The 126858-nt window shown below is 31.6% G+C and overlaps 11 protein-coding genes, 2 non-coding genes and 1 pseudogene across 21 annotated transcripts; 6 read left to right on the forward strand and 8 right to left on the reverse strand.

The window, feature by feature from the left end:
- The first annotated feature begins 23848 nt into the window (after nt 1-23848).
- LOC112702437 (coronatine-insensitive protein 1) lies at nt 23849-28623 on the forward strand. Its single transcript, XM_025753450.3, has 3 exons — nt 23849-25008; nt 26364-26838; nt 27538-28623. Exons 1-3 carry the CDS (start codon nt 24482-24484, stop codon nt 28354-28356), a joined length of 1821 nt encoding a protein of 606 aa, XP_025609235.1. The 5' UTR covers nt 23849-24481; the 3' UTR covers nt 28357-28623.
- A 15549-nt stretch (nt 28624-44172) lies between these two features.
- On the reverse strand, nt 44173-46181 carry LOC112702438 (transcription factor DIVARICATA). Of its 2 annotated transcripts, XM_025753452.3 has the most exons (3): nt 45634-46012; nt 44981-45506; nt 44173-44739 (listed from the first exon to the last, which is right to left on the reverse strand). In XM_025753452.3, the coding sequence occupies exons 2-3, from the start codon at nt 45382-45384 to the stop codon at nt 44301-44303; spliced, it is 843 nt and encodes a 280-aa protein (XP_025609237.1). In that variant the 5' UTR covers nt 45385-45506; nt 45634-46012; the 3' UTR covers nt 44173-44300. The 2 variants fall into 2 exon arrangements, with proteins under 2 accessions (XP_025609237.1, XP_072055211.1); XM_072199110.1 differs by having other exon boundaries at nt 44981-46181.
- Nucleotides 46182-52170: 5989 nt separating this feature from the next.
- On the reverse strand, nt 52171-54088 carry LOC112702439 (uncharacterized protein At2g39795, mitochondrial). Its single transcript, XM_025753454.3, has 3 exons — nt 53678-54088; nt 52711-53054; nt 52171-52602 (listed from the first exon to the last, which is right to left on the reverse strand). The coding sequence occupies exons 1-3, from the start codon at nt 53942-53944 to the stop codon at nt 52443-52445; spliced, it is 771 nt and encodes a 256-aa protein (XP_025609239.1). The 5' UTR covers nt 53945-54088; the 3' UTR covers nt 52171-52442.
- A 16651-nt stretch (nt 54089-70739) lies between these two features.
- LOC112701128 (uncharacterized) lies at nt 70740-72362 on the reverse strand. The gene has a single exon (XM_025751924.1). The coding sequence runs from the start codon at nt 72360-72362 to the stop codon at nt 70740-70742; it is 1623 nt and encodes a 540-aa protein (XP_025607709.1).
- Nucleotides 72363-73704: 1342 nt separating this feature from the next.
- LOC112702440 (phosphomevalonate kinase, peroxisomal-like) lies at nt 73705-78552 on the forward strand (annotated as a pseudogene).
- A 2604-nt stretch (nt 78553-81156) lies between these two features.
- Nucleotides 81157-81229, forward strand: TRNAR-CCU (transfer RNA arginine (anticodon CCU)). The gene has a single exon. It is a non-coding gene; the product is annotated as a tRNA-Arg (tRNA).
- A 172-nt stretch (nt 81230-81401) lies between these two features.
- On the reverse strand, nt 81402-85557 carry LOC112702441 (laccase-4). The gene is made up of 6 exons (XM_025753455.3): nt 85361-85557; nt 84396-84547; nt 84026-84270; nt 83786-83914; nt 82538-83455; nt 81402-81820 (listed from the first exon to the last, which is right to left on the reverse strand). The coding sequence occupies exons 1-6, from the start codon at nt 85472-85474 to the stop codon at nt 81690-81692; spliced, it is 1689 nt and encodes a 562-aa protein (XP_025609240.1). The 5' UTR covers nt 85475-85557; the 3' UTR covers nt 81402-81689.
- Nucleotides 85558-90086: 4529 nt separating this feature from the next.
- On the reverse strand, nt 90087-90461 carry LOC112703966 (uncharacterized). The gene has a single exon (XM_025755572.2). The coding sequence runs from the start codon at nt 90459-90461 to the stop codon at nt 90087-90089; it is 375 nt and encodes a 124-aa protein (XP_025611357.2).
- Nucleotides 90462-92503: 2042 nt separating this feature from the next.
- TRNAA-AGC (transfer RNA alanine (anticodon AGC)) lies at nt 92504-92576 on the reverse strand. Its single transcript has one exon. It is a non-coding gene; the product is annotated as a tRNA-Ala (tRNA).
- Nucleotides 92577-93666: 1090 nt separating this feature from the next.
- Nucleotides 93667-102584, forward strand: LOC112702442 (uncharacterized). 4 transcript variants are annotated; one of them, XM_025753456.3, is made up of 11 exons: nt 93667-93976; nt 97551-97598; nt 98491-98909; nt 99265-99480; nt 99571-99753; nt 99838-100059; nt 100322-100438; nt 100526-100669; nt 100814-100915; nt 101121-101189; nt 102012-102584. In XM_025753456.3, exons 3-11 carry the CDS (start codon nt 98583-98585, stop codon nt 102225-102227), a joined length of 1596 nt encoding a protein of 531 aa, XP_025609241.1. In that variant the 5' UTR covers nt 93667-93976; nt 97551-97598; nt 98491-98582; the 3' UTR covers nt 102228-102584. The 4 variants fall into 4 exon arrangements, with proteins under 4 accessions (XP_025609241.1, XP_025609244.1, XP_025609242.1 ...); XM_025753457.3 differs by lacking the exon at nt 93667-93976 and adding an exon at nt 96114-96664; XM_025753458.3 differs by lacking the exon at nt 93667-93976 and adding an exon at nt 96125-96680.
- A 2120-nt stretch (nt 102585-104704) lies between these two features.
- On the forward strand, nt 104705-107128 carry LOC112702444 (uncharacterized protein At2g39920). Of its 4 annotated transcripts, none has more exons than XM_025753463.3 (6): nt 104708-104873; nt 105016-105155; nt 105421-105571; nt 105693-106137; nt 106312-106515; nt 106799-107128. In XM_025753463.3, exons 3-6 carry the CDS (start codon nt 105508-105510, stop codon nt 106998-107000), a joined length of 915 nt encoding a protein of 304 aa, XP_025609248.1. In that variant the 5' UTR covers nt 104708-104873; nt 105016-105155; nt 105421-105507; the 3' UTR covers nt 107001-107128. The 4 variants fall into 4 exon arrangements, with proteins under 4 accessions (XP_025609250.1, XP_025609248.1, XP_025609249.1 ...); XM_025753464.3 differs by having other exon boundaries at nt 105429-105571; XM_025753465.3 differs by lacking the exon at nt 105016-105155 and having other exon boundaries at nt 104705-104873; nt 105429-105571.
- Nucleotides 107129-107689: 561 nt separating this feature from the next.
- LOC112702443 (glucan endo-1,3-beta-glucosidase 7) lies at nt 107690-109455 on the reverse strand. The gene has a single exon (XM_025753462.3). It carries the CDS (start codon nt 109130-109132, stop codon nt 107975-107977), a length of 1158 nt encoding a protein of 385 aa, XP_025609247.1. The 5' UTR covers nt 109133-109455; the 3' UTR covers nt 107690-107974.
- On the forward strand, nt 109192-111880 carry LOC112702447 (LIM domain-containing protein WLIM2b). The gene is given in 6 exon segments (XM_029288129.2): nt 109192-109205; nt 110636-110740; nt 110742-110809; nt 110895-110928; nt 111031-111138; nt 111733-111880. Coding segments are annotated over 6 exon segments (477 nt in total).
- A 305-nt stretch (nt 111881-112185) lies between these two features.
- On the reverse strand, nt 112186-115101 carry LOC112702445 (probable sugar phosphate/phosphate translocator At3g11320). 2 transcript variants are annotated; one of them, XR_011863660.1, is made up of 4 exons: nt 114376-115062; nt 113475-113578; nt 112890-113382; nt 112186-112721 (listed from the first exon to the last, which is right to left on the reverse strand). XR_011863660.1 is itself a non-coding variant. In XM_025753468.3 (4 exons), the coding sequence occupies exons 1-4, from the start codon at nt 114814-114816 to the stop codon at nt 112563-112565; spliced, it is 933 nt and encodes a 310-aa protein (XP_025609253.1). In that variant the 5' UTR covers nt 114817-115101; the 3' UTR covers nt 112186-112562. The 2 variants fall into 2 exon arrangements, 1 of the variants encoding a protein (XP_025609253.1); XM_025753468.3 differs by having other exon boundaries at nt 113154-113382; nt 114376-115101.
- Between the last annotated feature and the right edge of the window lie 11757 nt (nt 115102-126858).

The raw sequence follows: 126858 nt of genomic DNA on the forward strand, positions 1-126858 counted from the left end.
TGACAAGCTTCCTAATCAAGAATGCTTTGTTTTGTACATTCTTTCTCTCATATAACTCCTTCAATTTCTTCCACATCTTCTCGATATTCGTTTCAGTGTCAACATATGGATACACGCTAAGATCAAGACATTGCCTCATCAATGCAACTGCCTTCCGATTAAGCTTCTTCCATTTAGCATCGAATTTAGTACCTTTGGATTTATCTCCCTCCGTAGGATCATACAAGTCCTTGCTACACAACATATCTTCCATGAGGGTCTTCCAAATTGAATAATTTTGGAAATTCAATTCGACCATATTCGGCCCATGAGTATTTTTCTCTATTTAATCAATACAGAAATAAACAACCAAAGCTCTAGATACCACTTTGTTGGAAAAACTCAATAAAGGTTCAAAACAAGAACCTGTCTAACAGCGGAGGTACCAGAAATAAATTTTCCACAACCTGTGTGATTGAATAGGCAATACCAAAGATACTCCAAACAGCAAATATAATGGTAGAATTTAGATAATCAGACACCAGAATTTTAACATGAGAAAATTCCCAAAAGAGAGACAAAAAATCCACAGGACCTAATTTAGTAAAATTTTCCACTATCAGAATAAAGGGTACACAAACAGTCTTCCTAGTGACACTAGGGCATCTCAACAATTAACAAAATACATCATCAAAATTGATGGAATCAACATAAATCCTCCACTAAGTGGGTATCTCAAATCAGATAAAAGAGAAGACAACACAACTAGCAAGTTATATCCTAATGTTCATCTTTATACTAAGAATAACATACTAAAATTTCATAAGAAATGGAGCAAATTTACCGGTTCAATCGAATCAAAATAGCTTTGCTCTTTTCCCTAATTTCCCTTCTCTTCGACACTGCACTGTTCCTTTTTTTTTCTTTTGTTTTTAAAGGAGAGAGCCAAGCCTCTCGTTCTCTCTCCCTCCGTGGCTTATATGCCACTTTCTTTGTTTATTTTTTTAAAACTTGTGGGCCCCATTTGGTTGGAGATCCACCAACATATATATATATATATATATATATATAATAATTATTATTGTTGGAGTATTTATAGTATAGTTTAGATCAATTTTAAAAGAAAAATTAATTCAATTGAAGTATATAATTTGTTGTAGTTTAAATTAGATAATTTGATTTTATTTTTAAATTTGACCCTATCCAATTCAAATTATTGTCATTTGGATTGGTTCGATTTATTCAGATTTTAAAAGATAAAATTTAAAAATTTATTATTAAAAAATAGAAGTAGCTCTAAGTTGATAAAATAAATTAATCTCATTTTATATTCACAAAATTTTACTGAATAATAATAATATATAAAAAAATAAAAATATATAACAAATTACATATATTATATATAAAATTTAATTAAAGTTAATAATAAAATAATAATATTATTTTATATTTTATAATTTCAATTAGTTTGGTTCATTTTAAGAAATAAATCTAAAATTTGATTTAATTCATGTGATGATTTGTCAAAAAAATCTGATCTAATCTAAATTAGTGTGATTTTTATTAGTTTTCGACTTAATTTAAATTAAATGAGTGATTTTATTTAAATTGGTTTGAACTTATACACTCTTCATTATAAAAAATAATAAAAATATAAATATTAATATATATAAGATTTTAAGCTTAGATTTAGTCAAACGTATACATATTTTATCATCATTCATTTCATATGTTAATGTTGTAAACTAAATCTTATTAATTATTAATTTAAACAAAAATAGTAACCAAAATACATTTGAAAAAAATAAGTATAGGGAACGAGACTTATACCCAATTTTCATATCCTGACTCGAGCTCTAAGGCGGGATCTCGGAAGGCGAAAGGACCGACCTCGAGGAGAGGCTCTCCAAGTACTAACTGACCTCTTTTCTAAGAGGTCGGACACCAACCAAAGATCCCCAGCTCTAAGCATCGACGTGGCGAGGCCACTGCTTCTAGAAAGCAGTGACCAAAAGGATAAGATCTCAACAAACTCCCAAGAAATAAGATAAGATAAGATTATCACCTTTAGGGAGGTCATCAAATTCTACTATAAATACACAGGCACCTCCCAGGTATAACTCACGTCCTAACTTGCATAAAACCTGTCTAAAACCCTTGTTAATTTAAGTATCGGAGTCTCTTGCAGGTACCACCCCCTCCTCCTCACGAGAAACTCGGAATTGACGGCACCTCGGAATCAACGAGTCGGATACAGCCACTCGAAGGGATCTGGACCTCACATTCAAACCCAATTCAACGTTTCAGGTAACTCTCGGAACACCCAGTACGTTGGGTACTTGCGTTAGGATAGACATTTGAATAGAATTGGTGTGAGTAGAATAAAGTAAGTCGAGTGGAGTCAAAATCTGCCTCTATCTGTTGCATTGTCATTCTCAGCTATACTTTTTTTTGTGACTAAATAAAAAAAAGAGAGAAAAAAAAAAGACAAAATCATATCAATTGTCTAGGTTTATATTTAAATGTATTAGATGTTGAATCTCACTCCATAGTTGAATCCAATTCGAGTGAATGTTCGCACTAAAAGCAGCTCCTTTAACCATGCAATCAATAACACTATTTACATTTCTCTGAATTAAAAGAATAGAGACTCTCCAATTTTAATTTATAACCTTATGTATATATTTTACCAAATCGAATATCATTACCAAAAATTCTTAATTATATAATATTCATAAAAACTGATTAAATTAAATTAATTTTTATAATTTTACTAAATTTATAATTGAATTTTTATACTTTAAAATTTTTTAATTGGTTCTTTGCTTTTATGTAATATTTATTAATAACTTTGAATATTGGTTCTTTAAAAAATAATTTTGAGTATTAATTGATCAAATATATTCATTTTAAAAAATTTTAAATTAAATTATAATCTAATTGAATTTATTTAAATTTAAAAAATAAAAATAACCGTTTGCCAATTATTAGGAGAGATTGATGTGATAGTGGAGAAAGAATTGAAACGGGTATCTCTCACTTGGATAGTAGGAGATAAACGATTTCAATTCTCTTCCCACTATCCCATCAATATTTTTTAGTACTAATTGATAAAAAATATTCATTTTAATCTCTTCTACCAATCTTGTTATGTACTAATTGTATGCTAAAAATTTAGATTATTGATAATATTAATATATTTTATTATTTTCAAATTTTTTAAAAAAAAATACATGTATCTCGTTTATACTGTAAACAAAATATATACGTTTAGTGTCTATCCGTCTTAAACGAAATACATGCAAAATTATCTTATTTACAGTGTAAACGAGATAAGAGATATATTTATTTCAATAAATATTTTTAAATTATTTATTTTGATAATTATTATAATTAATTTATTTATTAAAATAAAAAATCCTTATATATACATGGTCCAAATTATTTTTCTTACTCTGATATAAGTCTAATCAATCATCTTACGAGACACTGTAGTGTGTAGATACCTCCAAATGTCGTATATAACAGTAGTGACTGCTTGAAGGAAAATAGCACACCCACGATGATGGGGTACTTTTTATTTTTAATATGCCAATTAAATACGTATAATACGGCGAAATGAGGATTTGAGCGTGTAAAATACATAGGTATGGGTTTTATAATTATTTTTACAGAAATCGGTATTTACGATTTAAATGAAATCGTTAATCACGATATGAGAAAAGAAAAGAAAAAACATTGTTAGATCATTGATCAACAATTAAAAATTATTAAAAAATTTGATACTACTAATTTTATTAAAAAAATAAAAAATAAAAAATAACAAAAAAAATCATGAATTACGATTTTTGAATTTTGCATTAAATGTACCAACAATCAATCTTATACATTAGTGCCAATTTTCTATAGAGATAGTTATGCCTTGCAACTTGTAATTTTTTATTAATATATGATGTCAATCTTTATTTATCTTCTCTTTCCTAAATATTTATATTTTTAGTTTTATTTTTTATTATTTGAAAATAGATTATTATTATTATTATTATTATTATTATTATTATTATTATTATTATTATTATTATTATTATTATTATTTCCGTGCATAGAAAAACATTATCTGGGTGATCATCTTATTACTTATATATATATATTTTGATAAGATTTTTTAGTACCTCTAGTTTTAATCGTTACTTTCGTTTTTATTTTTAAAAATTTACAAAAAAAAATTTCAAAACGTGAGTCACGTTTTCTTTTATAAATTTTTTATTTCAATTTAAATCGTTATTAACGAATTTTTTTTAATTTAAAATTTTAATCAATTCAAATCTTACTTATAATTTCTTTATAAAAAATTTTAAATTTTACAAAATTAAAATCGTTAATAACGATTTTTCTTTTCTATCATATTCATGAAATTCATTGACAAATTCTAATATTTTAATAAATCTCACATTCGATTTTAATATTCAAAAAAAATAGCTATGATGAATTCATACTTAATTATCGTTATGAAAATATTTGAAACTAAAAAGAGTAATTACTCAAATCAGTCCCTAAAGTTTTTAAAATCAGACACTTTAGTCCCCCAATTTTTAAAATACACAAAAAATTCTCCTAAATTTAACTCCGACAGATAAATCAGTTCCTGACAATCTTTTTCCGTCAATGACAAACAAAAAATACTGACGTAGAGCCCTGAACTAGCACACGTGACAGTCAGTGGTCCACGTGTGCAAAAAAATAGACCAGTCCTTGGACTTAAAATGCGTCATTTTAGGATTTGGTCCATTACATCCTCTCTGTTTTTCCCTTTCAAAAACCAAAAGACACAATACCCACCCTTTCTTTTTCAATTTACCAAGAGAACATATAACCCCTCCTCAATGTTAAACTCTAGATCATTTCTCACATCATCGCCATCATCCGATTTCATCCGTTTAATCTTCAACCTCCATCACTCACATTCAACCGTGTCACCCCCAACGTCACCATTCCGTTCGTCGCCGTTACCGTTAGCGCGTAGTCAAACGCAACAAACAAGTGGATGTGACCACTAAATACTTGCATTGAAGAAGGTTAGAAACTCATTATTTATTCTTAGCTACGATTATAGTAATAGTAATGAGTATTTTATTATTTGGCCTAGGATTTAGAAATTTGTGATGGAATATTATAATAGTTTATTCATCCTCTCTGTTATGGTTATTATTATGACATAAAACGAAAAAAAATGAACCAGGAAGTAGGAATTTTTATTGAACTTTGTAGTGATGCTTGTTTTTAATAAATTATTTTGCATTATGTTTAGTGATGGAGGATTTTGTGGTTCCTATTTTCTACCATAGTAGTCATTTTAAGAGGGATAACAATGGAGCACTACTGTATATAAATGGTAAAGTAGAGAGGTTTTTAAGGATGGACATTGATCTCATCTGTTTCTTTGATCTGCTGACTCTATTCAAAGGTTTAGGATATCTAGATTACAAAGAGATATATTGGTATGATCAAGTTGCTGGTAATATGGTGTTTGGATTGCATCCTATTAAAGGAGACTTAGAGATTAATCAAATGCGTGAAGGGTTAATGAAGAACAGAAAAACTGATGAAATGTGCATTTTCTTTGATCACCGAATCATGAAAATCCCAGTTAAGGAGGCTAGGGATGCACCTGGTGATGAAGCTGGTGATGAGTCTAGCAATGAGTCTAGTGACGATGGTATAAAAGCATAGAGGATGAGCCTTATAGACCACCTTCCCTAGGTTTTGATGATGAAAACATTGAAGAAGAGTGGCTGGTTCTGAAGAAGAAGACCAAAAGTGGAGAAAAAAAACAAAGAGTAAAAGTAATAATTCCAGGAGGGAACAATACTATGAAGAAGAAGATATCTCAAAAGAAGGTTAATAGGGGCTCAAAAAATACAAAGGCTTCAAAAATTAATAACAAACTTCATGTTGGACCAATTACTGATGGTCCTCATGTTAGTCAGTCTGATGATGTTGGGCCTAAATTTAGTGGCCCAAGCGCAGCTAGGCACAACCATACTGGTTCAAGTGGTGGTGGCCCAAGAAGTGGCTGTGGTCCAAGAAGTAGTGGTGGTCCAAGAATGGCTGGAAAAAAAACTAATGTGCATAGAACTGCTGAGATAAATTATATTGGAGCAAGTGATTATGAACAACAAGAGGCTGAAGAAGAAGTTGAGCTTGACCTATATTTAAGTATAAGTCAGAAACTTTAGTGATACCAGAAAACTCTGAAGATGAAAGAGAGAAGTATGAGTTTCCACAATACAATGAAGCATCAGGTTTTGGAGAGGTTTACTTTGAGTTAGGCATGAAATTTGCAATAATTGAGTCCTTCAAGAATGCTTTGAAGGACCATGTGATATTTGAGGAGAGGAATATTAGGTATATCAAGAATGATCAAAAGAGAATCAAATGTGATTGTGAATACAGGGTTGAGAGGATTAAGAAGCCAAGGAAATCCAAGAAAGACAAGGATGCATCTAAAGAGAATGAAGAGTCTAACAAGGACAATGATGAAGATGCAATTGATGGTGACTCTGGAAATGCTGAAGAGCCTGCAACTATAGAGGAAGGACATATAGATGGTGGAAGTGAAAAAACTGCTAAAGAGACAAATGACTCAACCATTGTAGTATCTGGGACAACACAGGTTATTAATCCAAATCTTTATTCATGGCTTATCTATTGTGCTTGGGATAATCAACACAAGTCATACCAGATCAAGACTTATGTCCCTAATCATACATGCAGCAAAAAGTTTGGGAGTAATATGGCTGACCAGAAGTGGGTTGTCAAGAAGTTGGAAAAGAGGTTATTGACTCTACCACACATAACATTGAATGAAGCCTATGAACACATCAAAATTGACTATAATGTGATGATCAACAGGAAGATGATTTATAGAACACTTAGAGAAGTCAAAGAGCGTGTCATTGGGAATGAGAAAGCATAATACAGCAAGCTGAGACATTATCTTCTTGAAATTTTGAGGAGTAATCCTGGTAGCACTGCACTATTGGGTGTGACACCAGTACCTAAATCTCCTCCGATATTCAACAATCTATACATATGTCTAGACGCTTGTAAGGGAGGCTTTAAAGTCGGTTGTAGGAAGTTGATTGGGCTTGATGGGTGTTTCCCGAAGAGTTATTTTGGTGGGCAACTCTTGTCAGCCGTAGGACAAAATATGAATAATTACTTTTATGTGATTGCATATGCGTTGGTTGACAGTGAGACAAAAGATAACTGAAATTGATTTTTTACCTTACTGCAAGAGGACCTTGGAGATCATTACATTCATGGCTGAAACTTCATATCCGATTAGCAAAAGATCCATTTACTTAATTTTGTTTTAATCCCCATTTAAATTAATAAACAACATTTTAATCACATATATTGAAATGTGTATTTGTTAAAATAAAAAAAATTGATATAGTGAGTTGGAGGGTAAATGATATAGAAAAATATTTGTGCTATTTAATAACTACTATGTTGAGTTGCTATTATATAGAATCTTGTTTTATGAAGTTTGATAGTAATCTGCTGAAGGTAATAAAGTGGGAGGGTAGACCTTCCTTTTTTTATTTTATATTTTTAGTGCAAGTATAAATAGATTTGTGATCAAATTTAAATTTTAATTAAGTTGTATTGAAAAGATTGATTATAGGATCTTCAAGTGGCAATGGAAGTATGACCAATATCTGTATTTATGTCCTTCGTAGTTTAAATTCAATTTTGTCTTTGGGCCTAACTTGGCTATATATTTGGTTCATGTTATAACCTTTGAAGATCTCATCTTATTTTCTTTTTTGATCTCATTCAAATTGGTCTTGAGATAGCTGACTCATTCTATAAAATATTAAATTATCTTGTTAATTATTGGCAGGGAGATTGAGAAGCTAAAGTTTACTGATATGAGTTGTTAAAATAAAAATTTGATATAGTGAATAAACCTTTAGCCTCTTATATTAAAATGTGTACTTGTTAAAATAAAAAATTGATATAGTGAATACAACTTCAGCCTCCGGTATTGAAATGTGCATGGCCCACGATTCAAGTGACTTATCAATAAATATGTTTTATTATATTGTGTTCAATAAACATGTTGTACACTATTGTTACTGTTTTGTGTAGGGTCTGTTACTAGTCTTGAAGGAGGTGATGCAATATGCACATCACCAAAACCATGTCAGACACATTTAAAAGAATTTCAGTAACAAATTCAAGGACAAGCGAATCAAGAATATGGTTTGAAAATGTGTAAAGTGTACAACTATTGCAGAGTTCAAGGGAAGCATAGAGAGATTGCGGAGAGTGAATAAAGAGGCATGGGTGTACCTTGTGAAATTCGATCTTTTATGTTGGACAAAATTCCATTTTAGCCATGGACCAAAGGCTGACAATCTAACCAACAATCTTTATGAGGTTTAGAATGCAAAGATAGTCAACTACCGAGGTAAACTGATTCTCACAATGTATGAGGAACTTCGGTGTTATATTATGAGATGAATGACGAAGTATAAACAGATGTTAGACACATTTAGAGGTACTGACTTGGATCCTACGCAGCAAAAAATACTAGATGATATCATCAAGGAGGTGTATTGGCATCCAATGTGGGTTGGTGATGACGAGAGTAGAGTATTTGAGGTCCAGCGAGGTATAAAGAAACTGTCTATGGACTTGGCTCAGAACAAGTGTACATGTAACGCATGGCAATTGATTAGTAAAAATCTCCAATAATATACCATATTACAATTGTGATAATTCCATCTATTTATAACAAATTCTCAAATAATATTAAATTGCAGGTATTCGATGCATTCATGCTTTAGCTGCTATTGCTAGGAAGGGTGACAGACCTGAAGGCTATGTACACCCATTACTAAAAATTGGGACAGCAAGGGTCACATACCAACCTTGCATCAAACCAGTGAATTCAGAAGAGTATTGGGACAAGATTGAAACTATTAACCCAATTCCACCTAAATTGAAAAGACCTGTTGAAAGACCAGTGAAGAGAAGAAGGAATGAGCCATCTAAAAATAAGACAATCGGTTTAAAGATGAAAAAGACATTTCGGAGTACATGTTCTAAATATGGAGAGACTGAACATAACTAAAAGACATGCAAAGGTCCTCCCACTCCAAATAGGAGATCAACCAATACAAGAAGAAGTACAAATGCTCAGTCAATAGCCGGAACCACTAACTAATCAGCAGAGGAGATGCATGTCTCACAATCAACACCCAAGTGCAAGTGAACCACCATAAATAATGTACTAATTATTGATCGCGAGAACTAAATTGGATTTTTAATGCTTTCATAGGGACTTAGTCGGATATTTTAAAAAATATTGGAGACTTATATGTCTTTTTTAAAATTCCATAATGACTGACTTGAAATTATATTTGGCTAATTTTTTCATTATTTTAGAACGTGGTTGATCATTCTAATCCAACTCAGCCTATAGCTAATGCACTAGGTTTTGTGTCTAGTATGGTGAGTAAACTTGGAGTTAAAGATCTGCAATTGTGTTATTGCACTGTTAGGTTTGCTAACATAGCTTTGTTTACTCTTTGCATATGATATCTCTTTTATCACAGGGTGCAGCAAATTTCGGAGCAACAATGTCCCAAAGTACAAGGGCTAAGCAGTCTATCATTAGACCACATTATCTTGCACCAGTCTAGTCTAGCACTCCACCTCCTATTTCACCACCTAGACCAAGTCAAGGCGTCTCGGCAGAAACAATTGTAGCGGCAAGTAAAAGCACTACATCAAGGATGTTCCAGTTTATTCCCAATCTCGAGTTCAAGCATCCGAAACAGAAGTGACTGAAAACAAATGATTATGCTTTTTAATTTAGGGATTGATAAGAGATTCGTGTGGATGAAATTTTTTTTTTGGATTATGTTTCGCCTCATGTAAGGCCAATTTCTGACTTTAGTTTAAGTTGCTACTGTCATAGTTATGTTGTTTTTATTATGTTGAATCTGCGACTTGCACCTTATGTTTTGAAGTTGCTATTTGACATTAAAGCAATATATTTGTTTTTATAAGTAATGGTGGTGGTGTTTTTTTTCATTATTCATTTGGTGTTGTGTATCAGTGAACTTATAAATAATGTCAAAAATCTTGTCAACCCAGATCCAACATTTTCAAAAAACCTTAGATCACCAGATAACTAACATTTTCAAGAAACCTAAGATTCAACAATACACTTAAATACAACAGCACAACTTGTAGCACAAAATACACAAATAAAGTAAATTTCCTTAAACCAACTCTTCTTGCATTCTTTTTTTGGCTATGTATTTTGACACATCTCTAGTGTATACATCTTATTTTACAACTTTGTCAATCTATCTTGGAACCACCAACAATACCCACTAAATCCTGCAGTTTGCTAGGTTCTTCCACAACAGACTTCTTGAAGCTGAGATAAAAAATAGTGTCAATTCAAACGAAGAACTTGTAATATGGTTGGTTTTTCTGCAATGAACCCAATTTCTGATTCTGCTCAGAACCATTCTACAAATCCAAAAAGCTTGTTATGCAATAATTTTGGTTTCTTACTTTGTACATGAGACACCAAAAAAACAACCTTCCAGGATTTTCTATAGTAGTCGACTTGCATATTCTCCCGTGATACCCAACAGAAGAAATTCGGGTGTTTTCTCTTTGCGAAATCGATTTTGCTTAATCCTCTCTCGTCCTGGCTTAGTCTCCCTCGCCGGCAACTAGACGCAGCAGGAATTTCGCCGCTACAGTCGCTGAAGCATGGCTATTATAGAATGCAAACAATAGGGCTCTAGATGCATGTAAAGGGGGATTCCATCCCCAAATGGTGACTGTTGAATGTGGGTGACGGATATTGAAGATGAAACGGATAATGTGAGCAATGATCTGGGATTTAACGTTGAAGAGAGGTTACATGTTCTCTCTGTAAATTGAAGAAGAAATGGTGGGTATTGTGTCTTTTGGTTTTCAAAAGGGAGAATGAGAGAGGATGTAATGGGCCAAACCCTAAAACGACGCAGTTTAAGTCCAAGGACAGATCTGTCTTTTTGTACACGTGGACCACTGACTGCCACATGTATTAGTCCAGGGCTCTACGTCAGTGTTTTTCATTTATCATTGATGGAGAAAAATTGTTAGAGTCTGATTTGTCTATCGAAATTAAACTTAGAAATTTTTTTTGTGTTATTTCAAAAATTGAAAGACTAAAGTGTTCGATTTTAAAAATCTTAGAAACTGATTTAAATAATTACTCAATAAAAAAATATCAATAAAAAATTATCAAAATTTGTTATTTTTAATTTTATATAATATATTTTATAATAAATAAATATTAATTAGGATAAATTTAAACTGATTATTTTTTTTTTCTCTCTTGCATTGTCGTTATCATTAACTAGAAATTGAAACGGTTCCTCTCTCCATGTCCATGGACCATATACATCTAACATCTTCGTTTCCTAAGTCACCCTTGACGTAAGCCTTAATCATATAGTTCACGTACGGTGAAAATAGGAATTGCGTCCGTAAAAAATATTTATTGTTAAGAAGGACTTGAAAAAAAACTGAGGTATTTAGAAAGTATAATATAAATGTACAATTTAATTGTGATTTAATTAATCTCTTGGTTTCTATATTTTTTCTAAATTTATAATTAAATTTTTATATATTTTTTTAATAAAATTTTTATACTGTTTTTAATTTAATAATTAAGTTTTTATATTATAAAAAATACTAGAATTAATAAAATATTTTTCTGTAAATTAAAATTATCTACAATTAAAAATTTAATTAAATTTTAATCACATATTTTTTAAAAAATATTCTGTTAATTTAATATTTTTTATACAAAAAAGATCTAATTAAAAAATATAAAAATTCAATTAAAAAATATAAAAATATAATTACAAATTTAATAAAATTATAAAAAGTAACAAAATAATTAAAATTTTAATTTAATACAAATACTCGTAATTGATTTTATGATTTGAAATAATAAATATAAAGTTATATAAAGAAAAATTCAATTGTTACTCTAAATTAAAGCCTCTTTCAAATAATTAAAATTAGGACAGATTACTAAATAAAAGATTTAAGTTTTAAATTTATTGAAATACAACTTTTACAAATTATATACGAAAATACAACTTTTTAATAAATTATATAAACTGTAAGAGGGTCCATAATTTTAAAATAAATATAAATTGTTGATGGGATTTCGCAATTTCTGTATATAATGGAAACATACATAAACTACCGCGAAACCCCATCAGCAATTTATGTTTATTTTAAAATCGTAAGACCACTCTCGCGATTTATATAATTTATTGAAAAGTTGCATTTTCGTATATAATTTGTAAAAATTGTATTTTGATAAATTTAAAACTTAAATATTTTATTTCGATAACTTGTCCTTCAAATTATGTACTAATAATAATTTTTTAATTTTATATATATATATTATGGAATATGGAGTATATGGATATGCATGCATCTATTATAAATCAATTATCTAACCTTAATTGTTAACCAAAAAAACAAAAATTAATTTAATCTACATCATCTAAAATTAATTACACTTAACTTTTACTTTATATAGAAACGGATCGTCTCATGTTATTATTGTTTTCACATAGAATTATCAGTAATGTTTTAGTATATTATTATAAACAAAGATCATACATTTCCATAATCTCCGTTCATTTTAGATACGCTCAAATTTATTATATATTACTAATTTTATAATTAAAATATATTATATACTTATATATCATTTTCTCATTACAATTAAAATTATTTTTTTAATTAAAAATTTTTTTTCTCTTCTCTCTCTCTTTTTCTATCTCTCTTATTTTTTTACTCACTTTATCTCTTGTATATATTATTATCAATGACTAATTATAAAATTAAGGGTTAAGTACTTTTTTCATTCCTAAAATTTATGGTCAAAATCAAAATCGTTCCCGACATTTTTTTTTATTAAAATCACCCTCAACGTTACAAAACGTTATAAAATCATCATTTTCATCCTAAAAAGACAAATTTATCTTTACAAAAAATAAATTAAAAAATTAAAAAATACAAAAAAAATTATAAAACTAAAAATTATAAAATTAAAATTAAAAAATTAAAAAATTAAACTCTATTCTCCATTCCAGATCCCACCATCATCTTCAGCCTTAATCCTCCCTCATCAACAATCAACATCCTCTCATCTCTCTCATCTATCCCTAAAAAGACACTCATGCAACTGCGCTGTCAACCTCTCAACTGGTGCCGACAAGCTTTCATCCGCAGCAAATTGTCACTTGTCAACTCGTCGGCGACGACGACCACAGCCACCATGAAAAGAGCCCCAAACGTCGTCGACCAAGTGCCGCACGTTCTCCAGACCTCATTGCTGGCGACGACAACCACGACTCCACAAACGGAGTTTCGAGCGCCGTCGTTACCCCGTGCAACCAAAGCTCTCGATCCCGACCCCTTGGCATCTCCTCGTCACAAAAGACGACGTCAACAACCAGCAAAGGTAGCCCGTCTCTTCGTCGCATCCAATCACACCCTCCATCAGCCCTAAGCGCCCAGTTTGTATTCTGTTTGTTATTTCCCTTTTTTTACGAAAGGAACGGACATGAATATATTAATTATTGTTAGTGTTGTTGTTGTTAGTAGAAGAGATACAATAGTGGATAGGAAAGAAAATTATTGTTATTCTTTTTTGTCTTTTTTTTATTGTTGCTGTTAGTAGTGTTGGTAGATTGTGAGAAAGAGTCTGGGTTACGTCCGGTGGTGAGAGAGTGACAGTAGGATGAAAGTAAAAATGTGGGTGATTGGGTGCATATGGTGGTAGGTTGGTGAGGTTCAGTGGGTCACTAGTGAGTGGATGAGGTTGGTGGTGGATAGGGGTGGCAAACGGATTTAAACCCGCTGGGCCTGTCCGCGTAACCCGCCAAAAAAGACGGGCTGGACTAGAAAATTAAGACCGTCACACATCAAAATTCCGCCTAACCCGCACCGCTTAAACCGCGAGCTTTGGCGGGACGGGATGGGCTTTTTCGCCGGATTTAGGATTTTTTTAAGATGTTCTAATTTAGTGTTTTGGATTATATTTTACGTTTGATTGATTATGTTCTAAACTTGTAGATGTTTAATTATATATTTTGGATAATATTTATTTTACTTTGGATAGTGTTGATTTTATTATTTTGTTTCAAAAAATTTGGTTTATGATTATGTTTATTACATATTTGTAATTATAAAATTTTTAGTAATTGTGAATTTAGAAATTATAATTTTTTTATGTTTTTAGAAATTATAAACTTATTAAAATAGTTGTGAAATTATATATATTATTTAATATTTTTATAATTTATATTATTTAATACTTAATAGAAAAAAAATAGATTTGACGGTTTGACCCGTCAGCTCGCTGTCAGGTGGGGCAGACTAAAATTTTAGGACCGCCTTGTTAGGTAGGACGGGACGGACCATTTTGCCAACATGCAGGTTTTTGGCGGAGTGGGGTAGGCTTTTTCGCTTACCACCCCTAATGGTGGATGATGATGCAGATGAAGGAATGAAGATAAAGTGGCTAAAGGAGAAGGACAATGATATTGAAAATTGGGAACTGTTTTCTTTTTTTTTTTTTCAAAAAAAAAGATAGTAATTATTATTTTTTAATAAAATTTACTTTTTTTTATTTTTTTATTTTATAATATTTTATTTTATAATTTATAATTTATAATTTATATTTTGTAAGGTTAAATTTATCTTTTATGGTGAAAATGATGATTTTTTAATATTTTGTATGTTGGGGATGATTTTAATAAGAAAAAAAAAGTAGGAAACGATTTTAATTTTAACTCTAAATCTTAGGAATGAAAAAAAGTACTTAACCCTAAATTTAATATTTAAAATATACAATATGACATTCTCTAGCTAATTACATTTAAATTAAATTAAAATTAAAATTAAAATATTAAAATTAAATATAGTTATATTATATATTATATTTATATATTACTAACTAATTTAATAACTAAAATATGTCACAAGACACTTTCTTATTAAAATATAGAGAAAATATTTTCCTCCAAAATTAATAAACTTTCTTTTCACATTTTTTTATTTATCTCTCTTGATCTTTTCTTATATTTCTCTCTATCCTTCCCACCCTATATATAATTTATAATTTATATTTTTTATTTTTTATTATAATTAAAATAAAATTTTTTTAGCTTTTAAAATTAACAAACTCCCTCTCTCATTTTTTATCTTTCTCTCTTTTCTCTTATTCTCTATTTTTCTCTATTTTTCTGTTCTACAAAAAATAAAATTAATAATATAATATAATTTAAATAAAAATATTATTATATGTATATTTTTTTATTTAGTTTTAAATTTTTACTGTTTATTTTTTTAATCTATATTTTACTTTTTTTTCTTCAAATATTTATTATATATAATTTAAAAAAAATACTAATGTTGTGATTAAAAGTTAAAATCAAAATTCAATTATTTAAAAAAATAAATTTGAGTTAATTTTATAATTATCAATATAAATTTTTTATACTAATATCTAATTATATTTTTAAATAGCAAGAATAAAAATTAATTATTTTTATTTGTGCAACAGACTTAACACGTAATTAAATATAAAAGTATATATGTTAAATTTTTTTAAATTTTAGATAACGAATGTTAAACTAATTATTAGTAAAAGTTAAACTCTTTTTTATGAAAATAATAACTAAAAATTTATTATTTAATTTTTTATCTATAGAGATCCTGATTTTTTAGTTGATGAGAATTAAAATTTCATCCTTTACAATTTTTTTCTAAAATTAATTTAATATTATAAATTTTTTGTGTCATAATTTATAATGTCAAAATTGTTATAATTTTAAAAAATTTATATTTTCGTAATATTATTACAGAAAAAAATATTAGTTAAAAGATATAATTATATAAATCCATCGTCTTTTCCGTTAAAGGAAATATTTTAAGAGCGAGGGGCAATTCATTTGTTTAATTGTTTTAATAAAAATATAGAAATTTCTTAGTATCGATCTCGATGAATTGATATTCTTGGACCACGTCACTTAATGGAATTGATAAATCATTTTCCATCTTCCTTTTCATGCATGTCTCTTGTTTATTACTTCAAATTCAGCAACTTCTCTTACCGATCCTATAGTTGATCACAGCTCCTAGCTAGGCCATTATTGTTCAATTTTGCAATCAATTAATTAGTTAATAGCCAATTTTTTTTATCATGATATTTACTTTAATACTTTTTGAATTTTTTAATAAAATGACTTTTTTTTAACAAAAATTACCCTTGGATTATATTTATAAAAATTCATATCAATTTATAATTATTTCAACAATTTTTTTATTCCTTTAAATCTACATATTGTTGAATTATATTTATAAAATTTCATATCAATCTAAAATTTCTTAACAATTTTTATAGTCGATCTCCTTATAATCTCATCGTAGGTTAGGAAAGAAAAGTTTTCTGGCGGCTTTATCCAATCCAATGCATGGCCTAAGAAGAAATTGATAGGAGTATATATAGGACCAAGAAAAAAAGTTTGTGGGCATATGTTTGCTAATAAGTCTAATCCTCTATATACAAAATAAAGAAATAAATAAATAAATAAACCCTATATTTTTCCAAATTGTTACATGTCTATTGTGATTTCAGTGACAAAGTCTTTCTATAAACTCTTGAAGTTTGTTCTATGTAGCCTCCACAATTGGCAATTGCTTTTTTTATTTATTTTATTTATGAGTCTCTCCTTCAAGTTTCAAACCCATGATGGAAGTGGAAAGAGACAGATGCTTGCCAGCAATTACTAATGCGATGGGGGGATAGATCATTGCTTAGGATTTTTTTTCCACTTAGACAAAATCCTTTTTATTAAAGAAAAAACTAATTCGTTTCATATCAACAATATAAAACCCTATCCTAAACAATCTTATCAATCGAGATAGTTTTTTTTAAGCAAGAGATCTCAATATAATAAAATATAAAAAAAATAGAGACAAACTCAACACTACAAAGTACAAACTCAATCGTTAAGGTTTTCTCTAATAGAAAATATTTATGGCCATTAAATCTGTTAAATTAGCATGATAGGCTATTTTTCTTAATTCTTTGACTTTTATTATTTTCAATCTATTCTTTAATCTCTTTTTTTTTTTATCTCTTTTTTAATCTTTTTTGTCTATTTTTTAGTATATTTTCTACCTTTTTTCTATTTCTTTTACAATGGTTGATTTGTACCATAATAATAATATCGATATTAGTAAAAAATAGTACGCAGAGAATACAATTTGAGATTCATGAAAAAGATATAGTCTAAGGTATTTATATCTGTGTAAATAGTTTGATTGGGAGAATATTTACAGACAAACTATTCTCACTGAAAACTATTCGGCACTCAAGGCAATTTGAAAGATATGTAGGGCTTTGGTACAATGAAAAAAGGAGGTAACATATTTCAATTTTTTCTTGATCATAATATGGATGTTAAGCGGATTGAGAGAGGGTCTCCTTAATTGATTAAGGATTATATCATCCACGTTCAAAGATGGAGAGAAGAACATAATACAAAAAAGAATCCTATACTGAACTTTTCAATATGGATACAGTTTTGGGGCTACTGGAGATTCAAGACTTTGGCGGTGGGTAGGAGGATAGGAGAGAATATTGGAAGAGTTATAGATGTTTTTTTTTTTTTTGAAAAAGAAGCTCAACACATAAAGTGGAGCTTAGAGAACACAAAGCAGTAAGATAAATCAGACAAAAAAAAAAAACAAAACCAACAAACGAACAGTAATATATATTCCTTTGTCATTTTCGATATTGCCATTAACAATAAAAGGAGTCCACACCTAACCACTCTTTGTAACTCAAAAAGGACATGTTGATAATCTCCTCAACTCCTTTTCTTTTATTCTAGAAGATCCTCCTATTCTTTTCTAGCCATAAGTTCCAGGTAATCGCACAAAAGCACACCATCTATTTCTTGCATTCCGCCTTTCTTTGTGATATCTCTGTCCAACTTAGGAAATGCTCATTCAATGTACCCAGATAAGACCATTGTCTACCAACACACGATAGCCATGCACATCAAACCTATCAAGAAAAATTACAGCCAAGAAACAAGTGGTGACCAAACTCAACACTTTTGTTATATAAAACACACAAGGTATCTTGTTGGTTAATAGCCCCAAATCGACTCAATCTCTCCTTTGTATTGACCCTGCCAGTCAAAATAAACCAAACAAACAACTCCACTCGTGGTGGAACTAGTCCTTTCCAAATAGTTTTAGTAAAGCTATAGCTTATGATATCTTCCGGGACCATTTTTGCCTGTATTACCTGCACAAATGAGTTAATTGAAAAAATACCTTGTTTATCATATTTCCACAAAACTCTATCCTCTCTGTCATATACAAGTCTGACCAGCCTTAATGCATCGTGTAGCTGGTTCACTAGATCCAACTCCCATTGGAACAGTTGTCGTCTCCATTGGAAGTTACATATCCACTCTAACCCATCCCAAAACCCACAATTCCCCCTATCACTGATCCTTTTTGGTTTGAAATAGAAAAGAGTATTGGAAAGTGATCTTTCAACGAACCTCCAAGAAGCCAGACATCCTCCCAAAAAACGAGTACTCTCCCATCCCCCACCTCCATAGACAACCAAGTAATCATCTTCTGTCTCACGTCTTGATTCGTGAACTGTAACTGACAAATATCCCTCCACGGATCCCCCGAGTAGGTAATTCCTGGTTGGACAAAGGCACATTTGGATCTAGGTTATTGCAGGAACAAACCACCTTCTACAACGGACACTCCTCCTTTGAAAAGTGCCACCACCATTTAAACAGAAGAGCTGTGTTGCGCACCAAAGCATCTCCAACTCCCAATCGGCCTAACCTTTTAGGATCCTGCACTACTTCCTACTTTACTATAGCCGTATCATTCCTCCCATCTTCCTTACTCTAAAGAAATCTTCTCTGCAAAGAAATCAACTTCTTTGCAACAGCCTTAGGCATCTTATATAAGTTCAAATAATAAATTGGAAGGCTATTCAACAAAGATTTGATAAGCACCAGCTTACCGGCTTTATTGAGGGCCTTGACTTTCCAAAGGTTAAGCTTTTCCTCCACTTTGTCTATTATTGGCTTCCAAGTCTTAACCAACCTCGGGTTAGCTCCTAGAGAGATACCCAAATATTTTACTGGAATAGTGGCTCCTTGCAGCCCAACACCCTACGCATACACTGTACCCACTGCTCGTTACAGTTAATAAGAATCAAGCTAGATTTATCAAACTTAATACTTAAGCCTGACATCAACTCAAAGCAACAAAGCAGCCTCCTGTAATTTTTAATAGTCTATTCCTCAGGTGGACAGAATAAAATCGTATCATCTGCAAACTAAAGATGCAATAACTCTATATGATCTCCCTCAACCAACAACGGAGATATACGATCGTTTCTAACAACCTCTCCAATCATTCTATGTGTCACATCAACAACAAGTAGGGTGTTTTTTTATGTTAGGAAAAATGAGTCAGTTAAGGCTAAAGTAGAGATCAATGGTGATGAAAAATCCGTGATTGTTTTAAAATTATAGGGCTTGATGATAAGATGTCGGAGATAGCTGCTCGATACGAAATGGTAGGTGTTGTATATATTTATTGTGCTTCCCTTGGTCATGAATCAAAATATTGCAATCAATTGTTGGATGACTCACTCAAAGACAATCTTCAGCAAAACTTGGTGGGAGATTGGATCAAAGCCGACTAGGTGGGTGCTAGGGTGATGATGAAGGACATGTGCTCTAAGGCTAATTCTAAATGGTACCTGATCCAAATCGGTACACTAATCCTAAATGGTACCTGAGAGAGAGAAAGGTAAAAACTAAATCGGTACTTGAAAGATTTAGGCATTAACAAAATGATACTTGGTCTTTTTATTGACAATATAATTCTCGAAAGATTTTAAAATTTGACAAAAGTGACCATCCATCAACTGAGTTACATGGAGTTACGGTTTAAGAGTGACGTATCAGTTAACAATTATCATAATTACAAATGTTATCCACTTTCAATTTTATAATCTTAAAAATACCCCAATTTAATTTTCTAAATCATAATCTCTTTTCTCTCTTATTCTACCTTACTACCACCACCTCTTGCACCACCCAACACTCTCATTAATTCCATTCGCAAATAACATTCGCATCTCTCTTTATCTCTTTCTTCTTCACAATCTTCTTCTTTCTCACCTCACTCTGAACTCTTTTCTCTAGTGCTGACAACATTTACAATCGTGTAAGAGAATAAAGAATAAAATCAAAAGATCCAAGCGAGAAGGTGCGGATTTGGAGACTAAAGTTTAAACCCCTATTCTTTTGACTGCAAGATTCCTCCTCCTCCTCCTCCTCCTCCCATGGATATGAAGCTACAAGATTCAACTTCCAGTTCTATCGCCCACAAGTTCCTTCTTCCTCTTCTCTAATGAACTCTCTTTTTTTCCTTTTATTTTTTTCTCTCTTCTATTTTCTCATCTATTCCACCACTCTGTGTTTTTTTCTTTCTTAGTCGCCCCTCTCTTTTTCTCTCTATTTCTCCTTTTCTATCTTTATATCTGTTTTTTTTATTTAAAAAAAATGCATACTGTTGTTGTTAAACTTTGTAAATGTTGTTGTTGTTGATGACTTATTATTGTAATTGAACCGTGTAAATACTGGATTATAAAAAAGAGTTTAGAATAACGTGAGATGAGGAAGAAGAAGATTGTGAAGAAAAAAGAAATAAAGAAAAAGATAAATGTAATTTGGGGATAGAATTAATAGTAGTGGGGACTGGTGCAGGAAACGGTGGTAGTAAGATATAAGAAGAGAAAAAAGATATTGAAATTTTAAAAAAATTAGAAATTGAAATATTTTTAAAATTATATAAATTAAAAATGAATAATTTTTATAATTATGATAATTATTAACTGACATATCGTTCCTAAATCATAACTCCAGTTAATTCAATTGATGACTGATTACTTTTTTCAAATTTTAAAATCTTTCAGAAATTATTTTGCCAATAACAAAAATTAGGTACTATTTATTAACGCAACCTCTCTATATATATATTTAAAATAAGATAAATATATTAATGGTTGTTGGGCCTAATTACTATTTGGCACATGTGACAATCAAAATATTTGTTTCTCTTTCTGTTTTTCTGCCCAAAGATAACCTCTTTTAGTAATTTTCTCAAGAGAATGAACCAGGTACCCTTCTCAACATATGGTGGATAAATCTAATCATCTTGCCACCACTGAGTGTAATCATTTTGTTCAATTTCAGTTTGTTTCAGTTCGGTATCTTTTATCAGAAGAGCCTTGAAATCCTCAATTATTCCTCTTTAAAATATCCTCTTCCCTTCCAACGATCCTTTTCATGGTAGCTATATATGGTATCTTCCAGTTTATGAAAATGATTTCTAAAACTAATTCTTATTTGAATGGATAGTTTTAAATGTATATGCAAGTGGATTCGAAAAAATTTATTGAAATACGTTTGTATTTTTAAAGATATAAATAAATTATGTATTTGTATTTTTAGTTTTAATTTTTAAAAATTAAAAGTGTTTATGAAATATTTTTAAAATTTAGTTTCTTAAAATTAAAATATTTTTAGAAGTATTATTTTAAAAGTTGTTTATTTTAATCCAATTTTGTAATTTTACCCAGCACTTCTAACAGTGTATCAAACCAAAATATTTAAAAAAAAAAACAGGAAAAATGGTGTAATAAACAAGTTGCTGAACGTATTTGGGTGGGTTTTTTTTTTAATTCTTTTTAACATAATTTTATTTTTAAAAATTAAAAAAATAAAAAAGTTTTATATTTAGATATTTCATATAAAAGTATTTTTTTATTTATCAACTATATTTGGATACAACAATATAAAAATATTTATTTATTTATTTATTATTTAAAAATATCTGTCTTTAATTTTAAAATATTGTTTTTTGAAAAATATAAGAATTGTAGCCTTTTTAAAAATATATATTTTAAAATTTTTTAGTATTTTTATTTACATTAAAATTTATAAATGATTATTTTTATTAATTTTTTTTAACATTTAATAGCATCTAAAGATACGCCCTATTGTGGTTAATATTAACTTGCGATTTGAGAATTAGGAGATTTGAGAATGAATTAGATTCCAAAAGGATGGACTTATTAGATGGAGAGACATATAAATATTATCCTAAGTATGGAGTCCAATTGTAAAAATTAGGAATATTATATACAGGGATGAAGAAGTTTTTATTTTATATATATACGACGAGGGAATATGACCGCAAATAGCAAGGCTTGAATTTGGAAAGCCCGCAATTATTGATTAGAATGGAATTGGGGTTTTGTAGTGGTTACTGGTTAATTTTCCTTCCATGATAAATGTTTAGGTGTTTAATGATTCAAAAGCATTAAAAAAAGATTGTACTATGATGATATTTGAAAGAAAACAATGTTTAAACATTAAATTATCTTAAAGAAAAAAGTAATATATATATGTGGAACAATCTAATCCTTGAAAATTAGAAAGGAAAATTTAGTTCTGGTGTAATATTTAAAAGAGTTTTATATTAATATATAATTATTTGTTGTGTTTACATATAAATAAGAATTTTTTCCCTTTGGAAAAATAGATATTCATGTATTATTGTCTTTTATGATTATATTATAGCACATACGTAAAACTATTAAAATTATTATGTAGATATATATCAAACTATAGTGGTAAACACATTGTCTTTAGGTTGTACACGGATCGGATCGGATTGGATATAACCTATAATTCTATCCGATCTGCATTGTACTCATCGAATCGGATCGAATATAACATTCGCAGATTTTTAGGTTGGATCCGATCCGATCCAATTCGCATATTTGTGTATTGGATCGGATATCGGGTATATCCGTATAATTACAAAAAAACTATTTTAAGGTTCTATTTAGCTGTTTTTACAAAAAAGGTCTAAAAAATCTATTTTTCACTTGTTTAAATTTATTTACTCCTAAAATATTATCAGTAAAAGTTTTCTTGAAGAAAACAAAAAAAAATAATACAAGATCTAAGTTTAATTATTTTAAGTTGAAGTAGAACATAAAAAATTAAAAACAAGATATAATAAACTATACTATTTATATGAGACATGCGAATATGCGAATCACTGCCAAATCTGCAATCCGATTCTACCATAGTGCGGATCGGATAATATCCGTAAAATTCGAATTGGATGCGAATAATTACCGCGAATATGCGGATATTATCCGATCGATGTGCATCCCTAATTGTCTTGATATAATGTTACTTTTAGTATATATATTAAAAAATGTATTTAAATATTTGCAATTGTCAAACTATATTAGTGTTATAAAATATTTCTTCGTCTAAATTTGTCAATTATTTTATAATACTAAAAAAGTTTCAAAAAAACTCTGAAATAGTACTAATTAGACAGAAAAAAACATATTAAATAAAATAATTCAAAAAAAGAGATAATAAATTTAATAATACACAATTAAAAATATTTCTTTATATTAATAATAAATAAGAATTAAACCAAAATAACATCATCTTAATAATAATAATAATAATAGAAGAAGAATGTAGCTTAGCACACATGATGATTCACCATAGCCGATAAAACTAAATAATTACAAGTCTTCTAGATGATTACATAGATAGGGTGTTACTTTTACAGAGGGAGTTAAGTGTTGTTGCTAGAAGTTAGAAGCTGGGAGTTGGGATATTTGTCGTTATTGTGTTTACGCAGTACTCCAAATTTTCCTTGGGCTTTTATCTCTCACCTCACTCCGTTAAATCCTTCGATATCCCAAATTTGTTACCTAATAAATGTACTGTACCACTCACTTCACTAATCCCTTCCTTCTTTTCCTTCTCAACCTCCGATCTAATCCCCTCTCCATTGTCAGACAACACTTCCCAACTCTCAATCTCCACCGTCCCTTCTCCAATCTCTTCTTCTTCTCCGATTCCCCGCCTCGTCCCCTTTCCTCTTCTTCAACCCTAAAAACTCACCCTTTCATTATCTCTCCTCCTCCTTCCACGTCCTAAACCCATTTTTGCGGCGCTCCATTCCCACGCTTCCACGCTTCACCACGTGTCAACTTCACCTTCTCAAGAGGTTTAAGTTTCAACTGTTTCAACCTCCCCCGTAGCTCAATAACACAACCAAAGCATTAAATTAAAAAAAAAAAAAAGAACAGAATAGAAAAATCGTGTGAATCCCCTGAGCTGTTTGTTTTTGTTTTTTTTTTTTTAATTTCTTTCCACCCGACACCGATCTGCATCCAATAAGTCGAGATCTTCCAACACGTTAGAAAATTGGCCGTCCACGCTTGATGGCGTCGATGGAGGAAGACGGCGGCGGCGGCGGCGGAGGGAGCAACAAGAAGAGGATGGAGGCGATGATAAGTACGAGGCTGTCGGACGTGGTGTTGGACATAGTGATGCCGTACATCCACGACCCGAAGGACCGCGACGCCGTGTCGCAGGTGTGCCGGCGGTGGTACGAGCTGGACTCACTGACTCGGAAGCACGTGACCATCGCGCTCTGCTACACCACGTCACCGGACAGGCTCCGCCGCCGCTTCCCCCACTTGGAGTCCCTGAAGCTCAAAGGAAAGCCACGCGCCGCCATGTTCAACCTCATACCTGAGGATTGGGGCGGTTTCGTTACTCCTTGGGTTAAAGAGATCTCTCACTACTTCGATTGCCTTAAGAGCCTTCACTTTCGACGAATGATCGTTAGGGATATGGATCTTGAGCTTCTTGCTCGTTCCAGAGGCCATGTTCTTCAAGCTCTTAAGCTTGATAAGTGTTCTGGCTTCTCCACTGATGGACTCTACTATATTGGCAGATTTTGCAGGTAATAACTAACTAACTATCTAATTAATCCTTTTCTTTAATTTAATTTTGTTCTTTGATGATTTGAGCTTCATTTAATGTTTACTGTTAATGAATGCAGTTTTTTAATCTCTCTAACTTTCTATTAAGGAGTGTCTGGATTAAGGAACTAAACAAGGAAAAAGTAGTACTAATTTTATTTTATATTATAATAATTGCATGAATGTAATAGTTTAAAAGGAAATAACTTTTTGTTTAACTCTTCTTCTTATTGGAAACTGTTATGTTATGTTGCACTTGGAATTAGTATTGTTTCTTTTTATTGTCCTATTCTTTGTAATAGTGCCCCACTTCACTACATTACATTTTCCATTTCTGATGAATATGGTTTAGATAATGATTATGTACGGGCTCATCTTGTGGTAGACATACATTGCCTTTGAAATTCGGTTCTAGTCTTGATGATATATGTTTCTGCAAATTACTTTAGTGAACCTTGATAATTTGCCAAGAGATTAAATTGTTGGAGGTCCAATCCCGTTAATCTATACATAAGTTTAGTGAATCATCATTCATGATTTTTTTTTTTGGGGGGGGGGGGTAAAGAAGATGGAATTTCCTCATAAATTTAGTGATTCATCATTTGAATTCTTAGATATGACATTGCGTGATACCTTACGTTTCATTTCAATAAATAAAAAACTAACTTCTTGATCCCTTTGTCTTTTTCTATCATCTCTAAGTGTTGGAGGCCGTCTTGTATGATTTTGATTTTGAATTAGTCTTCTCGGTTGTATATAGTATAAATATTTTTTCTTACAACACTGGTTTGTGTAAGATCTTATGACGTGATACGTATCTATGTAAATGTCCAAGTCAGCGAGAGAATTTAGTAAATGATTGAGTTAATATAAATCAACTTCCATATCAGTATTATAAAATGTGTAATTTTTTTGTAACTGATTAATTTTCTGACTTACTGTAATCACTTTTGTCCCTCATTTTTTCCCCACACTCACTTTACAGGCTTTTTTTTTTTACTTTCTTTTCTTTTTTATTTTCTTATTAAACGTGTTTCTGCCCTTAATTACTGGTTAAATTTTTGTGCTGATATAAAGCTTTAGTTTACTTTGTTTTATCCATGAAAAATGTTGAAAGGCTAGTCTTTGTATCTCCATCTATGTGTCAAAATGGTATGGAAGTTGATCATTGAATGTGAAATGTATATATAATGTTCAAAATTTCCAAGTCATGTAGAGGTTTTATAAGTCTGTCATTTCCATTCTAAGAATCTTAGATATGATATTTTTCCAATTTGATGATCTACAAACTTTTTGATTAATGCAGTTCTGATTGTGAATTAATAATTTATGGCAGGAATTTGAGAATCTTGTTTTTGGAGGAAAGCGCAGTCGTTGAGAACGATGGTGAATGGCTCCATCAGCTTGCTCTAAACAACACAGTTCTTGAGTCCCTCAATTATTACTTGACGGATATTAACAACCATGTTAGGATTCAGGACCTTGAGCTCATAGCCAGAAACTGCCCCAACTTAGCCTCTGTGAAGATTACTGATTCTGAAATCATGGATCTTGTCAACTTCTTCAGATATGCATCGTCACTCGAAGAATTCTCAGGGGGCACCTACAATGAGCCACCGGAGAGGTACAATGCCGTGGTGTTGCCAGCAAGGTTAAGCCGATTGGGTTTGACATACATTGGAAGTGATGAATTGCCAATTGTGTTCCCTTACGCCACACTACTCAAGAAATTGGACCTTCTATATGCATTGCTGGACACAGAGGATCACTGTAATTTAATTCAAAGGTGCCCCAACTTGGAAGTCTTAGAGGTTAGTTTCCAGAACCTTTTTGTTTCAAGTTTTGTTAGCACTTCAAATCCTTGCAATGACTGTTTTCATCTTTGTTCTTATAATTTCTTTTAGTCTAAGCTTCTAAGTTCTAAATTTAGCTGTCTTGTTTTAGTCTATTAGGAAGCATAGTCATTTACAAATTACAAGTATTTTTATATATTGCTCAATGAGCATGGTTTGATCTTGTGGACTCTGTCTAATCTTTATTCTTGCAACGACAATAACCAAATTCCTGTACCCTGTTTGCAATATTAATTACAAAATTTATCACTGTATTTTGACCATGTTTTCTCCTTTCAGGACTATGATAAGATTTGATTTTCACTAGTTTTCTTCATAAAATCTTGAAAATACGAAACAGGATAAACATAAGATGGTATTTTTGCAACTAAAAAGAAACAAAAAAGAAAGTTAATCCTTCTTTGTTGTGAACTTTATTCTTACTCAAGAAAAGATGTTCAAAAAATAAGTTTCAGAATGATATAACATAATTAGTCGTCTTTGGATAAGTGACTAGATCTTACAATTACATTTAATTCGACCACCATCATATATCTGGTGGAAAACTGGTATTAATATATTGTTGTCTGCATGGCATTATTATTTGTTATAGTTTAGTAACAGGTTTATAATTGAAATCTTCATTTTATGAGCCTACAATTTTTCTTCTATGGGCAGTCAAGGAACGTAATTGGGGACAGAGGATTAGAAGTACTTGCCAGCAGTTGCAAGAAGCTAAAAAGGCTAAGAATCGAAAGAGGTGACGATGATCAAGGAATGGCTGAAGAAGCAGGCGTAGTTTCCCAGAGAGGACTAACTGCTCTGTCACAAGGCTGCCCCGAACTTGAATACATGGCCGTTTATGTATCCGACATCACAAACGCGTGTTTGGAACACATAGGCATCCACCTCAGAAACCTCTGCGATTTTCGCCTCGTCTTGCTCGACCGAGAGGAGAAGATCACTGATTTGCCCCTTGACAATGGGGTGAGGGCACTGCTAAGAGGTTGCAACAGACTGAGAAGATTCGCATTGTACCTTAGACCAGGTGGCCTCACTGACGTGGGGCTCGGTTACATAGGGCAATATAGCCCGAATGTTAGATGGATGTTACTCGGCTACGTTGGTGAAACCGATAGAGGACTCTTGGAGTTCTCAAAGGGTTGTCCAAGCCTTCAGAAGCTTGAGATGAGAGGGTGTTCATTTTTCAGTGAGTATGCATTGGCTGTTGCAGCGACACGGTTGACTTCTCTGAGGTACCTTTGGGTGCAAGGCTATGGAGCGTCTCGTTCGGGGCGTGATCTTCTGGCAATGGCTAGACCATTTTGGAACATCGAGTTGATCCCTTCGAGGCGTGTGGCCATGAATGACAATGCTGAGGTCGAGCATCCAGCTCACATTCTTGCATACTACTCCCTTGCCGGACCGAGAAAAGATTTTCCAGATACTGTTATACCTTTGGATCCAGCAGCATATGTTAAAGATGAAGACAATTAGATATCTGTATATAACAACTTTTCTTTTTTGGAATCCTTTTGAAAGTCTCTGTTTCTAAGTTGGTTGTCTTGTTCTTTTTAGTTTAGATGGTTTTCCCCCTTCAAATTTTCTATGCAATTTGTAGCCGTAGCGTAATTATGTAATAAGCTTTGTGTTTTTTCTGTTGTAATTCAGAAAAAAAAAAATGGTTCTATTTCCAAACTCTTGTTCTCTTTCCAATGATGTGCATGCACAATTTTGTGAATATAAAAAGCGAGGATTGGTTTCTCTTTGTTGTTTCTACATACCTTGACATGCAAGCAAATTCATTATCAATTTTATTGGGATCCCCGTTGATTTACAAAACCATATATTGATCTCTGCCAAAATTTGAGTAATGTTTAGGTGTGAGATTCTTCTATTTACAAAATGTGATATAAAATGTTTTTCAAAAATACTAGTTACACACAAAATCAATTATGCAAATTTTGTATTTTAATATGCATTTATTGTGGTCTAAAACTATTCAGAGTGGGATTTGAAGGATAGAATGGAAAACCACCAATCAACTGTCGTCTTGGAATGATACAGTTAGTTTGAATTTAGGAAATACAAGGATCAGGATTAGAAAATATTTTTAAGAGCTCTTGTTCCCATCATTTATAATCTTCCGTTGTTAGATTGGTAGGAGAATTTTCAGTTGCTGGTGTTACGCCATAATAATATTCTATACAAATGATTGATTTGATAATTGACTTTTTTTTTATACAGGTAATATGATTGAATATAATTTTAATAGGTATAACTTATAATATACACGATACGGGATACGCAGATACACGATTTTAAAATTTCATAAGACACGAAGATACAGTATATATATAAAATATAAAGTATTTTGTAGATAACTTACAATGAATTTTTGATATTTTATTGGTATTAAAATATAAAATAATTTTTTAACTATTTTTAATGTGTTCTTTTAATTATATATTTTTTGTTTTAATAAATAATAATATATATTATTTTTAAACTTATTTCAAGAATACATGTTAAAAATAAGACTGGATACGCAGACACGTAATCGTATTTAGGTGTGTTCAAGTGTGTCCAAAAAAAATTTTTTATTTTTCATTAAGACACTGTTGGACACGATTTTTCATTAAGACACTGTTAGACACGACAGACACCTGTGTCATCCATACGTCATAGATATAGCATTAATATCTTCTAAAAAAGGTTTTAACAAGATTGGTTTTGGTAAGATAAATAGAAAATGAAATTATTTAAAAAAATAATATAATTTGACATGAAGTACAGGAAAAGAAAATTCAAGAAGTCTTCCAAACGAACTGTTAGAGATAATTAAGGGACCGAAGATTGTTTTATTAGTTGATTAAGCACGATTAAACTAAATAATATATTTGTTTTCATTTTTCATATAACAAGTTGTTAAGGAAAGATTGGCTAATGGCTGTGGAAGCATGAGACTGGTTTTGTTTGTCTTAATTGTATAGGGTACCATCAGCTAGTAGCTAGAGGTGACATCATCATCATGGGAGACTAAATAGCCAAATATTTTTAGTGCCCCAGTTTGAAATTAACATAAGGTCTCACAAATCGACATTATATAACCCACTTGTCACGCTCATCTCCTGAAATTATATCTTTTTTTATTATTTTGGTGGTAACACCCTTGTAATTGCGGTGCTGTCAATGTTGTCGCCACTCCACCATGAAATGTCACCGATCACTATTCAATACTTGCGTTGATAATGATGTTCTTGTCAAATATATATAGTATATACCCTTTATTATTCATTTCTTGAGATGTATATGTATGTATTTTATATGTTTATTAATTATGAAACGTCCTTATACAAAATTACAAATTGAGTAGAATTTGGTGTTAACTTATAGAATGAAAATCACTATTCCATTGTAGAATGAGCCAAAGAATAAAATTGGTGTTGCAATAGCATAATAGGCTTTAGCATTTAGACTAGGATTTAGATAGAGCCACACCATTTTTGAATTTCATTTCGGCTATGTTATCAATAGTATTTCTGTCAAATTTTGTCAATTTTTATTTATAATTGTATTTAATAAAAGTGTCTTTGTGGATATGTCTAATAAAAATGTCTTTTTTTATAAATGTGTTTAATAGAAGTGTCTTTATAAATATATTTTTTAATTATGTCTCTTTATATATGTATTTAAAATATATTATTATTGACAATAAGTTGACAGATAATATATTAGTACTCTATATTTTTTTTTTGAATTTTGATCTTCTGTTTTTATAAAGGATTTTTTTAAAGATATTTGTCACGAAATGATAAGAAAAATAGTTTTATAAATAGAATAAAATTAGCTACATTTATTATCATTGGAAGTTTCAAAATGTTATCTTCTTAGATAAGGAAATTTTATTGTTTGTGTTTTTAACAAGTGTTAATAGTCTTTTCTACATTCAATTATAATTATGATAATAACTAACAATTTGACAGGACTCAGGAGATAATCGTCGTAATGAAAGACAATGGATAAAAGGGTACGTGATGATTAGAGAACTAAGGATAGAAGACGAATTTTTTTTTTTTACCAAGTATAAACCATCAAAGATTTAACATAATAGTAAATTTGAATTCTATTAAATATTAAGGGATAATTTTAAATTTGTAAACATCTAAATTAATTTTAAAGAAATTTTAAATAAAATATTTTTTCAGACAAGTGGGTTAGAGTAGACAACCCTTAACCATAAAGTTTATAATATCATAATATATTTTTTTATTTTCGTATTGCAGGATAAGTATTAATTCATCACAGATTGAAACTCCATTTAAGAGTTTGTTACTAGTCAATAAATTACTGTATACACAAAGTTAGATTCAAATTTTTGATACTTATTTAAGCAGAATAATAAACTAACCACTAAACCAACCTAACTTAATTGAAGTTTGGTATTATTATCCATGTCCATGATTTTATGTTTTTGTCAATGGTCATGATCCATATGCATGGTTAAGTGCTGCCAAAAGAATAGAAGGCGACCTACCGAAAACGTAGCTATTGGGCTTGACGTTTAGAAAAGGAGGGCTTTGATACATTAAGCCTATCGAGCTATCACCCTAGAACAAAAAAAAAAAAGCCTTTCAGCAATTTTGAAATTTTCTAAGGACTAAAACGAACACTTCTTTCTATAATTCTATTAATTAGAATTTTAAATTCAGAACAATTCAAATAAAATTAATTTCGAATCAACTTTTTAAAATTGGTTTAATCTCATCTAAATTACATAATAATAATATTATTTTTTAATTATTATTATTATTATCTAATAAACAATTATTTTGTAATGTGATATTAATTTACTACATCATATTATTTGATACTTAACATAATACATTATTATTTAACTAACGAATCAATTAATTTGATTTGTGTTTATATTCTTTTGAAATTAATATGACCAATAAAATTTTTTGAAAATAAATTTAAAAAATATATTATTTTTTATGAATGAATTTGAGTACTAACTAACAAAATAATGAAATATGGTATAAAAATATTAGAAGAATAATTAATTTTATTGTCTTGAAAAATGAAATAAATAAATGATTAAAAAGTATTTGTCAGAAAAAATTCATTACAAACTTAATATTATATATACATTTAGTTTGTATTTTTAATATTATGTATATACATATGAAATAGTAGATCTTAATTATTTAAAATTTTATATTTATTTTTTATATATAATTTTGATGTAAGATATAAATAAAAAATTTATAATTTATTGATAGATAGACAATATATAAAATTATATTTTAAATAGTTTTTAAAATATATAAGTTATAATTTATTGATATAGAATTATAGAGTAACTTCTTATTATTTGAGCCAGTTCGTGAGTTCAAGCTAGCTCGTGAGCTTTCAGTGAGCCGAACTTGAACTTAAGAAATAAGCTCGGTTGTTAATGAATTGAGCCGCGAGCCAAGCTCAATTTTTGTGAGCCTAGCTTGAGCTTGGTCTAACTCGACTCACTTTCAACTAGAGGTGACAAGTAGGGAAGCCCGTCCCGCCCCGCCCCGCCAAAAACCTGCTCTTTGGCGGATTGGCACGCTCCGCCCCACCTAATGAAGCGGTCCTAAAATCTCACTGCGCTCTGCCTAACAGCGGGCTGGTGGGCCAAGCCCGCCAAATCTCTTTTTATATATATATTTTTTTATTATTAAGTATTAAATAATATAAATTACCAAAAAAAATTAAATAATATATAATTTTGCAACTATTTTAATAAATCTATAATTTCTAAACTAACAAACATTAAAGTCTTTATAATTATAAATATGTAATAAACATAATCATAAACTAAGCTTTTTGAAACAAAATAATAAAACCAACATTGTCCAAAGTAAAATACATATTATCCAAAATATATAATTAAACATCTACAAGTTTAGAACATAATAAATCAAACATAAAACATAATCCAAAACAATAAATTAGAACATCTTCAAAAAAATCTTAAACCCGAGGAAGCCCGTCCCACCCCGCCAAAATCGTGGTCTAAGCGATGCGGGTTAGACAGACTTTTGATGTATGGCGGTCTCAATTTTCTGGTCTGACCTGCTTTTTTTAGCAGATTACGTGGACCGACTCGACGGATTTAAGTCCATTTGCCACCTCTACTTCCAACCCCTAATAATGGAGTCAAATCAAGACATCTGAGATCATCTCTGCGTCGTGTTTAATAAATATATAGGTGATTAACGCTCAATTTGAGTAAATAGTTTAATTAAATTTTTTTAAAAAATAATTTAAATTATAAATATTTATATTTTGTATTTAATTTTTTAATTTTTTTATAAACACTTAAATAAAATTTTAAAAATTATAATTTAATTTTAAAAATTATATCAAATATTAATGTTATAATTTTTTATAAATTAAAAATTAAAAAATTTACTTATGAATCTATCTAACTTATCCTGAGTGTGATTAATCCATACTTAAATCCTTAATGAGAAGTTCGGTGGCAATGTTGGGCCTAAAATTTATTATTTTGTGCGACTTGAATTCGCAGAAGGGTGCTTGGGATAATAAAGCTCTGGGGAATAAGTTCTCCCAAAAGTTAAAATATTCCAATAATAATTTAGAATATCTAATGTTCCATTTGTTCTAATAAAAATAATTTTTTGAGCAAAAAATTACTAAAAAGCCCAAATCTAATGGAAAAATTTAAACAATAAATCATTTAATTCTATCTCTAAAGCTCAATAAATAAATATTGCATTTTCTTAATTCAATGTTTTCATATATATTAATATTTTATTATTTATTATGTCACAAAATTGTAAAATAAAAAATATAATCTTTTATATATTTTTATATTATAAATTATATTAATTTAAAATTTTAATTAATATTGAATTAAGATATTTTAATTACAAAAGTTTATTCTCATATATTACAATTTATTTATTATTTATTTTATCATTCTTTTGAAAATTTATTTATAATTAATTTTGCATCGTAATAATAATAATTGATTTCTAAACCATGTATTATTTATTTAAAATATTTTTGTTACTAAATAATTAATATTTTTGTTACTAAATAATTATTATTCCATTCATATTTATAATATAATTTAACTATTATTCAATAAAGCATTTATTGAAATTAATTATTCCACATATATGCTTTATAAGTATAAGGTATCTAATTCAGTCATTTTTTATATTCTTATAATTTAACATTGTTTCTACCTTTTTCATTCTTCTTTTAAAATTATTGAAAACTATCACCATCTTTGAACCAAACTAAAAAATACAAAATTCTGATTCAAACTAAAATTCAATACGTATAATAACAAAATTAAATCCATAGCAATGTAATCTTTCGAGTGATTCAAAAGCATCAATTTCTATTTTTAACAAGGTAATTCACATTAATAAAAAATAAAAAACATAATATAAATTATTCCAGTCACATCTCTATACAAATTGAATGAGCTAGATTAAATTTAGAATTCTATATAAATCAAAACAGTCTGGTTTGATTTATACATTTTTGCATGCTATCCTAGTAAATCTAAGCACTCTGTTTCGATTTAGCCATGCATGTGAGCCTAAAGTAATTTGAAACAACCTGTTTCGATTTACACTTGGTATTGTCCTTATATAATTCGAATGGGACTGATTAGATTTACTGTGAGGCCAACCTATATAAGTATGATATGAATGTCAATTCTGTATGAGAGTAAAATACAATGGCTAATGAGGATAGCTTTCTATTATTAGTGCACTATAGAGGGTTGATTAAAAAAAATACATTTTGGAATTAATTTTACTGATAAGGATCCCTTTAATATTTTTTGAAACCTTCAACGAGTTTCATTGAGTTCCTGAATTCTATAATCCAAAAACTGGGGTTGTAAGGCGTGAAATGGGTTGAAAAATTATTCTATAAAATTTCGATTTCAGTTTTGCAAGATGACGTGAAGTACGCTTCATTCGTCATAGGGAGCGACAAAGATTTGGAAGTTCTATTCCATTGTCGTCGGCAGTTTACCTAGGTCAGGAGCCCTGAGCTGTTGGCCAAGCTTGTAGATGTGGTCTCCAGCTCAGGCGGTTCGAACCGGAATCCCCAAGCTCCAGCAACGGCAGCCTGTTCTAGTTCGAGGTCTAGTAGTGCCTCCTCATTCGTGACTGTGATTGTGCCTGAGGCGATGTTGGTTGTCTCTCCGTCCTTTGCAGCTGATCTAAACTGCAGTGAAAGAGAAAAGGGAATGTTGTGTTTGGTTAGGACAGTTTTGGTGATTCTTTGGGAAGGATGACCAAATCTCATATGCCATAGGTCAAAGGGGCTAAGGGTGTTAGTTGGGTTTTTGTGTTTTGGTTATGGGAACTGGCTGTGGTGGAAGGGTGCAGCAGGTTGGGGGCAGGATCATTAGTGTTAGTTGGGATTTTTGTATTTTGGATATAGGGACTGGCTGTGGTGGAAGGGTGCAACAGGTTGGGGGAAGATCATTAGTAACATCATCAAGGCTATCAGTAGCATTATTGGAAGTGAAATTTGTGAGGAATGCACAAGTAGCAGTAATAGGTTTAGGTGTAGTTCTTTCAGTTACAGCTACAACAGCAGATTTATTAGGAATATCACAAAGAGAACAGACAAAACTATCACAATTGGAGTGAGCAGAGCTATGGTAATCAGCAACAGTCATATCAGCAGCAAATTTATTTGAATTAAAGAAAGAAAAAGGTACAAGTTATATAGGTGCATCAAGATGTACTATCAGATTGTTCAGGTATACTAGAATTTACTACTTTATCACACAAGCTGCTTGTATCAACATCAGCATTCCTAATTGTATTATTACACAAGTTACTTGTATTGGCAACTTGGTGTGTGGTGTTATGGTTACTCCTCTCTATACTATTACTACAGTTTGATATTCTTCTATCAGTTCCTTCCTCTATTTCACTTTTTCTTTTCTCATTGTTGTTGTTTATTGCTCTTTTACTTTCATTCTGTGCTCTCTTATCCATAGTGATAATGTTTGCATTTATTTTCTTTTCTTGTTTAGCATCAAAAGTTTGTGCTTTATTTGGCTTCCAGATGTGACTTGGTATCTGGATGTCAGTGAACCTATACAGTCCATTTTCAAGTTTGTCTTGGAGTAGAATCCTCTTGGACTCCTGACATTTAACAGAACACACATAAGGCCAAAACTCAAAGAACACACTATTGTCCAGTGCAAATTTTGAGACACTTATTAAATTTTTTGAAATGGTAGGTACATGAAGCAAGTTCTGGAGTTTGAAAAATCGGTTTGACATATATGCATGCATGATAGATCTCCCAATATTAGCAATACTCATACCTTTTTCATTACCTCCAAACACTTGTTCAGATTCCTGGTATTCTGAGCTGCTGAGTAGGTTCATTTGATCAAATGTGAGATGATGAGATGCTCCAGAGTCAGGGTACCAGCCATTATCAAAACTGTTTGAGGCGAGCAGTGCTTGAGGAGGAGGATTCTGAGTGCTAATAGTTGATTGTTGATTTTGTTGATATAGGGGTTGTGGGTGAGCATGAGAAGTTTGCTGGTGGAATGCACTGTTTGGTGGTGGAGGGCCACCATTAGGGTTGTGAAGTTGGGAATTTTGATAGTGCTGATTGAATTGGTGAAAGCATTGCCAGACTGTGTGGCCAATTATTCCATAGAGTTGACACTGGGGTTTACTTCCTGACCACCAAGATCTGTCTCCTCTGGAGTTTCGTCCTCTGCCTCGTCTTCCCGATTGTCCTCTTGTATAGTAGCCTTCATAGGACTCTTTTGTTGCTGTGAATTCATTACTTGCTTTGCTTGATCCAGAATCTTTTTTAGCTAGATTTGCATGCACCATGGTGAGATTTGGTTTTCTAAATCTTTCATTTACCTCTTCTTGTGCAAGAAGCTGGGATTCCAGCTCACTGACAGTCATCGAGTCAATTCTTGAATTTACCATGGTAAGAAACGCACTAAATTCTTCATCTAATCCTCCTAGCACAAAATCAAAATGTTCCTCTTTTGTAAGTGGAGTACCGAGTGCAGATAGAGAATTGGCTATCTTGTTAATTTTGGCTATGTATTTGATTACTGTTGTACCTTGTTTCTTGATCATCTTTAGTTGTACCTTTAACATTCGTACCTTTGATTTCTGCCTGGCTGTGAAATATTCTTCCAGTTACGCCCAGATTTCGTGCACATAGTCATATTCAACAACTTTGTTCACGAAGACTTCGTTCATGGCAGAGAGCATCCACGCGACCAAACACTCATCACGTTGCTCCTAGGCTTCAAACTCTTGTGAGATTTTTCCTTCAATTCGATCTTGTTCTGAATTGAATTTGCTTGGAATTGAATTTGTAGTGATGTGATTCTGTAATTTGTTTGCTTTGACACATGCAAGAGCCTGACGCTTTCACGCTTTGAAATTGTCTTCATCTAGTTTGATTTTGGCTGGGAAGTTTGCGATTGATGCCATTGAAGCTTGTTGTGCTGCTTGAGTTGATGTAGCGGAAGGAGTGTGGTGATCCATGGATCAGAACTTTAGCTCTGATACCATGAAAGGTACCAGAAGCCTTAAAGTTGATTTAACGAGAAGGGAGAGAGATTAGAGCAGAGAAAAGTGAAATTGGGAATCCATTGAAGAAGTGAAAGGGAAAGTGAGTTCTCTGTTTGTTACAGTGAATTTTATACATGGTTAGTAAGGGGTGAGATGAGTGATTACAAGTTGGTTAGGTATTGAGCTAAAGTCTAACTGAATGGTGCTGAGCTGTCATAACTAACTTAGCTGTAAGGACTGAGTGTAGAGAGTTGTAGAAGGTTTCTCATTGTTTTCACTAATATGGGGGTGGTGGAGCGTCTAGTTCAGGGACTCACGTGCATGGCTAAATCGAAACAGAGTGCTTAGATTTACTAGGATAACATGCATGCATGCATAAATTGAAACAAGTTGATTAGATTTACTATGACAGCATACAAAAATGTATAAATCGAACTCGACTGTTTTGATTTATATAGAGAGCTAAATCTAGTCTGCCTCATTTGATTTGTATAGAGATGTAATTGGGGTGATTCAAGTTACGTTTTTTATTTTGGGTACTTTGCTTAAAATTAGACGAATGTTAGTTTATTAACGTGAATTACCCAATTAACAAAAACTTCAATTTCAACTAAAATAAAAAAATACACATATTCCATTTTTTCAATAAAAGATAAAACAAAAATTCAAACTCAGATACTACAAGACGACAAGTGATGAGATGCAAGTAAGACAATAAGGTGAGGGAAGGAGGAGACAATAAAGATGTAGAGAGGGAAGTAGAAGTAGAACCATAGATCTGTAGTTATTCACTTGTTCACCATTTGCAAAAATCTTAAAGAGGAACAAGAACAAAGGTACATAAGAGAGGGAAACGCTCTCTGTGGAGAAGACGAATTGCCAAGAAGAGGTTGGGGGTGGCACCGTCGAAACTCCAAACCAAGGCAACAGAGGACAGTAGAATGATAAAATTGTAAAAAAAATTAGTATCTTAAGTTATAAATTTGTGTCTCAACATTTTAAAGAAACACAAAATACATACTTTTAATGAGTGCTTATATATGACTGTGTCTTTCATAATTTTTTACCTTAATAAACAAACACTATACACATATTTCGGTATCTATGTTTTAATGAATATGTATATCAAAAACAGATGCTACTCCAACATTAATTACGTGTCACAACAAATTACGTGTCATAACAAATAAATCGGAATGCTGAGGGTAATGATTCGACATTGAAACTAATTAGAGTTATAGTTAGTATATAATTGGGCAGTATTTCACACAACCACGTTTTTTCCAAATTTTTCTTATATTTTGTGACATAATTTTTTTGGACAAATCTTTGTGTTTTATGACTTAATACATAATAGATATTCAAACTAGAAAAAAAAAAAGAATGACCGTTAATCTTGATTCGTTGGTTTTTTGAAGATTTGGGTGTTTTTTAGTCGTCCTCAACTAATACTTTTTGTGACAACCGCAGTGCTTTTTAGATTACGCATAATGATGGGTTTCATAAATGCACAAAATACATTGAGATTGATTGTCACTTTATCCGACAATGTCTCTTTGTTGATCCTGTTCGCCTCATCGCTGTTGGAACTTTGGATAAAACTGCTGATACCTTTTCAAAGGCTCATCGTCTTATTCGTTTTCGAACTCTAGTATCCAAACTTAAGATGGTATCTTTAACTCTCACTTGAGTTTGAGGGAGGATGTTAATTAGAGTATAATTAGAATTTATTTAGGTCAATTAGTATCATTTATATTTATATAACATATCTGTATATTAATTATAGGATTGTATGCTTTTATTACTTTAATTCTTCTAACACCTATATATACTTTTGTATATTGTACCTTTCAACACATTCAATAATACACTGTACATATTACTCTCTTATTTCTAACATATACCATAACGAAAATAGATCCTCTCTAATTTTTTTAATACTTGAGGAAATGAAGTGTGATCTCTCAGACTTTCACTTTTAATTTTATAAGTAGAACCAAAAATAAATATAAGAGAGAATAATAAAGGATTAAATTTAATATTAGACACCATCCATTTTTTTTTTCATTGAAAAAGATTTACTCTCATACCATAACTAATTTGGTGACTAATTTTTTTTATATCCATGAAATTAGTGTGCACTATATTTAATTTGATTAGGATTATATATTTGCATGCAGTATCCTAATCCATAATTAGAAAAGGCAAAACAACTTTATATTTTAAGAAGTTTTTATATTATGAATGTTTTATAGTGTGTTAAAGAAAAAGATATGATTACTTTAAAACAATTTTGGTTGATATGATTATGTTTACTTAATTTAATACATTAATCTTAGGTTTCATCAACATCTGCAACTATATGCTTATTAAATTATGGATGGATCGAAGTCTCAAATAGTGCCTTGAGACCTAGCTACTTTGCTAAAAGGATGAGCTTCAAAGGCCAAAGCACACCAAATTTTTTTATTTTTTATTTTTAAAGAAGGTGCTTCCAAAGAGTCTTTGGTCTTGTCTCTTGCTGCCATATGAAAGATGGTACCAGCGGATAAGCCATTTATCTCAATTAATTCCTGTTATATATATAAAAAAAAAATAAAGCGTTATTTTGATCTCAAAATTTGGGATAATTTTAATTTAGTTTTTAACGTTTTAAATATTTTATTTCAGTCTAAAAGATTTTTAAATATTTTATTTTAATTAAAAAAACATTAAGTAAATTTAATGTTATTTCACAATTAAATTTGTCACAAACAATTCGTATATTAAAGAGCTAATAACATTCGGTTTTAATATGTAAATAAAATCAATCCATTAACAATTACTAATATAAAATTTTTTTCTTTAATTTTGAAACATTGATGATTGATTGTAAGGTTTTGGAGTTTTGTACAAAAAGAAAATTGAAAAAAAAAAGTATTACAATAAGGTTTTAGTTGTGTTTTTCTAACATATGAAAAAGATATAACTTATTAACTAACTAGTAATGTTATTAATATCTACGTCACTCATTCGGTTAATTATCAGTGTCAAATTTAACGATAAGATAACATTGAATCTGATTAAAACTTGTTGGGATAGAAATAAAATGTTTGAAATATCAAGATTCAAATTAAGATTTATCACAAACATTAAAAACTAAAATAATACTTTACCCTATAAAAATAAAATTATTGAAAAAAATAGATTTTTTGTTTTTGACTTTTTAGATTTTTGTGCAAAATTTTAAAAATAAAAAATGAAAACATAAATCAAACAGACCATATAGTGCAAGTACATCTTTCTTAAAACTCAACCTATTCTCTTGGTTAACTTATCGAATATCCTAGACTAAATGTTTAAAAAACCTAATTAACTGCTCTCTGTTAACCATTTGATTAGAAATGTTAAAGTTGATTTCGTAATAATACTATCAACAAGTTGTTTTCATCAGTGTTTGAAATGTAATTTTTGAATACAGACAGAAATCTTCCTAATGAGTCAAGGATCACTTTAGACTAGTTTGGAACATTAAAAATAATAATAGTAGTGTATATTGTCTAAGGATTTCTGAAGAAAAAACAAAAGGAACAATTCTAATAATCTATTCAATCAGAAAGACCAATTGTGCGCTTATATTCTCATAAAATTCCTATCCAGATCAAACTGCATAAAGTAGTTTGAATAGCTCAATTGATAATCATAATCAGCATGTAATCTAATGAGGTCTGTCACTTTATTCTTAGTAATTGTTAGTGTTGTAAGTGTGAAGAGTGTTGAAGTTAGTCTCACATCAAAGAAAGCAAGAAAGAGTGAGGAGTTTATAAGATAAAAGACCCGTTAACTTGATATCTTAAGGTTTTGAGTTGAATGTGATGTTTTCTCATCTTATGTTCTCTCACTTGATTTCTCTCCGAAATCTACAAGCCTATAATATGTTAACGGGAATCAATCATCATGCATGAATACAAAAGAACAATCATAATATGAAACTATATATTGGTAATTTGGTATTTATAAAAAAAAATTGATTATAAGAGCATTTTATTATAACAAGTTTAATCATTATATTATAAACAAATACATAATAAATGATTCAATGGATATTTTTTGTGTATAAAAAACAAACACCTAATTTTTAGGACAAATGTTAACGAATATTGCACTCGCTGAAAATTAACTTGATATTAAAAATTAAAAAAATATATTAAATTCTAAATTTTAAATTTAAATTATTAATATAAAACATAATAAATAAAAATTAAAATTTGTTTAATTAATAATATGTGCAATACTTTTTATGTATTAGTAAGAAACATTCAAAAATGAGATAAATTTTAATAAATTTTGAGTTTTAAATTCTGAATATACGTACTGTTAAAATATATAAAAAAGAAATTTTGTCTAAATACTTTTTTCGTTGGGATTAAACTATCTCCGGTAAAAAGATAGCAAAAAAGAAGTTAATGGGGTTCTCTGAAGAAAAATAAAGAATCAAAAGAAAGCATGATGGATAGCAAAGACCAGGAAAAGAAGGAACAATTGCTGACGCAACAGTATCGCCACCCTAGAAAAGTAGATTGGTGGAAACATAAATATCAAAGCAAAAGGAACAAACTGGATTGGCTGAAGAATCAACATGTAAAAATAAATTATAAGGAAAAAAAAAGGATATAGAGGTTGTAGTGTAGATAGATAGTGTGAACCACATTGGCATATATATATGTATGCTTACGTGAATCTGGCCATATTCTTGACCTGACCCCCAATGAAGCATGCGATTCTTGTTTGAGTGGAATGCAAACTCGGATTCGACTACTAAAGGTGATGCCTTCCTTCATCACAAACAAAGGTCAACTTGCCCCTCTTGCTCTCTTACAATGCCTCTTCATTATTAACAAACTCATCTTTCAGATAAATACACACAAAACCTTACTACACTAAGCTCTCCATACTTTTACTAAAATTTTAATTTAATTTTTATTTTTTTTTCAATTTAGCTTTTATACTCTTTTTTATTTTTGTAATTAGATTCTTCCTAATATAAAAAATATTAGAGTTAATTGAATATTTTTTTTACAGATTAAAAATATCTATAATTAAGAATCTAGTTAAATATTTAATTACATATTCTTTTAAAAAATTATTCCGTTAATTTTAATATTCTTTCCGCGACGACTCTCATCCTCGTACTCCTCTCGTCGCCGCTTTCTCCTCTGTGCCACTTCTTAAAACCTCTAGTACCCTTTTTTCGTAGAGAGAATATAATTTTACTATTTCTGTTTTTAATTATTTATACACGTTCAACTCATTAACGAGGACTAACCAAAGGATCAATTAGCTTACAGGTAATTTTTGGTTAATGAAATTTATTAGTATGTATGTGATTTTTTTTTAATGTGTTTGTGATGATAATTTTTTTTGTTTACTTTGTATTCATTTATTTGATTTGGGATTTGTAATGTTAACTTAATTTAAATGTGCTGATATTTAATTTTAAATGTGTTTATATTATTCATTTAATTTCAGATGTATTTGTGTTGTTCATTATATTTCAAGTTTATATATAAATTTTTTTATATAAATTTTTAGATATCTTTATTTTGTTCATTTAGTTTTAGATGTGTTTATGTTCTCAAGTTCGTATGTAAGTTTTTTTTTTTACATAAATTTTGGATGTATTGCTAAAATATTTAGTATAGCAAGATAAGTGGTTACAAGTTTTACCGGGTGGTTTATGAAAAATCAGTGCGTTGCAAGTGGTTACAAGTTTTATGGTAACAAGCATAATAATAAATAAAATAAAAATGATAATAATTTTTTAAAAATAAAAATATAATTAATTAAAAATTTAAAATAATAAAATATTAAATTAAAAGACTAAGTAAAAGACAATATTTAAAAGATAAGTAAAATTTCTCTAATTAAATATTAGAAATGTCTTCTAAATTAGTAAGAGTCAAACACCACTGGGTGGGAGACTCGTGCGCTAGGTCGCGCCTATGTCTCTCACAAGTCACAATTTGAAGCTTGGTGCATCATCACTATCATGATTAATCCAATTGACTACATTTTTAATAAAATGTAGTTTCAAAGTAATTTGAATAGAGCATTAGCAACGCCAAATATGTTTACCTTCTGAAGGACTAAAAGTTTACCGAAATCTCTCAAAATTTGTATTTTTTTTTCATTTGCAGAAGCACCAACAGCTCCACTTAGGAATATCTTAATTTGAGGCTAGTATATTTCTGAGTGCTAGTATTATTATCATCATTTTGCAGCTTGACGTATATTGGATAAGAATGAAAAGGAGGACATTAATTTAAAATAAGGTGAAAACTGGACTTCACGTGAAGTTGATAGTTGAGAGTCGTTAGATAATTTGACTGATTTGACTAAATTTTCATCTAACAACTCTTAACTATCAACTTCACGTGAAGTCGATTGTACCTGAGTTTTTACCTTAAAATAATGTGGGAAAACTTAAATACTAATACGCACTAAAAGTTGTGCTGGAAAAGTGTTTTAAATTAAAAAACAAGATACATATATAGAGAGACATCTGTTCCATTGTCCTTAGTTTTGGTTGGATAGAATAAAATTCAACAAATTTTATATCTAAACAGCTCATTTTCTAGAAAAAAAAATTATATCTCGTAGAATTTTATATCTAACACATGATCGTGTTATGAATCAAATTGAGTATCCAAGAAAGCAGACATAAACACAATGATGAATATGAAAAGATCTGTAAGGATTAAACATTATTGCAGGTTCCTTTCAAGTAGTGATGAGCATACAAGCATGAATTGTTTCATATATAACTTTATTTGTTAACAAACATGGAAAGAGTTGTTGGCATTACAATGCATGAATACCAAAATCAGCTTCCTTGTTGAAATGCGGGATCTTGAGCTTTGCATAAGCTTCATGGAAAGCACAATCAAAGAGATCCTGCTCTTGCAAATGGTCGCAATTGGGGTCGAAAACCATCACTGATCCATCATCATTACAGTGATTGAACCAATCCAATTGCACTTTAGACTCATTGAATGAGAGGGGCTTGTTGATATTATTATTATTATCATCTAAAGTTGCAGTGGCTTCTGCGAGGTTAAGAGTTGTTATATCATGGATGCTGGGTCTCCTCTTATCTTTCCCTCCTGAAGAAACCTTTTGCCTTATGTAATACTTCTGAGCATGGCTAGCAACTTGTGTAGGAGTCTTCGTCACCACGAAATTTCGCGAAATGTTTCTCCAATCTCCTTTTCCATACTTCAAAAGCCCCATCAGAAAACGTCTGTATATATACAAACAATCCATAAAACTTAATTTTAAAAAGTACCAAATCCAACTCAAAATCTTAAGATAATGAATTAACGGGTCTCTCATCTTATAAACTCATCATTTTTTTGTTTTCTTTGATGTGGGACTAATTTCATGCACTTCTCACACTCTCAACATTAACAATAAGTACTTTACTCTTGAGGCAAATGATGAAGGACCAAAATAAAAGTTGAATATGAACTTAGTTAGGTTACCTGTGCTCCTCCTGAGTCCAAGGAACACCTTTCTTCCTTTCTTGATCAGAAGAAGGTCTTGGGGTATTAGGCCTTCTTCGAGATCCATCATGGTTGTGGTGGTGAAGAAGCTCGAAGGTGAAAGAAGAGGCGATATAGCCGGGGACAGGGACCCGGCCGGCTTCTATATCATTGACATCTTCTTCCAGCTCTCTGTACTGCTTGATCACATCATACACACTCTTTCCGGGGATCATAGCAGCCACCTTCAGCCACCTATCCGGCGTCTCCTTGTCGAATATCGCCAGCGCACTCTCGAACTTCTTGTTGTCCTCTTTACTCCATTCTCTGCTGCTGCTCTGCCTCTCTTGCTCTAACAAATTCCAGTTCCAATTCCAGCCAGGATACACGCTTTCCAATTCCATCAAACCTTAACTAACTAACTAACTAATTAACTAACAACTTTGTGGAAATGAAGAGTAGCTAGAAAAGGGGTGTGTGCTCAGAAGCACAGAGGAAGAAAAACAAGAAGATGGAAATTATAGAGCTTTTGATTCAGACAAAAAAAAAAAAATAAGGAGCATTAGAATTCGGAATCTTTTAAGTGTGATCAAGAATTTACTTTGATTGATTTCCTTGAGCAGCATAAACTTGGGAATCTATAAAAGTCATACCTTTTTGAATCGAGGAGAATCTTGGAAAAATCATTGTTGCACCTGAGTTTTTATTATTATGGACTATAATCCTAGTAGAGAGATCAGAATTCTGCAGTTAATTAAACAGAAAAAGAAGATTAAGAGGTAAAGATGTTTAAAATAAAAAAGAAATAAGAAGAATGTTTGGTTCTTCTTCCCTTGTATTGTGGTTAGATGAAATTAAAGGGAAAGGAGATAAAATTATAGGAAGAAAACAAGAGGAAGAGGATGCAGAAAGCTAAGACCCAATAGAGAAAAGAGAGAGATTCTTTTACAACGAAGGAAAAGGAAAAAGCGGGAAACTGTTTTCTTTTTGTCGTTTCTTCATCAGGAAGCAACTATCAAATCAAAATACGTTACATATATACCACATCGATACACTATACATACAAAGTAATTAAAATGCACCGAAATATAAAAAGAAAAAAAAACACTTGTTATTACAAAGCCAAGTGATATGCATTTGCTATGTAACTAAATGGAATGTGAGACCTACCTGATTTTGATATCATACTCTATCAAACAATGGAGTTGATAGTGCATATCAAGGCTAGTATTTAAACAGAAATATTTAATAACAAAAAAAATTAGATAAGAATAATCCGAATTTATTTTATTTAATATTTATCAATTATTATAATAATTAATAAATATTAAATAAGATAAATTTTTATTTTTTTATTTTTTAATATTATCAATATTTAAATTGGTTTTTAATAAAAAATGAATCAGATTAAATATTTAATATTTTTTTATTATATATCACTCTTAACTATTAAGTATTACGTGGCACGTTGATAACATAATATTTAACAAATTTTATCTTACATGTTAGCCAGCCGCATTAATAAGAAAGAGTAAATAGACAAAAATAAACATAAAAGATTTTTTAGATTATAAAAATATACATGACAGGATCGAAATTTTAATGTACACATGAATAAAACTAACTTACAGTTAAAGGAGCTCCATTTTCGTTAAATCTAGTGAATAGTGGCGAATACATTAATAATTTAGCACTATTTATTCTTTTTTTTTTAAATCTGAGGTAGAATATATCTTATTTCTTAATTTTAAAATAAACTAAATAAAATTATTAAAAGAGAGAGTATCTTTGTTGTACCCAAGTTGATGGAATTCTAATGTTATGACATTTTTCAGAGGTGTCAATAAAGGAGAGAGGTTGAAACTATGTCTAAATTTGAGGATTGAAAGAGAATACCTTTACAGCAGAACAGCTCGGGTGACAGTGTGACCCTAAAGGAGAGAAGTTGAAACTATGTCTAATTTAAGGATTAAAACTTAAAAGAGAGTACCTTTACAAGAGAACAGCTCGGGTGACACATTGACACCGATCATTCGGCGGAGCTGTGTCAAAGAGAAAGAACAAAAAAACACCCTTTTAATTATGAAAAATGCTACCATGACATTGAGGTCGTATTACTAAAATCGCGAACAGAACATAATCCAAGGAGATGATTCTTTCGATGTCCTTTATACAAGATATGCTTATATTAAATTTAGTTTCAGACTGTGTTTATTAAAAGTATTTTTCAATACTCAAATCTTTTTATCTTCATGTTCAATGAAGTAGAAATAAACAGAAATTTAAATTGAGATATGAGTATTTCGTCTGAGTTAATGAAGTAAAACATGAGTACAAAGACAAAATCATTTGAGATGCTAATTTGTTGCAACATTCATTTTCATGGACACTCTTCTTTTTAATAATCTTATTTAGGTTATTTTAAAATTAGAAATAAGATATATTTCACCTCAGATTTTCAAAAAATGATAAATAGTGTTAAATCATTAATTTATATGTAACTATACACTACACTTAATGGAAATGGAATTTTTCTAAGGGCAAATTAATTTAGTCATCTTTGATGTATACATTAAAATTTTGATTATGTAGTGTGTATATTTTGTAATTCAAAAATTTTTTCATGTGTACTTTTATTTATTTACTCAATAAAAAAATAAACAGAAAGATTAACTTTATTTACGTTGATATCATTTTAAGAATTAAATTGAATTGTTAAATTTATAAAAGACCACATATATACGTGATTTTTCAAGATTTATTTTAATGATTAACCCATAAATATTAGTTCATTGAGCAATACTAATACTAAAAGCTTCTTATTTATTGAATTTTATTGTTATTTAAAAATATTATGTGTATATAAAAATTAATTATTAGATTGACTATTATATCTTTATATATAAATATATATTATTTAATTTATTTTTATATGTATTTTATATTTTATTATATATTTTATAAATTTAATTTGTATGTACAGACAATATAAAATGTTTTACAGAATTGTACAAATAATTATTCTCTTGGATAATTATTTATGTGGTCAAAATAAAAAATAATTATTTTTGCTAATGTGACATTATGTGATTAAATATACATATAAAATGATTTTATATTAACGATATATCAAAATTAAATTTTATTTTTTATATGAATAATTGATTTAATAATTGATTTTTGGTGTCTATATAATACGGTTAAATATTATTAGTGATACTTTTACCTTCCCAATCACGGTATTCATGAATGTTCTAACAATAAAGTTTTGTGAGGATAACTTAGTTACAATGACGTGCAAATATCAGGTTTTACTTAATGTGGTTAACGCCAAAACGTAAACAGAACTTGACATGACAACTATTGGCAAGATGCACCTAACATTTGAGCAACGATATTGAGTGACTTCATGCTGCCTCAGGATGTGAGTAGGAAGACGCTACTTATTTTTTTTGGTGACTAGACACTACTTAATTTGAGAAAGTACAATTAAAACTAAGAAAATAAAAAAAAATTGGATATATGCATAGGGCCCTATTGAGGAGGTAACGAAGATTTTTTTTAGATCAGTAGTAAACAATTCGATCTTTTTAGGGAGTACAGAATATTAATGTCAAGTGATTAAATTTAATTTCTTTCGACATTGTTATCAAAAACTAAAATCAACAAAAAAAACAAATTAGACGATAAACATAAACAAAAAACAAATTAGACGATAAACATAAACTAATAAACAAGTAAATAATACATACAGAATCAAAACATTCCTCAAATGTGATACGTTGAATTGGATTTTTTTGTTCTATACTTCCATCACCTATTATAAGAAGTCAATGTACTTATTTTTTCTATTTTATCCATCTATAGTCCTTAATTATTGCCCTTGATTTCCACTCTTTTCTTGATTTGTATTCACTTTCTTTCTTGAACTTCACATTTGTGTTCTGCAATATATGTTTTATGTTACTTGTCTTATTTCTTAAAAATCTCAACTCCCAGTTTATATCTATATTTTTATGTAACTACTCTACAATGTATTTATTATCAACCATCATTTTTATATCTTCTTCTGTTACTCCTACCTTTTTGAAAACAAATTGCAAGGACATTTGCAGTCCAACTAGTAATGCATCTCCCATTGACTCATGACTCACCAAATCACCCATATAATAGTGTATTTCTTTGTTTGGTTCCTGTAAATATCCACCAACACAAAATATATTTCTATATGGTTTATACTAAATACAGTTCCATCATATCCATTTCCTGTCTCTTTAAATTGCACTTCTCTCCTGTATACTTCTCACTTTTTTTTCAATCTACATTCAAGGTCATAGACCATAATTTTGAGCAAAAAGAGCAATGAAGAAAAAGGTGATTTACCAACTCTTGCGCCTTCTCACACAAAACACAAGTCCCTTCACCTTGGCTTATGATTCCCTTCCTTATTAGTTTGTCCTTTATATTCAGCCCATCTGTTATCACAAATCACACGAGCATCTCAATTCTAGGTGGTACCAACCATCTCCATAAATCATCAAAGATATGTTTTATAGTTGGCTCCCATATATTTTTCCTTCGGCTACATTGATGAATGATTTCACATTGGATCTTCCATCCAAGCTAAATCTCCATGAGGCATTATCTATGTTACCTACACATAAGAACACACTATCTAAAATGTTATTTAATTCTTCTATTTGTACTTTCTCCCTCTCAAAAAAAATTCCTTCGCCATTGGAGACTCCACACCCATGATGAACCGATCTACATCCCACACTCATATATAGTGCTATTCTTCTGATTTGAAATCGCAAATAGCCTTTAAAATTTATCTTGTAGTGATACATTCCCAACCCATATATCTTTCCACAACCTTGTTTCTTTACCTTTTTCAACACAGTTTCTCCATCCCTCCTTACAAATTTCTTTGTACAACTCATTCTTCTTTGCAAGGTTCACAATCTCCTTCCATTGACCATTGGATCCTTTATCATTGTGCTCTTCAACTGGCATGTTCTTGTCTACATCATAACAAGATCCAATTACTCTCTTCTACAGTGGTTCATTTTTTATCTGAGTACCTCCACCACCACTTAAACAACATGGCTGCATTTTTCATTTCTATATCTCCAACTCCAAATCCTCCATGCTCTCTAGGCTTTTGAATAGTGCTCCATTTGATTGTTGGCATAAATTTCTTTTCTTTTTTGTTTCTCCAGAAGAATCTCTTTTGCACCTGTATAATTTTCTTTACAACTTCTTTTGGCATCTTAAAGAGACCAAAAAAATATATAGACAAAGTATTTATTACCGATTTTATAATTACCAACTTCCCTACTTTTGTTAACAAATTCGATTTTCAGCTACTTAACTTCCTTTCTATCTTATCCAAGATTGGTTTTCACGTTGCAACTCTTCTTGGACTTGCTCCCAATGGAATGCCAAAGTATGTAATAGGTAGTGTTCTTACCTCACAATCCATTACCTCATTCAATCCTTTTCTATCCTCTTGTTTGCAATTCACCAGAATGATGATTGAATGATGATTGAGTATTAATCATTTTCCATCCTTATTCTAACTTTATGAAGTGATTGCATACACATTTCACATAAGAAAATGTCTTAGAAGTGTAAATAATATACTTTAATAATAAGATAATCAAATTCGTTAAGATTTGAATTTAGGCTATCATTTTTATTTTATTCTATGAGTAAAGTATCGTTTTTATCTGTAATGTTTGGGGTAAGTCTCAAAGTTATTTCTAACGTTTAAATCGTCTTATTTAAGTATTTAACATTTCAAAATTGACTCAATGTTGTTTTATCGTTAGAGATCTGTTAACAGAATTGACGTTGGGATAAAATTGAGTTGATTTTGAAACGTTAGGAACTTAAATAGGACAAAAACGCTGAGAACAAAAACGATACATAATTACATGTATAGAAATAAATTTTAATTTTATCCTTCAATAATATCAATTTTTTAGTACATAGTTATTTAATTATTTTTAATCACATCTAAGTAAATTATACTTAATCACATTGTTTTTGTTCTAAATAAATTTATTTTTTATAATTTTATTCTTAAAAATTTTTACTCATCATAAAATATTTGTAGAATGATTAGTACATAAATTTGTGGGAGAAAAATAATACATATACAATAAAATAATATAATTCTAGTCATTCTACAAATATATTAATATGTTTGAAATAATATTTAATAAGATTGAGATTTTGCAAAATTAATTTATGTATTTAGCTTTCTCTTTTGAGATCCAAATACATCGTAACAAAACAATTATATTTTCTTTTATTGATCATTATGAATTTCTTATGTTCATTTATAATATTTTTAATAACTAAAATAAAAATAATTAAATATAACTAAAATTGTCTATAAATTATTCTATACGACACTTACGGATACAACCAAATATAATTTAAACTATGACTAATTATTAGGATTTTTTATTTTTATAAATTAAATAAAGGTAATAATTACTAAAATAAATAATTTTAAAAATATTTATCGAAATAAATACTCCTCTCTTATGTCGTTTACTCTGTAAATGAGATAATTTTGTATGTATCTCATGTTTATCTCGTTTACAGTGTAAACGACGTTTACAATAATCCAAATTTTTGGCATGCAATTAGTATATAAAAAGGTATGTAGAAGAGATTAAATAGATATATTTTATCAATTTTAGTCTATTTTAAATGATAAGGATTAACACGTTTACTTAAAAATTATTAAACTGCTCATTATTAACACGGTACCCGCTATTTAATAATGCATGTTAATGCATGTTACTACTTTATTGATATATAATATGAAATCTTTTTTACTTAAATTATATTTTAAATTTTTATGTACTTCTATGCAATAAATAAAATTTATATGTACTCCCGTACAAAAAACAAAAGAAGTGAGTAAATATGAAAGAAAGCAAATGTGCATTGTAAATATTTTAATGTTTTAATTTGTAAATTAGATATTTTAAAGATTAATTATGTTATATGTACATAGTAAATAACCACCGGTATACATATTGAACAAAAAAATCCATAAAGTGCTCTTTTTCTCGACTCTCGACAAAATCTCTAACTCGAGTTCTCTGTTTGATACGCGTAATAAAAAGATGGAAGACCAAAGGCACGCGCATGAAATATTAACTAAGAAATGAACAACTAATACTTGGCTTTCTTTATAATTTTCCCAAAAAAGAAAAAAAAGTTGTCAAGCTCATTCAAGAAAATGCGCTAAAGAGGATACACAAACAAAATTAACCAAGCACTTTTTTTGAGACATAACCTACTTCTAATAGGAACTATCACTAAACCACAGTAACAGGGTATCTAATTATATTTCCCTCTGAATGTATGGCATCAACGCATATAATCAGGTTATTAAAACAAATTTTCAGTGTTGCGTGTTCTTGCTTAAAATAACGTCTCATGCTTCAACGAATTGCTTGAGCTTCTGCAACCAGACCAAGTATTCCCTGCTATCCTTGTTGATCATGTACTCATGCAAGAAATTGGTTGTGCTAGGCTTGATTCCTCTAATTTCTAAGTACTTGTGGAAAGACTTTTGGAGGCCCTCGTCCAAATCCCTGTAAGACAGGAACACAAAAGAAGTTCAGACAGGGTCTAGAAATTACACTACCAGTATATTGAACTGTGAAATGAAAAGATTCTGAGTGCAAGGTGCGGAGACTTACTGGAAGTCTGGTCCTTCGTATGCAATCTGATCCTCGCTGGGTTCCGGATTCTTAACAGACAAGCTGTCAATGACGACCTCATCGGGGTAAGCCACACAACTGAATTCCAGATAGGGCCCATCCTTCTTGTAAACACTGACTGAAAGCGGAATGCTTGACTGAGATGCTCTCTCACTCTCATCGTCGTCGTCACGACCATCATCATTTTCTTCCCCGGTGACCAGATCAGGCATGTGCACCTCAACCTTAATTTCCTCACCTTGATATGTCCTTTCAAGCATTATAGTCTGCTGTCCCGGCTGATCAAGTATCTTAAAAGGGAAATTACTTGGAGCCTCGTCTACCTGTCTCCATAACACCAAAAAAAAGTGTGATCATACAACTACTTTCCTGAATTTCAACAAGAAACTCCCAAAATAAATCATAGTTTAAATATAACTTTTATACCTATAGTTGTATTCAAATTTGATCTGTCCAGATAACATAAATATTCTCGTACAAGTCCACATAGTTTCTTACAATTTATGCTTTAGTGACCAAATAAAGAAATAAATAAAACTATAAGGACCAATACTCCATAAAATTATGAATAATTAATTATAAAAAAATACAATTCAAGGGGCAAGTGGTGAAAAGAATACAATATTGGTATTTAATGGCAAGAACAAAATAAAAAAGAGTAAAGCACATCACATATAAGAAAGAAGAAAAAAAAAGCACTAAATTTATGATACACACTTCAGAAGAAAAATGACACTACTAAAATTAAATAATGCATAGAAGTTTTTATGTGAAACAATGCTACAGCAACATTTTTTAGTCAACGAAACATCAAACCAGTGGAGGGAGCTAGAAATAATAATCAACCATCATAATAATCATTGAATTGAGCTGATTACCGAATCCCTTTCATTATCAAGATAATCATTTCACAGAATGATGAAGAAAGAAGAGCAAAGAAACTTACAGTGTGATTGTCGGTTTCCTGGGCGCAAGTGATCTCCGATTCGATGACGCGGAGAAGGTTCTCGTCGGAGGTGGGCTTGTTCTTATAAGCCAAAGAAGAAAAACCGAACGTCGGAACCGCCGAGTCCTTTTGCACACTCTGGTTGATGGCGCTCAACAAAACGGTGCGGTAGCTACTCTGCCGCTGAGTGTTCTTCAACAATTGCCCTGCAATCACAAGAGGCCTTGCGAGAGATCCAGACCTGCGAAGAATCGAGCTGAACGCCATTTCCGAAACTGAGGGGAAGAGAAAAACAGCCGAAGAGGGAATGGGGTTTTAATAGGGTTTAAGAGATTTGGGAAATTTTCAAACCCTAAAACTTGTAGTAATGTTACGCAAGTGAAGCTCTCTAGTATTCGGCCCATTCTCTTTTTCGGACCGGTCCATAAGGGAAAGGAGTATTAACATAGCCAACAATAAACTTTTAGCCAACATATCCGGATTTTCATAATTGTTAAAAGGAAAAACAAATGTTTTTATCATAAATTTTGCGAACGCTGACAAGAGTACTCATCAAACAAAAAAAAACTAATGTTGCCATAATAAAAAATGAGTTCTATGTGACAAAAATACCAAAACTTTAAACAATAAAACTTGGAATAATGTTATCTATGACTGATTTTGTTATGTTAGACTAAATTGGTTGAACTTAGTTACCAAAAAGACTTAAATATGTAGATTATTCTTATTTTATTCATTTCAAGATCTTGCATTTCCTTTGAAGATATTTGTTGAATTATTATATCTTATATATCATGTATTCTTTATGTACTCTCACTTAAAAATAATTACAATAATAAGTCTATTATTGATAAAAAAAAATCTAAGTAACACTTAGGTTTTTTTGTGTGCATAATCACTTAGTTGGGTATTTTGTTAAATTGAGAATAATTATGCAAAATAATAACTAGGTAGAGGTTGTAGTTCTTGTTTTAGTTGGTGATAAATTATTGTTCTGGATAATGTTCTTGACTTTGTATTAAAGGAACGAGTGAGCTGACCACTCGACCAACCCAAATTGGTTCTATTTAAAAGTTTACTTCATGAATTATAACTCAAAATTATTTAGTTACATAGTCAACAATCGCATTAGAAAATTCTATCTTTTGATTTAGTAGAATGACAATGCAAATTAATTATACTGATGTAAACAGCTCAAAATAATTGTCACATATTGTTAATGACTTGGACATTGTGCCTCTTCTTAATTAGTCGGTAAATTTTCTTCTAAACAATGCCTGTAACCTATATAGGCTATAGCCTATAGTGAATATGATAGTTTGTTCATTTCCCTTTTTATATCTCCGTTAACTTAATTTTATTCTACTCTGCACGTTAATAATTTTAGTTTCGTCGTGTTGTAATTTTTTGTATTAAGAAGCACGAATATTTTTTATTGAATTATCGTATTTACAAGTCAAATACATTTTAGATACAACAATTATTTAATATATAGGTGTAGGCTTTTTTATATTCAATTACATCATAATTAAAAAATAAAAAACAAATAGATCCTTCATTTTTTATTTTGAAAACAAATAAATCATCAATTAATTAAAAATAAAAAACGTCTCTACTTTTTAAAATATTAGACATCTAAATCTTTACAAATGATCTATTTGTTTTTATATATTTTAGACGAAAAAATTTAAATATTTTATATTTAAAAAAAATATTGTTATATTTTTAATTAATCAAAAACTTATATATCTTTAAATTATAAAGTCAAAAATTTATTTATCTTAAAATATCTATTTAAAATTATCTCATGTATCTATGTGTGTATATTTAGTATATATGTGGTGTATCTGTATTTTACGAAAATTAAAATTAATATATTAATGTATCTCATATCATGTATTGTGTTTGTATCAATATTCGTAAATTTTTGTTATATAATTCTATTTTATTATATATTTCTAGCTATCATCGTGTTATATATATAACTAAAAGAGTGAAAGTTCTCAATTATTGATACACAAAGAAGTGTTTTATTGGATTTGTTTGGATGAGATTTTATAAAAAATATTTTTAAAAAAATAAAAATAATTTTATATTTAGATATTTCATGTAAAATATTTTTTTATTTAATAATTATATTTGGATATAATAATATAAAAAATATTTTTTGTTTATTTATCATATTAAAAATATTTTTTAAATAAAAAAGATATTTTAAAAAGATATAAATTATAATTTTTAAAAGATATTTTTTAATTTTTTAATATTTTTATTTTTACTACTAAAATTTTATCTAACATATTATTAAAAAATTTTAAAAATTAATTTTTTTAATAACTTAAAAACATCCAAATAAACACAATATTATAAAGAGATTTTTGCTATAATTGTTAAGATTTAAGAACAATTTTGAACAACCAAAATCCCTTCCCCCAAACCCCACCTACCCAACCCAAAAAAAAAAGCACTCCTTAAGTTCTTTTAATAAATTTATTTTAAAGGTGTTCATACCCTGACCCAATGCAAAGGCCCAGGTCCAACTAAAAGGCCTAATCTAAGGGATTAGAGCCTAGCTAAGTGCCGACCTTCACATAAGAAGTCGGTGTCAACCACGACTTAGCTTGAAGAGGTCGGATGCGAGATTAGCTGGCAGATAAACACTCATTCAAATGAGTAACCGCCCCTAAAATCTCTCTAACCGCCTCATAAAGCCATATCTTAACCTCCCCAAGATAATAGGGACGGTTATCACCCTAAAGATACGGCACTACACCAACGGTGGTTATTGGCTCACCACTATAAATACACTGACACCCCTCAGGTATCTCTAAGTCCAATACTCTCTAAGACCTGCTTACACTCTTGCTAACTTAGGCATCGGAGTGTCTTTGCAGGTACCACCCCCCATTCACACGCGAGCACAAGTCGGACGGAGCCTCCCGAGTTACGGACCTACCCGGAGTTCTCCTCCATTACACACTTGGGCCACCAAACGCCATTCGTCGTATTAATCTCCGGTTACCTACCGTAACATTGGCGCCGTTGCCGGGGACCCGCGAGATCATCCCTCGATGGCAGATAGATCCCATGAAGAAGGCCATGTCGAAACAGATTCCGAGCAAGAGAATCTAGACATGGGCAATGACAATGAAGACACAGCCCAACATCAAGACAATGATCAACACAGAGAGGGTACCTCCGGAGTAAAGAATCCGAAGGTAAATTCCTCAGATGGGCGTGAATCAGAAAAAGGCGGACCAGCTCACGTAGCTGAATTAATGGGATTGGTCCATAGCCGCCTGGAGCAATTGGAACAAGAGCGGGAGAGGCAAAAGGAAACCGAAAGGTACCTTAAAGAGGAGATGGAACGGCGAAAAGAGTTAGAAAGAAAACTCTTGCAGCTAGAATCCTCCCTCAAGAACTCCCGCGATGAAGGAGAAGATCAACTCCCGGGCGGAGAAGATCCTTTCAGCGAGGACATAATGAGGGCAAAAGTTCCAAGGAACTTCAAAAGCCCTGATATGGACCTCTATGATGGAACTACGGATCCAAAGCATCATCTTAGCAACTTCAAAAGTCGGATGTATCTAGCTGATGCCTCCGACGCTACGAGATGCAAGGCTTTCCCGACCACTTTATCGAAAGCAGCGATGAAGTGGTTCGATAGCCTTCCCCCAAGATCCATCACTAGTTTTGAAGACCTCTCAAGGAAATTCTTGATGAGGTTCTCAATCTAAAAAGATAAGGTAAAACATGCACCGAGCCTCCTGGGAATAAAACAGGAGGTCGGAGAGTCTTTACGAGCCTATATGGAAAGGTTCAACAAGGCATGTTTAGAGATCCAAGACCTGCCCACAGAGGCAGTAATAATGGGGTTAGTCAACGGACTTAGAGAAGGCCCCTTCTCACAGTCCATATCTAAAAGACACCCCGTTTCTCTAAGTGATGTACAAGAAAGGGCCGAGAAGTACATCAACATGGAAGAGAATGCAAAGCTAAGAGACCTGAGTTCGCGACCTGGACCCACTTCCTCCTCTAGGGAGAGAGAAAGGGAAGTCAAGAAGAAGGAAGAGCTCGGTCTCGAGAGGCCCAGGAAGTATCACTCTTATACTCCTCTAAAGACTTCTATAGTGGACGTATACAGAGAGATTTGCAACACTGAAAGGCTGCCACCCCCAAGACCTATTAAAAATAAAAAAGGGGGACGTCGCAGCGACTATTGCGAGTACCATAAAATATATGGTCACTCCACCAACGACTGTTACGACCTCAAAAATGTGATAGAAAAGCTGGCTAGAGAAGGTCGGCTTGACAGATATCTCATGGAGAGGTCGGACACCCATGGAAAGAGAAAGCGAGATGATATGGACAGGAGAGATCCTCCACCACAGACCCCTAAGAGACACATCCACATGATCTCAGGAGGATTTGCGGGAGGTGGAATCACCAAATCTTCTCGCAAAAGACATCTCAAAAGAGTCTATCAGGTCGGAGATGAGACACCCGACCTTCCCACTATATCATTCACAAAAGAGGATGGGCAAGGGATAATCCCCGGACATGATGATCCCGTGGTGATAACTATGATCCTAGCCAACGCCCATCTCCACAGAACCCTAGTAGATCAAGGAAGCTCGGCGGACATCCTTTTCAAGCCCGCCTTCGACAAGCTAGGGTTAGATGAAAAAGAGTTGAGAGCTTACCCCGACACCCTATATGGGTTAGGGGATACGCCAATAAAGCCACTGGAATTTTTACCCCTTCACACCACCTTTGGAAAAGGGGAAAAATCAATGACTCTGAGCATAGACTTTATAGTCATCGATGAAGGGTCAGCCTACAATGCCTTAATCGGCAGAACTACCCTTAATCGCCTTGGAGCAGTGGTATCAACTCCTCACCTCTGCATGAAATTTCCGACTCCAGGAGGAATAGCAACGGTGAGGGGAGATCAAAAATTGGCGAGGAAGTGCTATAACGAAAGCCTAAATCTGAGAGGAAAGGGCAAAGAAGTCCACACCATAGAGTTAGGTGGAGCAAGAACCAGAGAAGAGCTACGACCCCAGGCGGGAGGAAAAACCGAGGAGATACAAGTCGGAGAGGAGGAAGGAAAAAACACTTACATAGGAGCCAACCTAGGGGAAACCCTGAAACAAAGGTTGGGTGAACTCCTAAGAGCTAATTCCGACCTCTTCGCCTGGAAGGCTTCCGACATGCCCGGGATTGATCCCGAACTCATGTCCCATAGGCTCTCGGTTTACCCAGGATCCCGACCTGTACAACAAAGAAGACGCAAGCTCGGCCCCGAGAGGGCCTCCATAGTAGAAGAGCAAGTACAGACGCTCCTGGAAGCCGGCTTTATTAGAGAGGTCAAATACCCAACGTGGCTAGCCAACGTAGTACTAGTCAAAAAACAAAATGGTAAATGGAGAATGTGCGTCGACTATACCGACTTGAATAAGGCATGTCCTAAGGACCCTTATCCCCTACCGAGTATTGATGCCCTGGTGGACTCCAGTTCAGGGTACCAATACCTATCATTCATGGACGCCTACTTGGGATATAACCAAATCCCGATGCATGAACCCGACCAGGAGAAAACATCGTTCATCACACCAAAAGCCAACTATTGCTACGTGGTCATGCCATTCGGACTGAAGAATGCAGGAGCCACGTACCAAAGGCTGATGAACAAAGTGTTTTCCCCCCATTTAGGGAGCTTAATGGAGGTATACGTCGACGACATGTTAGTAAAAACCAAGCAAGAAGTCGACCTCTTAACCGACCTCTCACAAGTCTTTAACACTATAAGGTTGCATGGGATGAGACTAAATCCCGCAAAATGCACCTTCGCAGTAGAAGCAGGGAAATTTCTAGGCTTCATGCTAACACAAAGAGGGATTGAGGCCAATCCCGACAAATGCAGAGCCATCCTAGAAATGAAAAGTCCGACTTGTTTGAGAGAGGTTCAACAGCTCAATGGCCGACTTGCAGCCCTCTCCAGGTTTTTGGCAGGATCGGCACTGAAATCCCTTCCATTATTCTCCCTATTAAGGAAGGGATGCCAGTTTGAATGGACTCCGGAATGTGAGGAGGCGTTCCAAGAGTTCAAAAAATTCTTAAGCCAACCTCCTATATTAACTCGACCAATACCGGGGAAAGACCTCGTCCTATACCTATCCGTCGCAAACAGGGCTATCTCATCAGCCCTGATCAGAGAAGACGAGGTCGGGCAACACCCGGTCTATTTCACCAGTAAGGTTCTACAAGGTCCTGAGCTAAGGTACCACAAACTAGAGAAGTTTGCTTACTCCTTAGTGATAGCCTCACGAAAGCTACGACCTTACTTCCAGGCTCACACAATAAGAGTCCGTACGAACCAGCCCATGAAGCAAATCCTTCAAAAGACGGATGTTGCAGGAAGAATGGTTCAATGGGCGATAGAGCTCTCCGAGTTTGATTTGAGATACGAAACTTGGACTGCAATTAAAGCCCAGTGCCTCGCCGACTTCATTGCAGAATACGCAGGTGAACAAAAGGACAAACCGACTACATGGGAACTCTATGTAGACGGATCCTCCAACAAGACGGGGAGCGGCGCAGGCATAATATTGGTAGATGGAAAAGGAACCCAGATAGAGGTCTCCTTAAAATTTGAATTTCCGGCTTCAAACAATCAGGCAGAATATGAGGCCTTGATTGCCGGATTAAAGTTAGCAGAAGAAGTTGGCGCTGCAAAGGTGATGATCTACAGTGACTCACAAGTGGTGACTTCCCAAATAAGTGGAGAATATCAGGCGAAGGACCCCAATATGAAGAAATACTTGGAAAAAACCTTGGAACACCTTGGGCACTTTGCGGAAACCGAGGTTAAGCACATAACTCGGGATCTAAATAGCAGAGCTGACGCCCTGTCCAAGTTAGCAAGTACCAAACCCGGAGGGAACAACAGAAGCCTGATTCAAGAAACCCTCCAAGAGCCCTCGGTATCAAAAACAGAAGATGAACAAGAAGTACTTGAGGTAGTCGGCCTAAACCTCGGATGGATGAATCCCTTAGTCGAATACCTGAAATTCGACATCCTCCCCAAAGAGGAGAAAGAAGCTAAAAAGATCCGAAGGGAAGCACAACATTATACTTTGGTGAGAAATGTCCTTTACAAAAGAGGGATATCAACACTATTGCTGAAGTGCGTACCGACCTCAAGAACCATCGAGGTGTTGGAGGAAGTACATAGTGGGATCTGCGGAAACCATCTCGGAGCAAGGTCGCTGGCCAGGAAAGTAATCCGAGCAGGATTCTATTGGCCGACCTTGCAGAAAGATGCAACAGACTTTGTGAAAAAATGCCAGCCATGCCAGATGCATGCAAATTTCCACGTGGCGCCACCAGAAGAGCTCATTAGTATAACTTCCCCCTGGCCTTTCGCAAAATGGGGAATGGATTTGTTAGGTCCTTTTCCCCAAGCACCAGGGCAAGTCAAATACTTAATCGTGGGAATAGACTACTTCACGAAGTGGATAGAAGCAGAACCATTAGCCACCATCACCGCTCAAAGAAGTCGCAGGTTCCTCTACAAAAACATCATCACAAGGTATGGAATACCTTATTCCATCACCACAGATAATGGAACCCAATTTACCGACGCCACCTTCAGAAGTTTGGTAGCCAGTATGAAAATCAAGCATCAATTCACCTCGGTAGAGCACCCCCAAGCCAATGGGCAAGCCGAGGCAGCTAACAAAGTCATACTGGCAGGACTGAAGAAGAGATTACAGGAAGCAAAGGGAGCTTGGGCTGACGAGCTCCCCCAAGTGCTATGGGCTTATAGGACGACCCCCCAATCCGCCACAGGAGAAACACCCTTCCGACTAGTCTACGGCGTAGAAGCCATGATTCCTATAGAAATCAGTGAACAAAGCCCAAGGGTAATTCTCCATGATGAGATCGGAAATGTACAGGGGCACAAAGAGGAGCTCGACTTGCTCCCCGATGTCCGAGAAAATGCCCAGATAAGAGAAGCGGCATTAAAGCAAAGGATGACTACCAGATACAACAAGAAAGTCATTCGAAGAACATTTGCCTTAGATGACTTGGTCCTAATCAGAAACGACATTGGAGTCAACAAATCAGGAGATGGAAAGCTCGCCGCAAATTGGAAAGGGCCATACAAAATCAAGGAAGTGTTAGGAAAAGGTTATTATAAAGTAACCGACCTGGATGGCACTGAACTACCAAGGTCGTGGCATGCTTGTAATATGAAAAGGTACTACAGTTAGAAGCGAACTCTACTCCCTGATGTACTCTTTTCCCAGCTTCATGATTTTTTCCCAAAAAAGGGTTTTTTCTGGAGAGGGGTTTTTAACGAGGCATCATAGTAGAGGCTAAGGGAAACATACTGTCAAGACCCTTAGTAGCAAAAAGGTACCTTCCAAATTAATAAAGATCTTTTTTACAATATCTCTCTTAATATCCTCCTTTATTTTTTATAAGTCTTTTTACGAAACGCGCCGACTTAAACTCGACAAAACGTGAAAATCCCATGAACCGACCTAACATGGTCGTCAGGATGAAACGACGAGGTACAAGTCGGCGTAAAGAGGTTATATGAGTTGATCGTATTAAACTCGGGAACAGTCCGACTCATAAGTCGAAGACAAGAACCCGAGTAGAAAAACTCGGATATATTCCGAGTAAATGAAAAACGCATCACAAAAATAACATAAGTCATAAAAACTCACTAAAGCAAAGTTGAGTATAAAGGATAACAAAAGAGATAGGAAAACCTGAAAAAGCTTAAAGGTTGCATATAAGCCTTCGAATGAAAAAGGCTCGAGAAAACAATGCAAGCTAACAAAAGTTTTTTTTTTTCCGAAAAGATCAAACATATCCAAAACAGAAAAGCATGTGCACGCATAAGGTAACTTAAAACCCTTATCCAAAAAAAGGGCATTTATTTTGTTTAAAACCCTTATCCAAAAAAGGGCACAGATAGGAATATTTTATTTACGGCCTTAAAAGGCCAGAAGAAAATTGTTCACAACCACCAACAAATAAATAGAAGTTTAAAAAAGGGGGGACCCACAGGCCGGGCCCCCATATAGCCATGAAACAGAAGTCATTTTTTCAAAGTTGAAGAGGAATCACCACCACCAGGAGAAGCACCACCAGGACCGGGAGGAGGAGCCAAAGAGGAAGTCGGGGCAAGGATTGAAGAACTGGAGCATCTTTGGGACGAGGAGGAGACTCAATAATCCTCTGCCCCCGAGTCTTTAGGTCTGACTCGGAAACGACCTCGGGGACAGGAGGATCAACAATGGCGCCATCAATAACCACTTTATCAGGATGTAATGGAGAAAGGTCCAAGTCGGGGGCTATAACCCTGACCTGCTCCAAGAAAATTCTCCAAGACTCCTCGGCGCCCTCGGCGATAGAGTCCTCCAATTCAGTATAAGCATTCCGAGAGTTCAGCAAATCCTTCCTCACCTCCACCATATCTTTAAATAAGCTTTGATAACTTTCCTGGGCTGCCTTCCTCAGATTCGCCTCCATAGTGCACTGGGCTTGCAGCTGGCTCTCCTTCTCCCGGAGGACATCTCTCTCCTTCCTCAGTTTATCCCTCTCCTCCTTTAACTCCCTCTCATGTTTTTCAAACATGAGAAGCCTCTCCTCCAGCTCCTCAACCTTTGGGGAAGTCCCCAAGGAGCTGAGGGGAGTCTTCTCAAATATGTCCAAAAGTTTGCCACAAACTCCCGCCGCCCTAAAGCTTTCCTCGGCCAGAGCGGTAAGGTGGTTCCGAACAGAAACATCATCCATATTTATAAGAGGATAGATGTTCTTTCGGACGAATGCAAGAGCATCCGCCTTAACCCCACCTTCCCAAGAAGGGCCAGACTCTGAAGTCTTGCGCTTCTTCTTCTCCGGCTCGGAAAGTAGTGGGGCAGAAGGGAGTGGTCGAGCCAAACTTGAGGAGGAGGAAATAATAATAGGTTGAGAGGGAGTACCCACATTTCTAGGAGGAGGAGGAGGAGGAGGAGGAGAGATGACCGCCTTGGCACCCCCGGACCTAGCCCGGGATTTCGCTTTGGCCTCCTGGACCCTCTGGTAGGACTCTTGAGCATTCCTTTTTGCCATATCTACAAAAGAAACAACCAAGTTACAAGTCGGTAAAATACAAGTCGGGCAAAACAACTCGGAAATAAGAAATGCATGCGCCACCTATGCAAGATTGAACAAAAGCCGACGTCCCCTGAAGGATTTTCCTCGTATCTAAGTATGGGGCCCTCCCCCATGCTTCTCGGAAAAACCCTACAATGGCCGCCTCCACCTCGTCTAGGTCATCTAGACCAATCTTTTCGCAAGGGGAGGCCGGCAACCAGTAAAGGGGAAAGCGGGGGGAGGAATGCTCGTCCAGAAAAAAGGGGTGGTGACCCTCTACGGCTTGAACTCTGAAGAAGAAGTTTTTGAAGTCATGGAAAGATTCGTCAAAAAGGGTGAAAATCCTCCGACCTTGAATGGCTCGGAAGGATACCCATTGTTGTTTGTTGTTTAGCCCACTAAAGGGCTTAGTCATATGAAAGAGAAAGAAAAAAATCCTCAAAGAGGTCGGGAAGTCCAGAGCATGGCTTATAAACTGATAAATCTTCAAAAAACCCCAAGAATTGGGGTGAAGCTGAGTAGGGGCAACTTTACAGTGGTGCAAAACGGATATCTCGAAATCTGAGAAAGGAAGAAAAACACCCAAACGGGTGATCATACATTCATACATGAAGAAAAAATGAGGGGCCGCCTCATTAACTCTCCCAAAACAGACCCGGTCTTCAGGACCCGGGGTTATCAGTTCATATTTGGGCTCGTCCTCCTCCGAAGTACAGAGCCTATGATGAGTACGGAGGTGAGTGATGAACTCAGCGTCGACCAACGGTTCCTCCCCAAGGACCGTAACGTCAACCCACTGAGAAAGAACGTCTACAGAAGCCATTTTTTATATAAAGAAAAGTGGCAGAAACCTACAAAAGGGAAAAAGAAAAAGAAAATCAAAAAACACGGCCCCTAAAGAAGAGAGATTCGAAACTAGAATCTACAGGCCAACCTATCTACTCGCAAAACAAAACATGCAAACATAAGGCATGACATGGAAAAAGCAAAACTAACCTTTATCCGGAAATGAAGGTTGGAGAAGAACAGGAGTCTTTGAACGCAAGAATGCAGCACGAACAAGATAAGAAGAAGTTTGAAAGATTGCATAAACGGAAAATGGAAAGAGAGGGAAAGTATTTATAAATAGGCTAGGGGGCATAATGGTAAAAAACGAGGCAGTCATTAATGAGACTGCACCGTTACCAAAGTCCTCAATCCCTAAACAATCCCTCAACGGACACGACGCTTGAATTGACGTAACTGTCAGAAACTAAAGGTCGCGAAAATCACGTCGGTTTCCAAGACCCGTGTTCTTTCAAACAAGTCGACTACGCACCCGAGTTGAATACTTGAACCCAAACTTTAAAGAAAATTTGGGCTCAAGTAGGGGCACTGTTCATACCCTGGCCCAATGCAAAGGCCCAGGTCCAACTAAAAGGCCTAATCTAAGGGATTAGAGCCTAGCTAAGTGCCGACCTTCACATAAGAAGTCGGTGTCAACCACGACTTAGCCTGAAGAGGTCGGATGCGAGATTAGTTGGCAGATAAACACTCATTCAAATGAGTAACCGCCCCTAAAATCTCTCTAACCGCCTCATAAAGCCATATCTTAACCTCCCCAAGATAATAGGGACGGTTATCACCCTAAAGATACGGCACTACACCAACGGTGGTTATTGGCTCACCACTATAAATACACTGACACCCCTCAGGTATCTCTAAGTCCAATACTCTCTAAGACCTGCTTACACTCTTGCTAACTTAGGCATCGGAGTGTCTTTGCAGGTACCACCCCCCATTCACACGCGAGCACAAATCGGACGGAGCCTCCCGAGTTACGGACCTACCCGGAGTTCTCCTCCATTACACACTTGGGCCGCCAAACGCCATTCGTCGTATTAATCTCCGGTTACCTACCGTAACAAAAGGTTTTAACAAATGATTTATATTAAGCCCACATTTCAGCACAAAACTCATTGCAAAATGAAAAATTTTAGGAGCTAAGCTATTTTTTCCCCATAATTGATGATATGACCAACAAATTTCGTATACATATTTGTCAAGTTTTTGCACACATATATTTGAGTGATGTACGCATGAAATAGTATACTCTGCATACACACAAATCACAAAAAAAAAAGTGTATGTGACTAATGTTTTTCAGTCAACATATAATTAATAATAAGTATAACTGTATAAGGTACCAACATATTATTTATCAATTTATTACCAAAAATAATTAATTATTATATTTTAAACACATATATAAAGAGACACATAAAAAAATATATCTATAAATACACTTCTATTAAATACAGCTATAGAAAAGATATTTTTATTAGACACATTCACAAAGACACTTTCAGTAAACACAGTTATAAATAAGAGTTGGCAAAAATGCAACAGTTGGTAACGTAACGGAATTGTTTTAATTAACATGTAGTCTACTTGTTTCTTAAATAATCTTTTTCACTTATTTTTAAAAGTATTAACAAGTATAATAACCCGTATCATGCATGTGATAAGATAGAAATTATAATTCTAAATTTTTGTGTTAAAATTAATTTCAATTATAATAATTTAATTAATAAAAAAATAATTTGTATGCATTTTTTTAATATAGTGTTAATTGTATTAACTATAAAATAGTTATTTATTCTACTTTTTTCAATAAATCAAACATATATACTCAATATGAACATAAATAATCTAGTAATACTTAAATTCACTAACAAAGTTTTATATGTTGGTTTACTCTGAAGTAAGAACATATCAAAATCAACTCAAAATAAAGTACAAATTAATAGAGAATCCTAATGCAAAAAGTTTTGCAATAAACAATAAATAATTTAAACCTACTGAATAACAATTCAACGCTATCCTTTGATACCTGCAAAATATATATCTGAAACAACATTGTATCAATGTTAGTATATAAAATTATATGATTAACATAATTATAAAATTGTTTATCAGGAGAATAAAATAATACGGATTTTTATGATAATTTTAATATTCTCAAGCTATTAATGTACAATAAGAATGCATTATCCATTAGCTCCTAGAATTGTTAAATTTTTTTAATTGATAGTAATAAATTTTAATAAATAAATAAATTTAAGTAAGATATTTTGTTATTACCTTTTTATTATAAGCTCTCAAAAACTTTTCTATATACCACATTCATCGTGCATTTATCTTCCAAGTGCACATGATCTTGCAACAGCAGCACTTGCAGACCATCTTTACTGGTTACCCTTAGTAACGTAACATACAATTGGCCATGGGTAAAAACTGGCCTTGGAAGATAAATTCCAACTTTCGATAGAGTTTTTCTATGGGACTTATTTATTGTCATTGCAAATGACATGATAATTAAAATTTATCTTCTTTAAAATCTGATCGATAATGTTTCATTATTTGAAATTAGATTTAGTATTGAGATAAGAACAATATTTTCAGCTTTATTATCGGTTAAAGTTTTGCACTCTATCACATGATTTTGGAGTAAATAGAGTTTAGTTGAACTGTGTCTGTATTAGAAAAAAAAACAAAAGGAGTTGTATAGATATATGTTTTGCAATATTTATTTACGTTAATTTTTATCTTTCATAAGCTACTGTTACTTTTAAAATATCTATTTAATATATCATATATTAATATTAATAGTATTTTTTAAAAAGATAGTTTTAAAAATAATTATAACATGATTATAAATATAATATAAATAAATATGTCAAATAAAAGGTTAAATCAATATGCTTACTAATGTCCTTGTTAAATTTTGCAAATTGGATAATTAGTATGTATTTGGTTGCTTGGTGATCACATAGATAATTGAGTAGTTGAATTGCAAATTAATTCTACAGTGTGCATTTAATTTTTTTTCATTTCTTAATAAAAGCAGAAATTAACAGAAATAAGTAATAATATATAATAAAAAAAGATTTTGCATATGAATAGATAATAATCTATTGTTACAAAACAAATTATAATTGTAAAATTTTAAATCTTCACATATTGCAAATCATGGAGATCAACCACAATATAATGGCCACTTTTTCCTATTTTTGACCATGATATAAGTTCTCCTTTTCCAGTCAAGAGTCTAATAACATCTAATTAAAAAAACGAATTAAAAGTATGAAATTAAAGACAAATAAATGAACAACACAATAATAATAATAATAATACAAATTAACTACGTATCAAATAAGTTAGCCTTTTCATTTGTTTGTCTCAATATATCAGCATGTGATCGAAAAAATTGAAATGATTGTCAGGAATGTTACGATCATCGATCGTACTTACTATACGTGACTCCTTCTTAAAAGTTATTCTACACACATGTGCAGTCGAAAGATAAATTCTGTTTGATTCTTCAATCAGAAAAATTTGAGAAGACACAAACCTTCCCCTTGGTTAAATCATTCTCAAATATCTTTGTCAAATAATTTTTGTTTGAACAATGAATTTTATCACACTGTAAAACAAATTAAAAATGAAGACCATTAGCACTTATAACTCTATTAAATCACTTGAAGAAATCATAGAGGATAATCAACCTACCTTATCATCCATGAGAACCATTTTTAGGTAAGCTATCTTACTCTTGTCAAATTTGGATGAGACTTTCCATAACCTTATAATCCTTGCCTTTATTTTTCAAACCTTTTCATTACATAATCTATTATAGGTAATAATACTGTTGATAGAATCATAGCTTGTAGCCATTAGGTATTAAAAATAATAAAGAGAAAAAAAAAATATGAATGAGGTACGAATTTTCAACAATTGACTATTACGACTTATTTATATATATATATATATATATATATATATATATATATATATATATATATATATATATATATATATATATTACGGATTTTTAATGGAAATACTTGCTACAACTAGAAAAAAATTATATAAATAGAGACACCTGCTATATATATATATATGTTATTCACATTAATTATATGCCAAATTTTTTGAAAGAAATAAAAGAGGAGATATATAAATATGTATAATATTAATGCTATATATGAAGCAGGTTTAAATTGTTATAATTATAGAGACTTACTATAATTATATCAAATTTAATTATGACTATAAATAAATAAAATAGATAACGATCAATACTATTTTTTTATATTCAAAATATACTGTAAAGATAAAAAATAAAATCACTAATGATTAAAAATTTGAGTGAAAACAAAACTCGATAATAAAAATTAAATTTGTTAACTAATTAATTTTATGTCCATATATTATTATTATTATTATTATTATTATTATTATTATATACTGATTAAAATTATAAATATGTACTGATAAAATTATTACATATGAATGAGAATTAGAACTATATCAATTATATCAACTATATTAATTATTATTATTATTAGTATTATTATTATTATTATTATTATTGAATAATGATGATAATTTACGTGAGAATAACTTTTACCTATAAAATATCTAAAATTAAATAATATTCAAGTATAATTAGGTGACAATTATAATTCAAATTATTGCATATAAAGTCACGTGAATTATTATTATAATTGATATAATTGCTATATATACTCTCAGTATTATCAATTATCAATTTAACTATATCAATCATATTCAAATTATTAGTCAATAATTTTAATGCAAATTCTTGCTATAATTAAGTTATTCTTATGTTATTATCTTGTATTAATCGTTATAATTAATTCAATAGAGATATTTATTCAATATATATGTTATTTATATTAATTACATGTCAATATTTTTAAGAAAAAATTAAAAAAAAGATATATAAATATATAATATTATTACTGTATAAAAAATAGATATAAATATATATATAATGTATTATTAAAAAAATAAAGCCTATATATAAGAATAACGAAAAACTCAAGTAAGAATTTATTGTTGGTTTTTATGATTTCTATTACGTTTAATGAAAATTGAGCTATCTAAAAAGTAAATATTGAAGTGATTACTATATCATTTTGTTATTAAGGTAATTACTTATTATTAAGGTAATTTATTATATAGATTTTAGTAAAACAAAAATAAAAATAAATATGTAAATTACTTGTTATTAAAGTAATTTTTTATTATATATAATAATTACACATATATTAATTTTGTTAAAATTATATAATTTTGTTATATCATGATTAGAATTATTATCTTCTATCATGATTAGAGAAATCTCGGACAATGAATAAGAATATTATACCTGATATACACACAGTGGCGGAACCAGAAATTTCATAAGAGGGGGGCCAATTAAATATAAAATATAACAAAAAATTAACAAAATATGATTTGTAGCATATATATCAAAAAAGTAATTATATTATATAAAAGTTAATGTTCAACTACATACTTTAAGATTTTGACATTTTTAAACTTGCTCGACGATACTTCATGGAACTAAAATCATCAATTATCATCTCTGAAGTAAATTTTGAAGCAATTTCCTTTTCAATATATACAATCATACAATCTGCTAAAAATTCATCTTTCATCTTGTTTCGAAGCCTTGTTTTAATAATCTTCATAGCTGAAAAGGCCCGTTCAGTTGTTGCTGTTGTCACAGGGAGAGTCAAAACAAGACGAATTAATCTATCTATTAAAGGATATATATTTGATTTTCCTGTCTTTGTCAATTTTTGACACAATTCAGCAAGAGTAGACAAATTCTGAAAATCTGGAGCTTTAACCACATCAAGTTCATAATGTTGTAACTCATAATCCAATTGAATCTTTTCTTGCTCAGAAAAATCTAAAGATAGAAATTCTTTGCAAGATTGCATATGTTGCAAACACTGAATAACTTGAAAGCATCTTTAGGATCTAAAGATGTACTCAATATGAGGAGCTCGGTTGCTTGCTCACTAAATCTACTATTTAGCTCTTTCAATTAAAAATCTATCACGCTAGTAAAAATGTCAACACGATAGTGGTGTTCAACAGTGACAACATCCTTTTTACGATGAGACCGAATTATGTCACTAAAAGAAGCACCCATATCAAGTATCTGAATAGCATGATCATTGCAGAAAGAACCAACTTTCTCCAAAAGTGCTCCCCAACTACTATCTCTTAACTGTTGAATCAATGACTTTGTACTAGAAACCAGATGCATAGCATTCAAAATGTCTTGAGATTTTTGTTGCAATACTTGACAAAGTTTATCAGTGATTCCCATGATTTCTTTCATCATATGCAAAATGAAAACAAAATCAAATGATAATAAAGATTTAAGAGCATAAGTAGCATCACCACGTTGAGAATATGTAGATCCATTAGTAGCCAAATCTTCCAGAACTGAAGTTGTTGCTCCAAACATACGTAAAAGGCTACAAATTGAGTTGAAGTGAGAGCTCCACCTAGTATCTCCTGATCTTTTTAATGTGCCAATTCGATTTGCTCTCCTTCCTGTTTCAATTTGATTAGTTGCAACTAAATGAGAAATTTCAGTTGCATAAGCAGATCGTAATTCATCATTGCGTTTGCAAGAGCACACAACATTGATAATATTACTCAAACTTTGGAAAAAAGCATGAACATCAACAACTTCTTTAGCCGCGGCAACAAGAGCTAGCTGTAATTGATGAGCAAAGCAATGAACATAATATGCATAAGGACATTCTTGAATAATTAAAGCTTGTAACCCTTTCCACTCTCCACGCATATTACTAGCTCCGTCATACCCTTGACCTCGAACATTTTGAATGTTGAGATTGTGATGAGATAATGCAGAATAAATCTCTTGTTTTAGAGTAGCAGAAGTAGTATCTTTGACATGAACAACATCTATTAGCTTTTCTTTGACAAATCCATGCTTATCAACAAATCTAACAACAAGTGCCATTTGTTCTCTTCTAGATTCATCTCTAGCTTCATCAACAATCAAACAAAATTTTGCATTACCAATCTCATTGCGAATTTCATTTTGCACATTTCTAGCAAAAACATGTAGAATTTCCTTTTGAATAGAAGGTGATGTGCATATTGCATTTTGAGGAGCATTATCCAAAACAACTGCATCCACTTCTTTATTGTAAGAAGCTAATAATTTTAACATTTCAAGAAAATTTCCTCGATTCTGAAACTCATGACTCTTGTCATGTCCTCTAAAAGCACAAGCTTGAAACGTTAACCATCTGACAGTATCAATAGAGGCTTTAAGACGCAATCTATTGCTTAAAACTTGTTGTGAGTTTTGCTTAGCCAATACTTTGTCAATGTGACATAATTGATTAAGCAAATCTTTACAAGACTTAACAGCAATATTATGAGGAGAATTAAGAGATTTACCCACATGAGATAAAGATGCACAATCCTTTCCATTATTCACTTTTTTCCAATTGCGAAATCCTCCTGATGTGAATGGACTTGATTTTCTAGAAAATAAATAGCATGGAAGACAAAATGAAGCATCCACTTTTGGCGAATATTCTAGCCAAGAAAAACTCGTAAACCAATGAGCTTTGAAACGACGATGATGACTTTCTAGACCAGAAAAAGGGTACTCATCCATAATAAATTGATATGGTCCAAACTTTATGTATGCTCTACGGATTTCATCTTGTTGATTGATAGGATAATTTCAAATTTGCGGACGCTTTCCGGGATCACGCATCAATGTATCAATATTAACTTGATCTATTTCAGTCCTTGTTATTTTGGAAGCAGGGGGTTGAATATCTTGCTCAACAAGTTGTGTCACAGGTTGTTCAATAATATTTTGAACATTACTCAAAGAATCTGAAGCTGAATTTTGTTCATCATATATTCTCTCTTTTCTCTTGAAAAATGAGTGAATTGTTTTCATCTTTGACATTTTTAACTTGAACTATCTAACAAAAAAAACAAAAATAATTGCATATATATTATTTTCTTTAAAAAAAATATTAAACCTATTGAGCAATAACAAATAATTTTAGAAACACAAATATATAATAACCAAAAATAAAGTTATTGATTTACCTGATTATTTTTTTGTTCCAAGTCTCACCCAAAAATAATTTTATTGAGTTTTGCCCTCACTTCAATCTTTGAACACTGTCCATTATAAAAAAATAAATTAATTATTTTAAATAAATAATATAAATAATACTTAACATTGTTATTAACTTAAAAAATTGAAATATACCTCTTTGAATCTTTGTTGTGCATTCAATGGTTAATATTTTGCTGTTCACTTCTCTTCAATGATTTTTCTTCATATGTCTTGTTTTGGTATGGAAAGAAAATTAGAATGAGAAGAGTAGAAAACAAAAATTTGGAAACCACTAAAAGAGAGAGAAAAGTATATTTGAAAAATGTACTAGTGTTACTTTAATTAATAGTATGAGTTTGGGCTAGTATAATAAAACCATTTTTATTAATTATTAGAATGAGCTATTTATTAACAAGAGCAACAATAATTCAAATATCTAATACATAGTGCAGTTTTTAATTATTTTAATTTATAAAATTTTGTAACTTATATTTTTTTCAATATTATATATAAAAATAAATTTAATATTATTAATTATTACTATTTACTTTTTTTTTTAATTTTGGGGGGACTACTACTAGAAAACTAATTATTACAGACGGATATTTCCGATGAATTTTATCTCACGGAAATACAGAGAGAATTTCAGAGGGATTTTTTGTCGGAAAATAAAAAAAATGGATTAGCATAAATTACAGACAGAAAAAAAATCCGTCGATAATTCCATCAAAAAAATTAATTTTTTTTCCGTGAAAAATGGTTACAGACAGAAAATCCATCTATAATTAAATAGACAAAACGGTGCATTTTGTTAAATTATTACCGACTGTAATTTAAATTTTCCGTCAGTAAATATTGAGATAACTGAAATCTTATCTCTATCCACTCGATCCATTTACACTCTACCCATGTCAAATGAGCTTCTTCCTCTCTCCGTCACCGAGTTGCTTCTTCTCTCCATCACACCAGCTTCTTCCGCCGCTGGCGTCACAGATCTCTCTCCGTCGTACCTTGCGTCGCACGGGCTCCCTCCGCCGCCGCATCCAACCCTAACCCCAGAGCTTCGTCGCGCCTCCAACCCTAATTCCAGAACTTCGTCGCGCTTCCAACCCCTTCTTCGCCGCTCCCTCCATCGACGCTCCCTCCGTCTCAAAGCCTCCGTCGTGCTCACTCTCTCATAAGCCTTCAAACGTCGCTCCTTCCTCCATGGCTGAAACCCGTAACGCTCTGTTTTTCCTCCTACGTCGCCGGTCTCTGTCTCCTCCTGCGTGTGGCTATGCTGAAGCTCCATGGGAAGGATATACAACGGATTCCATGGGTGAAGCTTTACCACAGCTACAGAAGTACCGCGAGACTCGATTGAAGCAGTACAAGAACTACGAGAACCTCTCGTTCTCGTGAGGATCTCGACAAGGTGAACACCTCAGCTGCTTCACGCTTTCACTTCTGATTCAGATGAAATTATGAATACTAATTCTAATTCATTTTTAAACTCCCTGTTTATTTATTTATTTGGCAGGAGTGTTTGGAAGTGCAGAAGGAGAGGGCCTTCTGTATTGGCACCACTTGGGTAATGATCACCACATGTTTGATACAATGACTGTGATGTCTTTTACCTTCATTTTTATCCCTTTGTTCTACGATACATCACATTACAAGAATGTGTTTTTTTTATCCCTTTAGTTTTTCTATAAATTACTTATCTTCATATTCAGTGATGTGCAGATTCTCCTTACATGGAAAGGGTACTTTGTACTGTTCAATTTGTGTGTTTGTTCTATAACTTGAAATGGATGAGTGGTCATACGCGATTGGATAAAATAAGGAATGAAGATATAAGGGAGAAAGTTGGAGTAGCACCCATTGTGGAAAAGATGGTTGAATCGCGTCTCAAGTGATTTGGACATGTGAGAAGAAGACCGATAGAACATCCAGTCAGGAGGGTGGATGAGATGGAAGATGGACAAAGGGCGAAAGGCAGAGGAAGACCTAAGAAGACCATCCATGAGGTGGTCAAACGAGATCTACAAGTAAACAGTCTCTCTGTAGACATGATACATGACAGAGCACAATGGCGTCGCTTGATTCATGTAGCCGACCCTACTTAGTGGGACAAGGCTTTGTTGTTGTTGTTGTTCTATAACTTGAAAGCTTATGGTTACTTCTTAATGACGGTGTTTCTGTTTATTTGGTTGTTTGACTTGTATTAGTTTCAGATTAGTTTTCCTTTTGCTGATATATATGTCTGCCACTAACCTCTCTTTTTAATTTAGATCTACAACTGCAGTTGTCCTGAGGTGAGCAGAAAGTATCAGTTTAGAAAATTAGATAAACCAATTCTCAAGAGTAAGACTAGATAAACACGATAGAAAATTAGAATATGCTTTTAATGCAGTTTATCTATCCCCTTTTGTCTTTTTTATTTTGGGGGAAAATTGTTATTTCAAAACTTTCTGTTGGTTTGTTGTTTCTGATCCTGAGATTCTTATTGTTTGTGTGATCCTAGAAATCATCTTTTGGATCGATTCGAGTGGTGTATATGGCGAAGCAAAGTGTTTATCCTAATAAGGAACATGAAGGGATTGCTCACAATTCTTCAGGGCCCTGGTGGAGTCTCTTTGGATCTCAATATGGGGAATCTTGTGGCCAAATGAAACCCTTTTCACTGGAGATTCCTAACTATGTTGATCAAATTGCCACCGACAAGCAATCGGCGAGAGGAGCTGAAAACATATCTGGGAAAGGACATACAACTCAGTTTACCATCTTTCCAGGTATTTCAATTGTGTTCTAAACCAAACTGTGAATAGTTAATTGATAAATGAATATATAAAGCTGTGTATAGTTTGGGAAACCAAAGATAAATTAGAGAATATTCTTTTCTATTAAGCCGTGGATGGTTAGAAAGTACTTTGGAGTGCATCTTTTCTAAGGTCACATGGTTAGATAGCTCTGATATGAGGACCTTTTTTGTTGTTAAGTTAAATTATTTGTTAAGGCATTGGTGAAGCTTCTTGTTATGAATGGCGGGTCACAATTAATGCAAGGAAATGGATTTTTCATTTGAAATCTGAAGACTTTAAGATAACCTTTCAAGAGGGTTTACTGATATCAAAGTGAAATCGTGTTCTGCTTAGTGACTTGTATTTAAATTGTTGTGACACTACTGCAAAGGAATTGAATAAGCAGACATGCAAGAGGTTATATGCAGAACCATGTTATGAATTCGGCTCACCAAGCTCTTGATGCCTGATTCTATTTCCATTGCTTATTTCATCAAACAGTTCATAACATCCATTTTCAATTATTACTTCTTTTTCCAAAAACAATAAAAAAGCAAAAATAAGCTAAATTTTTTCATGAGGTATTAAATTTGGTATCTGTAGTTCAAGATCTGATCTAGCTATAAAGTTTTATGATAAACAAATTAGGAGTTTGTCATCAAAATTAGCGATCCCATCCGATGAGTGTTCTTTCAAATATGACTCACCAACCATAGAAAACAGAATCAATCTTGCTGCTTGCTTAGTCGTCTTTTAGTTATGCTATATATATAGTTTAATTATTTTATATGCATAATTAATACTGCATGGCTTTGTGTGTTAACCAAAGACTAAAATAAAATGCTTTGAATCATAGAAACCTGATGAAGCATATGGACCAGCATGGAATTCTTTGGTTTGCAAGGACTTTAATTTGGATCCTGCATTACACATTTGATTTATATGAGTGTTTTATATTCTTCTATTTCTAGAAAAAATACAAGATTATTTATTAAAGGAGCATATAAAAACAATGACTATGATGCTTCTCCAAGATTATTTATGGTTGTTCCATTTATCTCAGTTACCTTTGAGAATATGTAGTGGTTGTTGAAGTACATAACAACTAGCATAAGGTTAATTTATCATGATATGTGTAACTGGTTTAACTCATCCGCATTGATTAAAAAGGAAGTGATAATCTGCAGCCTAAGGACTAAAATGCAACAAACTAATTGCCATTTAAACCTCAGGATGCAGATTAGCTAATCCTTAACCAATAATAATTCACACTATATACTCCCACTGATATAAACAAATGGAAGAAGCTAAGAAACAATGTAAAAGAAGAAAATAAATGTTCGTATTATTTGGCTCTATGTAGTATGGATTGTGTTGCACTGTTGCTAGGCTGCTAGCCATGCTTTATAGTCATTTGCTGTTTTTTAATATATATATATATATATATATATATATATATATATATATATATATATATATATATATATATATATATATATTATGTGTGCCTATTGCCTAAGAGATGAATTTTTTAGTATATATATATATATATTATGTGTGCAATGATTTCTACCATTAGATGTGTTTAACACTTGATTTAAGGGTTGAATGATGTGTGCTAGCTTAGTGTACAGAACAGAATGAGCATGAGTGAAGTTTTGATGTTGCAAAACTTGTGTAGATTGAGAGACGTGGACTCCCTTTGACACCGGAGTCATTGGCGAGTATTCCGTCTTTTGCATCCATAACATTCAATACTGATGATGGTAATGGTGGAGATTGCAAGCCTGAAGTAGCTAAGACTGGTTTGGGCTCATCTGCTGCTATGACAACTGCTGTAGTTGGTGCTTTACTTCATTACCTTGGTGTCATAAAGCTTTCCTCTTCTAAAGATCAACAGGATAGGAAGGATTACACAGATATTGATTTGTTGCATAAAATAGCTCAAACTGCTCATTGTATTGCCCAAGGAAAAGTTGGCAGTGGGTTTGATGTTAGTTCAGCTGTGTATGGCAGTCAACGTTATGTGCGGTTTTCACCGGAAGTGATTTCTTCCGTACAAGTATTCAGCACTTACCCTTTTAATGTGTCTTGTGTTTTAGGCAAAAAATGCTTTAATTATGTTGTTTTGCTGACATTGCAGGTTGCAGCACAAGCATTGCCTGCACCAGAAGTTATCAGTGACATTCTGAATGGAAACTGGGACCATGAGAGGACTGAGTTCTCTTTACCACCTTTGATGACTCTGGTAAGCAATTTAAATCTCTTATACCCCCACATTTTCCTTTTACTTCAGGTTGAATGACTTTCTTATTAGAAGAATATGAAGTCTATTGGTTAATATTCTGACTATATATCGTTTTTTTAGTTACTAGGAGAACCAGGAACTGGTGGTTCATCTACGCCATCAATGGTTGGTGCTGTAAAAAAATGGCAAAAGTTTGACCCTCAGAAATCCCTGGACACATGGAGAAGATTGTCACATGGGTGAGGCTGTAGGTGTTCTTGTAAGTTCCTTTCATTGATTTGGCACTTATTATTAGGCTTCTTCTGGTTGGATGATGTTGATTATAAATTATATCTGCTGGTAGAATATCACTACTCTTTCCTTGCAATTCATGCAGATTGAACCAGAATCACAAACAAAACTTTTAGATGCTACACTGAACTTGGAAGGAGTGTTGTTGGCTGGAGTTCCAGGAGCAAGAGGATTTGATGCTGTCTTTGCTGTTACTTTGGGAGATTCAAGCAGCAATGTGACAAAAACATGGAGCTCACTAAATGTTCTTGCCCTTTTGGTTAAAGAAGATCCTTGTGGCGTTTCTTTAGAAAGTGCTGACCCTAGAACAAATGAAATCATTTCAGCTATATCTTCAATTCATATTGAATAATTTATTGTAAATATTGTTTATTTTTAATACGATGAATTTGTTTATTTTTTGAAATATTATAAATATTCGAATATAAATTAGATAAAAATTTGTATTAAATTTATATTTATTTTGTATGAAAACAAGTTAATTTTGTAATTAGAAAAAGTAAAAAAAAAAATTATTTTACCTTACAGACGAATTTACAGACAAATTTTCTATTTATAATCGTGATTTTCCAAAGTTTAAATTACAGACGGAAAATCTGTCGGAAAATCCGTTTGTAATTTCAGACAAAAAATCCGTCTGAAAATCTATCTGTAATTATAGACGGAAAATTCGTCTGAAAATTCGCCTGTAATTACAGACGAAAAATCTGTCTGAAAATTCGTCTGTAATTACAGACGAAAAATCCGTCTGTAAGTTTGTCGCCTTCAGGAAATGGAGGGAGAATTTACAGAAGAAAAATCCGTCGGTAACTAGTAAAAATAAAAAAATTCGTCGGTAAATAATTTCCGACGGGACCTTTACAGAGGGACAAAATCCGTCGGTAATTTCGTCGGTAACCAAAAATCCGTCTGTAATAAAGACTAAATCTGTCTGTAAATCTGTCTGTATTTATCTATTTTCTAGTTGTGACCATGGCCACCTTAGGCCCCCCTAGATCCACCACTGTATACACAGATTGAAATAGAAATATATGTATTGAAATTTAGAAATATAAATTCTATTATATCTTTCTAAACAAACCTAAACAACTCTACACTAATAGCACGTGCCATGTCGTATTTTTCAAGACTTATATTTAGGAACATATAGAATTTTAACAATAATACACGGATAATTGAAATAGTTTATATACGGGTTTTTCAAGTTATTATTATTATTATTATTATTATTATTATTATTATTATTATTATTATTATTATTATTATTATTATTATTGGATAATGAATAAGAATTAGAATTATATCAATATTTTAAAATTAATATAATTAAAATAACTAAAAATATTTAAAATCAATGTGCATTATTAATATCATAAGATTTGATCATTTTATGATTAGAATCAAATATTCTTATCATGATTAGACCAGTGCCATTATCATATCATTATCATATATTATTATTATTATTATTATTATTATTATTAAAATGATTAAATATATTTTTAATTGATAATTAATAACTAGTTTAATAATGCATTAAATATTGATTTGATATAATAAAAATTGGCAGAAATTTAGTTGGTAACGTAGCGAAATTGTTCTAATTAACATGTAGTCTACTTGTTTCTTAAATAATCTTTTTCCACTACACCATATCTGACAAATAGCAGCGATTATTTATATTAAATATACTTATTTTTGAAAGTATTAATTATATATTAACCAAAAACTTTTGACTACCTATCATTCTTGTTAGAAGGTATAATGAATGCTACAACGGAGTCTCCTTCTAGAGACCGTAGCCTCATTTTTTTAAATTTTTTTTGTTTAATGAATATGAGAGATGAGATATAAGTATATAACATAACATATATCTATTAAATTGATTTTGACTTTATATATAAATTAATTGGTTGTTGTTAACTTGTTATTATTTGACTGAGACGTTTTCAACGTGTATGTAAGACTACTAAGACTAACCTAATTCTTTAACCTTCCGAGACTAAATTAAAGCTGATAAGACTATATACAAGTAATAAGAAAAGGTAGTTACCAGTCAACTTCATGTTGGAGTAGTTCAGTATAAACCCATGCATGCATGTTGCATAATCATTTGTATATATACAATATTTATACTTATATCCTATATAATTTAATGATGTATTTATAATGGATCAAGTTTCTATCCTTGATCAATTCATGTTATGTTAACAATGCAAGAGTGAAGGAAATACGTACTACATCTAGAATACTCATCAAACAATCAATAAGTCTTGAAGAAAAGTCAAAATATCTCTATCATATACCTCCATTTCTCCATTCTCTTTCTTTTTCTCCCACTTCCAACTTTTCTAGAAGAACTACTGTTGATTATTTAATGAATTCTAGTTGTATATAAATAATACTGCCTTAGTACTTAATTCCCACAATTAACTTTTTATGTTTATATTACTATAATTTAGGTTTAATTTGTATAGTTGCTGAATTCATATACATGTTTCTGATTGGAGATTAAATTATCCTTCTGTTTCGGCCTGGCACTCGGGTTTCCAAAACTGGCCAAACGATAGCCTGATTCCTAGGCCCAAGTACTCCGTATGTTCCAAATTAGGCCAAAAAATCAAAGATCGGTAACTAATATTCAAATTTAAATAATTCTCTTATCTTAGCTAATAAAAAAAATAAAATAACAATATAAGCTATATAAAGGGACATTATACATTCATAATTCTTATTTATATCTGTTAGATTTATTTTGATTTGAACGTCAGAGTATCTTTGTAGGTACCATTCATGCTATTCAAAGGTCTAATCGTGTCGTCATCAAGACCGACGAGTCCCAGTCCTCCCATCAACATGTATAACGAAGGCTTATACACCTTCCATTTAAATCTTTTTCAAACTTCATTTAGTTGGGTGTTCATTGATAAGAGATTCATATAGTATGTATATCTTAGGTTGAAACCTATTAATAAAACAAATAAATAAATAAGCATAAGATTAATAGCTGGCGCCTGTAGCTCAGTGGATAGAGCGTCTGTTTCCTAAGCAGAAGGTCGTAGGTTCGACCCCTACCTGGCGCGTATTCTTTCTTATTTTTTTTTCTGCTCTAAAACTTTTCTATAAACTGAAGAAACTCCCATCACCAACCAAGCTAATAGGTCAATACATTAACTTATACCCTACTTTGATTTCAAATGGTTATTCATTAGATTAGATATTTTCATATGGGTATACACATGTAGGGCAAGGATATATCGAAGAAGACTATTATATTATCAATACCAATTTTAATTCTTAACAAGTACATACAGTTTTTTTATGCACTCGAAAATTACATTGTATATATCCTAAACTTGACTAAAAAAAGAAAAAAAAAAGAAACGTATGAATTTTGCTATCTAAAAGCAATATATTTTTTTATTGATTTGTGCTACAAATAAAATAGAAGTTCACCAACTGCCACAAATAAAACAAGCTTGATGATATCTATCCTTTAAGGCCATGATATCAGCATATGATTGTCTCTTTGTATATGAAGCTTTAGCATTTTGGAAGATCAGGAGGAGGTGGAAGCAGTGACTCGTTGGGTCCTTCTCCATTGTCTACCACGAATGCCATCTTAAGTCCCCAGGTTGTGTGTACTTCCAAGTGGCAATGAAGGAACCAAACCCCTTCAAAATTCACACAATATTGTATCCAACAACAATTAATTAGCCAAAACAATCTAAATAGACCTAGCTACCATGTTGATTATATTTTTGAGTGTTTAATTTGTACACTGTTAAGTGTCACTTGAAAATGCATAATAAATTAAACTATTTCATCTCAGTTGCACAACTATAAACTAAGCATAACAATGTAACGGTTTCAATTTTTTTCATTTATTAAATTGTGGGATAATTGACCTTTTTCTAAAAAAATGGTTTAGAAATGAGCCAAACAATTAGATGTGGCAATGCATTCGATAGAATAAGGTTTAAACTCAATTTAACTTGAACCCACTCTAAATCTCTCAATCTGATTTTATCCAACTTGATTCATAAAACAAATTTATTTTCACTAAGACACAATATTTAATTTTTTTATATTTTATCATATCTTTATTTATGTACTAATAACAAATTAAGTTATTAGTTTGATAGCACTAAATATTTCTATAAAAGATTAGAATTTTGGTTTAATTATCTGATTGTTTGTTATATGTATATTTATTTTATCAACATACACATTATATATTAAAAGTGTGAATTGGACAAATAAAATTGGTCTAACACCCAAACCGACCCTATCTTACTCGTTGCGGATGTAATTGCCAAATTCTGCAAAAATATTATTTGTACACTAAAATTAAGAAAAAATGAGAAAAAGAGAAAGTAAATTGTTGGTACCTGGATTATCTGCCCTGAATCTTATTGCAGCCCATCCAGCATTTGGTACCCCAATTGTGTTCCTCTCAACAGGGTCAACAAGATTAAAGGTCAAGGGATCCTTCTCCGGGTCAAAGTTCCCTAGCCCTTGTCCAACAACAAAGAAATTGTAGCCATGCAAATGAAAGGGATGGTTCTCAGGTGCTATCATTGCAGTTCCTTGTAGCACAAGCTGAACACTTGAATTGAATTTCACCCTATACAATTTTGTTCCGTTGTTGCTCTGAAGATTAGTTGGTTGAACCCCAGTATAATCAAAAACCATAGGTGGTCTTGGTGGAAAATCCTCAGTGAAAACACCAGGGATGTTATAGTAATTTGCTTCAAGGAGTGAAGTTGTTGGCATCACAAATGTAATATTGTTAATTGCAGATGCAATCCTTATCCCCTGAAGGCATGTATCACAAGGGTTAACCCCAACAGTTATTGCAAAGAAAAGGTCATGTTCTATAGTTAATGGAACTCGTGCAGGGTAGATGTTTGTGTTAATGCTTCTTAGAGAATCAATGAATCTGAATGTTACTTCAGTTGCATTCACAGCTGGAATAGTACTTAACATTGTTTTGGAGTATGGTGGTGTCCCTTTGTAGCGAAGCGTCGCCGTCGCCGTCAAGTTGTCGAAGCCAATTGGTGCATCCATGAATGGTGTTATTGCAATCAAGTACTTTCCAACAGGTTGGTTTGCGGTTAAAAGGACATTGGTGGTTTGGCCTGGACTCAAGAATATTGTGTCAATCTCAAAGGGCTTAACATAGGATGCATCTGCTTCAACCACTGTTAATTTATGGCCAGCAATTTTGAAGAACAGTTCATCATTCAAAGCTGCATTCACTATGCGGAGTAGATAGGTCTTGCCACTTTCAACATGCAGAGTATATCCTGCAAATTAAAGGTTGGTAATAATATTTTACCGATGATTATTCAATTTTCAAATGTTATTTTAACTTTGGAGCGATAATGTTAGAAGTCCATAACATACACTTTGATTATTATATAAAAAATTTACAACCATGTTACATGTATAGCTCTACGTCAAAATCAGTTGTCAGTATAAAATATTAAAATAGACATTAAAAATAAATTAAATTATACATATATTTATACGTGAATATATAATAGCTGATTTTTAATATATACGTATTATTTTAAAAAAAATTATATTGATGATTCATAAAAAAAATTGTAAATTACATCCTAATTCATATATACCCTGGAAAATGCAACCGGCAACTGGTCCTGGATGGCCATTGATGGTGTGTGCATCTGATATGTTTGGTGGTCCACCGGATTTTGTGGCCTCATCAACCACTGCTTCGACATCCGATTTCCACCATTCACCTACACTCCACAAAAAAGTATACAGTATAAAAAATATCGATAAGATAATTTAATACAAAGTAGCATAATACACAAGTTTTGGAGTCAAATGAAAAAAAAAATAAAAGTTACCTAAAACAATTATCTTTTCATCGTCAGGTTTAGAAAATGGATAGGGAATGCCCCTTTTAGGCAAAATGACAATAGCACCATGCACTGTAGCCCTTAGCCAAGTGATATGTGCATGCCACCAAAGTGTTCCTCTTTGATCTGTGATGGTAAAGTTGTAAATATAGCTCTGCCCTGGCTGAATTGGACATTGTGTTACATATGCTGGTCCATCATACCAACCACTTCGAAACTGTTTGATTCCATGCCTATATCGTAAGTCCAAAAATAAATCATCTAGTCAAATTTTCTCTCCTTTTCTTATTATTTTATTTTCATCATATCACTATACAAGTTTTCTGAGTTCCTTGCAATTTGTGTAGTAATCTCTCACCAGTGGAGTGTAACATTGTAGGGAACATGATTTGTGACCCTTACAATGACAGTGTCATCCTCCCTTGCATGGATAGTTGGCCCCGGGAATTGTCCATTGACTGTCACAAATGATTTTGTTGAGCAAAGCTTTGTTGTGTTCTTCAACACCACCTGTCATCACCAACATAAATTCTTTGCTTTAAAGACATCAAGACTCCTAGACACAAATGTGTCTCCATTTATCTTTACCTTTTCAACGGAGAATCTTAGTAATATACATACCTACCCTATATTACGTGTACACTAAAAATCAATCAGCAAACAAATCAGTCACTCGTAAAAAATATATATTAGAATATAAAATATATATTGAAAACGAGTTAAATACATATACAAATACATAATTGATTTAGTGACTAATTTTTTATGTATATATAATACTTTTTAGGAATAATTTATGATATTATGTCAACATAATAATATGATTTTGATTTGTATTCACTTTGGTTGCTCAATTAGGTGCTGTCATACAAGAAAAATCAAAATCAGTTAACTTTAATAATTATTATCTCAAAAGATATTTTTATTTACATGGTAATGGTAATACATGATTAGATATTTAATGTAACAAAATTATATGACACTATACATAAACTTCAATAATATTTAAATACCTTTGATATTTGAAGTTAATTTTTATCTCAAGTCACTTATCATGAGGCAACAAATTAAAATTGAGCATGGAAAATGTGTTCATACTAATTGGGTGCAAATTAAACAAGTAGGGAAAAATATACAGTTAACTTTAGTATTTATTATTATCTTAAAAAGATATCACTTTTAGTTAAGTAGATGTCAATAAAAAAATACTATCGATGTAAGTGTATAGATACTAAACTTCAAAAGCCATGCATTTGAAGTTAATTTTTCTTCTCATGCATGCCATTTGTTATGAGGCTACAAGGCATGGGAAAACAAACTTACACTAAACTTGTAATGACGAACCAATGAGTGAACAAACGATGGAAAAAAAAGAGACGCCATAAACATTATTGCTAGAAGGCGTGGCTCCATTTTCTTCATCATCATTACCACCATTCACCAATTAACTTTTCTATGTGCTCAAATTCTTCTAATAACACTTATATTATAGTCTCTCATTTATGAATTAATTAAAAATATGACCAGGTACCTTAGCATATATATAACAATGTTTTTGATGCCATGTCATTTTACAAAAAGTAGGTGAGACTATAAATAATGCCGGCCACATGCATTATAATTTTATTAACCAAGCTTTCTTGCATACTACACAATGGAGCCCTCACCATGATGTGTATTCATTTGTGCAATTTTCAGCTGACATAAAGCTTCTTATGAATTGAAAAATACTTCCCAGCTGAAAATATATATACTTTTTTTATTTTTTATTATTTTTTCTCATTAGATAGTGCCATTTGCATGTTTTTTTTTCTACCTCCAAATCACCTCTTTTTTGTATGTATTATTGGAAACTTATTAAGCTCTTCCAGAAGATTTACATATATATTGTTAATTATTACAGTGCTGGATTAAAGCTGTTTTGACAATGATCATTTCAAATTTAGTGAGAGGCCAGCAAATAAATGTCAATAGCAATGGAATTTTGTTGTTGAGATATGGTTTTCAGTTCATGCACTACTTCATGACCTTTTGTGGATAGCTTGTTCCTTTTAACTGCATATACAGCAACATGTCAAATTTTCTCATTGCCCAGTTGTAGTGCACTCAAAATTCTTTGATTTCTATTTTTTGTTGGCCATTATTCTTTTTTACCACCATAATGACACAAATAATAATCCTTCGGGAATCAATATGAAAATATATTATTTAATATTTATGAATAAGTTTTATTTTTTAATTATTTTGTTATATAATAAATTTGATTATTCTAATAGCTGATTATTTTCTTAAAAAAATATGTAAAATAATATATATAAATGTACATAAATACATAACAATTAGTTTTGTGTTTACGAAGATCTTTTTATTTTTTATTTTTTTTGGGTAATCATAGAGTAGACAATATTTAAAAATTATCAATTTCATAGGAGTAAATTTAATAAATAATTTTATGTAAAAATACTAATTACCTTATAATTTTTGTTTTACTTAAAAACAACCTACCTTACAACACACATAGATGAAAATGAACAACTTCGGATTGAAAGTAAAATATAATAGACATATATCCCAACATGTTATCCATTTGTTCATTGTATCTTTTTATGTAATTAAGTAAAATAAATTCAAAAATATTATTCTTCTTTTTCTTACATTCATTATTCCTTCTTTAACGTTGTTGTCGTCGTCACTGCTGCCACCGTCATCGTCACTGTTGCCACTGCCCGTTGTCATTTTCGTTGTCACCACCACTGTCTTCTTCTTCTTGATGTTGTTATTATTTATTTTTTTCTTTATCATCCTCTCTTATTATCATTTTCTTATTATCATTATCACCGTCATCATCGTTTTCATCATCTTCTTCTCTTATAAATGTTTAGAAAATTATAACACATAAATTTTGATGCATAATACATAAACTTTAATGCACAACACACAAATTTTAGTATATAGCAGAAAAATTTGTTAAGGACCACATATCCAAAACATTTACCTCGAACTTTTAATTTATAGTGAACACAAAAATTTTGTTGCATAGCATAGAATTTTTTATGTGCATCATAAAAATTTTTGAAGGACTATATATTTAGAATATTGACTCATCCAACTAACAAAATACATTTTGCAGTAAAATTTTGTGCTATGTACAAAGATTGTGCTATGTGAAAAAATATGTGTGCTATGAGTAAAAATATGTATGCTATATCGATGAGTTTGTGTTATATACAAAATTTTATATGTGCTATATCAATAAATTTTTGTGTTCTCCAATAAAAATTAGTGTGCTACAGAAAGTGCGAGAACAAAAAAAGAAATAATAACATATGCACTTTTTTTTTGCTGAATTTTACACCAATTTAATTAAATTTGGTTACCAGAAAACTTGTACGGTAATATCACTCAAATAAATTATACAACTAACCAAATAAGAAATTCCAGAGAAGACCGAATACAAAATACATGGATATATTTACAAAAAAAGATGATTTTATTTCGAAGGTGGCATCCACAACCCCTTTGAATGATATAAGAGGAGCCGCCTCTAAATGATACATGAAAACTAGGTTTACTTTAACTCTACTACCCAAACTTAGACTCAATAATGCCATTGATGTTTTTTTTTATTCCTTTTATTTTAAAGAACTAGTGTTCACCTAATTTGCAATCAAGGTAAGGGTTAATCGACATGAAATTAGACAATTATGCATAAACAACATTATGCGTAGCAAAATAATAAAAGGAAAAAGAATTTTGCACGTACACTCATAAAAGATAGACACTAAACACCTAAGAGAGAAGAGCGAAGAAGTAAGATATAAAATATAAGTGTGGCCCATATGTGTTCATGAGTATGTAGGATTTTGTTGGTTGTGGAAAATTGGAGTTTTAAATAATATTCCTCATAACAAAATTCTATACCTAAATATTTAAAATTAAGGATCCAATGTCTCATATATAAACATATAGCACATTATTATGATAATAGTGTTATCCTTATATCACACATAAGACATTAACTTAGTAAAATAATAATTATATAATGTTTACTCCAAGTTTCAAAATATTATAAATTAAACACCAATTATTTGAAGGATAATCACAGAGAATCCCACCAAAATATACATTTGGCCAAGTTCTAAAAATTCAATTTGATCCAATCAACTTCTGACCATGAGTGCTCCTAGTTAGATTATTAAGCCATGAAAGAGATGTGAAAATAAAAAATTAATCACAGAAGAGAAGGAAAGAAAAAAAAAAAGAAAAAAAATCCTATGAGCAAGAGTACAAATGTAACTTCTCCACTCACCTAATAAGCTATATCTTTGTCAATGTGGTCTTTATAAAGAGGAGTGTTAGGGGTCAGCATATTATGTGATTTATAGTCATTAATTAGCTATCAATAATATTTTTAATAGTGTGATATTACATCTAATGATATAAGATTACTAAATTTTTCTTATTACTAAACTCCACTCTCACATTTTGAACACATAGTTTCGTGTTTATTGTTTTGTTTCTTAAATTCCCTTGCTCCCATCCTACTTTTTTTTTTACCTTATCCACTCCACCATATCCTTATTATTAGTCACCAACTTGATGTCCTCTTCTTTAATTTTCACTTCTTCCCGCAAGAATTGTAGCACTATTTATATACCACACCTATTAAACTTTCTTGTACCATCCTACACATATAGCACCTCAATTTTTCTTCACCCACGTCTAGATATTCTCTCACCATGTACTTGTTTACATCACTCCTATACATAATACACAACCACCAAATGAATGTAATATCAATTATCCCTACTTCCAGCTTCACTCACAAACTTCTCTTTATATTATTTTTCTTCTACACACCCTTGATTAACCAGCTTTTTAATCTGTCCCCAAGTATTTTTTTTTCAATGAATTATTTTGCTTTCAAAGATAATTATATTTCTACATCTCCAAATTGATCATACAGTAACAAAGTAAAGAATAAACCACTTTTTTTTTCATGATGTGAACTTGTACATTAGTAGGTATAATTAAAGATATCGATATTTTCTATTTAATCAATACTTTAAAATTAGTTTTTTATTTTTTAAACACAAATTGTCAGAAAATCATCAGCAGATAATGACAGTTACTAAACACACCATTGATTATCCGCTACTATATTCCGTTTTTCTGGTAGTGTTCATCCAACCAATATAATCATCCTGGCCAGTAATCTCATGTTAAAATTGCATATATTTCTTTTTATCTATATTTTTATTTTGCACATATTCACCACTTTTATTTTTGTAATGTTTAATTTGGTAATGATCAAAGAACCTACTTGATTTACCATCTTAAGTAAATATTGCACTCGAATCTCCTAGAAATTAGTTGCGCATATCCAATTAGTTAAACCCAAACTGAAAATGATAGAAGGCCCTTATAGGTGTACCATTAATAAATATTGTTTTGGCACAATAATAATCACACTAGAACATGATTAGTAACCATTATATATCACCCTCCAAAGGATCTAACATCAAAATTTTCCCACCTCACCCCAACAACAAAGTAATTGAACCATCACCATATTTTTATTTCATCATTAACGGTCATTACTAGTGCAAGTGATTCTTGTGCTACAAAGAATTTGAATTACTCTCTCTCTCTCTCTCTCTCTCTCTCTCTCTCTCTCTCTCTCTCTCTCTCTCTCTCTCTCTCTCTCTCTCTCTCTCTCTCTCTCTCTCTCTCTCTCTCTCTCTCTCTCTCTCTCTCTCTCTCTCTCTCTCTCTCTCTCTCTCTCTCTCTCTCTTAAATACTAATAGATTCTTTTTTTAGTCTAGGACTTATATGTCTTTTTTTTATTGGTTAAAAACTTATGCTATAAATATCTAATTTTAGTTAAAAATGTTATGTATCTTCGTAAAAGATGTTCAAGAACCTATTTGTTATTTTCTTTAAATTAAATATTTCTTATTATTCAATTCATATTGTAATTCCAATAAATATGTTGATGAACAAAGGTGAAAATTAAAAGAATGAAATTATTATTTACTTTATGTGTTTGCTAGATACTTCTTCTTGATGCAGCTCCTATAGCACCCTCAATCCTATTAATGCAAGATTTATAAACAAATCCAAGATAATCAACTATGCTATCCTCGGATGCATCTTCTAAAGGGTTTATCTCAAAAGACCAATTAATAAGAGTGGAATTATCCCTATATTCAACTAATCTTAGTGAATTAACAGATCCATCTAACCCTACATTGCATGCTTCCATTCTATAAACATAGCTATGTGTTGAAGAATCCCTTGAAACCAATTTTTCCTTGATCCATGACCTATCTCCATCTTGTTGAGGAAACATGAAGCCAGAGACTAACCTAACATAGCCAGGTTCATCTTCATTTCCAGCTAAGGTAGTGCAACTTTCTACCATTGGCATCCATTCTGATAATCTTTTGGTTTGAGACACTAAGCTCCAAACTTGGTCAATAGGTGCACAGATTATGCCACTAATTGAACCATGCCATTTGCCATTTCCAACATCATTATTATTGGCCTCCTGTGGAAGTAATTTTTTAAAATGATTTAGCTAATGCATAATAGTTAAGAGGGTACAAAACTACAAATAGAAAGTTATATAATTTCAATACTTTTTTTGGTTTAATTACTATTTGGTTCTATAGTTTCGCGAAATTTTCAATTAGGTCCCTATACTTTTTTTCATTTTAATTGGGTCTCTGCGCCAAATTTTTTTTCTTCAATTAAGTCTCTCTTAGGAGTAATTGGCTTAATTGTATAAGGACTCAACTAAACAAAAAATTGGTGCACGGACCCAAATAAAAGAAAAAAAAGTGTAGAGAGTCAATTTGAAAAAAAATTTGTACAGAGACCCAATTAAAAAAAAATATAAAAACATAATTGAAAATTTCGTGAAACTGTAAGGACCAACAAAGTAATTAAACCTATTTTTTTTACACCCGTCTTTAAGAGGTTTTATTTATTTAAAAATTTAATTTCAATGCACTAATAATACAAATCACTTTACTTAATAATTCTTCAAGTAAATACTTAAATAAGCTTTAGTATTTGTAAAATATCTGTTTTTGTTTTATTGGTCATTATAAAATTTATTTTTTGGTTTTAGTAATATTTAAAAGTTATTTTTTCTTTTTACCTCTGTCGCTATTTTTTTTATTTTTTATTTTTTTGCTAACATAAGCATTTAACTTAATTACAGTTCAGCACTAAAAAAAACTAATAGTAGCGATGAAAATAGATAACCTTTTAACTTTAATTAACTAAAACTTTTAATAAATATATTATAGAAACTAAAACCAAAAGTATTTATAAGGTTTAATTACTCTTGCGATCTTTATAATTTCACTGAATTTTCAATTAGGTCTTTATATATTTTTTTTCTTTTTAATTGAATCGTTATACCATATCAGATTTTGTAACTAAGTCTCTATTGTGACAAAAATATTGGAATTAACAGAATATTCTATTAAACTATATAAAATATTCAGTCAAGTATTAGATATATTCGTTTTGTTTAACGGAATATTTTATTAATTTTAATATTTTTGTCGCAGCATGAACTTAATAATTACAAAATTGATATGGTATAGGAATTCAATTAAAATATATATATATATATATATATATATATATATATATATATAAATCTAATTAAAAATTTGGTAAAATTATAAGTATCGACAGAATAATTAAACCTATATAAAAGCCTAAAATATATTAAAGTGAAAGGTAAATGTCACCAGCCATATACAATTATTTGATCTAAAGCTAAATGTCATTTTCACTTTTGAATATTGATACGCTATTTATTGCTGATTTAAACTCCACCAGTATGCATGCAGAATTGTATGGACTCAAATAATAATAATCTATCTTTAACCAAGTTGATCTATTATAGGGCCAAATTCTCCTAGAGTAATTATTTTTATCAAAAGAAGTATTATTTAAGGAGAACAAATGTCAACTACTTAAGCCATCAATACTGGTTATTAAAAGTTCCTTTTCATACTTAGAAGAATTGGATATTATTTTCTGCAGCAATTAACATCGTTATAGAACATTTTTTTCCGGTTAGAAAGACTAGTGTACATGTCTTTACCTAAAAGAAGGAATAAATTATAAAATCAACATCGAAACATACACTCCAACATTAACTAACATACATACCATTTTTATGTTCTGAATGTCAATGCATCATGCTTGGCAATGGCAAATTGGCAATCGTCATCAGTAATAGCGTTAGCTTTGTAATTGTATTAAGTCTAATATATATATAAAACAATGACTAGACTAATAACTCCAAGTCTCCAATGCCGTTTCTCAAGCATTGATAACTCCAATGCCTTCATATATGTATTCGGCTATTCGCGGTTACAACAAAGACTAAAATAGCTGTAATACATCCAAAGTAGCAGCCAAAACTTTGTACTAAAAGATTGGAGATGCGGGGTATCGATCCCCGTACCTCTCGCATGCTAAGCGAGCGCTCTACCATCTGAGCTACATCCCCATTTGAAAGAAGACCCTATTGATAGAGTATTACAATTATCTTTTTCTTTTACTAATAAGGATAAAATATTTTATCCTTTAACTTTGGCAAAAAAATTTAAAAATACCTCTAAATTTTATGTTGTTTCAATTTTGTTCTAAAAATTTTTTATTTGTATCAAATATATCTTCGACGTCTAAATTATCAAAAATTTTAAGACTAATATAAAAATAATGTATAAAATTTATACTTGACTTACTTATGTTGAGGGTTGTTCTTATAAAATTATCATTGAATCAGTCTTAAATTTTTTAAAAAATTAGCCATCATAACATATTTAATACAAATAAAAAATTTGTAGAACAAAATTAAAACAAAATAAAATTTAAATATATTTTCAAAATTTTTGTTAAATTTCAAAAATAAAAACTATACTTTACCCTCCTACAAAAACATGCAACGATTGCCCTTCCACTGCTGCAACTCGTGAGGACACACTACTGGCCTATTAACTTTGCAACAGGCCCAACACATTTCTTTGACCAAGTTTGTATTGTTGTATAAGCATCTTTTCATCCTTTTTGTGTTATTAATTCGAATCAGCCCAAGCAGCGCAAAAGAGTAAAATAAAATCAAGCAATGGATACTTCCCGTTTCAAGTTGTGAATGTGACCCAGTGACAAAAAAAAAAAGTTGTGGATGTGACCTGACCAAAAATAAAAAGGTAGTGAATTGAAGTGATTGACCTTGGATCAATGGCAGCATCACCGGCCTCGTCGTGCTCGTAGCTTGGTTGTCGTTCTCCATCAAAGGCAGTTATCAGAATCGGACCGACCCATTCGATTGGACCGAAAATCCGATGAACCGGTAACAAAATTAATTCGGATGAGCTTGCTGACCTGACAAGGAAGAGAATCAGCGAGACCCGATTTGAACCGCCTGGGTTTGATAAAAATCAGCAAATCGGTGGGTTGAAAAAGACCTGGACTAGTTCGAATTTTAATTATTTTTTTGTTTTTTCCTTAAGTGAAACAGCGTCGTTTCGATTATAAAAAAAAAAAAAACTAAACTGAAATGAAAGAAACCCTAACTTGAAGCCTCCCATTCCTTTCCCAAACATATTCCCTTTTTCCAAACTCATGAGAGAGACCTGAGACTAAGAGAGACCCGTTTAGCCAGTGCCCCCTCACTGTGCTCACAGTCTCCTCTCAATCTACTTGACCACAGCCAGCGCCATCTCTATTGAACAGTACGACGTCGTCGGCTCCTGCTACTGCTATTGCTAATCGTCTCCTGTCCTGTGCTGTTGTGTGTCCGTCGTCGTCCTCCTTTTGCCAATCCGGTCGTCCCTGTCATTGTCGTCAGTGCCGTGCTTCTTCACCCATCTCCTTCTTCTCTGTCGGTGGTGCACCAGCCATAAAGTATGTATTTTTTTAAGTTATTCAGTATTTTAAGTTTTCAATAATTTAGTACTTTAGTTATAATTAATTGATTAATGATGTTGATTATCCATGTTGATTGTCTATGTTAATTTTTGTTAGATTGTTTGGCTTTTTGTTTTATGTTGTTGGTGTAATATATTGTTGATTATAGTGTAATATTAGTAGATTGTTGTTGTAATATCAATTTTTTATTAGATTGTTTGATTTCTGTTGATTATATTGTTGATTATATTAGTAGATTGTTGTTGTATATTATTCCTGTAGATTATAATAGTAATATATCAGTTTTATTTATGTGAGACCGGGTTAACCGACTGAACCAGTAATCCACCAGTTAAACCAGTGATCCAGTAGTCTGATCAATTCGATCACCGGTTCGATTCGAACAACTATGTTCGAAAGTAATGGCTGCTTGTTTGTCGTGCCTCGTCTTTTTTTTTTAATTTTTTTCAGACATCATATTAAAATATTGAATGATTAGTGTTAACTCAATGTTGTAGTTCTTCATTTTTTTTATTTTTTGTTCAGAAATCATATTGACAATTCTTATTGCTCACTGCTTAGTGTTCGCTCCTTATTCCTCAATCTTCAGAAATTATTTTTTGTTATTCGTCTGTGAAATTTTTAATGGTTACTCAGAGTTTTCAAAAATCAATTTTTTTTTTTCTCAATGCTCATACTGTGTGTGTTTTGTTTTTGTTTTAAAGTTGTGTTTAGAAGAGGTGATTGATTTTTGAAGTGTTGTTTTATTTTTGTTTTAAGGTTCTGTTTTGTACTCAATTTTTATTTTGTAGAAAATTATTTAAAGTATATAAGAATTAAGAAGGAAGACTATCCCGACAGCACTTCTCTGTTGATTGATTTTAGTTTCCCACAAGTTTGAACAAAGAATAAAATTGAACAAAGAAACCCTTTATTAAATTCTTACTTTATTTTTATTTGTTATCTTATCTTTTCCTTCTAGAAACAAAATTTATTATACTTATTTTTTTAAGTTAGTTATACTTATCTTTCTCTAACTAACAGAATCATCTAGATATTTTAGTTGTTTTAACTTATTTTAAAATTTAAAATCAGTTTAGTAATATAAATAGGTAGCATTGTTCTTCCATAATACAAATAACAACAATAAAACAATAAACATTCTTCATTTTTTTCTCATTCTTTCACAATTTTATTATTTTTTATTATTTTTTTCATTGGTCTGTTTCTAGCATTGCACATTATTATAATTTGTTTGTTTGTTTATTCATTGAACTTTCACATAACCAATATTTTTATTATCTTTTTTTATTCAAAATAAATTATTATTATTTAAACATACAAATACTTCATTTTAATTACTGAGATTTTCTTTATGATTTACATTGACAACTTTGTTGAAAGAAAAAAAAAATGCAGTATGATGGGTGTTGAAAAATTATAAAAAATTGAAAAGAATTTCTAATAATAATATAACAAGTAACTAATTAAGCTTTTTTTTATTAACTTATATCCCTATCATTTGCACATTAAAAGATATTAAACTTTGCAATAGAACATGCTTATGAACTAATGGAAATTGATGCAAGTCTTTATATTTTATTTATTATTTTATTATAAAAAAATTTTTGGTTGAATTATGATTGAACCGATTGAATCAATAAATTAATAAATTAATAATTATAACGATTTATTAATCGATCCGATTTTCAGAATCTTAAAAAATACACATATTTTATTTACAGTGTAAATAAAATATGTGTATTTAATATAATTTAGACTAATTTAAAAAATAAAAATTAATGTGTTTTATTATTATTTAGATCGATTTTAATTAATTTATATCTTATTTATATTTTAAATTAATAATTTTATTTGTTTGGTAAAATGATAAGAATGATGAACGATCTTAAAAAAATGACCGATTTTAAAATAATAGGAAGATGAGCAGCTATAGTTCTGAATCGAATTGGATCGGACGGTTGGATCGATTCAACCGTAAATCGGCAATATTAACAGTCCAATCAGATATGTTTCCGTTGATAAAAAAATCAATAGAAAACTATTGAACCGACCAAAAACCGGCTGTTCGGACCGAACGGGACCGCCCGGTTTACACAAAAACGGAAGCTCCTTCTTCTTTTTTCCCTTTTTCCCTTTATTTCTTTCACACACAGTCACAAACCCAGCCAAAAAACCCTAGCACTGTAAGCCTACACCACCGCCGCAAGGAGTGGCATACTGCCGCCGTCCGTTGTCGCACTCAAAGTTCGCCATCCGTCCGTCTATCCAGCTTCCCTCGTGCTCCAAGTCTTCAGCCTCTGTTCGCTGTCACCGATCGCGGGTGCTTCCTCGAGCTCGGCTTCCGTCGCCGTTTGTTTGCCGTTCACGTTCACGTCTTCGTTCAGCTGTCGTCTTCGTTCGCGTTCTTCGCCGTTCACGTTCGCTCGGCGTTCACCGTTCGCGTTCACTCGCCGTTCACCGTTCGAGTTCGCATTCGCGTTCGTCTGGAAGCCACGTTGCTCTGCTTCAAACTCTGCGACCAACCCGCGTGCTCCACCTAGCAGTAGAACTGCTCTCTTTTGTCGCCGCCGTGACTTCCCTGAACCCGCCACCAGTCAATACACTCGCACAACACCAATACTCTGCTTCAAACTCTGCAACTTCTGATTTCTATTACAATAAGTAACTATTTGATTTGGTAGTGGTTTGGATTTTTTCATAGACTGAATTAAAGTTACAATAGTTATGTTCTCTTCTCTGCATATTGATATTAAGCTTTGAATGCTCTTATTTCGCTTTAATTTTACCGCCCTCAACATGTTTGATGAAATGCTTTAACCATGTTTCTGGTTGGTTTTATAATTTGTAGCTTTTAGGAACTTAGTAAGTTGATTGGATGTGAAATCAGAATAATTAGATCTTAGTAATTAGAAAATTTTAGCTGCACAAATAGCATCTTTGCAGAAAACGTATTAGCATGATGATTCCACTTGCATTGGTGTTCTTGTGTTGTTGTTTTGTTGTTCTTCTGTTACTTTTAATTTTTTTTTTGTTGTGATTTTTTGTTCTTAAACTTATTAAGTTGATAACTGATAATTTGCTAAATTGTTGGGCTGCTGTTGTTTTAATTTGCTAAATTGTTTGGTTGTTGCGATTTAATTTGTTGGATTTTCTATTTAGGTCTTGTTCTTCTTGTTTATTTGCTAAATTGTTGTTGTGTAGTTATTGTTGTCTTTGATATTATTGCTGGATATTGGTGATCATTGATTTATTATATGCTTCATGTTTTCATTGTTTTATTCTTCTGAAGGAAAAAAATTCCGTTTTCATTGTTTTGTTGATTGTTTGTTTTGTTTTGGAAATCAATTTTTTTGTGATCAATGTTCAAACTCTGAATGTTGTTATGCTGTTTTTGTTTTGTTTCAGAAATCAATTTTTTTGTGATCAATGCTCAAACTCTAATGTTGTTCTGTTTTGTTTAAAGGCTGTGTTTGGAAGAGGTGATCATTTCTGAGTGTTGTTTTGTTTTTGTTTTAAGACTGTGTTGTGTTCAATTTTCATTTTGTAGGAAATTCTTTGAGGTATATAAGAATTAAGAAGGAAGACTATTTCAACGGTATTACTCTATTGATTCTAGTATGCTACAAGCTTGAACATAAAATTGAAGAGAGAAACTCTTTATTATTTTATCATTGGCCTATTTTTGGCATTGCATATCATTGTAGTTTGTTTATTCATAGAACTAGTTGTTTATGATCCCCTTTTGAAGTAAAAAAAATGCAGTAGAAGAGTGTTTAGAATGCTCTATTCATTGAATTTTTATAGAATCAGGTGTTTATTATAAAACAGTTTTTCGGTTGAACCACGGTTGAACCAATAAACCTATAACTAAAATGGTTTGATGACCGATTCGGTTTTCAGAACCTTACTTTTATGTTTTAACTCACTAATTAGTGGGCGGCTGTAGTACGTAATTTAAAACTGGCCATTTAAAACCATCTCATTATTTTCCTATAAACCAACACATTTAAAGTAACACTCAATAAGAGTACATGAAAAATTTTAAAAATTTTGTTTTATTAAAAATTTTAAATTAAAATTATATAGTTGAAATTTTATTATCAAAATTTTTTATTTTTTTATGTTTTTTGTTCTTTTTATTTTTGTTTATCGTTAATTTATAATTTTTAAAATTTTTTCTTGAGTAATAATTTAAATGTATTGTTTTTAAGTAAATAATGTGCTGGATTTAAATGGGCAGACCGCCCATCTTCTTTATTATCTTGAAACGGCCCATCTTCTTTATTATTTGAAACTGTCAATATGTTTCATTATTTGAAATATTCTATTTTTAAGAGTTTATTACAAAAAATAAGTTTAAAACTTGGAATAAATAAATTCTTGTATATATGTTGGATAGATATAGATTATTTTACAAAATAATTAATTTTTTTATAAATTATTATTTTATTTTTAATTTTATTTGTAATTTTTCAATTTTTTCTTAGCAAAAGCAAAGAACGCAGAGAATCTAGCTAAAAGGTCCCCGCACGCCGCCGTTCCTTCACTCCATTCTTGGCGTCAAACACACATACCTTCCATGGAGCTCATTGCTTCTTCTTCCACCTTCTGCCCCGTCGCAACTCCCCCTCCAACTTTCTCATTCCCACCTCGTTCTTCTTCTTCTACTGCTTCCTTCCCCTTTCTTCCTCCTTCTCTCAGAGGCTGCGCTTGCAGAGCCATACTCAGCACCCACACTACCCAGAAGGAGAAGAACGGCATGCTCGGAGCTCGTTCCTCTGATTTGGACCAACTTTCTGGTTTGACTGCTTTGTCCCCATTGGATGGCCGCTATTGGGGGAAAGTTAAGGAATTGGCTCCTTTTATGAGTGAGTATGGCCTCATCTATTATAGGGTTCTTGTTGAGGTACCTTACATATCCCATTTTACGCTTTCTGCTTGATTTTATTAAATAAAATGTTCTTTTGGAAAATCTAGAGAACCCCGTTTTTGGAAAACTTGTTTTTGATGTGAGAGTTGCTTTGTTATGTTCTTATGCTTCGGTTTTCATAGGAAAGGATCGAACTTGTTAAGTTTTTCTTTTTAAAATTTAACTTCTAATAATGCTTTGGCATGTTGAAATCCATGGTCACAGAGGAAAAGCTGAAAATAATTCAGAGATAACCAGCAATGAAAATTTACTAGAATGCAAAAGATTGATTACAATTGATTTACCATTTGAACTACCAAACTTCTATGAGATGGATGCGTTTTTGTGTCAGATAAAATGGTTGTTGAAGCTGTCTCAGATTCCTGAAATTGTTGAGGTTCCAAGTTTCAGTGAAGATGCCAAGTCTTATTTACAAGGCGTGATTGATGGCTTTAGCGTGAGTGATGCCTTAGAGATAAAGAATATTGAGAAGGTGACTAATCATGATGTTAAGGCAGTGGAGTACTTCTTGAAACAAAAATGCCAATCGAATGCTGAAGTGGCTAAGGTTGAGATTTGCTTAAGGTGTTTTGTCTTGGCCTGCGATTATATGCTTCTTTCTGACTGACAGCTCTGATGGTTCACTTTGTTCCCACAGGTGCTTGAATTTTTTCACTTTGCTTGCACGTCCGAGGATATAAATAACCTCGCCCATGGGTTGATGCTGAAAGAAGCAATGGGATCTGTCATGTTTCCTGTCATGGATAAAATAATTAAATCCTTGTGTAACATGGCTAAAGATAATGCTCAAGTCCCAATGCTTTCTCGCACTCATGGACAGGTAAGCTAATTTGTGCATTAGTTGGTAGATTTTCGTTGTTGAACAATCTTTACTGAAATTTGCTTTCTCTGGACTATACCCCAGCCAGCTTCACCAACAACTTTGGGAAAGGAAATGGCTATATTTGCTGTGAGATTAAGCAGAGAAAGGAAGGAATTATCTCAGGTTGAGTTTTTGGGGAAATTCGCTGGTGCGGTTGGAAATTACAATGCACATGTTGTTGCATACCCTGATGTTAACTGGCCTCAAATTGCAGAAGAGTTTGTAAAATCTCTTGGATTAAGTTTTAATCCTTATGTTCCTCAGGTATGTTTGAAGTTTTTACCTTTTTCTGGTTCTTTTCATGCCTAACAGGCCCTTTTGCAACCTGATAAAATAAATCTTGTTATGTGTATACACATTGTCATACAAATTTTGCCATCAGTAGTTAGTGAAACTAAATTTTATTGTGTGTCGGATACTTACAAAATTGAGTTAGCACTATGTGGTAGTCATCGATTATACCTACTTCTTGATGAGATTATGATTTGATGTATCCTTCTGACTAGATTACTTCACTTCTTAACAGATTGAAACTCATGACTATATGGCAAAGCTATTTCATTCGCTCGTCCAGTTCAACAATATATTAATTGACTTTGATAGAGACGTATGGGGCTATATATCCTTGGGTTATTTTAAGCAGGTAGATTTCCTGATATAATAGCTATAACAGTGTGATGCTATACCTTTAGGTAGACAATCTTTTTGATGTTCTAAACTTTATGCACAGATCACAAAGGCTGGGGAGATTGGGTCGTCAACTATGCCTCACAAAGTGAATCCTATTGATTTTGAAAATAGTGAAGGTAATCTAGGTGTTGCTAATGGAGGTCTGTCTCATCTAAGCATGAAATTGCCAATTTCACGTTGGCAGGTAAGACCGACTTTACTAATATGGTTGTCTGGAATCTGATTATTGTAACTTCTTGTGCTAGGTTATAACCTACAGACCTTTTTGACTTGATTAGCAATGATAGTCTAATTACACGATGTTTCTTTTCTTCTTCTGTTTTACCAGAGGGACTTAACCGATTCAACTGTCTTACGGAACATGGGTGTAGGAATTGGTCATTCCCTTCTTGCTTACAAAAGCACACTTCAAGGAATAGGAAAGCTTCAGGTATTCAACTTGACGATGGATTTTTACTTCTCTCTTAGAGTATGCATGATTATGTTCCAATAGTAGATGATACCTTTTGTTTATCTCAACTGTTTTGCTATACTATTTATCAGCAAGTTGAATGTACATGCTTAAAGAATATTTTCCTTGTGTTCTTTTTGTTTTCACATCAAGCTTTCTCTTAATGTTATCATTTACCATATAGGTTAACGAAGCTCGCTTGAGTGAAGACTTGAAACAATGCTGGGAGGTGCTAGCTGAACCAATACAAACTGTATGTATATGCTACCTAGATTTTTACATGATTATTTGGTTTTATATTTCTTTTGTTAAGAAGAACAAATATTGAATGCTTAGAACATGTATATAACTTGAGTTTATTGTCGAGATGTATTATTTACTTGTCATAGGATATAGATGATGTTAAATTCTCAAGTTAACTCTTAAACTCTTACGAGTTTAGATCACTCAGAGTTAACTTGCTAATTAACTCGGATGTGGATAAACTCAGGTAAACTTGGGTAGACTCTTAAGTTTACTATTTTAACCCACCTTCGGTCTCTTTAAGTATCAAAACATGTAGTTTCACTAAAACTCCTTTAGTTAGACTTCTAAAAATAATGAGATGATATTTAGACATAATATATGTTAATTTTTAGCATCAAACATTAATGGTTTTATTCACCCCTTTTTCTTTTAATTTGTATTTACTATTGTGTCGTTTATTTGTTTCATTATAATATTATAAATGTGTCTTTTATATCCCTTTTTATCGTTGTTCTTAAAAAAAGAGTTGTAGTAGTTTACGAGTCGAGGTTACATAAGCTCTACTAGTTTACCTAAACTTCCAAATTTGACAACTTTGATAGTTATCTACTTGTTACATTATAAGAAGCAAATTATTCTTTCAACTTTTTTACTCATTAGTAATGTAATTGCAATTTACTAGCAGCAAACACACTTTAGCTGCATGAAAAGGGGAAAAAGGTGAACATGAGACAGCTAAGATTTATCTTAGCTGCATACTTCTCTTGATGTTGCTTGTTGTCATCCTCTTTAAGAACTTGTGTGTAATTGTTTTCGAATCTTCATTTAGGTTATGCGAAGATATGGTGTTCCGGAGCCTTATGAGAAGTTAAAAGAGCATACCAGAGGGAGAGCGGTTACAAAAGAGAGCATAAGAGACTTCATTGAAGGCTTAGATATTCCGGAAGCTGCAAAGACGAATCTGTTAAAGTTGACACCGGATACTTACATTGGAGCAGCAGTAGAATTGGCGAGAACTGTGGAACACGCAGTGGATTTGTTATGAATCGAATACAAAAAAAAAATTCTCAAAACTAGCAATTAGAGCAGTTTGCTGCAGAACTGCCAAGGCATTTTTGTCATAGAACCTCACCAACCAAGGGTGATTATTAGTTGCTTGAAAGAACATTTTAATTACATGCTGCACATCGTTGTAGAAGAGGACATAATGTTCCCTGATTATGAAAAACTATAGGGAATAAGGGATTTTGGAAGTGATAGGCAAATTGTATTATAGATTTTCATGCTTCAGAAAGGCCTGAAAAATAAGGAAATAGGTTTGAAGTCTTCTATTGGAGTCAATATTCTTCGAGTTGTGTAGACCTACTTAGAAAGCAAAAGTCTCTTTACCAGTTTTATTTTACACCTTATTTCTTGTTGGAGTGCATGGCATTAAGCTACCATTGTTAAGTAACAGGAACTTCTGAAATCTCCACAAACAAAAGGCCAGCCGATCACTCGCCGATCTCGAGAATATCGCCGGTCAACCTGGACCGACCCGTGACCAACCTTAGGCCAATTACTGGCTGACACTATTGGACGTCTGTCAAATTGGTTTGAACTAATTACTTATATATAAATATTTAAATAGGTTAAAATCAATAGTGTTAAAAACTTTTAATATGAAACCAGATTAATCTTGCTTTTAAAATTAAAATTAGTTTTATTTTTATTAATATGGTTTAAAGTTTAAATTGATGCATCAAATTGTTAAATGGTTTTAAATAAATCCAATTTACTACGTAGAAAAGTGGTTTGGTACAGTTTTCAAACTATTAGTATAATAATTTGATACAATTCCAGTTTAGTTTGTGAAATTTTGTACCATAAAGGCATAAACACCCTTTAATATTATAAGGTTTAGTTGTTGATATTGTTGTACTTAAATCTTTAAAAACTTATTAACTGGGTTGACTATATAGATTAAATGATAATATTGTGTTCTATTATGTATCATATTTATAATAAAATTATTAATCTGTAGATCTCTTTTAATCACTTCATGTATAATTTTTGTAGGTCTTCATCTACTATTTTAGGTCTTTGATTACAATTAAAATTAAAGAGAAAAAAAAGGGAAGTCTACATCAAGGATGATCTTGAGTTTGTATCTTGAAAAACAAAAGAACGTGGCATTATGAAAGCAATAATAATTGCTGGTTGTTAGGAATTACAAATGGGCCAGGGAAAAAGATGTATGAAATTTCTTGGTAAGAGAATCTTGTTTGTTTGCTAATTTCAACATGCTTCAAATGTTTTACATGATTATTTCAAGGAGCCACTCAAATGCGCTAATAACGCCTTTTTATAGAGATATTTTTTAATAATTAAAAATTTAATATATATAATCGATTAAATCGTGTTATTTTTATTAAAATTAAGTTAGACAAATTAATTTAATCAAAAAATGATGAATCAAATTTTGAACTGATCTAAATTAATATTATTTTTTATAAAAAATAATTTTAATATTCTACTATAAAAAATGACTAAAATAATATATATATATATATATATATAAAAGAATATTTTAATCATTTTCTATAATAAAAATATTGTAGTAATTTTTTATAAAAAAATAATATTAATTTAGACAAATTCAATATTTGATTCACCATTTTTTCGGTTAAATTAATTTGTCTAGCCTAATTTTGACAAAAATAATATAATTTAATCGATTATATATATTAAATTTTAATTACTAAAAAATATCTTTAAAAAAAATATTTTAGGCGTTTTTATTTGAGTGATTCCTATATTTCAATTAAGTGATTAATATCTTTTACACATAATATTTTTGTATAAAATTATTTTAAATGCGTTGGAAACGAAACTTTAAGGTTTAAGCTGGTTGAACAATACGTAATTTTATTTTATTTTTTGTGATTTCAAGTTTAAGTTTTGAACAAAAATTAATTTGTGTTTAGTCACAATTTCTGAAGTCAAATTAATCGGATTAATCCTTGTCGGAGGATAATATGGACAACCAACGCTTCTCAACATGTCAAAGATCCAAATACAAGATTCCATCACCGTGCCGTCTTTAAATGGAGAATAAGGAATCCATTTGGAATACCGACCAATCAGATTGCAACAAGTGGCCACGTCTGCATTATTATTCTTCGCTACGTGGCTCGATATCTACACCGATGATCTGCCCCACCATCATTCAATTTGAGCTCGTGGGAGGTGGCTGCTGCTCTATCCGTGACTGTAACATGTGATAGTGATACCATGCATTATTGCTCCTCATTAATCTTTTTATATTCTTAAGATAAATTTAACTAATAAATATTTATATATCCTTTGTCTTACATTAATCATTTCTGTTAGTGTTAGGTGATTATCTTATGATTTAATTAACTAAAAGATTTTAGACTTAAATTTTGAAAATAAAAAATTATAAATTATATATGATAAAAGTTACTTTAAGAAAAAAATTATACTAGATAAGATAAGCAAATCCACACCTTAATCTAGATTATCTCACTAATCACATTTTGGATTGGCCTACACATAAAGGGTGTCTCAAGTCAGAACCAAAAACAATGGCAAAATTTCTATGCTCTGGCATTTTTGTGCCACAGCTACTACTGCTATACGTCTTTGTTGAAGAATTCACCTTGCTTCACATTAATAATGCCATTCTCAGGTACTAATTTTCTCTCTACTTTTGTAACAATTTTCCTGTTTAATGTTGACGTGATGGTTGATTCCTTCGCTTGTGATGTGTTAACTCTCCTAATATGCTAACTTTTGAAGCTAATTAAGGTGTGTAACAACATGATTTTTAGGGTCAATCTCCACCGGTTTTTCTTTTCATCTTCTTGTGAACCAGTTTCTGTTGTGTGCTGCAATGTTGCTTGATTTGGAGCCCTTGTGATTTGAACTTTCCAGACATCTAGATCGAACGGTAGCTGAAAGTTTGGATTGAGTAAGTAGTATATCTATTAAGATTTTAGATCAAGATGTGACATTCGACTCGTTAATTCGAAGTTCTAGCCTTAGTATAAGGTATACCTCAGATTTAAAACGTGTATTGTTGGACAGTTATGGTTGGTGAGGATAATTTCTTCCCAGTTAATTCATTCATTGGCAAAGAAGGGTGTTCACTGTAGTTGCTTGGAAGTTTCTGATTTTTGTCCAGAACTAGAAATATCAGTCTCACTTATTTATGGAAGATGATCCAATTTTTCCAGAATTGCAGGATGCAGCTTTGATTTCTGGCGACACGAAATAGGCCTTACTCAAATCGGATTCAAGGGTAGATCTGGCAGCTTGGAGTTATGTCTGCTTATGGCCATCAAATGGAGGAGAACTATTCTGCAAGGAGTCTCTCTGGTGGTTCTGGTATGTAATGCTAGCTTCATCCCTCTTCTTCATTACTATCTTTATATTTCTCCCTTAAATTATCCTTTTGGTTTTGGCACAATGTTGATAATTATCTAAATTGTTTCTTTCATGATAACAGAGATGAGGAGCAGTTATGTGCTGGAATCAGGATTCTACATCACTTCTTTCGCAGCAACCATCTTGATTACCTCGCTCGCCACAATAGGCCTCCTAATGATTACTATGCTGGTTGCTCTGGCAATGATGCTGCAGTCTTGTCAGAGTAGAGGTTCTGGAGTTATAGAGCTTCAAAGTGTGAATGATGATTACAGCTATTGCAAGGTTCATTCTCTGCACACCGAGCTCAATAGCTTAGAAGGACATAATCTTCCTAGCATCTGCAAGGACCTGGCCATAGAATATGTCAAAGGAGGCCGATACGCTCGCGACTTAGACTCAACCAAGTCTCTGATTGAGGTCTACTTTGACAAGGTTAAACCATCAGATGATGGAGTTGGTGTAGTGCTAATAGACATAGATGGCATTTTCCCTCTGAATCCTAATTCATCCAATCTATATCAGAGGTAACATACTAGTCTTGCCTAAATTTATTCTTTTTGCAGTTTATCAAAGTTTATTTTGAAATAACTGATAGTTTATCAGGTCCTGAAAAAAGAAAAAGAAGTATTCTTTTCTGTTGTTCTAACTCCAAGCTGATCTTCTGCACCAGTTAACTTGACATGATCTTATTGGTGTAGGTTTCATGATAACAGCATTGTCAATTGTATGTTAGAGTTGCAAAATTTAAAAAGCAATCTTGTTCTAGGATTATGCAAGAAGCTTCAAGCTGCTGGATGGCCTATAGTTTTGCTATCAAGGGGGAACGGATCAGATAGAAATGTCACTGTTGATAATCTTGGCAAAGCCGGATTCGGAAGTTGTTGGTCTTCCTTGATGATGAGGTATTGTCATAAACTCACAATGTTCCTCTCATGAATCTTGGATATGAATAAGAAAATATCTCAATTGTTTAGAATTTAAGATAGATCATAAGCTTTTAACTTTAGAAACACAGCTTGATTTCAATGCTTAAAACTGCTCTTTCCTATCATATTTTATAAAAACAAAGATAAGTGTGAATTAGGTTGTTACATTTTAGAATTTCAACATAGGCATCTACTTTTGTAGACTTTGAACATACCAACTGCTTGATCTTATACTAAAACGGTGATCTGCATTTTGCAGAGATGAAGATGAAGATTATTCCAACAAAGAAAATGAATGGATTTCTAGGAAAAAGAATGTGATAAGGAATAAGGGTTTCGTTATAAAAGGGATCATAAGCAGCCATATGGATGCATTAATTGCTGCAGATACAGGAGTGCGTAATTTTTTGCTTCCTGATCCTATATGCGACAAATTTGAGCAACAAAGAAAACCATCATAGTCCATAGATCATAGATGATGGAGATTAGTGTGTTAGTCTTGTATTTTTATTTTTTCTCCTCCAAATATTTGCTTCTAGGATAATAGGATGTATATTACTTTTTTTAAACAAAAGTGGCTTCTACTCAATATGCCATACATATTATGATTGTGGTAATATGCACATGCATGTTCTGCTTTTAGAAGGGAATAATTGAAGGTTTTTTGAACACCAAGAAAGAGTTTCTTCACTAAAAACGGAATTATGATTGTTAAGAGGAAAATGGAAGGTGGAGAAAAAGATGCTGGATTAGTACCAAGTGGCCAACAGTGGCATATATTGGCTATGGGCACATGGGAAATTAAACAAAGTTCCACTTGTAACCATTCTTCACCAATGGATGGACATGCATGTTTTCATTTATTTCAAACAAAACACACCCTACGATCCATCATGTGATGTTGTCGATTATCACTTGTTACAAAAACACAATATTTAGGGCCATATTGTTATCAATTTTTCCAAGCCCAAAAGAATTGGATTTGGGGCATTATATTAGCCATTAATTCAAAGTGTAGTATTGCATTATTTCTGAGCCTGCTCTGTTTTCTTAAATTTTCTACCTTTTTTTTAATTGCATCAACTCATTCCACTAATCATTGGATCTAGATATTATTACAAAATAAGACAAATCAATCTGGGTAGGGACATGCACAAAAAATGGATTCGTATTTTACTTGAGTTGAGGTGAATACATCATCAATACCAAAATTTCATTGACTCATCATCTAATCTAAACTCTCTGACACCATCAAATTCTGAGTGATAGCACTCATTAGTCTACTAAGAACACTGAAAATCCAATATCTATATCTATAACTATCCACATCATCAGTATCTATCTAAACTCATCACATTCATCAATCATGAAAGTAACTAAAAAGCATTGATTCAGAGAAGAATGACTATACATGAAGCTGATGATGAAATTGATATCAAATCCAAAGAACCAAAACCAAGAAAGAGAGGAATACCCTGAGGGCCACGTTGATCCAAGAACCCTCCAACAAGTAGTTGGACTTTGACGAAGAGAAATCGATGCGGTACTTGGTGGTCCCGTTAGCGTAGAGAACACCCCAAGAGCGCGAAGAAGGAGTGGTTCCTTCCTTTTTATCAAACATCTCGTAGACATAAACTTCCTTCACACCATCCTTCAACAATGGCGTCCCAATTCCCGATCTCAAATGCTTCACCAAACCCTTCAGGTATATCTCCGCGTACCCTAGATTCGCCTCCACCTCGTTCGCGGCGGTGCTGCTACTCGGCCACCCTGTCTCCGTCACAACGATCGGGATGCTCTCGTAGCCCGCCACCGCCATGGCGCTCACCACCGCATCGATCATCATGTCGAAAAGATTCCGGTACCGAACACCGGTAACCAAATCGTCTCTGAAATTGAACGGGTGTTCTTGAAAGAGAGCAATCCCTAAGGGGATCTCGGATTTGAGCCTGTAGAGGTTGTAAGGATAGACGTTGATCAAGAAGGAGGAGTTGGTGTCGCGCAAGAACTGGAGCAGAGGTCCGATGAGGTTGATTCCGGGAGGCTCTTGGAACTGAGCGGAGGAAGGAGGGAAGGGGGTGGAGATGGCGGTGACGAAGGAGAAGGAGGTGGAGACGGTGATCTTGCGGATGCCGAGGTCGCGAAGGGAGAGGTGGAGGTTGGTGATGGCGGGGAGGAGGGCGGAGGCGGACTGAGGGTAGGAGTCGAGGAAGGCGTTGCCGACGGAGATGGTGGTGATTCTGGCGCGAGGGTAGAAGGGGACGACGTGAGTGTAGAGCCAGCGGAGGGTGGAGGAGCGGTTGGAGGCCATGGTTGGGACGAGGTAGTTGGGAACGGTGAGGAAGAGGGAGACGTTGGTGTAGAGGAAGGTGCGGATGACGGTTGGGTCAGGGTCTTCGAGGCGGAGGGAGTTGACTTTGAGAGTGGAGAGTGCGGCGGAGATTGTTTCTGGTGGTGGTGGTAAAGGGGTGGCGGTGGGGGCGGAGTAGGTGAGGCCGATGAAGCGAAGCGAGGTGCTTCTTGGTATGAGAGAGAGAAGGAGGAAGAAGAGGGCGACGCAGAAGGTGTGAGAGTAATGGTGGTTGTTAAACATTGTTAGTTACGGTGGTTCCTCTCTTTCTCTCTCTCTTCTCACTGGATAAAGATTAAAGAATGCGAGACAGAGAGTGTGTGACTGCATGCATGCAGATGCAGGTCACTCACTGTGTGCGCGCTTGCAACCACTAACAACCGTAAAATGGCGCCATCTCCTCTTTCTTTTCTTTTTCTTTTTCTTCACTAATTTCTCTATGCAACATTTGTGAATTACGATCCAATACTCTAAGCTAAGCTTAAATAGGACCACATTTTAGCTTAGATAGCAGGATTTTTTTTACGTGTTAACGTCCATCATTTTTATTATTTAAAATTTGATTTTCAAAATTTAACAAGTACATATTTTTGAATTAACTATTTTTTTTTCTTTCCAACATTGCTTATATGTCACAACTCGCAACATAAGTATAATAGAAGAAAAAATTTCATTTATTCTTAAGACATCTAAGAAATTCTGCTTAAGTAGTTCCAATATTTGTCCTTTTTCATTCATCAATCCGAATTAATCTTACTCCTTCTTATTAAACCTATAGAAGCATAAAAAACAGTAGTCTGGGTTTTTTAAACCCTTATATATATGTAAATAAATTAACACTTACATTCATTTCATGAACCCTACCTGATGTGACTGCCTTTAAAATACAGTTGGATTCTCTTCAAAAATATATACAATCAGTATAGGTATTGGATTGGACAAGTGAATTCTCAATTCATTTAGCAAAAAGTTAATTATTAATTAATAAGTTCTACAACACCCAAAAAAAAATTGATTAAAGGGGCCTGAACTACTCTAGAGATTGTGACGTAATTGTTGCACTTGCATATGGTCCCCTTGCCATGCATGGTCATGACTCATGAGACACACAGACACGAATTGACGCTGGACCCAGCCAAGATATCTCATCATATTTCCCAAACATTTTATTGGTTCACACATTTTTTTTGACATTATAGCTCATTACTCATCATCATGATGATACACCTAATATATTTTGATGTGATTCATGTTATATCCAAATATGTATCTATCCAAGATATTATATACATTATTAGATCAGATATGTGTATGTATATATTAATATTCTGAAATTCGGATTAAACATTGAATTGGATAAAAATAGTTATAAAAAATTTCAAGTCACACATTATTATGTAGACTATAAAATTCACACGCTCTACAGAGAATTATAAATATTTATTTTTCAAGTCTGAACTATTTTTTAAGAAAAAATTTAATTTGATGGACCAAAATTTATTTTCATAATTTTTTATTATAATAGAACTGTTAACATTATTATTAACGATTTAATATATATATTTTCTTTTTAAAGGAAAACCTTGAAAAATTGGACTAATAAACCAACCAAGTTTTTGGCACTATTGGTCAAGATTTCAGAACATTTGACTCTCTTCAAACTGAAGGATCCACATGCAATTTCTCAAAGAAAATGTATCTTCTATTTTTCATGATCAAGAACTAAAAGTAAAAATATAAGTAAAGCACTTTGTCTTTCATTGGAGCACAACAAAAGTGCAAGGCTTGTGACAAAACAGTGTACCCAGTTGATCAACCATCAGCTGATGCCATTGCTTACCATAAAGCTTCATTATTGTAAGCCTTATTATGAGCATCTCTTCATGGAGACAGGAACTTTCAAACAGAACTTCCAATCACGTATGTTTCTTATTTCCAAGATTAAGGTAATTATTTGTGATTCATATCCCTTTTTAATTGCGGTAATAATTTCAAATTTTAACAGCTTCAAAGGTAGCTGATAAGACCAAACCTGAGCTGTTAAATAAAAAACCCTTCAAATAGATATTTGCATTTTGAAACTTAAATTATGATATTTGGTATTTTCTGCTTACTATTTGTGCTATCTTAATTCTATTCTAGACAAGATCCCCTAGTAAGGCAGCTAGTATGCTTTCTGGGACGCAAGAAAAATGTGCAACATGGGCTAAAATTGCGTATCCATTGGAGAAGGTAGGATTTAGATTACGGTTTTGGTAGGTAAATAATGATTTTTGTAAATAATGTGAACAATAGGCTCTAAAATTGACCCAATAAAGTAAAAAAACACTTCACCTCCAAATTACTTCCTAAACCCTAACATTAGGATAACCATCCGCACACCTAGTGATTTGAACATCCAGTCATTGTTAATTGTGCACGAGTAAATCAAATCAAAATGAATAACTATCCAATTAAAAATAATCAACATAATAATCTACATACCTATTGATTTGAACATCCAGCATATTCATTGTTCACATTGTTTAGTATTCTCATTGTCTCTCTATACTTTTTCTTTAGATTATTTCATAATTACAATTATAACCTGTTACAAATTTCTTATGTGAATTTTTACCACTCAGGGCTAAGGGACAAAGACTCCTTCCAAATTCGGTAGATTAGTGGATTGTCCTCCTTAATTATATAGTTTTTCTTGACTCAGTTGAAGATTTCATATTTGGCCATCTATTCCAATTGAAAATTCAAATGATAATAGATTACCAAAGTAAACAGTGATTCTACATCTTCTACTGATTACTAGAACATATATTTACAATTACCCTAAATTACGAGTTCCTGAGTCCATCCCACTCGAAGGCCTATCATAAATCATGCTTTAAATGTTCACATGGTAGATGTCCAATAACAACATCCAATGATGCAGCACTTGAGGTTGTCTTGTACTGCAAGCACCATTTCTCGCAGCTTTTTAAGGAAAGGGAGCTATAATCATCTCAATAAGTCTGCATCCATAAAACGGGCACCAACCTCTACTCCACATTTATGAACCTTGCTGCTTTGCATTACTTTCCTTTATGAAAAAGGATCCCAGTCTCTGGAGGATTTCCATGTGTGTTTTTTAATGGTTATTCCATCATATGACTTGGGTGTAGAGTATTTTGTTTGATTTGTTTGTTCAAAAAGCTCTCTCAGTAATAATAGCTAATATTGGATTAAAAAAGGTGTTATACCATTCCATAAAAGTACAATACACAGCTCTGTATCTTAATTTGAGACGCAGGGAAACTTTACCATGAGCAAGAATATGAATTATATCATCATATCAATAAACAAATGTGAGTAATGTTAACAGCAGATATGATAGGAGATTCAATTCTATATAACTCTTTCCTGAAAGAATAAATGACAAAAAGACATTTCCTTGATTATGCCAACATTGGTATAGCAGAGAGACCGGTTACTTTACTTATTAGAGCTTTCTACTGGGGTGGGCTATTTCTGCACAATTGCTTAGTACAATAGGAATCTCGTTCGTTCAATGAGGCTTTCAAAATGTGGGGCCAAAAGAATTTGTATATAAGAGTGAGACAGAAACCTCTGGATTCTGATCACAAAAGCATGTCAGGAAATGTTGAGAATGAACTTCTTCCCAGGAATATGACATGTATGACTATGATGACACTGACTTGCTTCGCTTTTTGGCTTCACTGTAAAGTACAACTCCTAAGACTGTGAGGGAGTAACCCATCATTCCAGTTACTGATACTGGGTTCCTAAATATGAGAATTGAAACTACTACTGCTACAGCACCTTTGGCATTCCCAAGAACCTGTATGAAGAAGCAACTCTCACATTAGTTATGGAACACTCAAAAACACTTCAAGCAAAAATTAAGAAAAATTTAACATCTTGCCACTGATGTATACACTTAATCCACGTTTGAATCCTAACTTGGAACAAGGAACACTGATTGCAAATCTGAGTCAAATAGTTATACCTTACGGACAGAATTTCCTTGAAAAATTTCGGTGTCCTTACTCCTTAACTCAGCTCGCTATGAACTCTCGTTGACAATAAGCAGAGAAAGGGAAATGATTTATGCTCCTACTAGATCCTTAACTACTAAATGAGAAAAAAAATTTTGGATTCCAAAATTTCTTAATAATTTCAAATGCTAGATCAATCATTACTTGAACGATGGTCCAAACAAAAAAATCAGAGATTTCCATAACACAGGGCAGTAAGAATGAGTGAGGCATACCTGAAGGGTGAGAGCGCTGGTGTGTTTGGTGACCAAGAAATTGGTCAAGTTAACAAAATAGGCGAGTGCCGAATTAAATAGCAGGTACCAAATGATCTTCACATCATCTCTGGCAAGAGCCAAAGTAATGCCAACAACATTTTCTTCCATTATCAATGTAGCAGGAAGAAGGAAAACAACAGCCATTGGAGCCATATACAGTAGAAGGTTCATAGAATTCAGCTTCTCCCTAAATAACAACATCAACAATATGACTATATCAGTAGCCCCATTTAAAATATCAAAGCACAGAGACAAAATAGCATGTTGGTTAATTCATACCCTTCAGAAGACAGCAAAATTCCCTGTAAGACTGATTTCAGTGCCCGGGCAGCTGTAGCTGCAACACATATTATGAACCCAAATAAATGGAAGCTCGGTTCACCCTGTAACCAAAAGAAAGATTTAAAACAAAACATCAGAAACCAAAAAGAGTATTTTACCTTTTTACTCATCAAAATCACTTCAAGAAAGTACAACTGAGAAAAAAAAAGGTCTACCACTACTGAATAAGTGAATATGTCTCTCACCGACAGCTGAAGAATATTTAAGAGAATAAAATATCTACCACTACTTAAGCTGTCCTGTCTCCCTCACCGACAGCTGAATTGTGATTAGATCATATAAAGTCATAAAAAAATTTTAAAAACGAAAAAAAACCCTATTTTGATTCTTTTTTTTTTTTCCCTTCAAAAAGGAAAAGCCATGAGATGTTCAATCCGGTGCATACTGATAACTCTTCAAAATATAAACTAAATAAGATTCTAACTTGTAATTGCAAAGGTTCTTCAGGTCATCAAGCATCAAAAGCCCTGCTTCTAAAACCAACCCCCAACCATGTATTCTATTTTTAAAAAATTAATTGTAGATCATATCATATAAAGCACATAACAAATACTAGCAGAACGCTATAAAGTTAAAATCTGAAAAAAGAGGTAGAAAAAAAAAAGCATATCATCGCAGTAAAGCTAACTTAACTTCCATCATCATCATCATCAGGAAAAAGCAAAACCAGTGTTACAAATTTGTATCATAATCAAACCAATAAAGTGACCCTCATAACTTTGCAAAGTCAACTAAAATGCAATTCTATTGATATTAAAAGGAAAAAAATTAAACCCTTAAATAGCGAAATCACAAAATAAAATCCTTTAATAATTAAAAAATAGTAAGAAAATATTACCCCGCTGGCAATGACGACGCCGGTGACGACCGGAATTAGGGTAACATAAGTGAGCCAAGCCTCTCTTTTGAAGGTCATAAGGTAGGCAAAAACGGCGGTGAAGAAGGGCGTTGTTGCGCCAACGGCTTGATTAAACGACACCGGAAGGTAGCGTAACGAGATGTTGCCGAAGACGACGGAGACGCAGAAAACGAGGCTGAGAGCGGAGATCTTGAAGAACTGAACGCGGGAGCGTAGGGTTTGAAGAGGAACCATCTTGAGCCATGCGATGGCGACGTAGCTGAGCAAGGAGCACGCAGTCATGTGGCACATGGTGAGGAAGATAGGGTACTTGAAGCCATAGTTGGAGAGGAGGTACTTGTTGAGAAGGAGAACGCCAATGTTGGAGGAGTACCATGATGATATGAGTCCGATCGTGAATAATCGGGTCGGACCCTTCATTTCGGATCTGAGACGACGGTGGATTCAGCGACCGAGGGTTAAAATGGGAAATGTGGTTGCGGTTTTATCATTTTGATGAGTTGAAGAAGAAGAAGAAGAAGAAGTGAAAGTGAAAACTGAAGTAGACGCGTTTCAATTCTCGGCCTCTTCCCCTTTTCCTTTCGCTTCTTTGGAGTTTAGACGCACCACTCTCTCTTCTTCCCTCATTATTTATTTCATTTCATTTGCTTCTCTATTTTGTTTTATTTATTGCTTTTTATTCTATATCAATATCACTTTAGCTGCTTCTATTTTCGGACTCACAGTAAGTAATCTCTTGTTTAATAACAATTTAGTGAAATTTATTATATTATTTAATAATTTTTAAATATTATTTTATATAAAATTAATTACATGTAAATTTTTATATATTTAATTTTTTACAATATGTGCCTATCAATTGTATTTATATGTTTAATTTATAAAAATGTGAAAACATTTCAACTATTTTTAATTAATTAATATTTATTCAGTAATGTTATTTTTTATTTATATTCTTTTAATATTTATATATTCAACTGAAAAAATAATATTCTTTTAAAATTTTCATAATTTATTTGTAATGGAAATTAAATTTTAACTAGTTTTTAAATTTATGTATATTCTTAAATTTAATTTAAAAATAAAGTATTGATATAGGTCTTTACGTTTAGGTTAAATCTTAATTTTGTCTCTAATATTTAAATTTTTTTTATTACAAATATTTTATTTTATTTTATTTTATTTTATTTTTATTAAAATTAAAAAAAAAATTTAAAAATATTATTTTTTCTTATATTATTATCTTTTTTTATTCTATCATTTTTACTTTTAGATCACTACAATAGTCACTATAATATTAAGTATCTCCCAATCCGACAGGTCAAATACTAATTTATTGCGGTAGTGAACTCTATTTAAGAGTTTGTCGTTGGCCGATGAGTTGATGCATGCACAAGGCGGAATTCGAATTTCGACATTTATTTTTTTTTGACTAATTTCGACACTTATTTAAACGAATTAGTAAACTCACCATTAAATCAACCCAATTCGATTTTCATTATAATTACGATTTTTATCACTATTTAAAAAAAATTGCAATGGAAGAACGAGTAATTTTTGAAAAAAAAATTGATTATAAGATGAAATAAAGTATCTGAGATAAAGAATAGGATATTTTAAATATTAAAAATAAAATTAAGATTTAACTTAAACATTAAAAAATAAAAATCTTTAATTTAAAATGTAAAATAGAAAATTTTAATGCTTGATTCTAAAATTATTTCTATTAATCTTACGGTCAAATATCCCACTTTAACCTATAAAGGAAAATATTTATGATAGAGAATTCTTAAGCCTTTTTGTTATTCGTGTTTAAGGGTGGCAATAGGTAGGGTAGGGTAGGGTTTGGATCTAACCTTAACCCTATCTGCGAGTTGAGATTTTTATATAAACTCAACTCTACTCTATCTGCAGGTTAAGAATATCCCAACCCTAACCCTACCCGTTCTTAATCTGCGGGTACCTGACCTTATCCGCGAGTTATAAAAAATATACAACACTATTATATAACTTGATGATAATTTAAAATATAACTGATTTTTATGTAAAAAAAATATATTAAATTATCAATTAATGATTTTCTTTTTTAGTGGTCAATGATCTTTTGCATTTAGTAAGAAGTCTTTGATTCAATATCCACTTAAAACATATTTTTATATAAGTATATAATATAAACATATATAGTGTGCGGGTTAGTCGGGTAGAATTGAAGCTCAAACCACACCTTACCCGACCCACACGAGAACCCTACCCGCACCCTACCCTACCCGCTGCGGATCGGGTTGACAACCCTACCCGAGCGGATGAGATCGAGTTGGGTACCCGCAGATAGAGTACATATTGCCACCCCTATTCGTGTTAAGACTTAAATATAAATTTTAGTTTTTATAAATATAAATATAAATTATTTATAATAAAATTTAAATAGAAAGTAAAGTAAGGTTTAGAAATTGATTTAATATATAAAAATTTACAAAGCACATAAATTTTTTTTATTTATTGTATATATGTGTTGGATACATTTTAGATATGATATTCATCGATACTCATTTGTTACGGTGTCTTTTGTGTCCAACCATATTTTAATAAAAAATAAAAAAAAATCGAACATATTTGGACAAACCTAAATATTACTATATGTTCGTGTGTCTAGCCTTATTTTTAATAGTATTCTTAAAATAAATTTAAAAATATTTTAAATATTTTATATAATTAAAAAAAATATTAAAAATTAATTTATATTTTAATATTACTAAAATATCATTATAATTTATCTAAAAAATACTTTTTATTTTATATATATGTCGTGTTTCTGTGTCTTATAAAAATTATAAATTTGTACGTCTGCGTGTCTCGTGTCATGTCATGTATCGTGTCGGTGTCAATATCCATGCATCATAAATAAAAACATTATTAAAAAATAGAAAGAAAAGATTTAATTAAAGAAAAGATATGTCTCTAAGAGAAAAATAAATAAAAAATAATCTAAAAATATATTTGGAATATTAATTAAAAAATTAGTCTTTTTTTAAATATTTTATTAATTAATATTTCTTAATAATTTTTTATAAAAATAAATATTTTTTATAATTAAATCTTTCTAAAGTCCTTAAGAATATTTTTTCTATAATTTATTTGATTTTGACTTTTCTATTTTTTATTCAATATTAATAAATGTTTTAACTTGGTTAGATTCTGTTGAGTAGACCAAAGTAGATTTAGAAAATAGTTATACTTATAATTATAATCGCAAAGAAAAAAATTTCCGTTAAACACATTTTAAAAATATTTTTAAGAATCAAAGTTTAAAAGGATTGGATGCAAAACAAAAGAGGGAGAAATAAAATTAATTATTTTTATCGATTCTTATAATTTTATCAAATTTATAATTAAATTTTTATAAATTAAAAGTTTTTAATTAAATTTATACACAATTTTTATTTTGTAATCAAATCTTTTTAAAAAATAATGTTAAAATTAACTAAATATTCTAAAAATGAGATGAAATTTAAGTTTAGAGAATTAGTCCTTAAATGTGGGTATCTTTATTTTAGGAAAAAATATTCTCTTAACTCTTATTTTTTTAGTAAAAAAATTATCTAAGTACAAAATTTAAAATGGTGTAGAGATTTAATTAAAAACTTTTAAATTAAAAAAAATTAATTATAAATTTAATAAAATTATAAATATTAATAGAATAATTTAACCAATTAAAATCAAACACAAAAATTTATAGAAATTAAAAACAGAGTTTAATTTTTAATACTATTCACAATACAAAATTGAAAATTTTTTATATGATTAATCAATTATATAAGTTTTTTTAGATAACTAAGTGACAAATAATTACTTTAATTGATATAATAATGTGTTTGTGTAAAAAAATGCTTTACTGCTTTAGTGACGTAGTTTTATGAATAATTTTATTCGAACCCTCAATTTTTTAGGTGTATATTAAAAAATTATTTTATTTAAATTATAACTTATTAGTATTTTATTAATAGTTTATTATTATCTAATAAATTGGTGCATGTATAAATAGATTTTGAACTCACAATATTTATTTTTTTTATCAAAGGTAAAAAAACTTAAATCAGCGACTTTTTAAATAAATATAAGAAAATTATATCATTTGAACTTTTAACATTTACTTAAATATGTTAGTTTATTACGATCTATTTTGATATAAAAATTACTACATAAGCCACGTTAATAACAATTTATTTTTAACCAAAATCAAATTTACAAAATTAATTTTATACAAATTCTTATTTATCAATTTCAATCAAAATATATACGTAAACGATCTCATGATCTAATGACTAGACTAATTTAAAATGGTTGTATTTTATTATTTATAAATTTCTTTAAAAACAAACAAATTAATCTTTTTGAAAATAATAAGAATAAACTTGAAAAGTATTCTCTTTTGATTTTTAAGGCAGAGAATCACATTTGGCGCAATAGCATCAAAGGAGGCCGCTCTAGACGCCGTCCAGTTTTGTTTTCTTTCTTTAATCTGTGGACTTTGCTTCGTGGCGCAATTTCTGCACCACTATCTCCTGTTGCTACAAACATACCTGTTTTCTTCATTCAATTCATACCATAACATCAGATATTTTTATACCCATTTATGTTTGTTATACCTGTTCAAAAATAAATTTTATAGCTAAATGGCTAATTTGATAATTGATTTTTTTATATATATAATAATTTTTAAATTTAATTCCTCTACTAAATCCAATTCTTGATCTTGATGTTTTAACTATGTATAAATTGAATTATTATTAATAATAATTAGAAAAATAATAATAAAAAAAGGGACTGAAAACATAATCTTTAACCTTAGGGTTTTTTTTTCGTTATTATAAAGCAAGGAAGATTGATATCAAAATTTCGATGGCTGCAAATAAATTTGGAATATCCAAATTAGGATTCTATGGTAAGTTAATATACATTTGACGATATATGCTCATATCCCCAGAAAAAATAATTCTTTTTATTTAAAAAAAAATGCTTATAACGAAAGCAACTCGTTTCCCACCTCATAATGCATGTTTGCGTAACCAGAATACTATATAGTATATATCTCCTAACTTTTTAATTAAACTGACACTGATACCTTTGCTGGTATAATGATATATATTTGATATCTTAGCTTCTTTTGTTAATTTTTTTTTTGGAAAAAAAATAGAAAATGAAAAAGAAAAGAAGATATTAAATATGTACCAAAATAAAAATTTAATCTTTTTGGCAAAATATAATTCCCTCAACCATTGAAGACAAAACCTGCCTTTGTTTCGCGATGGCATCACATGAAAGTTGAGAGTAGCAAATGGTTTTACATTTTCCTAATCAACACATTCATATTCAACAATAATGTCACTAATCACGTGAACAAATGCATGCTTTCTAAACACTTTTCTGATCTCAATTCTCATAGATATATAGTAATTATTGACCGTAAATCAGTAATATAGAAATTATAATTAATCATTCTTAATTGGCTTTTTAGTCTTCATTATTTTCTTTAAAAAAAAACGTTAGTCTTCATTTTTAATTCTATGCTAAACATAGTAAATTAAGTCATGTTTGTTTATGAAAATAAAATAAGATAAGACATTAAAAACAAAATACAAAGGACATAGACACAAAATTTTTGTAACTTTTTTTTATATTTTTTTTAATTGTTATCAGCGAATTTATTATCAAAAACAGAAATTTGACCGTAAATTTTTTTACTGACAAATTTATTGTTTCAACTACCAATAAAATCGTTGCTAATGGATGATGCTAAATCAGACAGAAAATTGGACAGTATTTAATATTTTTGTTGTAGTGATAATTAAATCTTCTATCCAAGTCAAAAGTGGTTCAAAATTCTTGAAGTGCTTCTTGGACAGTTGTTGGAGATACTGTACTTGCAAATGACTCCATACCAAAATTAGTATGCATTTTAGTAAGATAAGCATAACTTAGAATGAAAAATTTATGGAAAAGTATAGGTACCAACATATTATTTGCCAACTTCTGTCAACTCTTATTTATATTTGTGTTTCATGGAAGTGTGTTCGTAGATGTATCTAATAATTAATATATTTTAAATACATATATAAAGAGACACATCTATAAAATATATCTATAAAGACACTTCTATTAAACACAGTTACAAAAAAGATATTTTTATTAGACACATCCACAAACACACTCCCATGAAACACAATTATAAATAAAAGTTGGTAGAAGTTGGCAGATATGCTGTTGGTAACGTAGCGAAACCGAAAATTTATTTAGGAGGGGGATATTTATAGTAGAACCCAAGCTATTAACTATCTTGAGGAGGTTCGTCTAACTTCAGGAGGCCATGGAGCGGTTGTTACTTAGGTATTGAAGGAATTGTAGAACTACATTTTAGTTTTAGTTTATGGTTATCTAATATAATATTGAGTTTCAGTTTTTTTGTCTCAATTTTAATCTTTGAAAACAAACTATCTTAAAAATATAAGTAACGAATACATAGACCTCGTGAAATTTGTAGACTATTAATTTTGGACTCAAATTGAAATAATAACTAATCCGATGTTAATTTGTCAATGATGTATAGTGTTTGGTTAGTGAAAAAAATAATGTGAGATGATAAATAAAGAAATTAATTTATAGTTAGTGACATACATAGAGTGGTTAACAAATCTGATTAGTTATTATTGGCGCAATTATGGGCATGCTAGAAGGAACGAAGTCATAACAAGCAGCCATCAAAACTTCAATTCAGAGCATGTGATGATTTGTTGCTATATCATACCATTATATTTTACACCAATCCAATGAGAACAACACAAGTAATGTCCAAAGCATGTGAATTTGGTAAGGTACGAATAGACCTCAAAGATGTTAACATATCTGTATTAATTAATCATTTAAGAAGAATATATATCAGATATTTAATAAAAGGTTTTATCAGATTTAATTATTTTACTATAAAATATTTAACTATGCTAACGATAAATTATGTTATTTAAAAATATATAAATATCCATGAGTCGAATTTGTAAATATATTTTTGCAAAATAAAAGTGAATGAGGGATAGTTAGTTCTGATATATAAATTAATTTAAAATATATAAGAATAATATACGAAGGATTATAGCTATGTATGTGTCAATATATCCACTATATAGGTGAGGGGAGTTTGTCAAAATTAGATTATGGCACGTAGCTTATAAGGATACTAATAAGTAATGCAATGACATTGATATTTTTGATAGAGGATGATGGATAATAATGGTTGAAAAATAATAAAAAAAAATAGTTTAAACAGACTAAAATATTTTATTTAATATTTATTAATTATTATTAAAATAATTATATAATTTTAAATATAATACATATATAATTACAGAGATAATATATATAAAATTATAAATATTATATTATATAAAATAACGAAATCCACATATAAAATTTAAATTTACAGAAAAATAATCCTGTGATATTTATAAAAATAAAATAACATACAAATAATAATGTGTCTTTCAAAAAGAAAGAAAATAAAATTGTTCTTTATTTGCAAAGTAGAAAACAAAACTAATATACTGGTGGACCCCTCTAATTCAGTAATTCTCTAGACAATAAGCTCAACTACATTATAAAAAATATTAGAATCTATTATTATTTGGGTGGGTACTACTGCGTTAAGTGGGTCATTCTTCAAATATGAATATATTCGAATCTATTATTATTTGTGGCTGAGAGGGTTGTGTGGTTAGTTTGTTACATACTTACATATATGTCGGCAAGTCTTGCATAGTTTATTGTCCTGTATATATAATTCAGACCAAACAAATTATTAAAGATTAAATTATAAATGCCAACTTCTTTTTCTGTATATTATCAAATTCAGTTTCATGAATTAAGATTTGAGTTGAATAGCGAAAGGATGGAGATAAAAATATTATAAATTAGAATCTTCTTTCCAATTATTTATTCGATCTGGTTAGGTAAATTATTACTTTCACTTTTACTTTTATACGTTTGTCAAATTCTGATTTCTATGGTATGTTAGAGATTTTCTTTAAAAAAATTAAAAAGAAAAATCCTATGATTTCACTCACATGTATGTTGATTGTTGATCCCAGCAGAACATCTGAACATATCCTTAATTTATTTTTTATTAATATATCATATATAGTAGAATTTACGGTAATTATAGTAAATAAAGTTTAATTATTCTGTTAGGTTTTATAATTTCATAAAAAATTTTAATTAGATTTTTGTATTTTTTTTAATTGAGTTTTTGTATTAAAATTTTTTTAATTGAGTCTTTATATATTTTTTATTTGGGTCTCTGTACTAATTTTTTTTTTAGTCTCTATAAAATTAAGCCAATTACTGTTAAAAGGGACCTAATTGAAAAAAAATAGTATAGAGACCCAATTAAAAGAAAAAAGTATAGAGACCTAATTAAAAATTTTGTAAAATTATAAAAACTAACAGTGTAATTAAATCTTATAATAATTATATAATTTTGACAATACATTTAAAATATTGTAATTAAGATAATTTTTTACATCTCTACAACATTTTTAATTTTATTTTTAAATTAAATGTGTCATCAAATATTAAAAATATTATTTTAATTTTAACAACATTTTTTAAATATTGTCAAGACTATATAATCACCCCATATATATATACCCAAATAATTCTAGAATGGACAGAAGCATTGTTATTGCATACATAAGGAATTTATAAAGAAACAAGTAAAATAAAGATAATTTCTCCTAATTATGTTCCATACATTTATTTTCTTTCCCCCACAAGTCATAGGTGGGAGTGTACCGTACCTTCCATCCATTTACTTTGATTTTAGTTATTGCCGTTGGAACTCCTTTGATATATAGTCAAAACTCAAAACATCGTTAGGTCATGGTTAGGTCCAAAATTTTTTCCATCGTGGAATATAATTGAAGGTGGCCAAATATTGCAGAATAACCTAAACTCGTTCAATTCAAATTAGTGAAATTAGACCTTCTCCTACCTAAGGATGATATGCAACATGTGTTTACTTATAAAGAGCATGTTATGTATCTTCAATCAACGGGAACTCCAAATATGTGGATTATAAAGAAATAGTTTTTTCCTTCTTCTTCTTGCTTGCGTGAAATTAGAGTTAAGATATATTTTCAAGCTTTTAAGACATCTATATTGGAGCTGCTCTTACATGAATAATGGGGAATTCAATTTATGTCATTATAATTAAAACAGTAATGTTAAGGAGACAATAAAAAATTAACTAAAATATTTTATTTAATATTTATTTCGAGGTTATTTGAAATTGGGTTGCTTTGAGTCTAAACGTAAGGTTTAAATTCTTTTTGAAATAGCGCTCAATATCTACTGGTGTCGAAGTGTCGTTGTCCGAATTCCTCGTGAGGAGGTGGACATGGTACTTGCAAAAGACTCTAATGTTTAAGTTAGCAAAGATTTTAGGTAAGTTTTAGTAGATTAAGTTCGAAATATACTTGAGGATGTCAAGGTATTTATAAATATAAATGTAGAGTTAATAACCACCTTTTGAATAGTCTCACCTTGATAATGGGTCGGTTACTCCTTTTTATTTAGAAAGATTGTTGAGATCTCCTTTCTAGATGATTAGGAGAAATTGTAGGAGTTACTTGCTTATTTGGATAAGAGGGACCGAACTGTAATCGTCGTATCCGACCTCTATAAAATCAGATATCTATTTAATGTAGATAATATTAGTTGGTTGGACTTTATTCTTTTTAGATTTGACTAAGTGATGGGACAAAATATAAATAACATTAATTAATTCTAACTATAGTTAATAGATTTTAATAAGATATATTTTGACTGTTTGGATTGAAGTTTTTTTTAAACCCAAACATTATAAAATAGCCTAACCATCTTGTAATTAATATGAGAAAATGTCAACAAGGGTTGCATGATGTGTTGTGAGGTAAGGGAGCATGTGCAAGTAGTACCTTTAATTTGATTTGGTGTCTTAGTCATGAAAACTTGTCAAACCTAAAGTGGGATTTCCCATTCCTTATATTAGTTATTACATAAAATTTTAAAGATGAAATCAACGCCTAAATAAAAGGGTACTGCAAAATTTCAATTGGACAATTTTGGTCTATGAGAGGCGCTTGCTTTTTTCAACCTGGAAATAAGATCTTAGAATCTGATTGTGCCACTTTTCTTTTTTCCAAGTTTTGTATGGAGTAATGATGTACCCTTTTTATGTGGAAACCAACTTGGCCTTGTGTCTTAGAACGTGGTTTCACATTGCTTTTTCCTATCTAAGCATGCAATCTCTAGTTCAATAGTAATTTAAGAGAGAGAAAAAAAAGTAAGGTTGTGAGAATCGAACCGGTCATCGAACCGCTCTAACTACTGGTTTACTGGTTTATAGGTTTAATTAATTTGATCGTGGTTGAATCGAAAAAATCGTTTTATAATAAAATAATAAATAAAATATAAATAAACATATTAGAATATAATTATAGTCTAACATAAATTTTAATGTGTTCTAATAGTACTAATTCAACCAAAATCGAATTTAACATTTGATTTCATAATTATTAACAATATTATTCAATATATCACTATTGAATTCGTTAAGATAGTCACAAAAAAACAAAAAAAAAATCATTGAATTAACCAAATCAATAACAAATATTCAATCATCTACTCAAAGCTAAGCTCAGCATCATAGCATGATAAATCAGTAACAACCAATAATGTAACCAGAAATTTTCGGTCTCAAGGGCAAGATACCAAGTTATCATTGAATCAGATGGCAAAGAACTCTTGTTAATGTTGTTGTTATTAATTTCATCCAATCTTGATCTCATCCATGAAAAGGGCCAATGAAGGGTGACAAGCCTCATCAAGCTCCTAAGGCTTGCCATTCTTGGGGCTGCCAACATTCCTCTTTGAGGTAACAGCCATTTTCACTCCCTATAAGCAACTGGACATAAGAAACATTCTCCACTTTCAAGTTTTAGCTTGGCATATCCCATCTATCTATCTAACTATCTAACTTATAACAAAATTTTCAGCCAAATTTTAACAAAGTTTCAGCACATTCTTAATAAAGAGTAACAAACTCTTCCAAATCTTTCTCATGTTAAGAATATTAGAAAATAAATCCAATTTTCAGGAGCCAACAACAAAATCTTGAAATTTGAACATCATTAAATACACACCAAAACCATAATAAAAAAAATCAATGCCTAATCTTATTATTTATAATCATATTCAAAAAGGACGGACCCCCACAAATTTAGCATGATTTTAAAGTAGAACAAGAATGAGGGCAGATGAAATCAGTGGTAATAAGATGGTAAGGCACGACAGAAACAGCAACAGAAGTAGCAGCACTGGCAGTTCAACAAGAGACTAAACAGAGACTACAGCACCAGACCACACACTAGAAGTAAATCACATAGTTAATAAAAAAAGTTACCTAGAACTAGAAGCTAGAAGAAACAAACAACTATTTAATCATAGTTAATAAAAAATTATTCATAGAGCTTCACACTTCACTGACTTCACAATTCATAGAGCTTCACAGAATCAAACAATGGTTTAATCATAGATTCATAGTTAATAAAAAAATTGACCTAGAAGAAGCCTTCAATAGAGCATGCAAGAGGGAGACAGAGATATCGAGTGACCAAGACAAGGAGCAGTGGTGGAGAACCTTCGAACGGGCTTCGAACGGGACCGTTTTTGCGGAAGAGCACCTTCGGCGACGGCGTGGCTGCGCGACAAAGGAAGGTTGCGATGGCTGCACGATGTAAGGGAAGGTTGATATCGATGGCTGCTGCGCGATGGAGGAAAAGTGAGTGAGCAGACGGTGGCTGCTCAAAGGAACGACGACGGCGGCACGAGGCGGTGGCTGGACGGAGGTGAGGGACGGCCAGGAGATCGATTGAGAGGAGCCCTGCCCTGGACTGAGTGTGAGAGAGGCAGAGCGTTCTAGAATGAGTGGAATTTGGATCTGGGCATCTGGCATTGGAAGATGGAGTTAGGGCTAAGTGCATATCCACAGCTGAAAACGGTGGCGTTTCGTTCTCCCCTCGAAAAATCGATCGGGTTACGGTTCAGTTCGACCGACCGGTTTCTGACTGATTCACCGGTCTAATTATGATTTTTAAATTCTCCGGTTTTACTGATTGTCCGAATCGCTTTCTGTCCGGTTCACAGTTTAACCGGTTCGACCAGCCGGTTCGAACCGGTTTTCAAAACCTTGAAAAAAAGTATCATCATATAATAATTTCATTTATATAAATCTATCAATTATGTTAGATATACATTCAAATTAATTACTAAAATTAGTTATTATTATAAAATATCTATTTAAAATAAATTTAATATATATATGAGAATATTTTTCTCTCTTAAAAAATATTAAAATGATACTTCTCTTTCTTATAT

Source organism: Arachis hypogaea, chromosome 7, assembly GCF_003086295.3.
Source record: "Arachis hypogaea cultivar Tifrunner chromosome 7, arahy.Tifrunner.gnm2.J5K5, whole genome shotgun sequence".
NCBI classification, from domain to species: domain Eukaryota; kingdom Viridiplantae; phylum Streptophyta; class Magnoliopsida; order Fabales; family Fabaceae; genus Arachis; species Arachis hypogaea.

Bases quoted from the DNA above. Each gene is read 5' to 3' on its own strand.
- LOC112702437 (XM_025753450.3), top strand. From the start codon at position 24,482: ATGGCGTCGATGGAGGAAGACGGCGGCGGCGGCGGCGGAGGGAGCAAC. The intron at 25,009-26,363 runs GTAATAACTAAC...AATTTATGGCAG, and splicing joins TATATTGGCAGATTTTGCAG to GAATTTGAGAATCTTGTTTT. The intron at 26,839-27,537 runs GTTAGTTTCCAG...TTCTATGGGCAG, and splicing joins CCAACTTGGAAGTCTTAGAG to TCAAGGAACGTAATTGGGGA.
- LOC112702438 (XM_072199110.1), bottom strand. From the start codon at position 45,384: ATGGAATTGGAAAGCGTGTATCCTGGCTGGAATTGGAACTGGAATTTG. The intron at 44,740-44,980 runs GTAACCTAACTA...GTATATATACAG, and splicing joins TGGACTCAGGAGGAGCACAG to ACGTTTTCTGATGGGGCTTT.
- LOC112702439 (XM_025753454.3), bottom strand. From the start codon at position 53,944: ATGGCGTTCAGCTCGATTCTTCGCAGGTCTGGATCTCTCGCAAGGCCT. The intron at 53,055-53,677 runs GTAAGTTTCTTT...TTATGGAGACAG, and splicing joins AGGAAACCGACAATCACACT to GTAGACGAGGCTCCAAGTAA. The intron at 52,603-52,710 runs GTAAGTCTCCGC...CCTGTCTTACAG, and splicing joins TACGAAGGACCAGACTTCCA to GGATTTGGACGAGGGCCTCC.
- LOC112701128 (XM_025751924.1), bottom strand. From the start codon at position 72,362: ATGGATGAGTACCCTTTTTCTGGTCTAGAAAGTCATCATCGTCGTTTC.
- LOC112702441 (XM_025753455.3), bottom strand. From the start codon at position 85,474: ATGGTGGTAATGATGATGAAGAAAATGGAGCCACGCCTTCTAGCAATA. The intron at 83,915-84,025 runs GTAACTTTTATT...TGTGGAGTGTAG, and splicing joins TGAAAAGATAATTGTTTTAG to GTGAATGGTGGAAATCGGAT. The intron at 81,821-82,537 runs GTACCAACAATT...TGAATTTTGAAG, and splicing joins ATTCAGGGCAGATAATCCAG to GGGTTTGGTTCCTTCATTGC.
- LOC112703966 (XM_025755572.2), bottom strand. From the start codon at position 90,461: ATGGTAGAAAGTTGCACTACCTTAGCTGGAAATGAAGATGAACCTGGC.
- LOC112702442 (XM_025753456.3), top strand. From the start codon at position 98,583: ATGGAGCTCATTGCTTCTTCTTCCACCTTCTGCCCCGTCGCAACTCCC. The intron at 100,060-100,321 runs GTATGTTTGAAG...ACTTCTTAACAG, and splicing joins TTAATCCTTATGTTCCTCAG to ATTGAAACTCATGACTATAT. The intron at 100,916-101,120 runs GTATTCAACTTG...TTTACCATATAG, and splicing joins AAGGAATAGGAAAGCTTCAG to GTTAACGAAGCTCGCTTGAG.
- LOC112702444 (XM_025753465.3), top strand. From the start codon at position 105,508: ATGTCTGCTTATGGCCATCAAATGGAGGAGAACTATTCTGCAAGGAGT. The intron at 105,572-105,692 runs GTATGTAATGCT...TCATGATAACAG, and splicing joins GAGTCTCTCTGGTGGTTCTG to AGATGAGGAGCAGTTATGTG. The intron at 106,138-106,311 runs GTAACATACTAG...TTATTGGTGTAG, and splicing joins TCATCCAATCTATATCAGAG to GTTTCATGATAACAGCATTG.
- LOC112702443 (XM_025753462.3), bottom strand. From the start codon at position 109,132: ATGTTTAACAACCACCATTACTCTCACACCTTCTGCGTCGCCCTCTTC.
- LOC112702445 (XM_025753468.3), bottom strand. From the start codon at position 114,816: ATGAAGGGTCCGACCCGATTATTCACGATCGGACTCATATCATCATGG. The intron at 113,383-113,474 runs GTATGAATTAAC...GTTGTTATTTAG, and splicing joins ATTTTGCTGTCTTCTGAAGG to GGAGAAGCTGAATTCTATGA. The intron at 112,722-113,153 runs GTATGCCTCACT...TTCTTCATACAG, and splicing joins CCAGCGCTCTCACCCTTCAG to GTTCTTGGGAATGCCAAAGG.